Source organism: Aedes albopictus, chromosome 1, assembly GCF_035046485.1.
Source record: "Aedes albopictus strain Foshan chromosome 1, AalbF5, whole genome shotgun sequence".
NCBI lineage: Eukaryota > Metazoa > Arthropoda > Insecta > Diptera > Culicidae > Aedes > Aedes albopictus.
Window position 1 is genome coordinate 134,751,455 of NC_085136.1, and position 144,179 is coordinate 134,895,633.

A 144,179-nucleotide genomic window follows, 5' to 3' on the forward strand; every position below is an offset into this window, starting at 1 on the left:
TTTTCAACAGAATTTTCTTCTGGCATTTTCCAGAAGTTTCTTCTGGGGTTCCTCCAGAAACGTTTTCTGGGATTCCTCCAGAATGTGTTTCTGAGATTCTCCAAAAATTTCTTCTGGGATTTCTCGTGAAGTTCCTTCTATGACATTTCTGAAGTTCCTTTCGTGTTTCCTACAGATATTTCTTCTGGAATTCCTCCAGTAGCACTTTTTTGCATTCCCCAGAAGTTCCTTCTCAGATTATTCTAAGAGTTTTCTCTGGGATTCCTCTTGGGTTTTCAACAGAATTTTCTTCTGGCATTCTTCCAGAAGTTTCTTTTAGAGTTCCTCCAGAAATGTTTTCTGGGATTCCTCCAGAAATTCCTTCAGGGATTTTTCTGTAGTTCATTCTGTGGTATTTCTGAAGTTCATTTCGTGCATCCTACAGAAGTTTCTTCTGAAATTCCTCCAGCAGCTTCTGCTGGGTTTCTCCCAGAAGCGCTTTCTGGGATTCCTTTAGAATAAGTGTAGAATTAGCAATAAGTTAAAATACACAAAAAAAATTCCTTTAGAAGTTTTATCTGATGTTCTCTCATAGATTCTTTCTGCGATTTCCCCAGAAGTTTTTTTTTTGGGATTCCTTAATTCCTACAAAACATCCTTCTGGTAACGTCAGTAATTTACATTACGTATTTTTATAATTTCCCATTCATCCCGGAATAATTATGGCATTCCTATAGAAGCTCCCTCTGGGACTCCTGCAAGAGTTCCATCTGAGAATTCTCCGGGAGTTCTATTTGGGATTCCTCCAGATGCTCCTCCAGGAGTTCAGGTTTTCCTCTAGAAGTTTTTTTTAGGGATTTCTTCAGAAAGTCCTTCTGGGATTCCTCCAGAAGTGCTTTCTGGAATTACTTCAGCGCAGGTCTTTCTGTGATTCGCCAAGAAGTTTCTTCTGCGTTCCTTTTGTGATTCCTCGAAAAGTTCGTTCTGGGATTCTCTCAGAATAATCCTATGAGATTCCTTCTGAAGATCCTTCTGGGATTACGTCAAGTTCTCAAGAAGCTCCTTCTCAGACTCCTTCAAAAGCTTTTTTCCTGGGTTTATCTCAAAAGTTTCTTCTAGGATGTACATATCCAGGAGTACCTCTTGGATTGAAAAGCTCCTCCTGGTTTTCATACAAAAGAACCAGCTAATCAACCCTATTGAAAAATTTCGAAAGCTCCTTCTGAGATTCATCCGGAAGTTTTTTGTGGAATTCCTCTGGTAGTGGTTTTGGTATTCCCCAGAAGTTCCTTCTGAGATTGCTCCAGTTTTCTCTGGGATTTTTACAAAGTTCCTCCAGAAATATTTTCTGGGATTTCTCCAAAAAGTCTTCCTGGAATTTCTCCTGGAGTTCCTTCTGTGATATATCTGAAGTTCCTTTCGTATTTCCTACAGAAGTTTCTTCTGAAATTCCTCCAGTAGTGCTTTTTGGCATTCCCCCTGAAGATCCTTCTGAGATTGCTCTCTGGGATTTCTCCGAAGTTCCTTTTGGGTTTTCTACAGAATTTTCTTCTGGCATTTTTCCAGAAGTTTCTTCTGGGTTTCCTCCAGAAATGTTTTCTGGGATTCCTCCAGAATATCTTTCTGAGATTCCCCAAAAAACTTCTTCTGGGATTTCTCCAGAAGTTCCTTCTGTGATATTTCTGAAGTTCCTTTCGTGTTACCTACAGAAGTTTCTTCTGGAATTCCTCCAGTAGTGCTTTTTGGCATTCCCCAGAAGTTCCAAGAGTTTTCAATGGGATTCCTCTTGGGTTTTCTAGCAAAGCCAAGGGCTGAAAGTCTCTCAAATAAAGACAAATCAATCAATCAATCAATTGGGTTTTCTACAGAATTTTCTTCTGGCATTCTTCCAGAAGTTCTTTTTGGGGTTCCTCCAGAAATGTTTTCTGGGATTCCTCCAGAATGTCTTTCTGAGGATTCTCCAGAAATTCCCTGTGGGATTTTTTTTTCTGTAATTTCTTCTGTGATATTTCTGAAGTTCCTATCGTGTTTCCTACAGAAGTTTCTTCTGGAATTCCTCCAACAGTTTCTTCTGGGTTTCTTCCAGAAGTGCTTTCTGGGATTCCTTTAGAAGTTTTATCTGATATTCTCCCATAAGTTCTTTCTGGGATTTCCCCAGAAGTTTATTATAGGATTCCTTCATTCCTACAAAATTTCGAGCAAAATTTTCTTCTGAAAACGTCCATAAATTACGTCACGCATTTTTAAAATTTCCCATCCATTCCGGAATAATTATGCCATTCCTATAGAAGTTCCCTCTGGGACTCCTGCAAAGAGTTCATCTAAGAATTCTCCGGGAGTTCTATTTGAGATTCCTCCAGATGCTCTTAAAGGGTGTCCTCCAAGAGTTCTGGTTTTCCTTTAGAAATTTTTTTTTCTGGCATTCCTTCAGATATTCCTTCTGGGATTCCTCCAGAAGCGCTTTCTGGGGTTCCTTCAGCGCAGGTCTTTCTGTGATTCACCAAGAAGTTTCTTCTGGGTTCCTTTTGTGGTTCCTCGAAAATTTCGTTCTGGGTTTCCTCCAGAACTTCGCCTTAAGTTTCCTCCAGAATTCCTTCTCGGATTCCTTCAAAAGTTTTTTTTCCTGAGTTTATCTCAAAAGTTTCTTCTAGGATGTATCCAGAAGATCCTCTGGATTTTTTTTAGAAGTTCCTCGTGGATTTCCTCCAAAAGTTTCTTCTGGGATTCCCAGGAGTGATTTCTGGGATTCTTCCCAAGGGTTCTTCCAGTTTTTTCTGAGATTCTCCCAGAAGTACCTACTGGGATTTCTCCAGCAGTTGTTTCTGAGACTCCTTCACCAGATTTTTCTGGCTTTTATCCAGAAGTTCCGTCTGGCAGTCCTCCAGGAGGTCTCTCAGGAACTCCTACAGAAGTTCCTGCTGAGATTCTCCCGGAAGTTTGTTCTTTGCTGGCTGAAAAGTGTTGCAAGTACGAGATGAACCAGCCGAGGGCTGAAAATCTCGATAATAAAGAAAAATAATAATAATAATAAGTGTTGCAAGTCACCCGGTTTGACGGTACTCGAAAAGTTAATTTTGTGATTCTCCTAAAAGTTCCTTTTGGGGTTTCTGTAAAAGTTCCTTGTAAGATTTCTTGAGGAGTTCCTTTTAGAAATCTTCTAGTGATTTCGTGTAGAATGCCTTGTGGAGTTCCTGGGGTTATGAAATTTCTCTACAAGTTTGTTCTGGGATTCTTACATAATGTTGGATTCCTCCGCAAGTTCCTTCTAGGAATTCTGTCTGAGATCTCTCCGGTAATTCTTCAGGAGTACCTCATGGGAATCCTTCCTGATATATTTCCCCAGAAGTACCATCTGACATTTATCTAGAAGTTGATTCATGACTTCCATCTGCGATTTCTTTAGGTTTAGGAGATCCTTCCGGGAATTCTCAAAATGTTGTTCGTGGGGTTTCACCAACCGTTCCTCCAGGGATTTCTCCAGGAATTTATTCAGATGTTTATCCAGACGTTCCCTCTGGGGTTTCTCCAGGAGTTCCTTCAGTGATTGCTCTAAGAGTTTCTCTTGAAATTTCTCAAAATGTTTCTTCTGGGATTCCTCTAGGTGTTCTTTTTGAGATTTTTCCTGAAGTTCCTTCTGAGACTCCTCCAGTAGTTCCTCCTGAATTCTTCTAGGAGTTCTTTCTTTCATCCAGGAGTTCCTTCTGAAGTTCATTAAGAAGTCCCTTCATGGATTCTTCGAGGATTTCTTTCTGGGTTTCTTCCGGGAATTCTTTTCGAGGTTCCTCTGAAGTTCCTTCTGGGATTTCTATAGAATTGTATGCAGTTGCTTCTATAGGAAGATGCTTCCAGAGGTTCTCTTATGTTTTTTTTTTTGAAATTTCTTTCGACATTCTTCTATGATTTTTTGTTGGCAATTATTTCAGTAATTGTTTTTCTAATATGCATTTAGGAAACTGAGGAGCGGACCTGGAGTGACTATCACGCTGACGACCTGGGATCGAATCCCACTTCCGACATACTCACAAAAAAGTGAGTTCTTCCTTCGGAAGGGAAAAGTCGTGGGTCCTGAGATGAACTAGCTTTGGGCTGAAAATCTCGTTAATAAAGACAAAAAAAAATTATTCAGATATTCTTTCTGGCATTTCTGGAGCATTCCTCGGAGAAAATACTGGTAATCATAAGAATTCCAGCATCAAACCTCGTGAAAATTCCTTGAATTCCTCGAACGAAATCCTATAGAAATTCCTAAAGAAATCCTCGATGAAGTTTTTTTTTTTAATATTTGTGCAAAATTTGTGGAATACCTAGTCATTACAGGAATTTTTGGATACATTCTCAAAGAAAGTTCTGAAGGCATTCTCGAATAAACTCGTGGAAGATTCCTTCGGCGAATTTTTTTATGGAACTGTCAGAGAAATTTCTGGAGCAATCCTTACTGCATTTAAGCAAGATTCCGCCTTCTTCATTCCTTCTATGTGTTCGGGACACGGATATTTGTAAGGGGGGTAAACAAATGCTTGCCATTAGTGCGAATCATACATTTCAGGAAGCAACATGCATCAGCGACTCATACAATTTGCAGCACATACTCTACATGCGCTAATTTGTCTCCATTGGCGGGTATTAGTTGCACATACTTCGGATGTGGTTTGGCATATGGATATTTGCCAATAAGTATGAATCGATTTTCCTGAGTGTAAGGAGATTTTTTTTAGAGAATGCTCAAGAGAATTCCTGGAGATTTTTGAAAAATATCCTGAAGAAATCTTTGGAGGTACTCTTTAAAATGTGGAGAAATTTCTTTAAGTAACGTGGAAAATATTTCTAGACCAATCAACGCAAGAACTTGTGAAATAAAAAAAAGCTGAAAAAGTCATTGCAAAAATGCTGTGGATATATAATTTGAGAAGTTTCACAAGGAATCTTCAAAAAAAAAAAAATATGAAACATACCTCGGTGAAATTCTCGGAGGAACTTTCGGATAAATACCTGGAAGTGTCCTTGAAGAAATTTCATAAGTAATTTTCAGAAAAAAATTAGAAGGAATCCTTGGAACAATTTCTAGAGAAATCCTCGGAGGCATTCCTGGAAAACCATCGCGAAAACTTCTGGAGGAATCACCGAAAAAAATCGTGGAAGAATCTTCAGAGGAATTTCTGGAAAAATCCTCTGATAAATTCCTGGCGGAATTTTAAGAACTCCTGAAAGAATTTCAAAGAAATTTAAAGACGATTTTTTAAAAGAATAATCGAGGAATTTCTGGAAGAACCTGCGGAGCAATTCTTAGCGGAATGCTTAACGTTTTTCTTAAAAAAAAATCCTGGAGGCACTTTAAGAGAATTCCTTGCGAAAACCTCGGAAAAATTCTTAGAGAAATATGAGAGGGCTTTCTGGAAAAGTTATCGCTGGTATTTGAAAAGGAGTCTTCGAAGAAATGCCTAGAGAAACCTTCGGAGATACCCTCCTGATGGAATTCTCGAAGTAGTTTTTTATGAAAATCTGTGTAGTATTTTTTTTTTAATAATAAAAACTTGTGGAGAAATTCTTGGAAGAACGATCACTAGAACGTCTGGAGTAATACGTGGAGGAATTTCTGGTATGATCTTTGAAGAGATTGGTGGAAGATCCCTCGTACAATTTTTGGAGGAACTATGGGTGAAATTTCGATAGGAATCCTTGGAAAAATCCTGGAAGAAATTTCTGGAGGAGACCTCACGGAAATTACTGGAAGAATGAACTAAAAAATTCCTGAATTATCCCTCGAAGAAATTTGTGAATGAATGCTCGAAAAAATTCGTGGAGGATTACTCGTAGAAATTTATGAAGAAGCTTTCGTAGATTTGTTTCGAGAAGGGAGAAGGAATTTCAGAAGGTACTATACAATAAATTCTCGGAGAAATTCCTGGAAGAATCAAAAAGTACTCCAAACAATTCGTGAGGGAATCCTTGGTGAACTCCTGCTGAAAGAAAAAGTAGGGATTCTCGGAGAAATTTCTATATGATTTCTCGGAGCAATCCATGAAATTATTTGATAATAAAAAATGTTATTAACCCTTCAGCACGCGCGCTGTTGTAAAAAGTACAACACTACCAAAAAACCTCGCTTTTCGTATACAGCGCTAGCGCGGTGCATTTTGGTTGCTTGATGGCGCGCGTCCTGGAAGGTTAAAACACTATAAGGAATTTTTGAAGAGATCCTTAGAAAGTATTCAGTAAAAACTGTGGAATTTTTCAGGGAATTCTTATGAACATTTGCGTGAGAAATGTCTTCAGGAATCTTCAAAGAAATTCTTGAAAAAATCTCCGGAGGATTTCTCTGAGGAATTTCTGGAAAGAATTTGTGGAGAAAGCCCCAAAAAAAAATTTAAACGAACTCTTGGAGGAATCTCTTGAGAAATCCTTGATGAAATTCTTAAAAAAATGTGGAAAAAAATCACTGAGGAATACTAGGAAGAACTCCTCACAAAATTCTCGGAGATTTCAGTAGGAATTTCTGCAATTCTTGTCTCGATTCAAGAAAAAAATGTATAGAGTTATTTATGCAGGAATCGATGAAATTTATAAAAAGTCCTCCGGAGCATTTTTTGGAGGAACCTTCTGAAATATTTTTGTTGGGTATTTCGAAATAATTTTCGGAGGCATTCTCAGAAAAATTCGCGAGGAACCTTCGAAGAAACTCCTGGTGGAATCCTCGAAGAAATTCTTATAGAAATCTGAAGACGAATTTATGGAAGAATAATCACAGAACTTCTTGAAGAAATCCTCAAGGAATTTCTGGATGAATCATAGGAAAAAAATATGGTTTTTTTTTTGAGGAATCCTCGGAAGAAATAATGGAAAAATGCTCGGAAAAAATATCTGGAGGAATTCTTGAAGAAATTTGTAAAAGATTCTGTGGAAGAATCTTTGGTGAAATCTTTGGTGAAACCTTTAGTGGCATTTCTGAAAGATTTTTCGGAGATATTTTTAGAGGAACTCTTGGTGACAATCCCATGAACAGGAATTACAGGAATTTCTGGAAGAATCATCTATGAAATTCCTGGATATATCCTTTGATTCTAGAGGGATCTTCAATTCTAGAGGGATTCCTGAAGAAATTGCCAGAAGAATCGTGGAAAAATGTTATAAAAATCTCCGGCAAAAAAACATCAGAAATAATGATTGCAAGAATTTTTGGACTGATCCTTAATCCTCGGCAGTCGCGTTTTCAGCCACCCTCAGCGACACCACACACACGCTGTGTACCACAAGCGTGCTTTTTTCATAGTGCGTGTACTCAGTACACGACGTGACCGCTCCCGGGTTAAAGAAATTTCTACAGGAATCCATGGAAGATTTGAGAAGATTTGCAGAGATTCTTGCAAAAATAAAATCTTGGAGAAACCTTCATAGGAACTCCTGGTGAAAACCTCGAAAGAATTCTTGTGAAGTATCCACAAATGACGTAGCATATTTTGGGCGATGTTCGGGGTGGTTCGGGGTGCCCCTCGTAGCGTATTTTACCATACCTAATTAAAAGAAATCAATATCAGGGACCCCCTTCTTTTTCTTCTTCTTTTTGTTTTCTTCTTGGCATCACATCCCAACTGGGACAAAGCCTGTACCTCAGCTTAATGTTCTATTAGCACATCCACAGTTATTAACTGAGAGCTTCCTCTGCCAATGACGATTTTGCTTGTGTATATCGTGTGGCAGGCACGAAAGTACTCTATGCCCAAGGAAGTCAAGAAATTTTATTTTACGAAAAATTCCTGGACCGACCGGGAACCGAACCAGTTACCCTCAGCATAGTCATACTGAATACCCGTGCACTTACCGCATCGGCTATAGGGACTCTTCCATCCCCTTAAAAAGCTATGTCAATTGGACGGTCAGAGAAATCTGAAGAGGAACTTTGCAAGAATTCTTGGGATAATCCTCATAGAAACTGCAAAATGTACAATAAGAGGAATCTCAGGAGAAATAAATCTGGAACAATCAACGAAGGAATTTGTAAGAAAACTAACGGAAATGTTTTTGGAGAAAACCTTGAAGGAATTTCTTGAGTATCTAATGGGTAGTCTTAAGACCTGTCTTGGCCTATCTCGATGTGTGAAACATCCAGGCGTGGAAAATTCAGGAATCGCTCAAAAAAGCAAGATTTGCATTTTTCTTAATCCCAGTACGGAACTGAGAAGAAACGTTAAATTAAATGGAGCTATCTGTGCACAATTTTGTGACCATTCCGGTCAAGGAAATATAATGCACTGAACTCAAGTTACTTGAGCGATTGCGGTTGAGGTGCATACCTAATATAACGGAGAAATGAAAAAAAAAATACTGGAATAATTATTGCAAAAATTTTACATGTGTACCAAGTAGAAATTCTTGAATGTTTTTAGCAAATGACGAAAATAGCTGCTTTCAATCATTTATATTTCGATTTTGTCATAAGTCCCCTGCAATTGCGAGTTTTAGGGTCGGTGCACAGGTAAAAAGGATTTGTGGATGTGTCTTTGCAGAAATTTCTGAACGAATTTTGGAAGAAAACCACGGAAAATTACCAAAAAAAAAAATCTGGAGGAACTTTTCGACAAATTTCTGGAAGAATCATTGCAGCGATTTCGGAAGCAATCCTCAGAGAATTTCTAAATTAATCCAAGAAAAAATGTATAAAGAAATTTTTGAAGAAAGCCTCGGAGGAATTCTCGAAAAAAATCGTGAACGATTCTGTAGAGGAATTGGTGGAACCTATGCACTAGCCTTTGGAGGAATTTTTCAAATATTTTTGAGAGAATTCTTTGAGAAGCTTCTGGAAGGATATTCGAAGAATTTCATAAAGAATTTTTTGGGGATATTTTTAGAGGAGGTGAAAATTCTTATTAAAAGAGTGAAGTAATTTCTGTAATAATCTACTTAGAAGTTTCTGGATAAATGCTTTGATAAATTCCTTGAAGAATCCTCACAAGAATTGCTGGGATAGTTGCTAGAGAAATCCTTGACGAAATTCTTATAAAAATCTGTGGAGAACATTCTTTTTTTTTTTTTTTTTTTTTTTTTTTTTTTTTTTTTTTTTTTTTTTTTTTTTTTTTTTTTTTTTGAAGAGTGACCAGGTGGAGCTGCAGGACAGCTGATAGCAAAGCCTGGACCCTTTCCCAACTTTCCCCCTACTAGGACCAATACTCACGATGGACTAGACGATGTCGTCAACTTGAGCAAAGTGTGTATTAATTAGCATTGGGTCGTAGTAGTTTTTAAAAATACTGTTTTTAACTTTTCCCATCGCACTAGTGTTTTGATCGAATGGAAGCTCCAAAGATGATTTGATAATTGAACAATATTTCAATAATCGAAAAAAATGTGTCGTAGCTAATTTTTAAACATTTGATATTTCTAAAAATTATTCGAAGACAGCTACCAGAGCTAGCGTTTTTAGCCGATATGGGCAACTAGTTTTCTGGCAGCTTCCCCAAACAATAATCAGATAATATCCTCAATTATTTTATAATACATTCTGAAAATTATTTCAAGCTGATTACCAATAGTGTCAATAACCGATGTTAGTTATTGACAGCACCAGCATCATCCCCAAATAACTCTCATATTAGTGTTAGATAACACTTTTTGAGCTTCCATTCGATATTGTAAAGAAATTAGTCAAACCCTATTTGTCAAAATATTCAAAATGTATCAAATTGTGTTCCTAATTTTGCTAGTCGTCTTCTGCATATCTGTGATCATTTCAGTCCAAAGTAATATTATATCCATCGTAACCCATTACATTGTCAACCGTCCTAAGTCCTAACTAAATTCCTGCTTTTTTGATCAGTGAAATAATACCGTCCAAGATATAAAAACAAAAAAGTTCAGTCAACTGAAAAATGATAATGATTATTTGTCAACTTTTATAAATTCACAAAACCCATAAAAATAAGAAATACAAATATAACTCCTATAATCAACAATTTTATCTTTACCTAATCAGTCCGTAATTTTCTAATTGTAATGAATCTAATCTGTAAGGCTGTAAGTCAACTTATCCTAGCGTCCCCTGTCCTGTGTACTTTCGATTTCAAGTAATGAATGATGAGTGTAACGCAGAGACCTCCCCTACTCACTCTTGCGTTACGTTAAATTTAACAATTATTGTTAAATTGGAGAAAATTCAATGAATACAAAGATTAGGTCTATGCAAGCTGAATTATAACTTGTCTTGAACTTGTGATAAATGCACAACGGATACTCCTTTGGTTCCCATTAGCACTTACGGCCGATTCCTTCACTTGCGTTCAACTCGTAAACCAGATATATCTAGCTCAAAGTCCAAGCGGCGATGAATAAACTGGCACTAAAGTGCTAATGGGTTAAGCCCTCCCATCGCGTCAAGATTGAATATCCAGGGGGAGGGAAAAAATCTGTGGAGAACATTCTGAAATAATAATTGTGGCTCCCTTGAAGATTTAATTCAAGCCCAGGAAAGATTCATGCGAAGGATATTCGATAAATATTTTGAGCAATTGTTGAAAGGAAAAAATGATTTTTTTTAGGAATTTTTTAAATTCATAATGTGTTGGACTGGACAGATTACTGCAATATTGCCAAAATATATCATTTATAACATCTTTTCAGTAGACAGTACTTTTATGTTCCTATGAAAAAAAAATTCAAAAAGATTATTCTTGTTGCACCAAAATGCCCAGCTCGCAGAAACTCCTCTTCGAGGAATCTTCGAAGAAATTCCTCTTCGAGGAACCGCAGAACATTCTTTAAAACAGTGGTTTTCAACCTTTTTCAGTCCGTGTACCCCTTTTGGATTTTTCCCAAACATAATTCCCCCCTACATCGAACATTTTCAAAACAATGAACTGTAGCATAACAGTTGATGATAAAACTTTATTCAAAAATGATCTCATTTTTAGTCACCGACAAGCAAAAACAAATTTGATTTGAAAATCAATGCGAAACTTACGCATGTACAATATCATCAGCTAATAATTTGATCGTTAGAGCTGGCATTAAAAAAGCACATTTCTGTTATCTTCGATTTCCACTCAATTCTGATGATTTTTCTTTAGCTACTTGAAAATCCCGATTCGGCAAGATAAGTGGTCGCGAATACCATAAAACTCGCAAGGTCATTTGCGAAATGCCGAGGAATCTAGAACTCACATTAGGACTTGTTCGAAAAAACCATGGAAAAACCTTTCGCGATTGAATTGCTCTGTAGTTTGATAAGCGCACCCTGGAATTGATCTGGAACATTCTCCATTGAAAGAGCATTGATTAATTGGAATCTATGTTGGTACAAAGTTTTGAATTCAAAGCGCTGGATTTAACAAAATGAACAACCTTAACCATTTGATCCAAAGTGATGCTCAAAGATGTCACAAGCATCTTGGGGCCAAGTGCTTGACGATGAATCACGATACACTGAAAAATTTCAATGTTGAAAATCGTTTTTTGGCCTTCAATTAAAACCATAAGATGATATTCTTGGGTTACCTATTCCCCCCTAAGAAGAACGAAATTCCGGTTGAAAACCACTGCTTTAAAATATGTGGGGGGGAGGGGTGGCAGGGTGAGGTGAGATTAATTTTGCATAGATGGATGCATCCATCGAGTCTCCGATGTGGAAATAGGAGGGTCCATAAAGCTGAAGTAGTAAATGTGCGGATATTCAGCAAAACAGCTGACAGGTTAGATTCCCTGTCGATCTAGGCCTTTTTCGTAATGGAAATATTTTTGACTTTCTTGGCGATGAAGTACCCACAAGTACATTTTCGTGCCTGCAATACGATGGTCATTAGCAGAGGAAACTCCCAGATATAACCACGTATAACTGCAAGAAATGCTACACAATTAAAAAGAAAATAATCCTTCAAAGAATATCATTTGAAATTTGGAGGCTTGATTGGAAGAATCTCATAAAAAAAACCTCTTAAAGAAATCGCTTAAGGAAATGCTCTTGAAGGAATCTTCGATGACATTTCTCTTGAAAAAAAAATATATATTTTTGGGAGAACCTCCTAATAAATTCGTCTCAAAGGGAATTTTTTTTTTTTTTTGAAGAGTGACCAGGTGGAGCTGTAGGACAGCTGATAGCAAAGCCTGGACCCTTTCCCAACGTTCCCCCTACTATGATCAATCCTCACGATGGACTAGACGATGTCGTCAACTTGAGCAAAGTGTGTAGTAATTAGTATTGGATTGTAGCAGTTTTTGAAAATACTGTGTTTCAACTATTCCCATCCCAACAATGTTCTGACAGAATGGAAACTCTAAAGATGATTTGATATTTGAACAATATTTCAATAATCGCAAATCTCCGAGGTCACTGGATGTCACATTCAGAGAGAAAAAAGGCTGTCTATGTTGACGCCATCAAAGTACTACTCCCAAGAAATATTACACAAAAAGAACATGACAAAATTTTGTCGTAACTAATTTTTAAAGATTTGATATATCTGAAAATTATTCGAAGATAGCTACCAGAGCTAGCGTTTTTAGCCGATATGGGCAACTAGTTTTTCTAGCAGCATCTCCAAACAATAATCAAATAATATCCTAAGTTATTTCATTATACATTTTGAAAGTTATTTGAAGCTGATTACCAATATTGTCAATAACCGATGTTGGTGATTGACAACACTAGCATCATCTTGAAATAACTCTCATATTAGTGTCAGATAACACTTTTTTTGAGCTTCCATGGACAGAAAGAAATTGGTCAAACCACATGTCAAAATATAGTCTATCCTGTGTCATATTTTCATTTTCATTTTGCAGCGTTTTGTGGGGCAATGAGAGCGCAAGTCAGTCCAAAGCCGATGTTAAGGAGAGGTAATGGCTGAAGTCTTTGCCGACCACATAAACGCCATGGGATAAGAAGGGGGTATTTAGATGTAGAATTGGGGAGTTGGTACAGACTTGTCAAGTCGAAGTAGTCAGTTTTTGTCAATTTCGTCAAATACGCTTCTTAAGTCTTGACCACCCGTTAGCTTCGAATCTATAAGCAAGCACTATTAGATGCTGCACTTTCACACTATCAGTTTCTTAGTTATGTTAAATTGATATTGCAAGAAAACATTATTAAGCATTAGGCATTTGCAACATATTAGGGCTTACTCACAAAACTATCGCCTATAAAAATAATCAAAGTGAAAATTAAATCACAAGTAATTCAAATGGCGAGAACTATGAATGAGCAAATTAATACACGAGATACTACTAATTGTTACATATTTGAATTGATTGTTGAAATTAACTGAATAGTGGAAAGCCCAGACAACAATTCAAAGTCTGCTGACTCCAAAAAGATTCCAAGATTCGTCACAAAACACAAATGTTTTCATTATGATTCACAACGACTCTCACAACCCTCCCAGACTCAACCGACTGGAACTGTTTTCTGGGTGACTACTAAGCCCTAGCAGGTCCCTCCTGTTTATCGAGCATTTCTGATAAATCAGCTATACTCCATCTGTAGCAGCCGGTTCGCAATGAACCGTTGGAGGCGCATTAAAGTGTTAAAGGTGATATTTTCATTACAAGAATTATAAATAAATTCCTTCACTTTAATACCGTCAAACCCTGTGATCTTGGCTAGGGAAATTCGTCTCAGAGGGAATTTACATTAAATTTCAAGAGAAATCTTCAGAGGATTCCGCTTGAATGAATCTCCGGAAGCAACTTGATCACAATCATGGAAAATCGGCACATTTAATTGTCGGAAATACATCGCATCGGCTGATGTCTTGCATCCCAGTTGCAACCCCACACTCGCTGAAAATAGAATAACAATTACTTACATAAATATTACCTCCAAACTTTTGCCAGCAGGCAAAGGCACGCTTGGTGGATACCAGATTGAACTTTCAATCTCGACGGACCCAGGTCTTGGCGAAGGCAGTAGTTCCGTGTACCGCGCTTACGGTACCATGGACCACCCGAATCAACGATCGGATCGATTATTTCTTCAATATACACATCTCCGAAGCTGGAGCTTCTTCTTCGCAGGTTCGTTGTCGGCGGCCTTGGACACGACGTCCCCCTTTTCGGTGAGGTACAGCTCGATGTGACACGGTGACGACATTTACGTATTGATGAGATCGTGAGCACAGCTGATACGAAGACACAGGCGCGGCGGCCAGTTGACCAGAGTGTGGTCCACGACCAGCCGGGCCACATCGAGACCCCGGTAGTCGGCGTTGGTTTCAGCGTTCTTCAAAAGCTGCAACAGGTACTCGGCCGACTTTTTGGGCCAATGATGACGGACGTGTTGCGGTACTTGGCCTGGGCGAGCGCAACGGCCGACGCCACCGTTGAAGCGACGGAATGGAACGCATTCTCGTAGACGTTCTTCAGAATCTTTTGGACACAGTGCAGACACGCTTGATGGCTAGCGCCGTTTCGCGGGTGTTCTGGAAATGTAAACAGATCGATTAGCTCTTCAAACCTAGACAAATTTACCCAAAAATCTTACCTTGAAATGCATCCGGAGGTTCGATCCGCGAACCTGCACGACCTGGGGAATCCTTTTCTGTCCTAGTCCCAGTAACAGAGACTGTATCCGTCTTCAATACTCGGTTCAAAATGCAAATTTCGGCGACGTTCGAGGTGCAAATCGGAGATGTTCCGAAAGTCGCTGTTGAAAAGAAAAACACATAAAGTACAGCTGCATTAATTTATACAAACAATATTTACCTACCTAACAGGAATAATGCTGATAATTATCTGGAAATCACGAAAAATCCCTCTGTCTGTCCGCGAATTGAACAAAAAAAAATGGCAGCCTGCTTCGCTCGGGCTGACCCGGCTGACCGATCACAACCATCACAACTAGTGTTACGAGATGCGATATCGCATCGTGAGGGGATGCGATATGGCATCGTTTTTGTGTAATTGTACACAAGCTCGTTGCAACCACTTGGTTGCAGCTGTTTCTGTGTAATATTCACATTATTTCGATGTGAATATTACACAAATACGATGCAAGGGGAAGTTGGTATTTTATTTTCTGGGCATATGTGATTAAGCATCGAGCCGATGTAATTGTGCATCGAAAATAGCGATTACATCGAACTTTTTACACAACTTTAAGGATTACATCGAGGCATATTACATTATTTTTAACTGTGCACAATACGTATTTGCATGTACACGCACACAATCATATTTTAATGTTCCTGTGAATCGTTGAGGGCGTTTCGACCATGTCGCCTGTAACAGGGTGGGAGCTGTCTGTCTTGTTATTAGCCGTCTTCGATGGAATCGATGTTTTTGTTGGGTTGTTCCCGCTTGCTTCCATGTGAAAAAAATACCTAATTTTGAGTTTTTCAGTTTCTCCGTGTGTGGTGATTGTTTTTCGGGTGCTTTTCGAAAGCTGAAGCTTTCGCCCGTTTTGAACGCTATTTTCGAAAAAGCGGAAAAAGCTCACTGGTAAATTGACCAATCCAAATTCCTGTGTGGTAGTGGTTTGTGTTCAGATTTCCCGTGTTAATCTATCTGTAAGAACTTTGTAAACATCTTTTGTTCTCCCGTATATGGATAGGCTTGCATTAGGTTTCGTGAGACAATTTTTGGACAACTCAATAGCAGGGGACTCGCATGCGGCGAGGTAGGCCTACTGCTCATCTTTTGCGAGTGTGTTAGTGTGACTGGCGACGCGACCAGAAGCCTAGTCGAATCCTGCTTGGAAATCGGTTTGTTTTGTCGATGGGGATGGCCCGCGAAATCGCATTGTGTTGTTTGGGAAGGCCCGCTCGATGCATGTTAGGTAGGCGTAGTTTGTTCGAGTTTGACGTGCCTGCACCCTCCCTGGTAAATAGTCAATGATTCGGAATCGTTTATTTTCACTGATGACGTTTCCAATCATTTCAAAACATTCGCATATCAATAGTGGTTTCGCAGCGCGGCGTCACGAACACTAATGCAAATCTAGGGTAACGGTTGAATTTTGGACCCCTAGAGGACATTAGTTTAAATTTAAGTGAAAATCAAACAGATTCAGACGGTATTTACACGTAATGATGATGTTGGTATGTTTGTAAAAGCCTCCATTGACCGTTAAAAATACCCACAAGGTCATTTCTGACTGGAAATTTGATGAAAATAACTGATTTTTGAAGCATCAGTTTTCACTGTTTTGGACACCCCAATATATTTTGGACCCTGTTCAGTATATATTTTGGACACCCAGTGTTTAAACTCGTTTGGAACTCTTTTGGAAGAATTTGCCGCTTGAATATGCTGGATCACATCCCATTTACTTGAATGACAAAGGCTGATTAGACGAACTTTGCGAATTTAATGCGCTAGAATGATAAACGTTTTTGTTTACATCTGCAAGTTTCCTCAGCACCGCCATCTCTTTTTGTAAACATGAGGCGACACTCGCGCGGATGACGAGATTGATAAAAATTAATTTCAAGGCAAATAAGGATATTTCCAGTAAGGAAATGATTGCTGCCTGTGCAGAGCAATCTTATTTAGCGAATGATTCTAAAAATTTCCGTCATCTCATCATTAAATCGGTGTAAGTTGTGATAATACGACCCAGGGGGTCCAAAATATATGGGGGTCCAAATTATATTGGTTACCCTACTGGTTGAAAATATGCCCATTTGATTTTGCCGGGAACAGCTGATTTTTGTTTACTATTTTCAACCAGTAACTCAGGTAGTGTTCGTGTAATGTAACGTGTACGTACACGCAACACTACTAGAAGCAGAAACCACTATATCAACAAGCTGACGTATCGGACGTATCTTTAAATTTCTTGATTATATTTTAGTTTAATTGCTAAGAAAAAAGTGCATTTTTAAGTTTTAATTTGTGATATTTTCGTGTAATATTAATACTATGAGTTCCGAAAACTATCGAAGTGCTACAAAGTGTATGTTCACTGTTCACTGCACCTGGTGTTTGCCCCTTCAATGGTTTTTCATATTTTTTTTATTGCCATCAGCGCACGAACCCGGCTGGAATGACCCTCCAAAGCTTAGCTACAGCCCCGGAACGGCTACCGGATCCGGACCAACGCCCAAACTAAACCTGAATAAGCGCATTGCTTTCCCGGTAACAAAGACTGACACTCCTTCCCCGAACCAGCCTCCGCCACCAGCTGTGGGAGGCAACAGCACTCTTCCTCAATTTGCACCACCTAGTTCCACCGGAAATGCAACACCCCTCACATCTATCCCAGCCAACCGGCCCGTGCCACCTCTTCCGCCAATGGTTCCAGCCGCAGGAGCACCTCCCCAAAACAATGAAGCAACCGTGGATTCATCCCCAGATGGGTCAATCGACTTCCCCGGCGACGACGAAATGAGGCATTTGGTGAAAAGCACCCTGGAAGAATTCCTTCAGAGAACGGATAGTTCCCGGCAAGTGGAAATCCGCAAGCGATTGGATTTGATGCTAAAGGCCTGGAACGAAGCGAAACTGAGCGATGGGCTGACCAAAAAGTTGTACCGTTTGGCAGAAGGTAACGCGATAACTTGATAATTATTTTATTGGTATAATATTTAGATAGTGAAAATATTCGTGTAAAAGTTGCATAATTGTGACGTTCACACTAATTCGCCGTTTTTTACACCTTTCCAGCCCTAACAGAAAAGAAAGCTGTGGATGCAAACGAAATTCATCGATCCATAATAGTCGAGCATGGGAAAGAATGTGTTCAATGGGCACCAGCCTTGAGGCAGCTGATCCAGGTCGTTCCCAAACAGGAAGAAACCCCAGCGATCCTAGAAGCAAAAGAGCCTATTATGATCCCGCTGTGATGAGCTAAATTTACGATGACGATATTATAAATTTAGAAAACGAAAAATAAAACGTACTGCAATACCACATATTAGGCTGAACAGAGTATGCTTTCCTTTTGTTTGTCTGTTCTAAGTGTGTACCTATCTATTGCCGTTTTTCTTTATTATCCAGTTCCAACCTGGGTTGGAACTGGATCAGATCACAGTTTCAACCCCAACTCGACTTCGGTTTCGCTTGTACTAAAGTTTGTTTGACGTTGTTTGTTTACACATTTTCCGCCAATCCAGTTCCAACCCAGGTTAAAAAAGAAAAACGGCATATATTTCATTGTTATTAAACAGAACTAGTTTAAATACAGTCAGATCCTTTATAACGCGGTTTTCATTTACGCGGCCGCGTAAATAAAAACTCCATACAAAAAAAAAATCATCGTCTTATTTTTGCATGATTCGTCGAGAAATGGTGAGACTTTCTTTACGTGGTTTTTTTAAATTTCGAACTGAGTCTTTTTTTTACGCGGTACGTACTCCCGCGTAAAAAAAACCTGACAACGTTTTATTGTTTTAAAAGAAACCGAAGGGGGTGTCGACTATGCATAGTAGGGGCAACATGAGCCCATGTCAGCTTTGGGATCTTGTATTGTATAGCATGCTTCAATCATGTCTCACTGTAAAACCGTACCAAAATTCGATTCTGAAATGCAATCTTGAAATAGTTATTTATGCAACAAGTTGCAAATGATGATTTTTTTTAGCACGAGTCGTACATTTATCCAACGAGGCTTGCCGAGTTGGATAAATACGACGAGTGCTGAAAAATCGAGTTTTGCAACGAGTTGCATACAAAGTTTTTTGTAATTACGAAAAACACCAATTCAGTGGGAATTTTCTAGCTACACCATTTGGTGGGTGTCTTAGCGATACCGATTTTTTTTTAAATAATTTTGTTCTACCAGACACACCGTGGAGCACCTCATAAAAATCACCTAAAATCTAATATTTTTAACAAACCAACCTTATATTATTATTACTATAATTACTATTATATTTAAGACACTGTTTCGGATACGCGCGAAAATGGTAGGAAAAACTTCCGTAATAAAAACTGCGTCCAATTTCACACGTTGCTATTTATTATTCTGGTTTTAATACAGTGTTGGAAGAAAGTACAAAAGAAAGATGATAATGTTGCTTCGGGTAATACTTCGGCCGAGGGGCGCTCTAATTTTCAAAACATTCTCCCCCCGTTGACACACCGTGTCAATTCACTCCTTCGCTGGAAACGTGTTATCCTCAATGGGCAAAATCGCAATCTTGCTGACTGATCGGGTTACTTCTCCATTTGCCGTACGAATCTTTACCACGCGGACCAAGCCTTCAGCACCTGGTGTAACCTCCGTTATGCGGCCAAGGTGCCACAGTTGAGGTGCCATGTTGTCTTCCCTTATTACCACCAGCATTCCTGGACGAACGGTTATCTTGTCCTTATACCACTTACTCCTCGGCTGCAATTCGCTCAGGTATTCTGCTGACCATCTAGCCCAAAAATCTTGCTTCAACTTCTGTAAGTGCTGCCATCTGGACAAAGACGATACTCGCACATTGCCGTAGCTCGGCTCAGGAACTGCTGTTAATTCACGGCCCACCAAAAAGTGACCCGGTGTCAATGCAGTTAGGTCATTGGCGTCATTGGAGATTTGCGTTAGGGGCCTGGAGTTTAATATTGCTTCTATTTGAACTAACACCGTGTTCATTTCTTCATAGGTCAAGGATGCCTCACACAAAATCACCTTGAGGTGGGATTTCGCCGCCTTGACTCCAGCCTCCCATATACCCCCGAAGTTCGGCGATCGGGGCGGTATGAAGGACCACTGGATCTCCTTGGCTGCACAGAAGCGATCGACTTCGTCCTGCAGTTGTTGCGACTGGAGCAGTTTGTAGAGCTCCTGTAACTCCGAATGGGCGCCTTTGAAGTTGGTTGCGTTATCTGATACCAATTTCTCCGGACATCCACGACGTCCGACGAATCTATGCAAGGCCGCCAAGAATGCTGCACTGGTGAGATCCGACACAAGTTCCAAATGTATAGCCTTGGTGCTCATACAAATGAACAACGCCACGTATCCCTTCACTTTCGCTGCTCGACGACCTTGCCGGACGAAGAATGGCCCTGCATAGTCTATTCCCGTGCTGTAGAAGACCGGCGAGGGGTTCACCCGATAATCCGGCAACGCTCCCATAAACTGCACAACTTCAGGAGGATTCATTCGAAAACACCGGACGCATTTCTTCACTATTTGCCGGATGGTGCATTTGGCTCGTACCGGCCAATAGCGTTGACGTACTATTGCCAGTAATCCTTGCTGTCCGATATGAAGATGCTCCTTGTGTAGCGCCGCGATCAAAATCTTTGTCACATGGTGACTCCGCGGTAGCAGCAACTGGTGTTTCTTGCCGAATGAAATATTGGCGTGTTTCAAGCGGCCACCGACTCTCAGCATTCCTTCACGATCGATGAACGGGTCAGTTGAGAGCAACAGACGTTGCGATCACGACAGGGTCTAACGCCAATAGCTTGCTTTTCGCCGTTTGGCCGCTCCTTAGCATCCGAAACTCGTCTGCGAAGCCTTCAAGTTGAGCTTGCGAGATAATTTTTTGCGTTGCGCAACGCAATTCGATTACCGTCAAGAATCCTGTACGCCTTCGGGCACCGTCCTTCTGCCTGCAGTTGTCCAGGAACCGATATATGTAGGCCACAATGCGCTGAAGACGGCGGAAATCACTATACCTTGTTAACAGCTCACATGGTTGCACCTGAACCGACACGTGGGCCAGAGCTGCAAGTTCGTAATCGTTGCAGGGGGGTTGCTCGATGTGTTGGTACGTGTAGTCAGCGTTGTGTAGCATCGACGGACCGTGCCACCAGATGGCAGACTGCTGCAACTCCGATGAACTCAGCCCTCGAGATGCCAAGTCTGCTGGATTTTGTTTCGTATTGATGTATCGCCATTCAAAACCGTCCGTTAGCTGTTTGATCTCTCGAACCTTGTTGCCAACAAAAACCTCCAGGGTATCCGGAGATTTGTTCAGCCAACATAGCACAATCTGCGAGTCGCACCACAGTACGATTGCGTGGACTTCCAGATCCAGGTGCTCGATTATCGCAGCTACCAATTTCGCCATCAAATGAGCACCACACAGCTCCGCTCTGGGTATAGTGAACGGTTTGCCACTCCGTTTGCTGCCGGGCTTTTTCGGCAATGGTGCCACTCGGGTTTTGCTGCTCAACAAATGCATGGCAGCTGTGCCATCTCGCTTAATGCTCCTCAAATACACACACGCGCCGTATGCTTTCTGGCTGGCATCAGAGAAGCCATGAATTTCGAATGCGGTTGCATCGTCTGCGAGAGCCCTTCTCGGTATTTGCAATTCGTTGATGCGCTGCAGGTCTTGCGTAAACCTTCTCCACCTGGTTTCCTGTTCTGCCGTCAATCGTTCGTCCCAGTTCACGCCGCGGGCCCAAAGCTCTTGTATGAAAAGCTTGGCCACGACAGTAACTGGTTCCAAAAGCCCAAGAGGGTCAAAGATTTTCGCTGTATCTGATAGAACGGTGCGCTTCGTATTAAACTCTCGCATTTCGTCTTGTGGTCGCGTTCTAAACAGGAACACATCGTTTTTCGGATCCCACAGTAACCCAAGGGTCTTGATCACTTCGTTGGGGTTATGATCCTCTATCTTCGCTTGCACTTCACGTTCGTTGACTGGAATCCGTTCGAGTAGTTCGGGCGTGTTTGCGCACCATTTGTGCAGACGAAATCCTCCACGTTGCAGCATTGCGGTTAGTTGATATTGGCACTCCAGAGCCCTTTGCAGCTCATCATCTCCGGATAGTACGTCGTCCATATAAAAATCCTTCCGAGCTACCTTGGATGCTATCGGGAACTCCGTTTGCTCGTCGTCCGCCAACTGCTTGAGACACGCGGTTGCACAAAACGGTGCGCAAGAGGTGCCGTAGGTCACTGTCGTGAGCTCTAATGTGTTCAGCGGTTCTTGACAGTTGTCCCTCCACAGGATTTTCTGATACGGCGAATCGGATTCGTCGACCCGGATTTGCCTATACATCTTAACAATGTCGGCTGTAAAGACGTACTTGTACCGACGAAATCGTAGGACTATCGCCATCAAACTGTCCTGTAGTACAGGTCCGGTGATCAGCACGTCGTTCAAGGAAAGGTTCGTGTCTGAACGCGCCGATGCGTCGAATACAACGCGAAGTCTTGTTGTTGAGCTCGTCGGTTTTACAATGGCATGGTGTGGCAGATAGTATCCATGATCTTCGTTACCTGCATGCTCCACTCTTCGGCAATGTCCTAATGCCAAGTATTCGTTGATGAACGATACGTACTGTTGTTTCAGCTCTGGAGACTGTACAAATCTCCTCTCCAAGTGCAGAAATCGCCGCTCAGCAAGATGTCGTGTATCTCCGAGCTGGTTTACGTTGTTTCGGAAGGGCAGCCTAACAACAAAGCGGCCGTTTTCTCGACGATGAGTTTTCTCGAAATGTTCGATGCACTGCTCGTTTTCGGTTGTCAGCTTCGTCGTTTCCGGAACTTCCTCTTGCTCCCAGAAACGCTGCACAGTATCCTCCAAATTTGTTTCCACCGGTTGGCAATGGGCGGTAGTTACCACCACTGGCCTCTGATTGCTCCTGTAGGAACCGCAAACAATCCAACCGAGCTCCGATCGCCATAGCATAGGTTGACCGATGTCGAGCTTTAGGCGTTCAGTTATCAGTAGTTCAAAAAAGAGTTCGGCCCCGATCAACATGTCTACTCGAGCTGGAATGTTGAAACGGGGATCTGCTAGGTTCAGGTCGGGCAAGGTTTCTGCAACGGAAGAACGCCAGTAACCTGTGGCACTATCAGGAACTCCAGACTCCACGACGACTCGTTGCAGGATGATTTAACTTCGGCTGCAGTTCTCTGTGTTGCCGTTAGCCTTTCACCATTGATCCCAACAATGGGAACTCGCACGTTATCCAACTTCAGTCGAAGCATTTTGACGAAATTTTCGGACATGAAGTTGGATTGGGATCCTGAATCCAGCAACACTCGAAGAACGGTAGCATCCACGAGTATCCTTCACTTGCACTACGGCCGTCGACAGAATCACTTCGTTTTTGTTCGGTTGTACAGATTTTCCGGTGAAACTGGTGCAGGTGACAGCTGACGTTGTTTGTTCGGGTTGGGTGGGCGGTTCCTTCTTCGTCTCCGGAACACTTCCTTCAGCAGCCTTCTCCGCCGGCACTGGAACCTCACTATGCAGCTGCGTATGGTGTTTTCTTCCGCAACCAGCTACCGTACAGACCCTGGACTTGCACTGGCCTACTCTGTGGCCTCGCTTTAGGCAGTTGAAACAAAGTTGCTTCTCTTTGACCATCGCAATTCTCTCGGGTAGCGTCATTTCACAGAACAGATGTGTATCTTCGAACAAATTTGAAGTTTCGAGGTGGAAGTCGTGAAATTGTCACTTGGTGAACTAGATTGGAATGAATTTCCAAGGGAAAATAAAAAATCATCAAAGCGTGCTACGTCGTCTCCCTATGCTCGCTGTAGGAAAAAGCTTGACTTCCACCACCAGGTTCGCTAGTGTTGAGCTATCAAACGAGCAGTGCTTTTCGTGACGAAGATTCACCCCCGTGGTCATTTGCTTCAACGCGCTGCATTTGTTGATGTTGTGCGACTCATCACAAATTACGCACACACCCTCGTTGATTTGTAAAGCTGTGTGCACCCTGACGTGTTGCTTCGGAGCAGTTAGTTGCGGTTTCTGCTTTACGCCCTCATTCGTTCGGTGTGACGTACCTGCCTCGCAGCGTTCAAGCACAAAGCAACGGTTGCGCAGAAATTGCATGGTGTCCGTGTAGTCTGGCAGTTCTTTTGGTGTGATGGTGCTTTCCCAGAGGCTCAACGTGGCCTTGTCAAGCTTGGACGTCAACAGTGAAACCACCAGCTGCTCGGACATACCCTCCATATGTTGATCGTGGAATTCCAAGGCCTCAACGTGACGACTGCACTCCTCTACAAGCTGCCTCAAGTCTGATGAACACTCCTTATTCATCTTCTTTAGGTTGAGAAGACCACCAACGTGAATATCGATGATCGTCCTTTTATTCTCGAACCTCTCTTCTAACAAGTTCCAGGCTGCTTGGAAATTGTTTTCATTCAGTATCTGCTCACTGATTACGTTCTCCGCCTTTCCCTTCAGTGACTGCGTCAAGTAATGCAATTTGGTTGCGTCAGACAATCCGGGATGTTTTTGCATCAAATCCTGGAAGAGCTGTTTGAATCTGAACCACCTTTCGTATGTCCCATCGAAGGTTGGTAGAGGGACAGCTGGTAGTCCGGCCGGTTGATTAACAATCACTGGTTGTTGTTCGCCGGCAACCGCGGCATCGGCCAACCGGGGTCGAACAGCAGCAACTTGTTGCATTCGATATGCCTCCACAGCAGAGCAAATCGCCACTCGAATACCTTCATAGAGCTGCTCGAATTCTATGAATTGTTTCTCCTGCTGAACTCGTTGATCAGGAAACGTAGCATAAATCTCGTTCTGTAGGATGTTGAACTCATCATAGCAGGCATCCACTCGTCGCAGATAGGTGTCCAAGTGATGAACTGTGATTTCCTCTGGCTTGTCAAGTACCAGCTGTATTCGCTGCAGCTTCGACGTGACAGCTTGTCGGCGGAACTCAAACTCGTTCATCTTCTGATCCATGATGTTGTGTTGCTTTTTCTTCTTCTGATCAGAAACCGACGGCGTATGCATCACATTACCCACTGTGCCATCCATCTCACTATAGTCTTTTTAGCAAGTTTTTCTTTCTCACTGAATGTTCACTGTCAGCACTATTGTCTCACTGATTTCGGGTGCGAATACCGAAGACTGTCCGTATCGCAGCACCCTCTGTTCGGCTGGTAAACACTTCCGATCGGCTTCGACGGAAGTCGACGCTTTCTTCTTCTACAGCTCCAAGGTCGGACTTCCGCGGAAGTCGATGCTCCTTCACTTATCCGGTAGTTCCAACGGGGAACGACGCGGGATTGAGGTTATGCACTACGAACAATTTGCATCCGAACGCATGCCAAACGATGGTCGGACACAAAGTTGTTTTTTCTCGCGGAAAGAAGTGGTTTCCTCGGAAACTCCACTTAGTCACTCGCGACCGATCACTCCGCGAAATCCGGCTCGATAATTGGACCAAAAATGTTTCGGATACGCGCGAAAATGGTAGGAAAAACTTCCGTAATAAAAACTGCGTCCAATTTCACACGTTGCTATTTATTATTCTGGTTTTAATACAGTGTTGGAAGAAAGTACAAAAGAAAGATGATAATGTTGCTTCGGGTAATACTTCGGCCGAGGGGCGCTCTAATTTTCAAAACAGACACTTTACCACTTAAGTGGCATTCGTGTCTGAATTAACTATTTTACTTTACATTAGGGGTACTCACTAAACAGATTAAACAGCTGCGTAAGCCATGATTTTCTGCTTATTTGAAATGTTTCATGATTTTGCGAATGAAGTAATCAAAGATTGCCTTGGTGATCGCGACGTTTAATCAGTTTAATCAGTTTACGCTGTTAAGTGAATCCCCCTATTGATTTTACTTAGATTTCGTTATTAATGTTACTATGTTTAGTAAACTTTAATATGGCTGCCTCGCGTTGCGCGTTGTATGCTAGAATTTCGTTCATGGAGCCGTTGATCCCACAGTCGATCCGTTGTTGGGCGTATTTCCTGCAGTCGGTCAAAATATGTTGGACTGTTAGGTGTGTCCCACAACAGCTACATATTGGTGGAGAATTTCCGTCGAGTGCGTCATGCGGGTATGTCCTATTCGAAGTCGTGTCAGGATGCGTTGTTCGGAAGCACATTTGCGATCTGGATACTTTGTAGGTGAATCTTTGATCTGTCTCAGATGTGAACGGATTTGGTGCCATCCAGACTCCCATGCAGTCCAAATGCTTCGCCTGGTAGCTTTGATAACGCCTTGTGCCGGCGATGAGATGTCCATTTTCTGCTTATGTGTAGCTTGCTTCGCTAGGGTGTCTGCTCGTTCATTTCCTTTAATACCGCAATGGCCTGGAATCCAACACAGAGATCGTGCAATAGTTATTTATGCAACAAGTTGCAAAATGAAGATTTTTACAGCACGAGTCATACATTTATCCAACGAGGCTTGCCGAGTTGGATAAATATGACGAGTGCTGTAAAAATCGAGTTTTGCAACGAGTTGCATACAACATTTTTTGCAATGACAAAAATATTCACTGAGAATGATATTATTTAGTATGTATAGCACAAACATGTTTCAAGGGAAACCACGTGTGAGCATCCACCTGCGCTTTTTTATGATCAGGTAGGCTGTGGCATAGCAGGCACAGCAGAGTTGTCAAAAGTTTTCGCGGTCTCGTCGTGTAATCAAGAGTAGCTTCAGTTGCTGTTACCAATTCTTTTCATCGATACAAATCCTTCGATTGCATACAATTTAGATTTGAACTGCGCAATAGACATAGAGGCGGCGTGAGAATCGACGAAAGACGTGTGCAGGTCAATAACTGCTCCTTTTCACGAATTATATTTGGGCATTGAAAAGTGTTGCATAATATACATTATTATGCAACACTTTTCTGTTGCATAATGTGCTTCATTATGCAACACTTCTACACACTCATTCCTATTGAGTAAACTTCCGAATTATGATTGTGAATTGCAAAAAGTATTTTTTGCAATTTCACATCGTAATAGGCTGTTTTACCTCACGCAAATCTGACAGGAAAAGGCCTACTTTCTCACACCAAATTAACAGTGCTGTAATGATTCATTACAGCACCGATTTGCGTTGCGTAATGAACCATTACAGCACTGTGTTCAGTTTTGATCAACTTCTTGATGCTTTCTGGATGCAGTTTTGAAAAATTGTGACAACTGCACTGTATAACCTGCTATGATCAGATTATCTTAAACATGGCTATGAGCATCAATATACAGTTTGATGAAAAGTTTTGTTCAAGTGGTAATTTACGAATTTGCAAAAAACGTTGTACGCAACTCAGTGTAGAACTCGATTTTTACAGCACTCGTCGTAATTATCCAACTCGGCAAGCCTCGTTGGATAAATGTACAACTCATGCTGTAAAAATCATCATTCTGCACCTTGTTGCGTAAACTACTATTCTATGCATTGGATCCATGGATGCTTAGATCGACCGCCTTGAATGGCGTCTAGGCAACTAGCAGAGTCGGTAAAAATGATTGTATCAAGGATTGTATTCTCTTGGGAGCTTGCTTTGAGTACGGCAGTAAGAAGCCCATGAGCTTCTGCCGAGAAAACACTACAGATTTCTGGTAGAGCGTAGCTTTCTTCTTCATCTCCCATGACTATCCCTACTCCAGTGAAGCCAACATCTTTGGAGCCGTCGGTGTAGTATTTTTCATAGTGTTGGTAATGATTCGTGATATGTGCTCCTGGAACGTGGGCAATACGACACTTTCGTTAGAACCGGCTTTGATACTTTTCCTAAAGTGGTTGTCGATGCATGGGGGATGATAGCACCATTCTCGATCAGAATTTCGGAGGGTGTGGCAAACCTTCGGCAAAGTGCAACCTGTGATTTGCTGGAAATAATGGTTTGCTCGGGATACCACAGGATAGTTGATTGCCGCTGGCGTTTTTGTAGGCATCCATCTTCCGCCATGATGGACGGAATGGGGCTAGATACAAAGGCTCCGGAAGATTGTCGCACTACTTCGTTGTATGTTGGACATAGTAGCCGTACCATGTCGTCGATGTTAGTGCTGGTGAGGACTAGGTCATAAAACAACTTTGATGTGATGAGCGCTGGCGCCAATGATTGTTACCAGATTCAGAGCACATGTTTGAAATCTTACCATGATCCTAGAGAAAATAGTTAGAAGCGAAGAGTGAACCTGATGCACAATCGTTGACAAAGGCAGTTTAATTAAGATATCATACTGTTTTCGTGATCAGAGCAATTTCCAGCTACTAATGGGCTCCACTATTGGCCAAAACACTCTACATATATGAACTAGATGAGGTAAGAAGTTTATTATCATAACGATAACAATGGCATTTCTTGTATTTATGTAACCTTGATGCTTAGATTATTTAGAATGTGAGTATTTATTGTGTCTCATTCTTCAAAACTCGTGGTCCATTCAAAACATCCCCGATAAAAGTGAAATCAAGTGCTTTTATTTGGCTGGTGGTTTCTTGTATGACAAATGGCGCTGGATGTTATGTACTAACATATAATGCAACTTAGAAGATGCCTTTCCCTACCCCGTCGTAACATTTCGTTGTCTTGATCATACGAAAAAACAAGTCCACCTTCACTTCGTTCCCAGCTGTGATGGGATTTTTTTCATTATCTCATCAGAGCCGATCTTGTTGTACGTACGGTATGTTGGCCACTTGGAGTTAACAATTTCGGAATTCCCTAACTCGAGCGAAAAAAGGTGAAAGCGGACACACACATAATATACACAAACGGCAGACACTAGGCAAATTGATAAAACGATAGAAAAAGGTGGGGTTTTCTTATACAAATAAATATAACATGTCCCTACTGTGTAAATGCTTATCCGATCGATCGGTTCCCGCGCGGCTTACATAGAATAGCACAAAAGTTATTAGTTTCCGGTTCGAAGAAAATTGACTAATCGAAAAATATGCCCTCATTTTAGATTTTTCCTTTTTTTTTTTGATGAAATAAATTCAATTTCGAGATCCATAGGTTTTAGCGATTTGTTCCTAATTTGATTGATTGATTTTGCTGTTTTTTTTAATAATCCCTGAAGTACGCCACGATCGTGTTCCGATTCCAACGAAAACAGAGAGAAAACGTTTTAGAGTACAAAACAAAGTCACTGATACCATATCTCTAGTAGGTTCTCGCTGTTGCAAGAAATTTAATACAATTTTCGTGCCGTTTAGTGATGGAGTTTCATGTTTCGGTTTAACTATCTCAGATCACTGGATGTCAATATCATCGAAGAGCAATTTGATGGCTCTGTAATACAAGAAAGGGCTAAATCTAAAACATGTTCGGCTCTATAGATGTTAACAATCCTTCCGGTAATTTGTCTGCGGCCGAGAAATTGCTTGGTCCAGCCTAAACAATGACTAATTAAGAGTAATTCATCTTGATATGGTATCTTCGAAATTATAAAGATTTTTGGAGTAAAATCCAACAGAAGAATTAATAAACAAAAGAAAAATATAACCAAAGAAAACAAAATTTTTAAATTTTAAAACGAATTTCTCTTTTTCGTACTAATAAACATATTTTACAGTTGTAAAGATCGCACTCAAAATATAAATTTGTGAATTGTTTCTCATTTTTTCGATTAGCTACATCGGAGGTTTCCCCTAATTTGTTTTGCGTACAACTTGATAGTGCTTGGACACTGGACTGTATAGAAAACGCTGCCAGACTGGCCCCACTTTCAAACAGTAAAATTCTCGTGAAATATATACCCCTCATAGCGCATCCTAAGCGTACCTTTCAAGCACTGTTTGCGTTTGTTGGTGCGGTGTGACCAGCCGAACGCAAAAGAGCAGTACTACTGGACACACACACGGCTTTACACACTGGTTGTTGTCGCCGTCGAAGAAGCATGGTGAGATCGCGTTGCGGTCGCCGTGGATGTTTTGCCATTCGTAAGCTGGTAGCCGGTAGTGTCGAATAGTTTGGTCAGATCGGTGATGAATTGCTTTTTTGCCGACTCAAAGAACAGCTCGTGGGAGTACTTGTGGCGGACGGTGTTCAGCGATTCCTTCGGTTTCCGCGTCATGATATTGTTCAGCAGGATAGCGATTTCGGCGAAATCCTCGACTTTGTAACCTGTGAATGTTGTGTTTAGTTATTATCATTTTTTTTTCGACGACAGCACGAAGTGAATGCGATTGCTGAAGCGTAGTTAAGTATTGATCGGAACTATATGCGGACATTTTATGCAACTGTCAATGGTGCGCAACGCGAGACTGCGTCATGTTAAATGTCCAAAGATCGACCCCCAACCTAAACTAATTCGTAATAAATGTTCAAAATACCCATGTCCTTACCTGAATAAAACTCCAGTGCTCTGTTCCAGCCTGGCATATCGTTCATCCGCATAGCGATAAACAATGCCGCACAGGCCAGCTTCGAGTCCCGCAGGCCAACGATGGCATAGTCCATCAATGTAAACTCCAAAATGTACCGGGCCAGCGTCAGCACCTGCATATCAATCCGATTGACGCGAGCGTAGCGCCTCAAGAATCGATACGACAACGGAATGCCGAGATCGTACCCGATGGTTTTGAACACATTGATCTCCATGAGGATCATCTCTCGCCGTTGGTAGGCGCCATCACAGATGTACTGGAAATCGTCCACCGTTGGCGGGACTCGTTCCTAATGGAAGAAAATATAACAATTGAAGTGATTTCTGAAACTAGAATAGGATAGACTCGCAGGTTAACCAAGTCAAGACTACATGTACAGACGCTATGACCGTCCAGGCACACAACAGAAACGCACACGTGTTCGATGGATAAATGAAAAAGTGAGCCATGTGTTATAATTAGTGGAAGTCGGAGAGACACATGAAAGTGACTCCGTAGCTTGGAGGTAAGAAGCGTTCATCTAGCGAATAGTAAGTTGTGGGTTCGATTCCCATCACAGTGCGTAGATTTCTTTCCACAATTAAAATCAGTTTTTTTCCATCGAACATGCGTTTCTGTCGTGCACATTGACGTCAAAGCGTTTCAACAAGTATACTTGGCATAAATAGCCAAAGTACAAAAAGCAGTATACAAGTAAACGTTTTTGTAAATAGGGAAGTACATCATGCCAAACGAACAATAAGACAATATGATGATTCTGATACCACAAACGCTCAAAACTTGACTCACATCATACTTCGAAGCGATAAACAGCGCGGCAGCACCCAGCAGTTGTAGCGAATCCTTCTGAACCTCCGCTCGAGATAGATAAATATCAACAATTTTCACCGCCAGATACAGCGTTTCGTGATTCAGCTCGAACGATTCCTGAATCTCAACCATCCAGTCGACCAGCAGCGCCCGCATCCATTTGCTGATGTGCGGTTGCGTGGGCATGTAGTCCGGAATGACGAACTGCGCTTCCCGATCTTTCTGGTAGTCGAATATGTCCTGCGCATAGTGCGACACCTGAAACACGTCGTTCCAGTTCGATAAATCGTAATCTTCGATTCCCTCGGGGGTTCGTTTTTTAGGCGAAACCGAGCCTTCTCTCGTGTTTCGCTTGTCTTCCTCTTCCGGAGTTCTTAACCTAGAAGTCCCGAAGTTCTCCGATAACCGCAACGATCCACTGGACGTGATGTCTTCCAGAGCCGACACATACAAGCTATCTTCAGTCTTTTCAAATTCGTTAGATATCCGCCGTTTTGGCGCTTTCCCATGCTGGGCAGTGGCTGCAGCTGGTGCTAAGGCGGTCGTTTGCAATTTATTACCACCGTCAAAGGTAGTCTCCTTCGTTTTCACTATGGTTTTGGTCACAGCCGAAATTCCAGCCTTCAGCGGGTGTCCGATCGAAAGAGGATTCTTTCCCCGCCCATTGCTAGTAGTGACGTTTGAACTATTCCCTGTCAGTTGCTGACGGCTGGCGGCGCGGGTCAGGATTTTAGTCGCCGCTCGAGTCTTTGGTCCATCCGGATCAGGTTTGGTGAAAACTTCTGTCTGTTTAGAAATGGAAATTTGTCAGTTTTGCAACTAAATTTGCGGGTCCTGAAAATTCAGAACTATTGATATTCTTATACAATTAGGGTAGTGAACCACTTGGGCAGCGTCCGGTATTTTGGGCACTCTTCGCTATAACTCAGACATTTCCAAACTGATTGACTTGAAATTTTGTACACGGCTAGATACTATGACTATCTCATCGCGTCCCAAAAATTGTGTCAATTGGTTCAGAATTGGCTGAGTTATAGCAAAAAAGTGGCCAAAATAGAACCACTGCCGAGATGGTTCCACTTCCCTACTCAAAATATTGCGATCTTCAATTCTGTAATGAATTTCCATTGCCCCAACTAAATACCCCAACAAAGACTTACAACATTTTTGCTGACAACAGTTTTGTTTTTGTGATTATGTCCAATATTATTAGCTATTTGTTGAATTATCTGCGAAGCGTGTTTGCTAATGCTGGTCGTTTCTTTGACTCCTCCTTTGGTGTTACCGTGGCCGGCTTTGAGCGCACCGATGCCCGTCTCGACATCATTGTCCGTCGCCTTAAGCACAACCGCATTGGTCAAATTGCCTAGAGCCGATCGTTTCACGCCCCGGTCATTTTTCAACGGACTGTGCTCAGCTTTCCGCTTGGTGCGCTGGGCCGGCTGGAGATCCGAGTCGGGATTTTGGTTTTGATTTGGAGCTGTCGTTTTGGATCTGCAATGGGACAATATTGAAATACAGGATAAGGCGATGTAGAATGTGATCCGTTTATAGAATCTTATATTGTCTATCTATGTTACTCTAGTTGTTATACTGAGTCACTCTGCAGGTGCGACATCACAATGAAACTTAGTTGGTTTAGCTTCTTAGGATAGTTCAGCATCAACACTCCACAATAGCGTTACTGCTTTTGATACCACACCTTCTTTCAAAGTTGTGCATTGTGGATCGTATTTCATTCCTCCCACGTAAAGACTCGACACTATCGGAATGATAAGCATTTTAGTGCCAAGTATATTATAGAATGCGTAGGAAGTATAAAATACGATCAACAGCTTTGTAATAAAGTGATGTGTCCAAAAGCAGTTACGCTTTTTTGAAATGTTGGCGCTCAGTTTTGATTTTTGTGAACCCCAAGAAAAGTTGCAGACATTAACCCTAGTCGTGCAGTAGGGTCATTATGACCCAGACAAAAACGTTGGGCGTGCACTACGTCAGCGCCAACGGCGAGTGTCAGCTAATACAAGAAGAAGGCGCTTTAAACTGTATCCAACTAATTGCAGAATGTATTCAATATCCCACCAGGGGTAGGTGGGGCATCATGAGCACCCTTAATTTTCACTTTAAATTTTAAAAATATTCAGCAAAAAATTTTCTATTGCATCATCGTTATGTTCAATCCAGTGAATTAATGGCGAAACGGTCGGCGTTAAGTCATAGTGAGCTAGACGATTATTCGGACACATAAAAATGAGCGAAGGATTTGGACAACTCATAACTTTTCGACGTTGTTATTTATGTTTATGTTATTTTTTTTATGTTTGATTCCGGACCCGAATGACTTCCATTCAGTTAAAGGGTCCTTAAAATAAATTAATAATAATAAAATATGTTTGATTATCAATTTCAGATTATCTGAAACACATAACAGCTTGGAAAGACAAAAAAACGGCTTATACGAGGCGTATCCGATTCAACAAATTCAAGTTTAAGGTGAAACGGGACGCCGTGTTATTTTACCTTTCGTGCCTCTTTTTCTAACAATTTGCCTCGCGATTTTGAAGATGGTAATCTCGAGTTCTATTGCATTGAAGATGCTGAAAAACAATCAGCACATGCACTGCAATTAAGCATACACAATGGCACAAATTTCCCAAGTGGAGGAGAACGTGCCGGTGGCGAAAACGTTTGCAATCCCATCTTCTCAATTCTCCGGGAGAACAAAGCTAGGTACATACTCTTCGACAACTGCAAGTTGGAGGCGCAGCACATGCTGGAGTGGTACAGGCAATTTCGAAAGTGAGAGGTCGAAGTCTACAGAGCGAAGAGGCGAATATCTCAACAATGACCACGATCGTTAACCCTCTACTTCACATGGTGGCTCTAGAGCACCATCGATTTTCGACGAATTCTGGACACACGGAATTAGATGAATGTGATTCAATGCTCAGGATTTCTCAGAGTTGCTCCGGATTCCACAGTGTCTTGCCCCTAGGTCCAAGCACTTTTTTTCGGAAGCTCTTTTTTGTTATAGATATAGTCGTTCGAAGTCGTGGGAAGGAAATGGTTAAATATTCTGAAGTAGAGCGAGTAGAAGAATGGATTAAGAGGGTGGACAACCAACTCACAAATCTGTCTGTGCATTGGCGTTCAATTCAACGGCAACATTAATTACCAGAATGGTCGAAAACAGCTTGGCATACACATCATACGCATCGCATTATGGCCCCAATAACTTTACCGATATCAGCAGTATGTTCGTGTCATCTATGATAACTGTGGTGTGTCATATAGATGCGTGCCATCCGTCCCGTTTTCAGCACTGGGATTCAAGCGATTTGTGAGCCAAGGAGCGGTTCCAAGAAATCGAGTTATTACTTTCGTTGTCTACGATAAACATACCACCGACTCCAATCTCAGCGCGCAGTACAGTTCCGATGATGACACAGCCCCAACAATATCAAAGAGCAGCGATGAGCGCAGTATCAACCAACGCTACGATGTCTCCGCTTTCAACTGTATGCTGCCTCTCCCTGGTCAGCCATCAATACCCGGCCAGCAACCTCTCTAAGGTCAGTCATCTCTCCAAAGTCAACCGTTACTCACCGGACATCCCAGCGCCTTTCCGCACCTGTATGCTCCAGTGGGATCTACATATCAGCAACTGTTGGCGCGACAGGTAATGCCGAAAGATTTACCACCGATTGGAGACGACCCGGGGGATTGCTTAATAAAATATGAGAGGTTATTATTTATCTGTATTAACGAGATTTTTAACACTAGGCTAGTTCATCTCGGGACCCACGCTTTACTTTCCTTCCGAAGGAAGAACTCGCATTTAATGAGATTGTCGGGAGTGGGATTCGATCCCAGGTCCTTGGCGTGATAGTCACGCGTGTTCTAACCATCACACCAGGTCCGCTCCACAAGTATGAGGGTACGGCCAGAGTCGACGCGGCACGCGACGCGATGCGGATTTCCCATACGATTTGACAGCTCCTTATTATTGATTGTTATTCCTTTGCGTGCAAATTTCCGCGTCGCGCCGCGTGACGCGCCCACTCTGGCCGGCACCTGAGAGTTGCCGGCTTCCATCCGGTGTTACCTGCCGCTAGGGGCAGTGAGCAACTCCAAGAAGCCGGGCAGATACAGGGTTGTTACGAGAAGGGTGGAAAAAAATCCGCGCCAAATCCGCGCGAGCTAAATTTGAATCCGCGCCAAATCCGCGCGATACTGGAAATAAATTCGCGCCAAATCCGCGAGAACGTGAAGGCATTTTTTTTTCTTTCTTCACGTTATTGAAGAAATCCATTAAATCCATTAAACTGGAATGGACTAGCACCCAGCACTCAGGATGAAGAATAAACTTTTGATTCGTAAATCAACGCAACTCATGCTTTCTGAAAGTGAGTTTGAAGACATTTCGGCAAACTTCTCGTTATTTGTTTTCCAAAAACATTTCTTAAAGATCCATTGGACGATTTTTGGAAAGAATTTTCTAGACAAAATCTCCGGAGAAACTTTCCAAGAACTAGGTAGTGTATTCGTGGGAAAAATATAAAAAAAACTGAAGAAATTTTTTAAGAAACTAAAAAAAAATGTTTGAAATAAACAGAATGGAACTTTCTTGGCTTTCTTTAAGTATTGCTGAATATTTTTGGAGACAGTAATCCGAACATTTTTTGTAAATATTTTTTGGAAACCAGTATGAATTTGAGAAGGATACTTATGAAAAATTCTCATAAGATCACTTTGAACATTTTTTGAGTAATGGCTTAGTAGTTCTTGAATGAATCTTCAGTGAGGAATTTTCCAAGGAGAATACCTGTCAAAATCTGAGAAAACGTCCCTTAAAATGAGTAATCTTCTTTATTTCTTCATAATAATTTCAACGAATCTCAATTTGATCTAATTGAAATGTTACTTAATTCTAATGATAACGTACATACATATTTGAGTTTACTTTTTGGAGGAATATTAGGAACATATACAGCATACTTAAATTAGACACGCGAATACCAATAATGAATTTACAAGCACAAATTTACAGAAGTTCAAATGCAAACACATACATACTAGTAAACACACATTTCCATTGCAATGTATTCGTTTGCTGTCACAATTAGGGCTCTCAAATACGGTTGTGAAACTCTCTGAAACAAATCCCTGAGGGCCTGTTGAAGGAAGCAACGCAACTGGTTTTAAACGGACTTCTACACCAACTTTAAAAGATATATATGACATAGTGGACGGATCTTTCCATGCGGAGAGGAGCTTTTTAACCACTGTTGGAACATTTGGGCCTAAACAATCAGCAATCATTTTCATTACTTCCGACTCGGTGACACTATTTCTTATTTTAGTGAAATACAACCAAAAGTAATCTACGGTATCCGTTATTGAGTTTGCACAATTCACTTTTTTGGTTCCACAAAGCAGCTTTTGTGACGAAATGGGTGATGAGTGCGCAATTGGGCGACAACCGTCAGAAGAATTTGCGTTCGAATCGACTCCGGATCTGGTGATTGTAGAATCAGCGAGTGTCTCTTGAATAAGGGCTTTTTTAACTCCGCGATTTCTGCTCCATGATCGATCCCGACAGCTACTGCGGAAGTATTCTCGGTGTTAGACACCTCAGCAGCATTCTCATTAGCCTCTCGTGACAACCGTTGATGACGAATTTCGCGTATCTCCTGAATGCACTGGCCGCATATCCACCACAAATCAGACTTTTTTCGGTATCGTATTAATTCTTCGAGTGTAAAGTTGACACATTCTATGTGAAACTATTTTACCTTATTTTATTTTATGAATGCACAAGGGGGTCATGGGGCCAAGTCTCCAATGCAAGTCCAAGAACTCACATGGTCCATAATACACCGTGGAATTTGGGAGTAGGTGTTGCAACCTCTTTAGCCATGTGCAGGGTGTCCATTCAACTTCAGCTTTCCGATTCCCGGATTTTTCCCGGGTATGAATTAATTTCCCGGATATTACCAAACTCAAATTATTAATCTAGTAGGGCACTATTTAAGTGCATTTGGTTGGTCACACGGTTGGTCTAAAACTTGATACAAATTTTCACGATTTCCTGATTTCCTGATTTCAATCATCGACGTTAATATCCCTTTCTTACACGAAATTTAGCATGCAAGTCTTTGAATGAGTGTAATCAGTTTTGTAACTATTAATTCCGCCTTCTAATATTAGAGGGCGGTATTAAAAGGTACAACCCGAGAAAATGTAACGAATAACACATTCAGTTATTGCTATAATTGAATTACTGATGCACATAACTGATACTGGTTTGATTGAGATAAGAGGTAAAACAGCAGAAATAATGCTAAATTTTAGTATGGAGAAGTGCTTAATAATAGCTCGTTAAGATATTACAAGATAAGAACAATATCAACCAAGATTTGTTGACTTTTTTCCTTGAAAAAAAAAGGCAAACAGCCAGCATCGAAACTTTTACCTTAGGGTCCACAGGCGACAGTGCTTACCACTTAACTGTACACACTCAATCCTGAATTACTTTTTTGATGAAAATAGAACAGCAGAACTATTTCGGTAGTTTTGGTAATCAATTTTACTGAGGCTCAATACACCGACAGTCAAAAACAGGTGCAAAAGATAAACAATCCATTATTTCTGTATTTAGCTGTTCTATCACTGTTCGACAAAAAAACTTTTGCCGTGATCAGAGACCCCATTAGTAGGGCATAAAAGCGCATGGAAAATGTAGAAAAATGCCATTTTCAAATCTGTTGGAGCACCCCTAGAAACTTTTTGAGATGAGTTTGAATTTTATTCATTTTTGAAGGTTCGACAAGAGCTTTGGAAATCATCATAAACACATTTAAAATACAATATCTTTGAAATGCAGTTTTGTGCACCGCTGAAATTTTCACAGATCTGAGAAGCAACTTTGATAAATAACTAGTCAAAATTTCTACCTATTACGACATTTTGTTTCGTTGATACATATCGGCGAAGGCTTAACTCGGACTTATAAAGTGAAAATCTTTTAGGTTTTTTTTTATCTAATCCCATAAAGCACGCCCATATTTATATCCATTTAAAAAACTTCTATGCGTTAATGCCGTGCTGCGTCAGTCTTTCGGATACTTTGAACGCCTCGGAATATTGGATGGATTTCCGCTTCAGTAGGAAAAAACGTTTCTTTACAAGTTTTCCACTAGGTCACTAGATGTGACGTCCGTTTTCTAGCGTTAATGTATTTTTTAGTCTCTGACTGAAGAAGATGAACATTGTATTTCAAACATCTGGTTTAACTAAGTACGATTCTGGAAAGCTATACGAGAAATTTTAGGATATGTTTACAAAGGATCCACAGAAAGAAAGTTTGATCAATTCATTGAGGTCAGCATGAGTGTTTTAAGTAAAAACTTTTCAAAATAAATTTAATGTTCAAATTGCAGTTTTCAAGAACTTTTTTGTCGCTTATGAAAATGAACAAAGTTTATTGTAACATTTGACATCAAATGTTACTTTCATAATCATGTTTAAATACCAATAAACTGCGATTTTGAATGCGATGGATTAGGATCACAATTTAGGCAAAATACACTACGTCCTCTTAACTCAAGGAAGTATTTTGTTTTGATCGAATTTCGAGTCGTGTCCAAATTTAAGTCGCATATGGATGAGAATGCTTTTCAATGATTTGGTGTGTACCTAAGTAACCGTTTCAGATTGCTTGACCTGGTGGATATCAAGCAGTTTCATGTTCTTAAAAATTTAAATACGATGCGGAAAATATATTCAAGTTGCTACGACCTCTTCATTGAAACAAATTTGGACTTAAGGCGAAACTGGAAGCATTTTTTTCATTTTTTTGGTTTTTGATTTTTTATTAAAAAATTGAGCAATATTTTCAAAATCGGGTTTCCACATGTAGAGTATGGATCAAGGTATGTTCTGATTTTTTTTTAGGTGGAGAATGTTTTCCATTTTTGCAGAAACCATTTTTTTGTGAAATTTTGTTCAAAAATGGTTTCTGCAAAAACGAAAAACATTTTCCACCACAAAAAAAATTAGAAGATACCTTGATCCATAATCTACAATGTATGTATGTATGTATATATGTATGCATGTAGAGTCTACATGTGTACGAAAACCGATTTTGCAAATATTGCTTCGTTATTTAATAAAAAAATCAAAAACCAAAAAGTGAGGAAATGCTTCCAGTTTCGCCTTATGTAAATAAATTATATTAATTCGCCTTAGTGCTTCTGGATAGATAATATTTAACACTTTATTAACAAATTGGGTCAAGGACCATTTAGGCAGGAGCACCTATTTTGGGCACTTGCTGCTATAACTCAGTCAATTCCAAAGCGATTGACTTGAATTGTTGCACATAGCTAGGTACTGTGCGTATCTGATCGTGTCTCAAAAATCAAGTCAATCGGTTCTAAATTGACTGAGTTATAGACACAAGTACCCAAAATAGGTGATCCTGCCCAAATGGTTCCAGACCCTATGCCGCTGGAAGTTATAAAGCAATGTTACAGTCGTGGAGGACATTATTGAGCTTGAAATTAAGATTGGATATATTTACTACATGACAAATTCAATTAATTTTATAAAAGTGTCTTCAATGGTAATGCCCCAATATACACATTCTTTATTGTGAAACTAACGAAAATGTGATAAAAACAACAGTGCTTGTACGATTACTAATAGTAAATGGAGAATGTTCTCATTTTTGGCTTGCATTTTTTTAAGGTTGCATTGTTTTGAACAGTCCTGAACTTAAACCATGTTTTCTGCGCAATGTCAGCTTCAATTCATTGTATTGAAACAGGTTTGTTTTATTCAATAAAGTTATCAATTTTACCACCTTGGAATGGCTAGAAGGTTTTTCGAAACATTAAGTGAATTTAGACAAACCACAAAAACCCTGGACACGTTTTTTTTTGTACTGATTTTTTTTTATTTTTACACAGGCTTACCACGTTAGTAATTTGAAAAATCAACCGGATTTTCTTCTCGAAAATTTGAATTCAATTATTTAGATCATAAGTGTAGCAATTCGAAACAGCAAATCAAAGTAAAATAGTTATTTTGTTATGATTAGATAAGGATAGCGGCTTGCTTTTTGTGATTGAATTAAGAGAATACTTCAAGGATTTGTATTATATAAGTCATATTTGATTCTTCCCGGATATGTATCAATGAAATGGAATGTCGTAATAGGCTGAAATTTTGACTAGTTATTTATCAAAGTTGCTTCTCAGATCTGTGAAAATTTCAGTGGTGCACAAAAATGCATTTCAAAGATATTGTATTTCAAAAGTGTTTATGATGATTTCTAAAGCTCTTGTCAAACCTTCAAAAATGAATAAAATTCAAACTCATCTCAAAAAGTTTCTAGGGGTGCTCCAACAGATTTGAAAATGGCATTTTTCTACATTTTCCATGAGCTTTTATGCCCTACTAATGGGGTCTCTGATCACGGCAAAAGTTTTTTTTTGTCGTACAGTGTATTTTCGTCAAAAACTTACCGAATACGGTATTCAAAATTAAGTATGTAACTCACTGTTGTTTTTGGCGAATTTTTTGGCGAATGTCATAAAAAATCGATGGAAAACTATCGAAACATTTTTGGTTAACTACGTGGTCTTCAAAGAAAATCATGTATGTATTATTTGCTACATTTTGTGAATATCTTTATGTATTTTTTGTTCCATTGTCATTTTAAACAATTTGCTTGCTGAATCCAAAATCTCTTGACACCGATTTTCACCGAATTTTATAGAAAAAAATGGGTTTTTCTCCAACACATTCAGCTTTTCTTCCTTCAGGAAATACTCCGTGGGTACTGTCAAATAATCTCCCAAAAACATACAACTTCTTTTAAAATGCTGTCTGTGTTCGTCTAATATTGCCTTAAAATATCAGGGATTCTATAGGATACTCTTCCGGGGGTTCGAGTAATGCTTCCAGAAAGTCACATTTTTTCGGTAAACTTTAAAACATTTCTTCGTACATTCCGTTGAAGATTCTTCTGTCTAATTGTCCTTCAAAACTCTGTACAGAATGAATATGTACAATTTCGCTGTGAATTCTGTTAGGCATTTTTCAAGATTTATATCCTTGGCTTCTGCCAAAGGGATCAAATTTAAGGGATCTGGTATAGTTATATTGAGTTCCACTAAGAATCAGCAGAATTCCTCCATGAAACGTAATCTCTTTGCCGGAAGTAACGTCTGCAGGTTTACCGAGTTCTCCAGGAATTCCGAGACGGCCTTCATGAACTTCTTCGGTATTCTCGCTAGAATTTTGCTGTCACGATTTTCCTAGCAAGACTCAAAAGTCTTTCGGGAAATCTTCTAGAAATCTGAAATATTTCACCTGAGAAGAATTCAGATTTCTTTTACATGAATTTATCGAGATCCAATATCCAACATAAACTACTAAAATATCTGAGAGGCTGCCTGTCTATAAAAATAGTCAGTCGACCACTCTGTTAATGTTGCTATCATTCTATTCAAGACTTGCTGGTCACTAATGCAGTACAGACACCATAAAGATTTTTCCCGGTGCCTCTTACAATTTCCAGTGTTTTTCCCGTATTTTTCCCGGTGATTTCGAATTCCCGGTTTTCCTGTATTTCCCGGATGGATGGACACCCTGCATGTGGCTTTAAAGTTTTGCGTGGCCTTAAGGATGAGAAAAGGTGGGTGATTTTGCGAATTGAGCTATAAAAGAATGTGTTGTTAAGTTAATTAAATTGTCAACGTTATTTACCTTTGCGTATTTTCACACAAAATGAACAAATTTGATATGGTGCTTGATGTTCAGTGAACTAGCATAAACAGCTCTTCTTGTGATTCTTGATCTTGTGTCTTCAATATTGGAAGCTTGGTTAATATTAATTTGAAAAAATAGAAGGATAAATTGTGTAACAACTTTCTTCCTTCTTGCAAATAGAAATCAAATATATCATAAACAACAAAAAAGGGCCGTAACGCTTCTTCGTTTGATCACGAAAAGTATCGGTTCTTTTTTGCACCTCGAGTGTGCATCTTTCTCTGTAGAGTAAAGATACATTTATACCCCGAAACCTGACAGCAATCAAGCCTATCACAAGGTTGTGCCTTTGCCCAGGGGAAAACGTTCCTTAAAATGAGTAATCACTGGAAAAATCCTAGAAGGACAATGTTGACAATTTTTAAGATTTACTTGCTGGAGTCCTTTGAAATTCCTACAGGGATTTTCTGGATTTTTTAGGAGAAATCCAAAAATTCCTGCAGTAAAATATCCAGGAATGCCTGCAGAGATCCCCCAGAGCTTTTCGCCAAAGTTTTTACCAGCAGCTTCCTCTAGGATTCCCTTCAAAAGATTTTTTCCCGAAATAATCTAGGGATTTATCTAAAAATCTCTTTTCAAAATATATAACTGATGCCTTTCAAAATTGTACCAGTAATTCAGGCAGATTACTATTACCCTTCCGGCTTCCGATGAACGGATATCTTTCGGATATTACATTCAGAGGCCGGCGGCGGACGATACGTTACGTCTGGGACGAATGTGGACTATGCAGTGGGCTCATACTTACGATAAAAACGGAGCATAGTTAATTCCCAGAAGAAGGCGCAATATAGCGACCGAAACGTCGGATGAAAACTTGAAAATCCATTTTTGAGTTATTCCTCCAAAGACTGAACGCCATACCTCCCAACATAACAAACAGTCGAAATTCGAAGGAATTGCTAGAAACAAATTTTTATATTTTTTTTTTGAGAAATTGAACCTGAGAGAACTCGAAAGTTGAATAAAGATGCACATCATACCCGCAATGGAAATATTGGATGAATCGTTGAACAATTTCTTCAGAGAAATATTTTGGAGAGCTGATGAAATTCGTAAACGATTGTTGTAAACCAAAACGAAAACATTCTCCAAATTCTTCACTTGTAAGATGTTGGGGTCAATATGACCCCAGTCAGGCACGCTGAACGTACACTACGCTATCGTGGTGCGAAAATTCTAACATCCTAGGAGGGTTAAACAAATATTTACTCATAATTTTTAATTCAAGTGTCGATAATCATTCAAATATTTCGATGTACATATTACAAAAATCATTTCCGCGCCAAATCCGCGCGAGGGCCAAATTCCATGGGTAAATCCGCGCCAAATCCGCGAAAATCGCGAAATCCGCGAAATTCGCGAAATCCGCGCTGTTGTAACAACCCTGCAGATACGTCTCGTCTTAAACGCTACGGTGACCACCAAAGGAGTCTCCTTCAATAGTATGGTTTTAAAGGGCCCTGATCTCCTACCACCATTGCTGCAACTGCTATTCAGCTTCCGTGAACGCAAAGTTGTGATCTGTGCTGATTTGAAACAAATGTTGCACCAGTTTCGCATTTTTCCCCATGATACGCTATTACAGAGGTTTTCGTACTGCAAGGATCCCACGCAGTCCATCCAAGTTTTCATCATGGACGTAGGTACATTCGGGTCCACATGTTCACCATGTCAGGCTCAACATATATCAAAAAAGAGAAGCATAAGATGACCTTTTCTAAAGCAGCTTTATTTTTCATTTTCATTTTCATTTTCATTTTGCAGCATTTGGTGGGGCAATGAGAGCGCAAGTCAGTCCAAAGCCGATGATAAGGAGGGGTAATGGCTGAATAGTCTTTGCTGACCACATAAACGCCATGGGATAGGAAAAGGGTATTTTGGTGTGGGATTAGGGTGTTGGTGTAGACTTGACGATATCAATGCTATTCAGATGCAAAATAATTTTATGGCTCAATAGTGAATCGCATACCTTCCAAAACCAAAAAACAATAATTCACAAAATACCAAGCAAGTCATAGAAAGAAAAAGTGCCCGATTGTTTATTTTGTCAATTATAACAAACGGAAACTTCTACCCTCTCCGACTCGCCAGTCACCCCGGAAAAAATGTCCCTTCAGTTCTGGAAAATATATTATCCCCAATTAAGCCTTTAATCGAATTGTCCGCGTGGTCTTGTAGTACCCCTGCTAGGTAAGAATCAGTCATTGCCATACATATTAAATGCTAGACATGACCCCATGGATAGCATTTGCATATGTAAAAGCTTTGCTGATGTGACTTTCCTATTAGGCAATTCTCTCATCTCATGTTTGTCTTCAAAACCTTATCAAGCTTAGAAAATTGAAGTTGATAAACAATACATTACAAGGTTCGAATTCCCATAGAATGAGATCATTCATTCGCACTACAACACCATAGGAGATAATACCACATTGGCTGATTACAGTACAAATGTGAAAAATCTCCCTTTTCCCCCTATCCGCAACCCGGGGACGCGCCCTGTTGGATTTCGAAAGCCTCGGAGAATATTACAAACCTTCAATGGCATTCCCATAAACTAACCCACATTGCCCATTCAGGGGTCTGACTGGGCCTATTACCCTCCCTCAGTTTGTAATATTCTCTCCAACTTGGAATTATATTTTCCCGGCACATAAATGACTTCGACAAATGTTCGATATACTATGCAGCGTCATGATCAGTATAACTATATCAGATGACTTGAAGATCTGATTCTTACAGAATTGTTTGCCATTGATTATACATTCAGCTATTCCAATCATTACTGCAAAGCACATCGACCACATGCCTGAAATCAAAGCTTCCTGGAAGATATAATCCAAGCCCAGGGACCTTTTTTAAAGCAGCTTTAGCGATCATATTGAAGCACTACGTCAATGGCTACATATTTGGATAGTTTCGACAAGAAAGAAGAAGCCATCAGAGTCGCACTTTGAAGTGAAGCAAGTTCACGAAACCTTCGTTATCACTATCAGAAACTGGTTCTCTAGTTCTGCTATCGCTCTTCGACGGTCGGGGACCCTGTCTTGCAGGATACGAAGCAAATTAAGGCCGCCAAAGGGGCGTTTGTGGAACGTGTTCTGGTGATGTCCGATCCTCTGATATCGATGTCCCACTTTGTGATTCTTGAGCGAATCAATTTTCCTGGATTTTCTTCGACTGGCATCGGTGAGCTGCAACTCCACATATTTACCGATGCGAGAGAGGATGCGTATGCCTGCGTAATCTATCTTCGGGTGGAGATTGATAATCAAGTCTACTGTGCTCTCGCGAAGCGATGCAAGAGCTGTACCACGTTAAGGTCACACGGAAGTTCTACGAGAAGCTGAACCGCTCGCGCCGAGGCTTTGTGTCGCAAGCCGACATGATCGAGAGGTGGTGGCAGCATAACGATCAGCACCTCAATGGCGACGTTGCAAGTACCGAAGGTGGCGTGGTAACAGAACTAGGAGTATGTGCACAGGATGATGAAAGATTTCCTGCGCCTATCCTTCAAGAGATTAAGGAGGAGCTTGGCCGGTTGAAAATTAACAAAGCCGCTGCAGAAGATCAACTACCAAGCGAGCTTCTAAAATACAGTGGAGAAGCACTGGTGAAAGCAATACGCTGGGTTATTTCCAATATTTGGGAGGAGGAAGTATTACCGGAGGAGTAGATTTAATTTATTTATTTTTATTTATTTATTATTAATACATCAACAGACTTATTGTCCCAATGATGGTTAGTACTTAAAAATAACAACAAAGCTCGGTCAAGTAGCAGTAAAAAATAATACATACAACAGAACAAAACAACTACAATACAATTCATTATACTATTCTGGAGGTGAGTTCTTCGATAAAATTACGGCGGATGGTTTGCCTGGGAAGATGGAAGTCAAAACCTGACGCTACTCTGTTAAAACAACGTTGCAGGCCAATCATTGCACTGTTTTGTCCAAAGAGAGTTCGTCGGAGCGGCAATCGTAACATGGCATTAGCCCGTAGCCTTCTGCTGCGAGCACTAATGTCGATCAGTGCAAGAATAGCAGGACAATCTATTCTCCCTTGCAGCAAATCTGCGATTATCATCGCTCTATTAACATCTCTGCGTGTTTGTAGCGTTTCGAGGTGTATCAATCGACATCTACTAAGATAGCTCGGCAATCGGTGAGGGTCACGCCAGGGAAGCCTGCGAAGTGCAAAACGGATGAAGCGACGCTGAACCGATTCAATCCTTTCTATGCCGTTCTGATAGTATGGAAGCCAGACAGCGGAACAATATTCTAGAGTCGAACGAACAAGCGAGCAATAGAGTGACTTAAGGCAGTAGACGTCGGTAAAGTCCTTGGCAATACGGAAGATGAATCCTAGAGTCCTAGAAGCCTTCGCAATAACATACGACAAATGGTGTTTGAAAGTCAGCTGAACGTCCAGAATTACACCTAAGTCTTTCACATGATCAGCTCGTTGAAGTTCTGTTCCGTGTATCTGATAGTTAAACAGGATTGGCTGTTTTCTCCGAGAGAACGAAATAACGGTGCATTTTTCGGGGTTAACTACCATACGATTCAAACTGCACCAGTTCGCGAAGGCATTCAAATCAGCTTGAAGCATCGTAGCATCACAGATAGAACGGATGCGCAGGAACATTTTCAAATCGTCTGCGAAGCTTAATCGTGGGCCTTTGATAACGTAGTTGACATCGTTGAAATACAGCAGGAAAATTAGGGGACCCAGATGACTCCCTTGAGGTATTCCAGAAGTAGCCTTGAAAGTTTCCGAGAAATGCCCATCAACTCCAACCGTCAGAAAGCGTTCTGTGAGGTAGGAGTAGAGCCAGCGTAGTGTCTGGCCGCCGATCCCAAGTCTCTCAAGTTTAGCGATCGTCACAGCATGATTAATCTTGTCAAATGCAGCGCTCAAATCCGTGTAGACCACATCAGTTTGGGCTTGTTCAGCCATGCTGTCCGTAATGTGAGATGTAAGGTTCAAGAGATTGGTGGTAGTGGATCTACCCGAGATGTAACCATGTTGATTTTCACTGATGTACGGCTTGCAATGAGACATCAGTGGTTCCATAACAATAAGCTCGAATAGTTTCGAGATGGCACAGAGAGATGATATTCCTCGGTAATAACTGACATCCTTTCGATCGCCTTTTTTGTGAACGGGAAACACGATAGCTTTCTTCCAGACTGACGGAAAAATTCCGCTAGTTAGGGACAAAGAAAACACCAACCGGATAGGGTCGACTAATTCGTCAATATGCGTTTTTAGGAAAGATGATGGAATACCGTCGGGCCCGGGATTGAACGATGATTTCAATTGCCTGGCTGCTCTCACAATCGTTGTATCATCAACACCAATCGTGGTTAGTACATCACCGTTCAGTGGAACATTACTAGCGGCAAGCATTATATGCTCTTCGGATAGAACCTCCTCACTGAACACGCTAGCAAATTTACTGGCGAAAAGACGACACACATCGTTCCTATCAGAGGCCACTCGACCTTCAAGCGTCATTGTGGAAGGCAACCCAGACTCCTTTCGTTGTTGATTCACATATCGCCAGAACGCTTTGGGTTTCGACTTCAGTTTTCGTTGGATGTGTAGCTGATATCTTCTGAAACAGCGCCTGCTAGTGTTCTTATATTCGTTGTTCACCCTCAAGTAATGGTCACGTAGAAGGAGCGTTCGGCGTTTGAAATACAGTCTAAGGGCTGCACGTTTTGTAGTCTTCATTCTGCGGAACTCTTGAGTTTGCCAAGGTGGGCCACAGGAGGAATGATTTATTTTTGGTACATATCTTTCAATTGCATGTCCCATGATATGCGAAAGTGTTAGAGCAGCATTTTCCACATCGTTCAAATCCAGAACGTCAAGCCAGTCTATTGAACCAAGAAATTCAGCTATGCCTTGGTGGTTCGCCCGGTTGAAATCGTACGAGACCGAAGAAATGCTTTCCTGGATGTGTGCGTCATTATAGTTGAGAACGAGTGCAAGTGGAGGATGATGTGTAACAGTCTTAACCAAGGGGGACGGGGCAGCTGTTAACAACGGAGCCACATCTTTCGAACTGACGAAACAAAGATCCAAACAACGTCCATTTTCATTCATCACGTTGTTAACCTGCTGCAGCGTTGCAGTACTGTAACTGTCGATAAGACGGGTTGCACCAGCATGGAAGGTAGAACAGCTTGGGTCAGGATGAAGGAAACCGTCGCGGGACGACTTCCAACAAATACCGGAAAGGTTAAAATCTCCGATCACAATAATCTCATCAGTAGCAGTCGCTACATCAACCATATGCATAGTCGATAGGATATGTGCGTCAATTAAAGCGATATCGCGGGTGCGATCAGGAGGAACGTAAATTCCACACAAGTACACGTTGCGGTCTGATAGTTTGATTTGAACCCACACTTGCTCCACACTTGCCCAGGAGTCGCTATCGATCGTTTTGGATTTTAGTTCCTTTTTTACCGCAACAAGAACACCGCCACCAATATTCTTAAGACTATTTCTAGGTCCACGGTCGCAACGGAACACCTCATACGAAGGCCCAAGCACTTGGCTGGACAGGGTACGGGAATCGAGCCAAGTTTCAGTCAAAACGATGATGTCAAAGCAGTCGTCCGAAGTTGCCAACAAGTATCTATTGGCATCGGTGTTCATTCCTCCGGCGTTTTGATAATAAATTAGCAGATCTTTGGAAGTCCGTTGAAACCGCGAGGCAACTGGAAGGTATCGTGTGTCCCATCTACAAAAAGGGCAACCAGTTGGATTGCGGGAACTTTCGCGCGATCACACTACTGAGCGCTTCCTGCAAGATACTCTCTCAAATTGTATGCCACCGTCTATCACCGATTGCAAGAGAGTTCGTGGGGTAATGTCAGGCTGGATTTATGGGTAAACGCGCTACAATGGACCAGATGTTCACCATCCGCCAGATGTTTCAGAAATGCCGCGAATACAACGTGCCCAAACATCACTTGTTCATCGATTTCAAATCGGCGTATGATATAATCGATCGAGATCAGCTATGGCATATTATGCACGAATACGGATTCTCGGATAAACTGATACGACTAATCAAAGCAACGATGGATCGAGTAATGTGCGTAGTTCGAGTACAGGGACACTCTGGAGTCCCTTCGAATCTCGCAGAGGGTTACGGCAAGGTGATGGTCTTTCGTGCTTGCTGTTCAACATTGCGTTAGAAGGTGTAATTAGGAGAGCGGGGATAAACACGAGTGGGATGATTTTCACGAAGTCCGTTCAGCTGCTTGGTTTCGCTGATAATATTGTTATTATAGCTCGTAAATGTAAGACGATGACAGAAACGTACATCCGACTAAAGAGTGAAGTCAGACGAATCGGATTAGTCATTAATGTGTCGAAGACAAAGTACATGATGACAAACGGCTCCAGGGAGGAATCACCGCGCCCGCCATCCCGAATTTATATCAACGGTGATGAAATCGAGGCGGTTGAAGGATTCGTGTACAACGACACCAGCAGAGAAATTCAGAGGCGCATTGTGGCAGCAAATCGTGCTTACTTTGGACTCCGCAGAACTCTACGATCGAATACAGTTCGCCGTAACACAAAGTTAACTATCTACAAAACGCTGATTACACCGGTAGTCCTCTATGGGCATGAAACATGGACCCTACGTGCAGAGGACCAACGCGCCCTTGGAGTTTTCGGACGAAAGGTGTTGCGTACCATCTACGGCGGAGTGCAGATGGAAGACGGGACTTGGAGAAGGCGATGAACCACGAACTGCATCAGCTGCTAAGAGAACCAATCATCGTCAACACCGCGAAAATCGGGAGGCTACGGCGGGCGGGTCACGTCATCAGGATGTCGGATAGCAACCCGACTAAAATGGTTCTCGAGAGTCATCCGACCGGTAGGAGAAGACATGGTGCGCAGCGAGCTAGGTGGGTCGACCAAATGGAAGACGATCTGAGGACCCTACGCAGAGTGCGGAACTGGAGACAAACAGCCATAGACCGAGTGGAATGTAGACGGCTACTATGTACCGCAGAGGCCACCCCGGTCTTAGCTTGATCGGTAAGGTAAGTAAGAAGCAAACAAGCAAGCAAGAGTGGTTAAAGAAGGATATTATGGAGGCTTTGGAAATTACAGAAGAGCTGCGCTGCCGTGAATCGCAAGTCAGTCCCATCTGCATTTTGGGCAAAATTTTCGATCTTTCTTCGGATAATCTTTCAGCTGTGTGAATAAAAATATATAGTTTGTTCAGTAAAATCGAAAAACAACACCAAGTCAGATTGTCCCGTAATGAAAAGTATTCGCAAGTCAGTCCCATTACGAACTTGTGTACCCTGCAATACAAAATCGAACACTGTTTTAACCAGTTTCATATTTTTCGCAGTTACGTTTTCACGTTTGAAACAATTTGTGAAAGTTTCATGATGATCACAGAAGTATTCAGTTTCTGGCGATTTTTTTGAAATTTCTCATGGAAATCGAATTTAAAAACTTCAGAGTCCATTTTCTCAATGCCTACTTTTTACATATGCGACTGACTTGCGATTCACGGCAGTGCGTTCTTTTTCGGTCCACCGGGGAATTATGATCGAACAGCTGATGGACTTTAATCGATATTCGAAGTAGGAACGCTTGGTAAAGGCCATAGCGTACATGATCCGTTTCATCGTAAATGGACGAAATCGTAGAGTGGATCAACCGAGGCAAGCTGGCCGGTTTTTGCATGACGAAATTCAGCGGACTCAAGTAGCTCTTTGGTGTATGGTACAAGCCTCAGCTAATTCTGATAAAGTAACCGTGTATTACAAGTTTTATTTCTGTGTCATACTGGAAAAACTTGTAATTAGAAGGCACGAAATGTTGCTAATTGGCAAATTGAGAGATGAAATTTGTGAAAAAAATCGCGTTCTGGTGGGATTCGAACCCACGACTCCGTATTCGCTAGACCGGCGCTTTAACCAACTAAGCCACAGAACAGGTAATGGTTCTGCGGAATAGAAAGCCAAACTGACTCCGAAGCCGCACCGTGAACACTCCTATTTCACAAACTCATCTCTCTTTTCGGCTTAGATGCCAATCCACAACACACTCCTGTTTGTGCCCACTACCTACAAGTGCGAGCGAGTTATTTATATGAAGCCGAGACTTACTCTCGCACTCCGCATACCTAGCCACCAGGCAGTTTGTTTTGCTGGTGTCTAATTAGTATGCGTCGAGAGCTCGGCACGGTCGGACGCTCAGACGACCGAACTGCGCCAAGTGACGCAAGCAAGGGTACAATGATACGTATTGCCCATTTTACTGGCATTTTACCAGGTTAGCTGGTATGTCTGAAACATACTGGAAAAACTTGTAATTAGAAGGCACGAAATGTTGCTGTTTCTGTGTCATCTGTCCCATTTTAACTTGTAAATATTGTCCCAAGTTAAATAGGGTTTGGGTACTAGTAGTGGACCCCCTAAGTCATCGAAATTTACTTCTGCGACTTTTTAGCTATGTTAAGGCAGTGGATTGTTCCGAAGTAGATTTTTCAAACAAGTTTCACGTCCCCTCTTTATGTTCGTCAAACATACAACTTTAATAAATTATTCCTGTGAAATACGCATTTGAAAGTACGCATCGATGTTGCCTATAATGGACACCACCAGGGTCCAGTATAGGATTATTTACAAATATCCTGGCGCCTATAGTGGACCCCCCATTTGATTTCCATGTAAGCTGTCACGCCGCCGACGGTGCCTATAGTGGACCCTCCCTGAGTGTTCGTATAGTGGACCCTTTTGAGTGTTTACATTCATTAAATAGTTAAAATTACCGATTGTTGCGGCCACTGGATCATTTGATTGCCAGGAACTGCAGTGTAGCAATGTAATTGATGTTCCCCCGGTGGAAGTTGTCTGGAAACAGTTGATTTGGGCATTTATATTTGAGTTTTTCTTAAGGGGGTCCACTATAGGCGCAGGGTCCACCAGTGCTGAAAAATTCATTTCGTCATATCTGAATTCAATCACCTACAGCTCATTTTAGAAGCTGAACCTGAGAATATGATATATGAAAAACTTGTGCGGCTAGACCAGTTTTGCAAGAAAGTCACGGAAAAAATGATATTTTTTTGAATATTTAAGGTAAATGTCACGGACTACCTTCGAAAAATGCAAATGATATTCACGGTGAATATCATTTGGCATTTTTCAAAGGTAGTCCGTGACATTTACCTTAAATATTCGAAAAATATCATTTTTTCCGTGACTTTTTTGCAGAATAGGTAGAGCCGCACAAGTATTCCATATATCATATTCTTAGGTTCAGCTTCTAAAATGAGCTGTAGGTAATTGAATTTAGGTATGACGAAATGAATTTTTCAGCACTGGGGTCCACTACTAGCACACAACCCCTACACATTTGTAGTGTTCTGGCGTAATAGAGCATCATGTGAACTCATCAGTCCCATTTTGATGGCCTACATTTAGATCATTTTGGGCAACGATTAACTAGACGACATGTGAAAACCCTTCCCCAAAGTGTAGACGTTTTATATTAAAACGAGATACAGAATGCCCCCTTGGGATTAGAAATTCCTAGACAAAACTCAAGCTATGAAAGTAACTAACGCTGTGACAAAATAGGCAACCTACCAGAGAAAATACGATAACAGGATTGACTGATGGACCAACAACTATTATGAAACCTCGTCATCCTGTCATCAGAAATTGTTATCCACTAAGGAAACAGGGCAAAATATGTGTTCTGGTTGTTTATGTTCTCCACTACAAGACAGTGTTTCAATGTGCATCTGTAGTGTTTCACAACATTTTCCTAATATGTACGTGCTGCTCAGCAAGGGCCAGACTAAGACGACCGACAAGTCAAGCGAGATCTACACAGGCATTCACCGTTTGCGGATAAGCAGAGCGTACTATGCATTGACAGCCCCATTGGAACAGCGTCGGACCTAACGTAGAATTGCAAATTTGCCATCATCCTGCTACGTAACCACCGGCCAGTAGACATCTGGTTGATTGGTATCATCGTAAATTTCTTCATGCGAACAACGAAACGGCGATAAACAAGATCCGGCAACGTTTTCAGATGTCAAATCTTAGAACTCTGTTACGTAACAAAGAACGGAATCAATCGGTACCGTAATCGCTTGTTTCGATGAATTAGATTAGAGATCGTAGGATTACTAATGGCACTGAGACCCCATATTACAGAAACAAAAGAGCGATTCCAAGCAACAGCATCAAAATTAAGGAAAATTTTTAATTCATGATTTTCTATTGAACTGAAACTTTGCACAGTTTTTCAGTTCCATCTAAATCGCCATTTTTCGATATCAAATTTTTATTTAGAGCCACGACTAACTTTTCAAAAGGGTGTATGTGAAAATGGTTCAAAAATATTCAAAAATATGCACAGCCAAAACGGATTGTTCGATTGTTATGAATTTTTCAGCAAAGTTAGATAGCTAAATGGTGATTTCTAAGAAAATATACACTGTGAAAAAAAATCTATTTTATCATTGAAAAACATCATTTTTGTCACAAAAACTCAAATATCTCAAAACCCTATCTTTTTACCAACTTGAATTTTTTAGGGAAAACGGTCCATTGTATTAGCAATCTACCATAAAAATTTGGTGATGGTAAACTAATAAACAAAAAAGTTAAAACATTTCAAAAATTTCACAATTTTTACATTTAGTAAAAAAAATTTTTCTGTGTAAATTATTTCGGCCGGGAATCGCAATTTGATGCTGATTTTATTGTTCAGCAAAGTTAGATAACTAAATGGCGATTCCTAAGAAAATATACACTGTGAAAAAAATCTTTTTTAACATTAAAAAATATCATTTTTGTCACAAAAACTCAAATATCTTAAAACCCTATCTTTTTACCAACGTAATTTTTTAGAGAAAACGGTCCATTGTATTAGCAATCTACCATGAAAATAAACAAAAAAATTATGACAATTCAAACATTTCACAATTTTCACATTTAGTAATAATTTTTTTTAGTGTAAATTATTTCGGCCGGAAATTGAAGTTTGATGCTGATTTTATTGTTAATGGCCTTGCGTGAGTAAAACAAGTTGTTTTTATTATATATTATATATACATATAATATACTATGTACCGTAATGTTCCGATTTTATCACGACCTCCGCGCATTAGTCGTTTATTCATTAATTTGCTGTTACATTTGAGGACAAGTGTTTTCCCTCTTCTTCAAGATGAATGTTGAAAGCGTGTTTTGCAACGTTAAAAATATTGAAATGGGTATAGATGTTGAAGAATATTACAGGGCATTTTTGAAAAGGGGCGTAATTAAATTGTTTAAACAGATGTCGCTGATGGCAATTTCTCAGTTGTTGTCGTTTTCGAACTTCCTGCGCCCTGCTTTACCGATGATATACAGATGGCTCGTTTGTCAAATTTTAGACGGCAGGACGTGCAAATGCGTAATTTTGTACACAATGTGGACATTTGGGCATAACCAGTCTCTTTCAGTTTATCTATGGTGCTTTCGGTGAGATTTCGTAACTCTTTTGAACATTTTTTTTCATCAAACGGTCTACAAGAGAGCGTTGAGTTGAAGACCTTTGAGAAAGCGACTGTTCATCTTGTTCGTTAGATTATAATAAACAAAATCACTTATTAATTTTAACTTACTTGGTGGCTGAAGAAAAAAAAAATACTATACAATTTTTAATATTCATAGCGGTAGTATTTTTTTGTTTTTTTCGTGAGCATTGTCAGGTATGTATACAGACAAACAAACGTAACACTGGCGAAATTTTCATTGACCACGCCTTCAACGATCATTTTGAATCTTGGTTGTGGCTTTCATAACAAGAAGAGCGCCCATCGTTTTTCTTTGCGTTTGACGTTTCACACTAGCGCCTTCTGATGACGATATTGCACAACGCAGTGTTTCGTGAAACATTTCCACCAGGTGGTGATAGTGTGAACTGGGCGATGAATTTTCACTAAAATTGTTCTAGGCGTTTCGTCTGTTTGTCTGTGGTATGTACCTCTTATGCATTTGTTGTTGTTGAAGTTACTCGCATTCTTCCGATCATAAAGTCTGTTCTCTACACACTTAATTTTGATTACCGAGTTCGGTAATTTTTTGACGAGATTAAAACTGCTGAGCACCGAACTCGTTCAGCAAAAATGCATTTTTTACCTTTTCCATACGATTTTGACAGTTGTTTTACTGAGCCTCAGTAAAATCGATTACCGAAACTACCGAGATCGTACTGCTGTTATAATCTCGTCAAAAAAGTACCGAACAGGCAATTCAGAAATAAGTGTGTAAGAGGGATTTTTTTTGCGGACAAACTAGACGTATACGCGTATAAAAAATCTTTTATTATACAGCTTTTGTCTTAAAAATAAATTCAATTCCATTTTTCTTATAATCAACAGCTTTTCAACACTATCAAGGTATTTTTTCACCAGTCACGTACAATAAAAAGTATGACAATCTCAATATTTTTGATCACAACACTGGATCGCGTCTAAGTTTCAAATAGATACTATAGTAATTACGAATAATCAAACTAAAGTATCATGAAAACAACTTGTTTAATTCAGGCGGTAGCCTTTACAATAAAATCAGCATCAAAATATAATTCTCGAAATAATTTACACAGAAAAAAAAATTTTTTGTTACTAAATGTAAAAATTGTGAAATGTTTGAAATGAAAAAAAATTGAAGTTGGTAAAAAGATAGGGTTTTGAGATATTTGAGTTTTTGTGACAAATATCATATTTTTTCAAAGTAGAAAAAGAAATTTTTTACAGTGTATATTTTCTAGGGAATCATCATTTAGTTATCTAACTTTGCTGAAAAATTTATAACAATCGAACAATCCGTTTTTGCTGTACAGCTTTTAGAATATTTTAGAACTATTTTCGCATACACCCTTTTGAAAAGTTAGTCGTGAGTGAATATGAAGGTTTAATATCAAAAAATGGCGATTTATATGAAATTGAAAAACTGTGCAAAGTTTCAGATATTTTTGAAATGGTCGCTCAGGATCGACTGACATGACTCCGTGGAATTCCTCAAAAACATCTACTTACCTCGTCGTTATAGATTTCTTGAGCATTGGTAGTAACGTAGTAGTCCCAGATTGTTTTGTAGGAGCCATTAGCGTTCCAAATCAGTGGCCAGATTGCAGCAAAGGTCGATAGACGGTATCACGATCAATAGCAATTATTCCTTTTTCCCACTTGAATTAGCACCAATGTCCAAGCACGCTACCGTTTGTTTCCGTTATTCACACACCGTATGAGACGTACACAAATACACTCTCGCACATGCACGCCCCCGATAAATAGTAACGACTCTTGCTCACTTATTTTTTAATTCCGATTTGATTTCTTTTTCCCTAAGGCTGTTTCATCACTGGGAGGGCGGCATCTTCGAAAATACGCCACTATTTCTTTTAATAAAGTTGCAGATCGAAAAACCGCTATAAATGCACTTCTCACGTACACACTTTCCGGACAGGGAGACTAGCAAGGATATATTGCAGATTTCCTATAACTGTCAGTTGTCGTGGAAAAATTAAGCCCGCTGGTCACTTTGATCAAACTGTTTCACTGATTTGATGAACTGCGTATCCGTGGTTAAACATGGAGCAAACATATACCGACTCAAACACTGCGACACTCTGAAACAATAGGAGAAACAACAACAGTTAATGAAATGTTCACACTCAGCTCAGCAGGACGCTTAGCTCACTGATTGTCACCTTACTAATCATATATGCTGATCTATGGTAATATAAAACACAAAACACAACTAAACAATAGATAACAACAAAACAAAATCAACAACACAGCTCTATCGAATCTACCGAATGTGCTCCAACAAAACCGACTTCCCGACTACCATCGTGTGGAAGTTGCTATCTGTCGCGGGTGCAATACGGCTAACTTCTAGGTATTACAGCGACTAGGTAAGAATATGAGAGTCCTTTACTCGCGCTTTTTTTTTTCTCTCCCAATGAAAAGGCAATGAGTGTGAACGAGATGTTCCCTAAGGAGCAGTGTTTCCCTTTTGCACACATCTGGCAGAGAGTAGAAGGTCCTTGCTGCAGGGACCCCACAGCGGGAAGAAGTAAATAACCGAAAAATATTACCTACTAGGTGTCGCGGTATGTGTGTTGGTTGAACCGGGAACATGAACGAATAAGGATCAACGCAGGAGACAAGCTTCTTATTACTCCATGTGTTTTGTGCGAGCCCTTCTGACTTGTTCCTTGATGATCCTTTTACACTTTTTTTTGGATTTTTGGTCTAAGGCTGCTGGCTGCATGCAAGAACTTGTTACGCGCCAATCGAGGGGTGGGCTATAGCTGCGCAACTACAGAAATCACTTTCCTAGGGGATCGGGGTACGACCACAGGCAGGCTGTTGAAATTTAACAGTCATCAAAAGTAGACGAATGTGTCATCCCCAGGACTCGTGTGACGATGATGGTGATGACGATTTCGATGATATCAAAAGCTGGTAAGCTTGGAGGAATGAACTGATTGAATGAGGGCATGTGTGAGGGGGAGATTAAGACCCTGGTGGTGAGTGAGCTATGGGGTATTGTTATGGGATGGCCTTTTAAATGATGCGCATACCCGGGGTAGAGATGATCAACAAACGAATACAATAAAATATATCATATTTTACTGTCAAAGCTGATTTTGACATTAACGAGTTTTTCATAAAGGGTTCAAAATAACAAGGCAATAGTCAATTATTTGAAATAATATGTCTTTGGAGTTATCCATAAAGTACCTCTCGCTTACAGGAGGAGCGAGAGTTCCCGAAATTGTGACAAGTAATAATGTATTAAGTAAAGGAAAAATCTGTACGAATTAATTGGCTATCTACGCCATGTCTTCAAAAATCCTCACCAAAAAATTAAAAAAAAAAATATGCATTTGGTTATTCAAATTGATGCGTTAGTTAGAGCCATAAGTATTCGCCGTAAACTGCAGCGTGCTCGTGGTTTATCGTTCTCCCAGACACTCAGGCCCGGATTAAGGATTGTGGGGGCCCGGGGCCCGAGCGGATGTGGAGGCCCCTCGGAGAGATGACCAAAAATGTTTTTCCTTATTTTCGAACAGTACTTGAACAATATGAAAATCAAAGTTAATGTTAGCAACCAAAACATGTTTTTGTGGGGGGCCCTAAAATGTAGGGGCCCGGGGATTTATGATTTCTGTTCGTAATTTAAGTCTCAAACACATGTTGTTCTCAGATTAAGTAAAAAGTCAATGTAAACGTTTGCAAGTATGATGTTTTATAATACTAGCCAGAATTCTAGTTATTTTTAGATTGCAGACAAAATTCCATTACAATTGAATCGCTAGATTTTGATCCCTGAACATGATTATTTTGCATGGTAATCGGCTCTGTTTTTATACTTGTTTCTAGCAGTGTATTATTGGTTTTCATAGATTAATCAAAATAAACTTGTGTACACATTTCACGGACTATCTGGTCACTTTGTAAACTTTGGAGTGTGGGTTCGATTACCGCTCCAGTCGGTGAAAACCAGGACTGCAATTTTTCGACAGGCCTTATGATAGCGATATTTTGCTTTTTTCATTTTCTCCGTTTCGGTTTTCCTGTCATTGTTGTTTTCCAATCAGCAACGCGGGAGCGAAATGAAAAAGATACTCACACTTGCACGCAGCGTACTGAAAGCGAGAGCTGACAGGGGTAAATTTCTATTCAATTCGCTCACGAATGGAGCTCTCGGACTCTGTCAGTTCTCGCATTGAGGAACTGAAAACGACCGTCGCAGGCATTCATTTTCGGCTGAAAAACAGGCACTGAGACTGATATTTTGCAGGCCTGATGAAAACTATTCGTAAAATGGAAAATTCTCCACTGGACCCCCGCACTGGGTGTTTCGTGGACAACACATGTTTAAGTGATCGTTCAGTCGTGCAACAACTGGTTGAAGATGACGTGGATTGTGTCATTTAAACTCGTACAAAATATCGGCTAGTCCTCTGTGACTTGAAATCGATCATTTGTAACATTAACACAAATCGGGTAGAGATGCTACATGGCTTCTTGATTCTTGATCAAATGACTCAAAAATCTCATTTTCACAGCAATTCGAATAAAAAATCTTACAAAAAAAAAGGCATAGGTAGCAAAGTTACTAGTATCAGTGTATCATTTCTTGTAACCCTAAAATACAGAGGTTTCCAAACTTGTAGCTACTGCATCGCCTTTGGGACGATTCAAATATGACGTCCATCATTTTTCTGGATTTATAGAAACCCCCCTCCCCCCTCTGTCACGCTTTTTTGTATACCAACAGATAGCAGACGTTTATGCTAGCGTACGAAATGTGTGTAAACCCTTTCAACCGTCATTTCAATAAGGAAACCTAACTGGCAATTATTTGGATATGGCGCAACGATCACATTCATATCGCTTAAGCACAAATAATCCCTGTCAGATAGCAATTACTGCAGCAATTCGTTGTACAGATGGAAACAGTGAGCAACGTACATTGGTTTTTACAGCTTTTACACAGATTTTGAGTTAAATTTTATTCTTAGGATAAACATCTGTTATTTGTGGTACACTCCCGTTCAAAAGTTTGGGGTCACCCCCTCAAAAACATGTCATTTTTTTAGGCCCATATCTCCGCCAATTTGCGTCCGATTTCAAAACCCTAGGTTTCATTCAAAAGATAATAAGTCAAAGAAACTTTGAACATGATTTAAAAGAAACTTTTTCAAAAAAATTTGTATGTAAACTTAATCCAAAATTTTCTAAAAAATTAATATAAACTTACGGCAGTGTCGCTGGAAGTTGGGTCGACCAAATTTTAAGATGAGAGCGGTAATATGACCCATTTTCTATTAGCTTTCAACTGCTTTTTACAGAACTTAGCTAAAAAATTTAGAAAATAAGTTATTAAGTAAATTAATCCTTGATGTCATCGACCAAAAGTTTGGGGTCACCCCTCAATATGATGTATCGGCCAAAAGTTTGGGGTCACTTTCGTAAAACATGGAAAAGTGATTTGGTGATATCTTCGTCATCTATAGTTCAATTTTAATTATTTTTGGCTCATTTCCAATATAATTAACTAAATTTACGTTTGATGTCTTCAACTTAACGTATTTAACGATTTTTGTATATAAAAATGCTATGTAAAGTTAGCACATTTTACCACGCTTAAAAAAATGAGGCAACTTTACGTTAAGTTTTAGTATGTAAATTTCAAAAAATATGTGTAGTTCAATGTCTATGCAGTAAGTATCATTCATTTTGTTTCAAATAAGCCAATAAGAATTAAAATTGAATGAAAGATGACAAAGATATCAACAAATCACTTTTCCATGTTTTACGATAGTGACCCGAAACTTTTGGCCGATACATCATATTGAGGAGTGACCCCAAACTTTTGGTCGATGACATCAAGGATTAATTTACTTAATAACTTTTTTTCTAGATTTTTTAGCTAAGTTCTGTAAAAAGCAGTTGAAAGCCAATAGAAAATGGGTCATATTACCGCTCTCATCTTAAAATTTGGTCGACTCAACTTCCAGCGACACTGCCGTAAGTTTATATTCATTTTCTAGAAAATTTGGCAACTTTGGGTTAAGTTTACATACAATTTTTTTTTTTAAAGTTTCTTTTAAATCATGTTCAAAGTTTCTTTGACTTATTATCTTTTGAATGAAACCTAAGGTTTTGAAATCGGACGCAAATTGGCGGAGATATGGGCCTAAAAAAATGACATGTTTTCGAGGGGGGTGACCCCAAAATTTTGAACGGGAGTGTATATCTAATACATGTGGAGTGTCATCAGCTCTGCGAGGCAGCCGTAAAAAGACTAGCACTGAAAAATCAACAAGAGAAGAATGTGAATCGATACCAATGGCGACGACCACAGCGACGAAAGGGACTTGCGATTGGAAGCTAGGTACGGGGAACTGCAGATCTCTCAACTTCATCGGGAGCACCCGCATACTCGCCAGTATACTGAAGGACCGCGGGCTCGGAATCGAGGTCGAGACGCGTGATCGATTGGTGGCCGATCGACGAAAGAATGTGCAGGTTCAGGATCAAGGGCCGATTCTTCAACATCAGCATAATAAACATGCACAGTCCTCACTCCGGAAGCACTGATGATGACAAAGACGCATTTTACGCGCAGCTCGAACGCAAGTACGACCGCTGCCCAAACCACGACGTCAATCATCATAGGGGACCTAAACGCTCAGGTAGGCCAGGAGGAATTCAGACCGACGATTGGAAAGTTCAGCGCCTGACGAACGAAAATGGTCTACGCCTCATCGATTTCGCCGCCTCCAAGAACATGGCCATTCGTAGCACCTTTTTCCAGCACAGCCTCCCGTATCGTTACACCTGGAGATCACCTCAACAAACGAAATCGCAAATCGACCACGTTCTGATTGATGGACGGTACTTCTCCGACATTATCGACACCAGGACCTATCGTGGCGCTAATATTGACTCTGATCACTACCTGGTGATGGTTAAACTGCGCCCAAAACTCTCCGTTATTAAAAATGTACAGTACCGGAGACCGCCCCGGTACGATCTAGAGCGACTGAAGCAACTGGATGTCGCCACCGCAGAATCTCGAGGCAACGTTGCCGGACGAGGGTTTGCTCGATGTGGCCCCTCTAGAGGACTGCTGAAGTACAGTCAAAGCAGCCATCAACTACGCAGCCGAGAGCACTATCGGGTACGTAGAACGGAGTCGACGAAATCATTGGTTCGACGAGGATTGCAGAGCGGTTCTGAAGGAGAAGGACGCAGCGCGGGCGGTAATGCTGCAGCGTGGAACCCGACAGAATGTGGAGCGATACAGACAGAAGCGGAAGCAGCAGACCCGTCTTTTCCGGAAGAAAAGGCGCCACCTGGAAGTAGCGGAGTGCGACGAAATGGAACTGCTGTACCGTTCACAAGAAACACGAAAGTTCTTCCAGAAGCTCAACGTATCCCGCAAAGGCTACGAGCCGCAAGCCGAAATTTGCAGGGATAAGGGCGGGAGCCTCCTGACGGACAAACGTGAGGTGATCGAAAGGTGGAAGCAGCAGGCGAAGAGAATGTAGACACGGGCGATCAAGGCAGCGGAGAAAATGATTATGTTGGTGCAGCAGAGGACGGGAACAAATCCCACGCTGAGGGAAGTTAAGGAAGCCATCAACCAGCTCAAAAACAACAAAGCGGCTGGTAAGACGGTATCGCAGCAGAACTCATCAAGATGGGCCCGGAAAAGTTGGCCACTTGTCTGCACCGGTTAGTAGCCAAGATCTGGGAAACCAAACAGCTACAGGAGGAGTGGAAGTAAGGGATAATCTGTCCTATCCACAAGAAAAGCGACAAGACCATTTTGTATGCCGTCTACAAAGTGCTATCCCAGATCTTCTTCCGTCGTCCTTCACCTAAAGTAAATGAGTTTGTGCGAAGTTACCAAGCCGGTTTCATCGACGGCCGGTCGACAACGGACCAGATCTTCACCGTACCGTAAATCCTCCAGAAATGCCGTGAATACCAGGTCCCAACGCACCACCTGTTCATCAACTTCAAGGCGGCATACAACAGTATCGACCGCACAGAGCTATGGAAAATCATGGACGGTTTTCCCGGGAAGCTTACCAGACTGATAAGAGCAACGATGGACGGTGTGAAGAACAGCGTAAGGATTTCGAGTGAACTATCCAGTTCATTCGAATCTCGACGGGGACTACGACAAGGTGTTGGACTTTCCTGCCTACTATTCAACATCGCCCTGGAAGGTGTTATGCGACGAGCCGGGGTACGTTCTCCCCGAAATCCTGTTAATTTGTCTGTTTTGCGGATGACATGGATATTATTGCTAGAACATTTGGAACGCTGGCGGAACTGTACACCCGCCTGAAACGTGAAGCAGCAAAGGTCGGACTGGTGGTGAATGCGGCTAAGACAAAGTACATGCTGGTAGGTGGGACAGAGCGAGACAGGACAAGCCTAGGCAGCGATGTTACGATAGACGGGGATACTTTCGAGGTGGCAGATGAATTCGTCTACCTCGGTTCCTTGCTAACGGCTGACAATAACGTGAGCCATGAAATACGAAGGCACATTATGAGTGGAAGTCGTGCCTACTATGGGCTCTAGAAGAAACTGCGGTCAAAAAAGATTCACCCACGCACCAAATGTACCATGCACAAGACGCTAATAAAACCGGTGGTTCTCTACGGACACGAGACATGGACGATGCTCGAGGAGGACCTTCAAGCACTCGGAGTTTTCGAGCGACGCGTGCTGAGGACGATCGTTGGCGGCGTGCAGAAGAACGGTGTGTGGCGGAGAAGAATGAACCACGAGCTCGCTGCACTCTACGGTGAACCCAACATCCTGAAAGTGGCTAAAGCTGGACGGATACGGTAGGCAAGAATGCCGGGCAATAACCCTACAAAGTTGGTGTTTGCTAATCACCCGGTTGATACAAGAAGGCGTGGAGCGCAGAGAGCACAATGGGCGGAGTGTGATCTGGCGAGCGTTGGGTGTGACCGACGTTGGAGAGCTGCAGCTGCAAATCGAGTATTATGGCGGCAAATTGTTGTCTCAGTGTTATAATTAATTTGATGTCGAACTAAATAAATAAATAAATTAATTACATTATTGCTATGATTTTCAGACAAGAGTGTGAATCATAGATTGTAACTATGAATTCCGCAAGAAATTCTTATGGTAAAAAATCATAGTGTATTCACAGACAAACAGACGTAACACCTTGAACGATTTTCATGGGAATCCATCGCCCAGTTCACACTACCATCACCTGGTGGAAAAGTTGCACGAATCACTGAGTTATGCAATATCGTCAACAGAAGGCGCTAGTGTGAAACGTCAAACGCATAGAAAAACTATGCGCGCGCCTCTGGTTGTGAAAGCCACAACTATGGGAATTTAAAATGATCGTTAAAAGCGTGGTCGATGGAAATTTCGCAAGTGTTACGTCTGTTTGTCTGTGGTGTATTCGTTTGATTTTCGGAGTTGTAGTATTCTCAGTGTAGAAGGAATTCTTGGAGAAATCCTAAAAATAATTTCTAGAGAAATTTCGGAAAGGATTTTGTAAGAATTCTGAAGGAATCCCAAATAAACCTCCGGAAGAATCTCACCAGATTCCCTGGAGATCCCAGATTCCCAGAAGAAACTCCTGGGGAAGTCCTGGAATCTCGGAATTAATTTCTACACAACTTTTTCTACTCCTTTTCTCCTTATAACTTACGACAGTTTACAATACCTGCTTTAGCACTCTGACTTTTGAACATGACAGCAGATCCGTAGCTCGATTCAGATGATTGCTTAGGAATCAGGATACTGAGTTGATCGTTTATAATTTGAATATGTAATGTAGCAATCGCATCGTTTCTGCTACAAGGAAGTGCATAGGTGTAGATATTTGGCACACATACACACATGTACAGAAGATGCATTCTTATATATCGTTATATAAATTGGAATTGCACAACGATTGTATACCTAGTCGTCGAAGGCACTGCACAAAACGACGACCACCTGGAAAAAGGATCCGCGAAAACAGTGCACAAACATCAAGCAAGATGCGTACCGACATGACTTTCTGTTTGTTGCCTCTTCAGGAGGAGACAAGTCTCGATTTTCGCGAGTGGGAATTTCTGGTTTTTCTCATCATTGCCAAAGGAGTGCCATTGTCACCGATTGCGGGAACGAGGGCACGGCGCAGGGCTGTATGGCCAGGCTGCACGACTTGGAGGAAGGGAATAAATTTAAATTTTCAGACAGGCGAACTAATTATGTTCTAGTTGAATGAGCATTGTGATGTCTAAAGGCGCTCTGTTGTTGTTGCTTCTTCCTTTCGATGGCTGCTTGTTGCATAGATTATTGGGAAAATGATACCCGCGTGCTTCAGCGAGGGAACCAGGAAGCACGAACTGCGCTAATCCCTTTTTGCCACGATGCATGGGAATGAACGCATTTTGCAGACAAGTTCCATCGGCAAACACCACATGAATAGCAACGTGGCTTGCGGGGCAAACTCCAAAAATTCGCCGCCTAAATCTTGTTTCAATGTACCTACTTACGAATATTGAAACATGTTTTTTGTAAGTACATAAGGAAACCGACAAAAATCAGGTCCCTCAGCGGTGAGACAACCAATCATTGTCATAATTTCGGAAGACCCGTAGGCTGCTAGCAACCAACGAAACGGTCCCATTTGCTGACAAAGGTCAAAGTGTCACCGTGTATTTTTTCCCTGATGGCACCCTCAGAGGTTCTCAAACTCGTCAAGTCAACACTTCAATTGGACGGTCTTAGATGAACTCTTAGAGAACGCTTGAAACAAGGTATTCGTCAATAATCTTGTTATTAACCTTTCAGTACTCGCGCCAATTTTTGTAACGCGAGCAGTCGCGCGTTGTACTTTGTACAACACCCATACATTCTGAAATATCTAAGGATCCTGATTGTTTAGAGGAGGACTGTCTTTAGCAAAGTTGTTGTAAATTTCATGGGCTACTTGATGCTGACAAAGTTGATTCGTAATACGTCCACTAGGCGGCGCTAGTGAGCAATATCATGTTATATCTTATATCTCAGGATCCTGATATCTTAGAAAGATGGCGTCTTCGGCAAAGTTGTTTGGTATGTCAACGGCTTACAGATTATTGGCCGTTTAATTGGAAATTCCACCACTAGGCGGCGCTAGTGAGCAAATAAACTTTATATTCTATGTATCTCGGGATCCTGATTACTTAGAAAGATGGTGTATTTGACAAAGTTGTTTGGTAGGTCAAGGACTTACGGATGATTCGCAGTTTAATTTGAAATTTCACCACTAGGCGGCGCTAGTGAGCAATTTCATGTTATATCTTATATCTCAGGATCCTGATGTCTTAGAAAGATGGTGTCTTCGGCAAAGTTGTTTGGTAGGTAAACGGCTTACAGATTATTGGCCGTTTAATTGGAAATTCCGGCGGCGCTAGTGAGCAAATAAACTTTGTATCCTATGTATCTCGGGAACCTGATAACTTAGAAAGATGGTGTCTTCGACAAAGTTGTTTGGCAGGTCAAGTACTTACGGATGATTCGCAGTTTAATTTGAAATTTCATCACTTGGTGGTGCTAGTGAGCACGTAAACATTATATATTATGTATCTCTGGACCCTTATTACTTAGAAAGATAGTGTCTTCGACAAAGATGTTTGGTATATCAAGGGCTTATAGATGAGTGATAGTTGCGCTAGCGAGCATGTAAATTTTTAATCATGTAGCTCAGGATCCCTATTAAAAAGGCGCGGGACACCGTCGTACAGACTGAACAGAACTTAACACTAGACCATGGACACGACATACATTACATGCACCAGTGGATAGCATGGTGCGGTTACACGCTTGGTAACGCTAACCGAACGGCCACGAAGTTCCACTTTACTCAGAAAGATGGTGTCTTCGGCAAAGTTGTTTGGTAGATCAAAGACCAAATGGAGGAAAAGTTACCTCTCGTGCCGACCTTCTAAAAGATCGAAAACTTACAGATAGTTGTCCGTTTGAATAGTAATTTCACCACTAGATGACGCTAGTGAACATAAAAAATGTATATGCAATAGTTCTCAGGATCCTGGTTACTAGAAGGGAGATGGTGGTTTCGGCAAAGTTGTCAAATAGGTTAAGTGCATTTGGTTGATGGGTCGTTGAAATCAATACTTCGCCAGTAAGTGGTGCTAATGAGTATGCAAATTTTATATCTTACTAGCTGGCTCGGCAAACCTTGTCTTGCCGTCTTGTGGAGGTATGACAACTGTTAAGCTCAAAATAGCACCGCACTCTAGATTGGTTTCATTTAGATCGTGTTGATTTCCTTCCCAGCTCATGAAAAATTTGTAATTTGTCATTTTTTTTTACTTTTCCAGTTTATTTTCGTAATTTTTAATACTTATAAACACAGCCACCATGAATACGAATCGAACCATGCGAGAGTCATCCTGATTTGTTCAGCCGTTCTTGACTTTTGTTGCCTCAAAGGAACTTCAAACTCATTTTTATATATATAGATCTTATATATCTCCGAGTCTGATTACCTGGGAAGTTGATATCTTTGGCAAGGTTGGTTGGTAGATCAAGGGCTTTCAGTTGATTGACCGTTTGATTCGTGCTTCTGCCACCAGAAGACGCTAGTTGTAAATTTGCAAAAGCATAAACGTGTTCGTCTAGAAAAAAATCAACGAGCTGTAAATTTTTATACTTCCGAAAGTTTTCAAAATTTAAAAATTACACAACTAGTTGATTATAATTTCTTTAAATTTGCACTTGATTGATTAATTTTACATGAAGTTAAAGCGCTTAGTAAAATATTCAATATCTGACCATCGTATTTCAGTATACTCTATCTTAAGGTTCTCAATGTCACGGGATAAGTACATCCATCCTTTATCCATCAAGCAACAATGTCGAAGACATCATCTTTCTAAGTAGTCAGGATCTTGAGATATATGAGGTATAAAATGGGAATGCTCACTAGTGCCACCTGGATGTGAAATTGCACGTCATATTTGTCTTCATCAGTTAGTGTTTGATCTACTAAACAACTTTTCAGAAGACACCATCTTTCTAAGTACTCAGGATCCTGAGTTATATGGGATATAAAAATACATACTCACTAGCGCCGCCTATCGGTTGAAATCTGAATTTCTCAGATCACCTCGCGAAGGCCCTTGATATCCCAAGTAACTTTGCCGAAGACACCATATTTCTAGATCATTTATATTTTGAAATACACTAATTCACATTCAACTGTCTATCTTATCTTAAATATAGTACGTTCTTCATATTGCGATTTTCAATTTTCCGCATTATAAGGAGTTATACTGTTTTCAAAAAAGGTCTTATAATATTCCAAATAAGATTCCTGTAGAATACATTTGGGGTTGACATCGATAGAAAAGATGTTTTCAAAGTAATAGTCGATAATTCTTATGTGTTGTACAAAGTACAACAGCGCGATTAACGGAAGGTTAATAAGGTTCTCGAAATCCAGGGATGAACTTCTTCTTCATTTTTGGCGTAACGTACCAACTGGAGCATTGTCAACGTTTTTTTGCCATCCGAAGGAAGAGGCCACATTTGGTGAGTTTATCGGGATTAAGAATCGATCCCTCCCAGGTCCTAGGCGAGATAGGCATGTGCTCTAACCATCTCACCAGGTCCACTTCACCATATTAACTAAGAGCTATCTATACAAATTACCATTTTGCATAGATATTTCCTGTGTCAGGCACGAACATAGTCTGTGTAAAAGGAAGTAAGACAATTTCTATTGCAAAAAGTTCCTAGTCAACCAAAAATCAAATCCGTCACATTTTTGTTTTATTTATGAACGTTGATATCACTTAACTCTTATTCAACGCACATGGCTATTAACGCTTGATGATATCCAAAATATGTATAATAATCAATCTGTGAATAGATCCTGAGTCACAGAGTGTCCTTATGAAATTCATTCTGGTTATAAATTTTTGAATCGTTGTTTTATAAGTTAGACCTTACGAAATTCTTAAAACAATTTGGCTGAGTGTAATATTAACATCACTAAGGTATGTTTGTAGTTGATGTCTGGTCTCGCAATGAAGTGATCGAGCTCAGGTAAAATCAAAACTACGAAGGACACAAAAACAGAATGTCTTCCGCAAGACAAGGGGAACCGATTGCCCGGATTCGATGTCGTTGTTGAAGATTCCCTCCTTCTGCGGTGAAATGAGGAAGCACGTATTGCACGTTGTAAACAAGAGAAGATTTCGATTCCTAGACAGTGTATCCAACTCGTCGACGTAGGAACCAGGGGATGGATGTAAGGAGCAGCTGTCGAATTTTGCGTTTTGTTCTGCGTGGAAATTGTACCTAGCATAAGCAAGGAACTAAGATTCACTTTCACATTTTAATTTACGATCCAATCAATTAGAGTAAAACGAATCTGTAAGTGAGAGTAATTTCGGTCTGACGTTTATGAGAAGTTATGACGATAGAGGAACAGGGAAGTATATACAATTTTTGAGTTGTCCTCTCAGTGAGCCAAGGAAGCGCCGCGTGCGTATTTGGGTCCTTTACTTTAAAAATAAATTTTCTTTTAAATTTTATACAAAAGAGCACGACTTTTTATGGCATTTCTCCGACATTATTGACGTTAGGACTTATCGTTGTTGACCACTACCTGGTGGTGCTAAAAAAACGCCGCATACGCACAGAATCTCGAGGCAGCTTTGCCAGGCGAATGCGAGTTCGATGTGTTCCCTCTGGAGGACTGCTGGGGTACAGTAAAAGCAGCAATCAACGACACAATCCAGAGTATCATCGGGTACGTGGACCGGGGTCGACGGGATGAGTGGTTCTACGAGAATTGCATAACGATTTTGGAGAAGAATGCAACGCGGGCAGTAATGCTGCAGCATGAAACCCGACAGAACCTGATACGATACAAACAGAAGTGGAAATAGCAGACTCACCTCTTTCGGGAGAAAAAAAAAAGCCGTCTGTAAGAAGCGTTCTAAAAACAACGAAAATTCTACCAGAAGTTCAACGCATCCCGAGACAGCTTTGTACAGCGAGCAAAAATATGCAGGGATAGGGACCGTAGCCTCTGGACGGATGAACGTGAGGTGATTGAAGTGTAGAAGCAACACTTCGATGAGTGCCTGAATGGCGTGACCACGTCAAAGGAGGAAACGAGGTACATCAGTTCAGCAGAGGACGGAAATAATAAAACTTCAAAGCTGAGGGAAGTTAAGGATGCTAATCACTAGCTGAAAACCAACAAAACAGCTTCTAAGGATAGTATCGCTGCTGAACTCTTCAAGATGGACCCAGAAAAGTTGGATACACGCCGAGAACACCAGGTCCCAACGCATAACCTGATCATCGACTTCAAGGCGGTATACAACAATATCGACCTCACAGAACTTTGAAAAAAAAAAAACGTGGACGAGAACAGATTTCCCGGGCAGCATATCAAACTGACAAAAGCAATGATGGACGGTATGCAAAACTACATAAGAATTACGGGTGAACTTTCCGATTTATTCGAATACCGACGAAGACTGCGACAAGTTAATAAACTTTCATGCCTACTATTCAACATCGCCCTGGATTGAAGATGTTACCAGTCAGGTTCAACAACCGGAGCACGATCTTCATAAAATTCGGCCAATTTATCTGTGTTGTGGATGATGACATATAAAATGGTGGTAGAACTGTTACTTTTTTTTTATCTGTATTAACGAGATTTTTAGCCCTAGGCTAGTTCATCTCGGGACCCACGCTTTACTTCCCTTCCGAAGGAAGAACTCACATTTTGCGAGTTTGTCGGGAGTGGGATTCGAACTGTTACGATATACGGTAAAAACTTTCAAGGTGATAGAAGAATTCCTCTTCTAAAGCTAATGGAGGAAAACAACGTGAGCCGTGAAATACACATCGTGAAGACATCATCATCAGTTTTATTCATTGATATAAAACTCCAAGAATCCCACAAAGAATGCTTTCAGATTTCCTTCAGAAATCGTTACAAACGTCCCCCTTCAACCGTTATTTAGGTATAAGTATTGGAGTTTCACTAGATTTACTAGCTACTGGTTTGTAACTTTGGTAAACCTACCTAAAAGTCCCCAGCTATTTCAGAGAACATCTTCATGTAGTTATTCATAAATTTCGTTAGAAATAAAGTAAAACATTCCATGAAGGATTTCTTCAAAAAAAAAAATACTGCGAAATTTGTTCATGAATCTGGAATCTGGCCTTCTAGTAATTACTAAAAGATTTCCTCAAAAATTTCTCAAGATCCACCAGTAACCAAAAACAGCTTAATTTAAAAATATAGACTTCAAGAAACTCCACTTAAAAATGTCTACAAAGCTTCGGTCTTAACTCGCCTCAAATATCTGTCAATATCGACTCTATGAATGTTGCACGAAACTTATCTAAAGAAATGCCAGCAATGTCTCTATACATTTCAGCTAAATTTCCTTGAGAAAATTCATATCGATCTAGTTCAAACTAATTGATTCGTCTTGTTGGTATTAGTGTCTCATTAAATTATTATAGAAATCTTACCATTAGAATTCTTTAATAGTTTCAGGATTTTTTTAGGTTATATGAAATTCCCTGATAATTCCAGGTTTTCCAGGTTTCCCAGGTAGTAGACACCCTGTGAAATGATGCAAGTAGCGGAGGTATTAAATGCCTGATTTGATGCTATTTGAGCAGAACATTAGGTCACTATGTTGATGAAGATCGATCGATCAATTAGGTCACTGTGTTGTTGAAGAGGTAAGAGATATAAAAATACAATAGCACAGTAATGGCGAAAGCTAATATGAGATCAAAACAGAACCCTAGAGGTTTTGAGGAGCGAGAATTTATATATTTTTCATAATAACTGTATCTATCATTGATGCATACCTTAAGCACGAAAATATGTTTTTATACGATTCACCCCACTACCCATAGTGGAATATCAGTAATTGAAACCTTACTGTTGTGTACACAGGGTCAAATATGGAGGAATGAACTAAAGATCAAACATCTGTTTGAAAATTCGATGGAGTCAAACAAGATGTTTGAGCTTTGATTTTCTTTTGGACAAATATGTGACCCTGTGTACTGGGACCTTAACATTCGGCACAAGTACGCATTGTATTAAAAGAAATTCAATAGGATACTGCAATATGACGTCACGACCCAAGTAACAAGTAAGCATTCAAAATAGCATTTAGTAGTCTTTACGAATAGGCGTTAAATGCTAATTGACCGTGTATGCGCCTATAGCTACCCCACAGCAGGTTTTGGCAAAATAACGTCGTATCGAAATACAGATCGGACTCGATTATCCGGAGTCGGGTTCTCAAGTTTCCCCAATTTATATCTGACAAATAAAGGGCCCATATAGCCGAGGCGGTAAACGCACGGGTATTCAGCATGACCATGCTGAGAGTGACGGGTTCGATTCCCGGTCGGTCCCGGATCTTTTCGTAAAGGAAATTTCCTTGACTTCCTTGGGCATAGAGTATCTTCGTGCCTGCCACACGATATACACATGCAAAATGGTCATTGGCAGAGGAAGCTCTCAGTTAAAAACTGTGGAAGTGCTCATAGAACACTAAGCTGAGAAGCAGACTTTGTCCCAGTGAGGACGTTACACCAAGAAGAGGAGAGGAGGAGGATATCTGACAAATGGAATGCTGTAGAAAGCTGAAATTTTGACTGAATGTTAATCAAATGGCCTAATAAAATGTCAAAATTTCAGCTTCATATAACATGCCGTTCCTAAGATACATGTTTGGGAAGCTTCAGAACCCAACTCCGGATAATCGAGTCCGACCTGTACCACAGAAGCGTATCATCTCGACGAGCAAAACATCTTTTCGATCTGCAGCATATAATTCCCTCTTCCGAATAATCTTATGATACGCCAAAGCATCCACTGATTCTCCAATAATTCCTAACGAAATGAAAAATGATAATTTTTCAATGGCCATGTTCCCATTCCGAAGATCTTTTGGAGGGATTCCTGTAAGGTCTATGAACTAGATCCATAAAAACTATGGAACAGTTTGGTGGGCGAGTGGTTGGCGGCGTCAGTCGTTTAGGTGTCTCGTAAGCCTCTGAGTGTGGGTTCGATGCCCGCTCCAGTTGGGGAAAACTTTTCGTCAAACGGGAAATTCTCCACTGGGTGTTATATGTGTTGTCCGTTGTCCAATGTTAGTAATGTTCAGTCTGTAGAGGCCGCGAGGTCGAAGACGGTGTAATAGTATTTTTACCAATACATTTTTGCAGTATTACAAAAACAAAAACTCCAAGTAGAAATTCTGATAGGGTTTCTGCAAGCAACTTAAGAAAAATTCTTTGAGTTTATCGATTTTAAAAGGGGAAATATTTGCAAACTCTAAAATGTTGAACTTCCTGCAGGTAATCGTTACAGAATTTCGAAAGGAATTCCTACAAAAAATACGAAAGAATTTACCACGGAAGGAAGTAAACTTTGATAGAATTAATGAATTTCCAAGAAAAATCAAACCATCTTAATTTTACTTATAAAATGCTCCAGACATTCTTACATGTGGTCTCCCAAAATTTGTAAAGAGTAGAGCCCTGAGAAATTGAGTGGTAACAACTTTTTGGAGGTGTTGAAGACAAATAACCCAAAAGACTATCTCACCCTAAAAAATAAAGTTCTGCCAATGTGCATTGTAAATTTTTTGGCGCATTTCTTGAGCGGTTTTTAGCTTCGAAATGCAATTCCAGGGTGCCAACTTATACGACAAAATAAAATTCCCTGCGTTATCCATGTTTTTCCAGGTGGAAACTTTAAATGTTTATAATTCATAAATTAATACAAGATTTCAATACCTCGAAAAATCTATACAGGAATATTCTCAGAATTTAGGTAATTTTTTTAAGGAATTGCTCTTAGTGGCTTCGAGGAAGTTTTTCTCGGGATTTTTGCAGAAGTTATACCAGTGATTTCTTTCAGAGATAGTTTTCAAATATTTCTCATAGATTTCCATGCGGGATTTCGCGCGTAGTGGCTTTCAAAAAAAAATAGAGTTCCTCCTTAAATATCCTTGATATTTCTCCGGGAATTTCTTACAAGAAATTTTATAAGTTATCCCAGGATACATTTCGAGAAAATCTCGAAAAAATCCTGCAAGAGCTCCGAGAGCAAAGCAATCCCATAAAAGAGCATCCAGAATCTCGGGAAATTTCAGGAAAAACTCTGGGAATAATCGCGAGAAAATCTGTAAACAAAAATCTCAGGTGGACCACTGCATGATATTATATAGGAAAAGTCTTGAAAAATATAAAAAAAAAATCACGGGATGAACTCCATGAAAAATACCAGCAGAAACCCTAGAAGACTCTAAAAAATCTTAAGAAAAAGTCCAGGATAAATTCCGTAAAACTCTGAGAGACATCTCAGGATTAACACTCGAATGAATCTTCTGAGAGAAGTCCCGGGAAAAACTCCGAGAGAAATCTCAGGTGAAACTTCAATAGCAATCCCGCGAGAAGCTTTGGAAAACATATCAGCTGAAACTTTTGTATAAATCCTAGGATAAACTCTAGGAAAAAGCTATCAAAGATTTCTTGAAGGAGAAATTTCACAAGAGAAACTTCGGAAGGAATACCTGCAGAAAATTAGTGAAAAACTACTTAAAGCTCTTGGAACAGCATTCCAGAATTCCGCGACAACATCTGCGATATATATCCTGCGAGAAACTCTTGAGGAGATCTCGAATAAATCCAGATAGAAACCCAAGGGAGCTCAAGGAGCTAAACCTCTACAAAAATTATATGTGATCCCCGTAAAAAAAAACTCCAGAAGAAATCGAACGGGACCCCGGAATCCTGGAAGATTCTCAAGGAAGAATGGCCTGTGAATTCCTAAAAAGGAATACCAAGACAAAAGGCGTGGAAAAACACGGAAGAAATCTCGCAAAAAATCCTGGGAGGAGTTTCAAGAGGTATTTCCAAAGAAATTCCAGAAAGAAACCCTGACGAAATATCCGGAAAAATCGTTGCAGCCGATGTTCTGGGTGGATCAGGGTGGCCACTCAGAGCGGCAAATAAAATTCCCGAGTTTTTCCCGGTTTTCCCGGTAGCTTTTTAAAAAAATTCCCGATTCTGAAATATAATGATTTACAGTGAAAATTAAACGTAACCTACTAAGAAACATTTAAGAGAAATATTATTGAATATTTTCAAATCCTTGGATTTAACATAGTGTTCTTATGACCCTGAAAATAAGTTTATAATTTATTTACTAAATATTTAGCTAAGTCATGTGTTGTTTGATCTGATTGTCTCGTATCCAATTATGGGCATTGAAGCTACGACATCTTCATTAAAAATTCGTTAAATTCATAGATAACATCTAGTACTAATTATGCAGTTATTTAAGAAAACAAAAATAAAGAGGATAATCATAGGGGGTCGAAATTCCTAGAGAAAACACTGTGATTGTAGGACTTGTTGTACGAATCTAATAATAGGTGGATTTCTTAGTGATATTCAAAGTCTCTTCCAAAAATTCATGGTAAGTACTTTTGGGAAACAGAATACCAAGAAAAAACATTCTAGATGAACTTCTGGCGGAATATCTAGAAAGATTATTCATGAAAGAATTTTGGAAACAATTTTTAGGAAAATTTTATGGTGAAGTCACTGTACTTCATGGTAGCGTAAATGGCTACTGCGGAAAGTCAGGCAGGTTTTTTAAGGCTGAAATCGTAAATTTTAGGAGAAATTTAAGAGGTTAAAGAAATCTTAGATTTTGTCTGATAATCGTCTAGCATTGAGTTATTTCATCAACGATTGCAATATGAAAGTCTCACATTCTTAGATATGTCAGTAATTTATCCAGTAAATCCTGAAAGAATCCAGGATTCCTGAAAGACTTGTTTTTGAGAACGTATTTTCATCAAAATTTAGAGGCAGATCAATTATTCGGGAATTCTTCCATAAATCATACAACTATATTGCTCCAAATGCTTTTGAATACTCATTGAAACTCCCGCGAAAATTTAAATTGGAAGTTTAACTAGAAACTACGAATGCTCTAAAATCTCAAAAATTTCCTGGACCAGAAGTTTCACCGGGAATTTATGCTAAAGCTTCCCGATAATTCACTTCGGTTTTCGGCGAACGTTTTTTTTGCCAGTTCAACAAAAAAATATAACAAAGAACTTCATGAAAAACGACAGAATATTTTAAAAATATTAGAAATACTTTTATGATCTACACTAGGCGTGATTTTAGGAATGCCACCAGATCAAGGTTGCGACCATTCATTTGCAAAGATTTACATTCATTTGCTATTATCTCAGTTCAGAAGCGTGCTATCGAAAAACAATGTATGGATGAATTTAACCTTGTAGTTTTATCTGAAAGTTTGCCGAATAACATTGGGGTCGCAAACGTATACCAAAGTCGTGAGCGAGCTGTGAAGGCAACTCTCCACGCGGTGAATATAAATTTCATTCACGCTGTGGAAAGCAGGGTTGCCAAATATAAATCTGTATTTTGGCCTTCCAAAAATCTGTATCATCTGTATGACTACTTTTTCCGAAAATCTGTATGAAATCTGTATTATTTTACGGAAAATCTGTATGAAACTCTGTAAGTTTTTGAAAAATCTGTATAATCTGCATCTTTTTCCAAAAATCTGTAATATTGGTATACAGAATTCTGTATGATAAGCTACGAAAAAATCTGCATAATTACAGAAAAATCTGTATATTTGGCATCCCTGGTGGAAAGTTGCCTTCACAGCTCGCTCGCGACTTTGGAATGCGTGTGCGACCCCAATGTTATTCGGCAAACTTTCAGATAAAACTACAAGGTTAAATTCATCCATACATTGTTTTTCGATAGCACGCTTCTGAACTGAGATAACAGCAAATGAATGTAATTTTTTGCAAATGAATGGTTGCAAGCTTGCACCAGATACTAAAAATCCCTTCATATATTCTTCCAAATGTTTTTCACTCATTATTTCGAAATTGTAAGAATGTTTTCAGTAGAGTTACTCATCTAGATTTCCACATTTTTTTATTAGAATTTCCTCTGACATTACATCAAAAATTTCTTGGAGCAATTCATTCAAGAAATTAATCAAAAATTTCATCAGCATCCAACCCGAATTTCTCAAGGACTTTTCGCTCAAAGGACTTTTTTTTAATTAAGTTATATTTTTTTTTGTTTTATAAAATTTAATACGATGCTTGATGCATTCTGGAGCATGTACATCCTGAAATTCAGAAGTGCCATATGAATCTATAAATATTGATATTTGTCTCAACCAGTCTTTCCATCAGAAAGTTTTCTAGAATATCTTTGAAATTGTTCAAAATGTGATGTTAGGTAACATCACTATGATTCACTTTAATTGTCATTACTCGAAGACAAGATGTTAATGTCCAGAAATGGTTTTTACGCCAGTTCACCTATTATCTTATTTAGTTCAACAGTTTTTGATTGTATATCGCTAAGAATCTCGTACTTTTGCTTCTGGAGAAGTTGTCTGAGTGTCTATGTTAGAAATTCCCGGTGGCTATCAACAATTCCCGAGGTTTTCCCGACTTTTTTCCGGTGATTTCAAATTCCCGAGCTTTTCCCGGTTTTCCCGAAATTCCCGACTGGGTGGCCACCCTGGTGGATGCACTACATAATCGATAACTTTTTTTATTCATACCCACAATGTAGTAAACTCTGTGAAGTAGATCTACCTAGTAGATCTATTTAGTAAAACGACCCAATATTTTTTTTTTATCGGTGTAGAATTTCCTGAGGATTCCCAGTTTTCCAGGTCGTATAGACCCTGAATTCAAATTTCTCTAAAAGTAATACAAGCAAATATATTATCTGTTCAACAGGGTGTCGTAATGTTATCGAGTAAATTACAAATTACAAAATGAGTGAATCCCTGAAGAAGTCTTGCTTGAATGAATACATTCTTGGGTAACTTATTAAAAGCCTGGGAAAATTCTCTCAAGGTAATCTGGACGAATGATGAATGGACAGTTTAAGCACATCTGGTGTACACTATAATGACCAATAGCCCACAAGGAGTAATGTCAATCTGGACAGCTAATTTCACAAAATTTGCTTTTTCTTACCTGCAGGCAGTAAGCGAGCAAAACTTTGCTTCAAATAGTTCAATTATTAAACATTTGATTAGTACTCATTAATATTTTGTGGAACATTCAGCAAAGTTATTGTTTTATAAATAATCTAGAATATAACGTCAATGATTATGATGCTCTGAAACTAATCAAGAAGGATTTTTGTCCAGAACATCGAGTGATTTACAAAATAGGTATATTGCAAATCACGTGCCTAAATCCTTTACACATAAATAACACAGAAAGCCATTTTGCTCCGGTCTCCATTAAAAAGAACCCGCAGTCGTTGCTGCTACACTTTTGCTTCCATCCTTCCTATCACAGGCACAGGCAGCCGTCGTCTGTCTACTGCTTCTAACGGACATTTAAATTCATACGTCAACACAACAGACACTAATCGAAAAGCACTTACATTTCGGATCCTTTTCGTCGCGCCGCCAACCTTTTTAACATAAGTACTCACTTCCTACTGAACTACACTTTGTTTACTAAACATAGACTAAAGTAATTAGTAAATTAAACAAAATAAACTAACTCTCTATCAACAAACAAAACCGCGTGCCAGTTGCTGCAGCTTGCAAAACACCTCTTTCCGACAGTTATTTTTCGTTATTTTGCCGGCGAGTAAACACAACACTGCGTTCGTTGAAGCTTCGACGACGACGACGGCGACGTCTTCTAATCGCACTTTCCTTCAGCCGCGCGCTCTTGTTTCCCTCCCATCGACACGCCGTATCACACGCACACATACGTCACAAAAGAAAAAGTGTGAGAGAGAGAAGGACGTGAAAGCTTTTCTCGCGTTTTGAAATGAGAGCAAGAAAGCGGAAAGCTCTCAAGGGACCGTTGCACCATGGAAGATTTCGAATTAAGTCGTGGACAAAACATACTCACAGTTCAAAGATGTTTATTCAGCGCAATTTTCTATTTTTTTTTTAAATATTATGTTTTTGCTTGAAATCCGAAGTGACCGGCGGTGTGAAAATTAATTTTTAACCTACTAAGAAATGTCGCAACTCAATTTAGATTAGTGCATGCTTGAGCTTTTCATTAGATTAATGTTGCGCAACATAAAAAATAGAATCAAATTTAACCTCGCAGCTGTAACTTGAATGAATTCCTGAAGGAATCATTTGAGCACAAACAGACGTAGCCATACGCATCGGACGAGACTTCTCAAAGTCACCTATCCACTTATCCGCGAGCGGTAATGGCGGCGGCGGGCACAAATAACCGATTCGAATTTTGACGTTTCTTGGGGATCGCAATCGGTTGGCGCCACCAAACGGTGGGTGAAGGGGTGAGGAGGAGAATGAAACTGTTTTGACTTTCCCCCACGAAACGTCAAAATCCGAACCGGTTGGATATGCCCGCCGCCGCCATTACCGCTCGCGGATAAGTGGATAACAGACACAATCGGTGTAGTACTAGAATTGTAGTAATGATTTGAATTTTTGAATGGTGAGAAGGTGAGTTCTTCGTTTCTGCAATGAAATGGTGCAATTGTGGGATTGTGGGAATTGTGATTCCTTGCCTAATTTGATGCTGTTTGAGTAACACTTTAGGTAACTGTGTTGTTTTTCGATTTATTGCAACTTAAACAACACAGTAACCAACAGTTTTGCACAAACAGCATCAACTTAAGCAAGGAATCATAATACCTACGGTTATTGCTGCATTTCATTGTAGAAAAGAAGAATTTATCTTGTCATCATACAAAAATTCAGCTCATTACGAACTACAATTCTAGTACTACTCCGAACGTGTCCTATTGGCGCAGTTCCTCTAATTATTTTTTTTAGTTTTTTTGTATTTGTGAATTTTAACTTAATGCTAATTCTTCACACAACTCCTCTAATTAGGCATATTTACATGTAAACTACATCACAAGTTGGCGCCTTTGGACGTAACACTCTAGTCATTCTCATCAAGATTCCCATCGTACACCGATTTAACGGTCAATTTGAAAATGTGATAGTTGGCCGATAGTCTTCCGTAGCGTATCGGTTTTGCTCGTGTTTGATGTTTCCTCACTACCACCACCAAGACTATGCTAGACCGTGGCAGACCCAACTTTTTAGCATTGGGCGTATATATTTCCCAAGATATTTCCTTGACTGTTGTGAATTGAAAAACATAGTAGAAATGCTACGTCTTTTTGTCTATAGTTTGACAAATCACAGAATATTGTGCAGCATCTATTTATCATGTAACGTCAAAATCGTCACTTTTTGATTCCCCTTCAACTCTTCAAAACGTTTTTGTATGAAATTTTTTTTTTTCAAATTTTTGTATAGGCCATAACGCTTATAACCGTACTCCCCCTCTTCCTAGTGCGTTAAGTAATTTGTGGACGGCGCCATGGATGAGGAATCTCAGGAGAAATTTCAGAAACAATCCTATCAGGAACTCCAGGTATTCTCACAGGATACTATTGTGTATGCAGTTCAAAGTTGGATTATCCCGACTGTTTGTGAAACTGTTCAGAACAGTCGTCGAATATCGAGGGGATTTTCGATGTATTCTACAGAAAATAATTAATCAGCAAATTTGTTCAAGCACATCATTATTTCAAACGTATAGATTTTCAGAATAACAAACATTTGCAATTATCCTGGAAATAATATAAATTGCATTTATTAAACCTCACTTTAAAACATTTAAAACATTTATTGCGAAAAAAAAATATTTTCATAAATTTGTTGAGTGATAAACATTGCATCTGAACACCCCCCGACTTCCGCGCCAAAAAGCTGGCGGCTTGCAGGGTGGCTACACAAAATCAAAATTGAAATTCCCGCATTTTTCCCGACTTTTTCCCGCATTGATTTTAAATTTTCCCAACTTTTCTTTATATATCTGTGAAGCATGTAAAACATCCAAGAACCCAAACTTTTAAGTGGATCTGTAAATTATACTGAAATGTTTACAGTATCATTGTGATACTGTGACTATTTTATAATATTTTGGAGACTTAAACATCAAAAGAAATTTACATGTAACATATGCTTAAAATTTGCTTCTTATTCTGGATGTATTGTAACGTACACCTATACTTGAAAATATTGCTGTCAGTTTCCCAATAGATTTATGTGAACTCCTTAAGAAATGCTTAATGAAATTCCAATATAAATATCTAGTCGGCAAACTGAATTACTCTTTGTTGGATAGTTTATAAGATTTTTTTTTACCGTATCCCAGAAATTCTGAAGGTGTAAAGGACGGCATTTTTGACGTAATTATGTTATAAATCCCATAAGCAGAATTATAGGAGTATTTTCTGGTGAAATTCTTCGGAGATTTTCCTAACAAATTGGGTTGTTTAACGAATTAAATATTGCCATTTTCTTTAGCCTAATCGAAAGAGCTCATTTTTCTGAGTATAAGGTGATTTTATTGCGGTGCAATTCCTTTGTTTTGATGGTTAAATAAACAAAACAGTTTTAATTTCCGTGGATAGAATGACAGTTCAATCGATAAAGTGACAGTTCGCCCCGAACAAAAAATTTTCCCCATACAAACTTTAAATGCATTTTAAAAATAGTTCCCGGGCATCAAACATCATGAAATTTTGGATTTCGACTAATTTTTGGACGGAGATTCCGATTATGCAATAATCTGTATACCCCTAAAGAACCCAATTTTCCGGAAGAAGTTTATTGCAAAAATACTGAATAATTGTCTGTGATATTTTCTCTTATACTCTGCTAGCAACAAATCAGAAAATCTATTCAATGATTAAGAATATTAAGAAAATTAAATTCCGTTATATTAACAGGTTTGCATACAAACCACTAGGTTTAAAATTATTCGAAATATATTAGATTACACATAGTTTAATATATAAATGGTTTTTGCAAGGTTCGATGGAGATTTATGTCAAAATGCTTGGAAAATTTCTAAAGAAACTGGCTTCTGAAGATACATTTAGATAAAAAAAAAATTCAGAACTCAGATAAATTATCTGTTCTGTTCTCAGATAAAATTTGTTCATAGAACAGATAAGTTCTATTCTATGAGAGCACTAGCAATAAATTCCTTAGTGGAATTTTTTTTTCAAAAATTTTGAAAATATCTGAAGATATTCATAAAAGTTTTCGATTAATTAACAGCTGAATTCGTAAAGAAATTCTCAAACCCTGAAAAATGAAATTTCGACATTTCTGCCGTCATTTGTAATGCTCTTTTTTACATTTAACCTTCCAGGACGCGCGCCATCAAGCAACCGAAACTGCACCACGCTCGCGCTGTATACGACGAGCGAGGTTTTTTGATAGTGTTGCACTTTTTACAACAGCGCGCGTGCTGAAGGGTTAAGGAAAAAATTGATATTCTGGGCTTAGTTTCTACCTATAATCCCATTTTTGAAGAACTCATTTGGAAACTCGTGAATATTTTTTTAATGGAAATCGATGCGTAGAGTATACATCTTAGGTAAAAAAAGAAATTTGTCCAATTTTAGTCGAATTTCTTTAGAAATTTAAAATGAATCTAGTACAGCCAGTTTTGAGTAGCATTCAAACCATTATTGGATTCACCCAGGGTAACGCAAAAATCATCAGATATACCTAGTACAAGAAATGGACTTGAAATTATTTTAGTATATAAGAGGGGTTCTTCTTTCTTTTGACATTCGTCAGCAATCTCCGCAGAACCCCAAGAAGGACCCAAAGCAATTCTTCAGATTTGCATTAGGAATTGAAGTCAAAAACTCCTCTACTAAGGATCGGAAGTTGCATTTGAAGATGTTGGCAAACCATGGGCAGTCCGATAATGATGTCGTCAAAAAAAAAAAATAATGCAAGTCAAAGTACCGTCAGTAGCATTCGTCTGCGAGAAGGATTCTGATCTTTTCGGGCCAGTAAGCAGCCCAACGGGATACTAAAGTAAAACCCAGTGACCAAAACACGTGCCCGGAAGTTGTATGACGAGGTTCTGACCAAGTACGAAGGATGCATTTTCAGGAACGTGAAAGTGGATTAAGGTCAGCTTTCCGGACAAAAAATCTTTATATCCACATGTCGGGGTGATGTCTCTAGAAAGTTTGAGTTTTTTTTTGCCGATGAATTTGCATGAAGCCTGCTGATTTGGCAAAGTATTCGCAGTTGTGGGCAAAAAACCAAGGTTTTCGTGGCAAGCAAGACCGAGGAATCCAAAAATGACAAGCAGCAGTGCCTGAAAAACTGTATAAGTCAAGTATAAGTACTTCCATTCATTATAGCTCACAATGGACCTGTAAAATTTTGGCCTAATTTGACAAATTGCCACGGGGTGTATTTCTTGAAAAAGGACATCAATTTCTCAAATTGCACTCAGCTCCTTCCGATTGAGAAATTTTGGGCAATTATCAAGCAGAAGTTGAAGAAGAATGGAGAAGTGGTACGGGATGCAACGGAGATGAAGATATAGTGGAAGAAAATGACCACTAAGTTTTTCAACGGACTGTCCAAGATATGTTTAGTGGTATTCAAAGAAAGGTTCGAGATTTCATTTAAATCAAGTCGGAATAATTTCAACGCCATTTTTTTTTCAAAGTGCAATAAATATCCCAAATTTTGGGTGCAGCTCCGGTTTCTTGCGTTCAGATATTAAATGACTCAAGCTTTACATTGATTTAATAAAGAATCCTGTCCTCTGATTTTTAACTCTTAATTTTGCTTCGTTTTAATGTCAGTTGTTGCAAGGAGTCTAGGTATTTATTTTTAAATTTATCCAGTTATTCTACAAATAGTTACACAGAAAACACTTCAAGAGTTCCTTCCAGCGCGCAATACAATTCAGTAAATCCATCACATTTTTTCGGTGGAACTATATTGGGATGCATACCTGGGAACACTAGCGCCAAAAGGTAAAACAACGGCAATTCGAAATGTGACAGCGCAGCGTAATGGCCACATTCCCAGTTATTTCAAAACAACCGTTGCAATGCTTGGACGTCTATTCTCTGTGTTTTAAGCACCATTAAGCCGTCGGGTCCACGGTAAAATTAAAAACATTAATTTGTTGAATTGAAACTAAACGAATCAAAATTTCGGTATATAACCATATTTCTTGTCTGTTGTCTGTGGCAGCACCGCCACTAGTGAGCTTTTCGCCGTTATCGTTTATTCGCCCAACATGCATATTTTCCCCCAAAACAGGTAAAAATGCAAAACAATAAATTGAGCCCAAAACACCAAAACCATTGACACTAAACAAAATGGTACTTACTTTACCAATCATAAATCAATTTGAAGCACTAATTTTTTACCTTTCACTTATTTTTGTTCTATAATTCCCCAAAATATCAGCACCGCTCTTCTACAAACCGTTGCCGTATTGACTTCTGGTTTCGCTCAAGTTTCGTGACGACGATGATAACGGATTCTTGCTCTCCGCGGCGAAAACGTCTGTCAGCTGAGCTGCGAAGGTGGGTGCAACAACTGTCAAAAAAGCTCTCTTCGCTCGTGCGCCGCTGGCGGAGTGTTTTTGTTTTGTTTATCGGCAAGAAATGCGCAACAGTTGCGAATAACTCGTAAATTTGTCCAGGATGCAGCATAATTAATGGTAATTGTACTTCTGTGTTTCATAGAACAAATATAATCGTTCATAATCAAATATGTTTCGGTATGTGAAATTTTAGTGAGGACTATGGCGAAGAATGCGAGCTGCTGGTTCTGTTTGCGCAATGTAGCACATCTTCGCTATTATGTGATATGATAGGTAATTGGAACATTCCACTTCGCCTTCATTTGCCAAGGAACGAGAGAATCTTGGATCACTTGGAATTAGCTGAACGAATAGTTTCCGGTAAGTACCAATATTATGCTAATCTTTGAATATTTTAGTAAATAGCTTTACTACAGCCGTCGATAGACGTAAATTTTGAACCTTGATAAATCGAAAACAACAGGTGGTTTGATATACCCACCGACAGAGTTTGTAACCCACTATAGGGTAGAACGTGGTGAGAGCGTCTCTTTTTATAATTTTGCGGTTAATTTTTATGTGATGTTAGGTAACAAAGGTTTTGAAACTTTGACTGTGAAATTAACGTATTTGCATTGGCTATCAATTTCATTATTTTGTATTCAAGTTGTCAAAATCAGCAAAATATACATATTTTTGTTTTTGTTTCAATCGTAAAGGCACGTCCGCTTAAGATTGAGAGGGAGGAAGGAGGCCAGGTGTACAACCCAAATTGGGTTCTTTAGGGGTATCCGGATTAATTCATAATCGGATTCTCCGCCCAAAAATTAGTCGAAATCCAAAATTTCACAATTTTTGGAGCCCGGGAACTCTTTTTAAAATGCATTTAAAGTTTGGATGGGGAAAATTTTTTGTTTGGGTAGAACTGTCACTTTATCGATTGAACTGTCATTCTATGCACGAAAATTAAAACTGTTTTGTTTATTTAACCATCAAAACAAAGGTATTGAAATCCAATAAGATTACGTTATACTAAGAAAAATAAGCTCTTTCGATTAGGCTATAGAAAATAGCAATATTTTATTCACTAAACAATCCAATTGAGGTCTAATATAATGATCATATAATTGGCCAAACATTTCAATAGGTCCTATCTGCATTTGAGAGGCTCTCTTTAATCACTTTCTTTTTCAATTATTGCAATGTAATGGTACATTTTTCAACTATTTTTACAGTACAAATCAAAAGACGATTGTTTTGAGCATCGTTCAATGCAATGAGACAATCATAATACAAATAAACAGCTGAGATATTAATGAAAGAGAGGGAAACCGAAGAGAGCCTCTCTTCTGCAGATAGGACCATTAGACATGTTTGTTATAATATATTATATGTTTATATACGATTCTATTATAATACACATTAGACCTGTTCACTTTGAAACTTTTTTTCTCCGATTCTCCGTGACACATCAAATTATCAATCCACATGTAAAACCAAGCCTTCAGTCCAAAATTGAGCCAAATTGATGAAGATTTAAAGGTGTATCAAATCGATTTTGTGTTTTTTTAGCCGTTTTCACAGAAATTTACTCAGAAATTCACAAAATTGCTCCGAAAAGATGCCGGAGATACCGTTAAGATATAGTTAGAACAATACTCTACAACTTTGCCGAAGACACTACGGTGTTTAAATTGCGTATTTCGAAGTTATTCAACAATTTTCGTTAAAAAATCACGAAAAAACACGATATTTTTACGATTTTACATATAAAAGTCATGTAATTTAACATTGTTTTAGGTGACTAATTTTATTAGCGATTACTCCTTTGTATAACGAACATTTCGTCCATACATCGTTTTTGTGTAGGAATTCGTTTTCCTTGACTAATTATCAAAAGTATGTCACGTTGAAACTAAAAATCGCACAGAGTTACCAGCACGAATTAAAACAAAGTTACCCATGATTAAGACGTCATGCCATCGTAATCTAATGTCTTTTGATCTAAGTATCAGAAATAGTGCGGATGGTAAGGCTCAAGCTTGCGGATCAGAAGGTCCCAGGTTCAAGCTCAAATACATGATAAACTTTTTTTTTCTTTCTTTGTAGCAGTTAGGATGATGAATTTGTCATGACTTACACCACACGCAATCTCCCAAAGAATAATGATCGGGACCTGCCAATTAAGCCCATTCCAGGACTAGCTAGATACTTAGTTTATACTTGTTGACAATAAATCGTGTCGACGATATCAGCTGGGCGAAATATTGAGCATCTGTTTGATAATGATCAATTTAGCTAAAACAATTCAATACGATGATGAAACTGCTTCTGGATGCAACATTTTACAGACAACTGTGGGTGGAGCTTACTTCTTATCCATCTACCCACAAATCAGCACAACTACACGATGAAGGGAAACTTCATTCTTACTATGCACTCTACGGTTCCGAAATAATGCTATGATGCCAAATTGCAATGAAATGCAGTGCGTAGTTTCATCAACTTATAGCAGGATCGAGACGCAAAAAAATTCTATTCCAGGACTCGAACCTTGAATCTTCGAATCCACAATCGCATGCTCAACCAACTGCACCAAATTTAAACTGATGCAGATGAGACAAAGAAGTGTAATGACGTTTAAATCATGGGTAACTTTGTTTTATTTTATGCTGGCAACTCTGTACAATTTTTAGTATCAACGTGACGAACTTTTGATAATTAGTCAATGAAAACGAATTTCTACACTAAAATGATGTATGGACGAAATGTTCGTAACACATAGGAGCAATAGCTAATAAAATTAGTCACCTAAAACAATGTAAAATTACATGACTTTTACATGAAAAATCGTAAAAATATTGTATTTTTTGGTGATTTTTTAACGAAAATTGTTGAATAACTTTGAAATACGCAATTTAAACACCGTAATGTCTTCGGCAAAGTTGTAGAGTATTGTTCTAACTATATTTTAACGGTATTTTCGGTACCTTCCTGGTGCAATTTTCTGGATATTGAAGTACATTTTCGTGAAAATGCTCGAAAAAACACAAAATCGATTTGATACACCTCTAAACCTTTATCAATTTGGCTCAATTTTGGACTGAAGCCTTGTTTTTGCATGTGGATTGATAATTTGATGTGACACGGGTAGGTCAAAAAAAGTGAACAGGTCTAATACACATTAACATACTGACAAGATCTACGAAACATTAAAGTTGAGGTATAATTGGGTTCTTTAGGGGTATCCGGATTATTCTATAATCGGATTCTTCACCCAATCATTAATCGAAATCCAAAATTTCATAATTTTTAGAGTGCGGGAACTATTTTTAAAATGCATTTAAAGTTAGTATGGGATTTTTTTTTGTTTGGGTTGAACTGTCATTTTATGGATTGAACTGTCATTCTATCTATAAAAATTAAAACTGTTTTTTTTTTATCTGTATTAACGAGATTTTTAGCCCCAGGCTAGTTCATCTCGGAACCCACGCTTTACTTCCCTTCCGAAGGAAGAACTCTCATTTTGGGGGGCATCCATTTAGTACGTCACGCAAAATTTGGGAATTTTAGACCCCCCTCCCCCCTTCGTACGGGTTTTTCGTATACCTAATACATTGGTTGTCACACTTTCGGTAACCCCCCCTCCCCCCTATGAGCGTGACGTACTTTATGGATGCCCCCTTGTGAGTTTGTCGGGGGTGGGATTCGATCCCAGGTCCTCGGCGTTATAGTCAAGTGTTCTAACCATCACACCAGGTCCGCTCCATTACAGTTTTAATTTTAACCATTGTTATTTTAACCATCAAAACAAAGCTCTTGGAATCCAATAAAATCACGTTATACTCAGAAAAAAAATGAGCTCTATCGATTAGGATAAAGAAAAAAGCAATATTTTATTCACTAAACAACCCAATTCTGTGGTCATTACCAGCGTTGACCTGCATTGTAGGTACACCATGACGTTACAGTTGTTATTGCTTCAGTTCATACTATTATTATAAAGAGTTCACATCCTATGAACTCTTATAATAATTGTCCTGTTTAACGAAGTAGGTTGAACATGATCGAAGTTGCTGCATCTTGCTCTTACCTATGCGTCAACAAATGAGTACGAGCAGGATGCAGTAACTTCAACCAAGTTCATGTTATACAGGGTGTTAGCTTCATGAGTGCAAACTTTTTAAAGGGTGATAGAGGACCATACATGATGAAAAAAAAAAATGTTCTACGCATATGCTCAACCGTTAGGTAGTTATTGAACTCCCCAAGTTTTTGACTCTTATTGCCTTAACTGGCTATAACTCTAAAATGGTCAAACTTATAGCAGTTTTTTTTTACCCTTTCTCTCTCTTCTTGGCGTAACGTCCTCACTGGGACAAAGCCTGCTTCTCAGCTTAGTGTTCTATGAGCACTTCCACAGTTATTAACTGAGAGCTTCCTCTGCCAATGACCATTTTGCATGTGTATATCGTGTGGCAGGCACGAAGATACTCTATGCCCAAGGAAGTCAAGGAAATTTCCTTTACGAAAAGATCCTGGACCGACCGGGAATCGAACCCGTCACCCTCAGCATGGTCATGCTGAATACCCGTGCGTTTACCGCCTCGGCTATATGGGCCCTTCTTTTTACCCTTCTTTTTTACCCTTATTCGAAAGATTATTGAAATTTCTCTCAAATGGCATCGTTGAATCGATTGGTTTAGTTAAATAGCTAAATTTTCTAGAACAAAATAGCTAAAAATAGTGTGTTTAAATTTGTTTATGTCAATTATCTTTGACAAAATGCGTAATAAATTAAAATTCTTTCGTTGACAAAGTTGTGGCCCCTGTTTCACTCTACAATTCGTTCTTTAACGTCAAACTTCTAACACTTATCGTTTTCTTGCAATTTTGATTTAAATGTGCGGCACAGTGCGCAAAAGGTGCTTACCATGACGATCGCAATTTTTTTTTGTCTGTATTAACGAGATTTTTAACCCTAGGCTAGTTCATCTCGGGACCCACGTTTTACTTCCCTTCCGAAGGAAGAACTCACATTTTGTGAGTATGTCGGGAGTGGGATTCGATCCCAGGTCCTCGGCGTGATAGTCAAGTGCTCTAACCACCACACCAGGTCCGCTCCACGAAACAATTGCAAATTAATGATCTGAAATGCGACGTTTAAATCGAAATTGCAAGAAAACGATAAGAAATAGAAGTTTTATGTCAAAGAACGAATTGTAGAATGGAACAGGGGCCACAACTTTGCCAAAGAAATAATTTTAAATTATTACGCATTTTTCAAAGATAATTGACAAAAACCAATTAAAACACATTATTTTTAGCTATTTTGCTCTAGAAAACTTAGTTATTTAACTAAACCAATCGGTTCGAAGATGCCATTTGGTAGAAAATTCAATAATCTTTCGAATAAGGGTAAAAACTGCGATATGTTTGACCATTTCAAAGTTACAGCCAGTTAAGGTAATAAGAGTAAGAAACATGAGGAGTTCAATAACTGCGTAACGGTTGAGATTTGACCATATGCGTAGACCATTTTTTACCATTTATGGTCCTCTATCACCCTTTAAAAAGTTTGCACTCAGAAACCTAACACCCTGTATATGATAATTTAGGACCCATATACCCGAGGCTGTAAAAGCGTGCGAATTCAGCATGACCATGCTGATGGTGTCGAGTTCGGTTCACGGTGGGTCCAGGAACTTCTCGTAATGAAAATTTCCTTGACTTCCTTGGACATAAGAGAATTATCGTGCCTGCCACACGATATACACATGCAAAATCGTCATTGGTAGAGGACACTCTCATAGAACACTAAGCTGAGAAGCAGGTTTTTCCCATTTGGGACGTCACGCAAAAAGGAGAAGTATGATAAGTTCCTGTGTGATGTAAAACTAATGAAAAATCATATTACTCAATTTACCAAATTACCTACTGTTTGAGCAAATATTGACTGAAATATTAATTGTTGTCTTCTTTTAGCGCACCCATCACCTAAAATAGCCGTTTGCCTGGTTTTCTACGAACCCGTAAATATCTTCCGTAAAATATCACAACAACTTCCGCGCCACCATGACTTTTACGCAACCGTCGATCCCAACCTGCTTGGCACACCTTATCCTGGCAGGGGTCACCGGGTGGTCTCTAAAACATCTGCCCATCTGCCACGATCCTAGTCATTCCACTACCAGTAGTGACGCGATCCCCCTCATGCTGATGTTGTTGGTCTTCCTATTAGGTCACAGTTTGCTGGGAATATTCCGTCACAGCCATCCAGATCCCCACAAAAACCTACGGAAGATCTACGACCTGTCCGTGCTGTTGGCCATGGTTCTTCCACTGCCGCTGCTGAACACACAATTGTACCTCAAGTACCAAGTGGGAGACGGATCGCATCTGACCCCTTATAGTTACCTATTGATCAGTACGTCGCTACCATTCCTGGTCGGGTGCCTTTATTCAGAGCTAAGCCAACGACACAAAAGCCAATATGTAACAACGGTGGTTGCCCTCGTAAATTTGACCGTACTATTGTGGATCTCATTTTGCAACGAAAATTTCTGGGGCATCGGCCTGGCTGTGTCGTATTGTATGAAACATTTTACTCTACCCCGACTGGCTGATCGATACAATGTGCCGTTCGTCGATCTTCATACCTATGGATTAGGATTTTTCGAGATATTTGCTATCAACGTGGTAATCGATGCGGATCTATACCGGACCGAGCTAGTCGCCCAGTGATGATGCTTACTATACTACAGAGACGAACAAACGATCAAGTTTGCCTTACGAAACTGAATCAAACTGCTTATTCCAGAAACTTTTTACTAGAATATAAGATGAAATTTGTTAACATATATTTTTCTACATATGTATACATAATTCTTGTCATATAGAAGTTGAACTATTATTTTTAGCATTAAAATTTAGGCTTTTGACGCGTGATAGGTTATGGAAGCCCGTAACTTCAAGGACTTGGAATTAGGAAGCGAATGCATGTTAAATAGCTTGAAATAATCTATTCTACTACATAGCTACTTATCATATTATATCTATTATACTAAAAGGAGAAAAGTCTTAAAAATATACGGCCGAATCAAAACCAGTAGAAAATAATAATACAAATCTCTATTCATATACAATGTTTACACATCGTAGTTAATTCTTACATGGATATATTTTTTGCGAAACAGTAAATGTAGCACAACATTTTTCTATTATCAATTAGTGATTATTTATGCCGAAGTTCTGTATCTGTTACCACTGTGCTCTCCCATCATTTTAACTTTTAAGAATAGGAAGCAATCAGTGAAGTACTAGATTGAAAGTAGTGAGCTGGATTTTTGTATGGTGAGATGATCAGATCTCCGTTTCTGCAATAAAATGGTGCAAACAGCTTGGGTTATATGATTTCTTGTCTAATTTGATGCTGTTTGAGCAAAAGTTTGGGTAACTGCGTTGTTGTATTATTTATTTCTTGCAACTTCAACAACACAGTTACCCAAACTTTTGCTCAAACAGCATCAAATTAGGCAAGGAATCATATAACCCACGCTGTTTGCACCATTTCATTGCAAAAACGGAGAACTGATCATCTCACCATACAAAAATCCAGCTCACTACTTTCAATCTAGTACTTCACTGATTGCTTCCTATTGTGAATTATCTACACGGAACTACAAATCAACCCAAATTCAAGTTGTTTTGAAATAATCCCGGTCTTCCGTGGAATTACTCAAATTTGCGTCAAACAGTGGCTAGTAGGTAGTTCTCGTTCGATCGCTGCGAAAAAAAAATATCCAGTTGTAAGTTATTTTCACCCAGCGGAGACCTTATTTGACGCAAATTCGGGTTAAGTTAACTGCCGTGAATCGCATGTCAGTCCCATCTGTAAAAAATCGGCATTGAGAAAATGGATTCTGAAGTTTTCAAATTCGATTTCTATGTGAAACTTCAAAAAATTGTCATTATTTGAAAACTTCTGCGATCATCGTGAAACTTTCACAAAATGTTTCAAACGTGAAAACCTAACTGCGAAAAATATAAAACTAGGTATACCTAATAGTGATCGGTTTTGTACAGCTGAGTACACAAGTTCGTAATGGGACTGACTTGCGATTACTTTTCATTATGGGACAATCTGACTTGGTGTTCGATTGTTTGGGACATTGTAATGATGATCATATGAAATCGCGAAATATCGTCAGAAGTACAGGGGATGGCCAAAATGTTTGGGATAGGCAACTTTTTTTCTCTCACAAAAATGTTCAACATGCTGTAACTTTTCATAGAGTGCATCAAAAATTCTCAAATTTGGACTGTTTGTTCACTTATTATGTATACAGGGGATACTCAAAATAACTGGGACAGGTAAAATTTTCACTTTTCAAAAAATGTTCAGCTAGCTGTAACTTTTCGAAAAGAGCATCAAATTTTCTCAAATTTTTACTGTAAGTTCATCAACTAGTTGTGTATCAGTGGTCCAATTTAAAAAAAAGATCGGGCTGTTCTACACGAAGTTAGAAAAATTCTAGAAAAAGGTAAAATTATCCGATAGCCAACTTTGAGCTGTTATATCTTCGGATTCAATGAACCGAATGCAATGAAATTTTGATCGTTTATGACTAATATAATGAGCTTTGAAAAACATTTGAGCTAACTTCAAATTATTAATAAGAAAAAAAGTTATAGCGATTTAATTTATTCTATGTTTTTTAGTAAATGTATCTATTTTTCATATGCATCCCATAACTTTTTCAATTTAATGCCAGCCATTTGGTTGCTTTCCTTTGAAACATAAATACATTAATGTCAATTAGAGGGAATATAAATGAACCATAATTACTATGTCGAATTTTGAAACGATGATGAAATTTAGGATAAATTGATGTTATATTAGAAAAATAATCAAATTGTTATAATTTTCTTTCGTGTAAAGAATTTTAAATTTAGTCAAAAGTTTTTGATAGCTCTTTATATTAGTCATAAACGATAAAAATTTCATTGCATTCGGTCCATTGAATCCGGAGATATAACAGCTCAAAGTTGGCTATCGGATAATTTTACCTTTTTCTAGAAACTTGCTAACTTCGTTTAGAATAGCCCGATCTTTTTCAAAATTGGATCACCGATGCACAACTGTGACACGAATGCCACATAAGTGGTAAAGTGTCTTTAATAAATATTAATAATAAATAATAATGATGCACAACTAGTTGATGAACTTACAGTGAAAATTTGAGAATATTTGATGCTCTCTTCGAAATGTTACAGCTAGTTGAACATTTTTTGAAAAGTGAAAATTTTTCATGTCCCAATTATTTTGAGTATCCCCTGTATGTGCATGATTGGTACAAATTTGAGCTTGATTGTTTAATCTTTCGCGAAGTTAGAATCGTTCTGGTAAAACACTATTTTTTAGACAACCAATTTTTGAACTGTCATATCTCGGAAACCAGTGAAATTTGAATTGAATGAAATTTTTAACGTTTATCAACAATATATTGATACTTGATACGACGCTATAAAACACGGGTTCCCAACCGGTGGTCCGCGGCCCCCCGGGGGTCCGTGAAGCCAGTCCAGGGGGGCCGCGATGTTACTAAAAAAATGTTAAATTTTTATTCTATTTTGTTCAAATTATACCAATTTTTTATTTTGTATACCGCCACCCCCAAAGGCCATAATTCGAGGAACAAATTTTTAGTATAAAACGGCTCCAGAGAAAAAAAAATTTCGGCTGCGCCGCTATTTTCAGCTACGACTCAAATTTAATGTACTTGATATCATTGTATACGAAATGTAAGTGTCGAATAGAAAAAACGTACCATTGATCGTCGAAAATCCCTCCCACAGTAAATTTATGGATACGTCTCTGTCCCCAAAAAAAAAAGAAACTCGATTTCGTTTATTTAATTCATTTTTTTTTTCTAAAAATTTTCATTGGGCCCCAGATGTTTTGACAATTCTTAAAGGGGGTCGCCACCTCAAAAAGGTTGGGAACCACTGCTATAAAATTTAATATTTTCTCACGATGAATAAAGTTATGCCGGTTTGATATTTTCACCCATATTAGAGGAAAATAAGTCAAATTTACAATATCATACAAAAAATACTAAATGTGTTATTCTTTCAATCCAAATAGGCTCTAATACATCTAATCAGAGATATCTTGAGAACAGAAGCAGAAAATCTTTGGATATCAACACTAAAATTCTATGACATTGATGTAAAAAATTTACATTTTTTCAAGAAAGATCCAAAAAGTTTCAATCCATGATAACTTTTTTCAACGTTCAAAAAGTACCTATGTTTCAACGACATGAGAAGCATCAATGTTCCTATTGTTGATAAACGTTCACAAGTTCATTAAATTCGGTTTACTGGTTTCTGAGATATGAGGTATCGGGATAGGGTATCGGGATGCTTCGTTGGCATAGTTCCCTCGTTCGGCCTATCTCAACGTAAACCAAAAACTCAAACAAACACGCATAACTGGATATCGGAAAAGCAATGCGCCAAACAACTGTAACATTTCGTTCCAATTTTAGCACTTTGGAGCATTAAAATTGAATGAAAATGTCACTTTGTTTAGCTTTCGTAGACGCCATGATTCTTCGGCTTAGTGGGTAGTCTATACATATGATCATAAATGGCTTGATTCTGGGACATTTTGAATTGACTTTTCAATAACTGAACATTTGATGCGACGGTCAAAGATGCTATTTTGAACATGTGTATTTGTTTTCAACGAATAATAACTATTTTACAAATTGAATGTGGGCCGAATATTGAGGACATTTTTTCCACTATGTACCCAAACCTTGGCCCATCAGTAAAGTGACGCCAAAAACACCGATAAAAAGACGACAACAACACTGCCTATGATCGCAAAATAGTCCCATATGTATACTGCCTATGATCGCTCATCAGTCCCATATTTGCTGGGTTTCCTATTCATATGTGACAGTTATGCGATCATAGGCAGTAGGGGAGACTGAGGAGACTTGATCCCTGGGGAGACTTGTTCCCCCCATATTTGCTCGGAATCAAAAACATTTTTCTTCCAGCACAATTTTTCCAAACCTACTCCTAGACAAACGACTATGTTTTGGCTACAAGTGATTTCGATTGTACATGGCATTATTTTTTAACGACTGATGGTTTGTTTTCAGACCTTCAGAAATCTTTTAGGCGATTCCGAAAAATCTCAATAACTTTGTGAAAATTGAACCAAATTATGTCAAAATTTCACAGCACATAGTTTAAATAAAATACTTCCAAACTTATTTATCCAAATAAGGCTGTTGTTAACATATTTTAATTAATTCGGCTTAGTATACACAACAGTGACATGGGGAGACTTGATCCCTCGAGGATTACACACACATTATACATGTGAAAAATAAAATTCTATTCGGAAGCCTCTATTTACTTGGAATTCAAGTCTATTCAACGATAAAATGTGTCAGATAATTATAACTTTAGTACGAACCAAGAAAAGGGGGATCAAGTCTCCTCATTTTGAAAATACGGCATATCCTTAAAATTAAAGGAAAACTTACAATTTCAAACACTCCATATTCATCGAAAATACAAGAAAAATCGAAAAGAAAATGAATAGGAAGACTCTGAAATTATTTCCCCTTTAAATAAACCATGTGCTCGAAGGGGGATCAAGTGTCACCCATTTTTGAAAAATACATCATAAGACTGTGAGGGACGCTTCAGGATACTTTGGCAATAAAGAACACCGATATAGTTTCCGATATAACACTCGATATTTATTACTTTTCCACTCCTCAGTAATATCCGCGATGCGACCGCGACGCAGTTCTATTCCATCCTCCCGTTTCCCCGTCCCTTCCTCTTCATCCCCCTTTTACCCCTTCGCTCTCACTCCACTCCTGTCAAAAGCTCAGACAATCCGCTGAGGGGAATGACACCAACTTACAGGGCTGGTGTTGTCAGACTCTACAATCCCCCCTTGGTTTTATTTGAATAACTTCAATGTGGTATATAGTCCAAAAACTTCACAGGCTCCTTTCGCTTCCGTTTCGAACCAGACGGCCGTTCTTCCAAAGGAACTGGATCAATATGACGATGTGACTCCCCTTCATCGCGAGCTAACGAATCTGCCTTCTCGTTGTCTCCCTCAGCTGGCTGTTGTTGTTCTTCTGGCTCAATCCGTTTGAGGTCCGCTATATTCCGCCTATACTCTTTCCCGTCTTGTGCTGAACGCACTGTTGTATCAGCCCCGCTCTTCCGAACAACGATGTACTCTTCTGGTGCAAATGTTGAGCTTAGCTTATTCTCTTTGCGCATCCGTTTTACCAAAACTCGGTCCCCGATTTCAATTACACTATCACGCGCCCGACGCTTCGAGTCAGCTGCCATTCTCCCCTTTTCTTTTTGCAATTTATCGTGGTCTCGAACGTCTTCGTCCATATTGAAGTTGTGCGGAAGTTGAGGAAGCTTTGTTCGAATTCTGCGACCAAACATCAATTCCGATGGGGATCTTCCGGTAGTAGGATGAGGTGTTGCGTGGTAGGACAGAATATATTGACACAATACATGCCTCCAGTCTTGACCTAGTTCCTGCGCAATTTTTAGTCGCTTCAGAATTGAACGGTTTTGTCTTTCAACCTCTCCGTTTTGTTGAGGCCAATAGGGAATAGTATTGACTGCCCGGATACCAAACTCATCGCAGAAGGTTTTGAACTCCTCGCAGCCAGCGCTGAACTGTGGACCGTTATCAGCTCGGATAGTGATCGGTACACCATAGCGACAGAAAATCCTCCCAAGTTCCTCGATTGTGAGTTTTGCAGTGATTTTATGCGTTTCGCAAATTTCGACATACCGGCTGTAATAATCTACGACGACAAGTAAAGTTTCACCGTTTGGAAGAGGCCCAAGAAAATCAATCGCTATATCCTCCCACGGCCCATACGGCATCTCCTTCCTTACCATAGGTTGTGGAGGGTCTGGAGTTGAAACTAGGAGACATCCTCGACACTTCTTCACAAAAGCTTCTATAACCGTATCCATCTTTGGCCACCACACAGCACCTCGTAAATGGGACTTCATTGTTCGCATTCCCAAATGTCCTTCATGAGCGATCCTTACTACTCTATCTCGCAACGAATTAGGAATGACAATTCGGTCGGTCCGTAGTAGAACATCCCCGAATCGACAAAGTTCACTTGCTATCACCCTGAAAGAAAGCGGCAATTCCTCTATATTCCCTTTATCGATGATATCAAGAACTTCTTGAATCTCTGTGTCCTCCAGGGATGCTGTAACGATTTCTTCCCAACGTAAAGCAACCGATGTAGCCGATGATAAGACAACTTGTTTAACAAACAATTCCTCTCTCGGATCAAATGGCACTGGCGCTATAGTATTCAATCGAGAAAGAACATCGGCCAAATTCCTTTCACCTGGAATATGACACACTTGATAATCAAATGCTTGGAGCCGAAGAACCCACCGTTCTATTCTTGCGCATGGCCGCGATCTTTCAGTGAATAAATAGACCAACGCCTTACAGTCTGTTAAAATATCAAACTGGCGGCCATACAAATACACCTGAAATCGTTCGACGCTCCAAACGATAGCCAAGGCCTCTTTCTCCGTTTGGCAATAGCGTCTTTCAGTGTCAGTAAGGGATTTAGATGCACAGGTAACAACTCGACTACGACCTGATGGGTCAGTTTGGATCAAAATTGCTCCCAATCCTGTAGGGCTTGCGTCGGACATAACTGTAGTTCGATGATCCTTGTTGAAAAACCCGAGTCTCAAAATATCGGTCATCGCAGCCTTGATACTATCAAATGATTGCTGATGGTGAACGTTCCACTCAAACTTTGAATCCTTCTTTGTTAGCATCCGGAGTGGTTCATCTAGTGTGGCCAAATTTGGTATAAATTTATTGAGATAGTTCGCCAATCCCAAGAAGCTTCGAACTTCAGCTTCATTTTCGGGCCGGCGAAATGACTGAATTGCGGCTACCTTGTCATCTGCCGGAATAATTCCGTCAGGAGAGATTTGATGACCCAAAAATTCGACTTTTGTTACCCCAAATACGCATTTTTCCCAGTTCAGTTCTACTCGACGTTCTTCAAACCGTTTCAGCACCTGACAATATGATATAATAAAACAATGTTCTTTATTATCTTAAAATTTCAAAGAAAAATAGTATTAAACCAAAAGTATGAATTCACTTCTCAATAAAGAAAACAAATCAGAGTACGCAATCAACATACCTTTTCCAGTCGCTTGTCGTGCTCCTCTCGTGTGCTACCTTCGATGATCACATCATCTAGGTACCATGATGTTCCCTCGCAACCTGCCAGTATTTGGTCCATTACCTTCTGGTACAGTTCGGGTGCAGTTACCAGACCAAAGGGAAGTCTCTTAAATCGAAACAACCCCTTGTTGGTGATGAAAACCGTGATGTCGCGTGACTCTGGGGCCAGTTCAACCTGCAGAAAGGCGTCCTTTACGTCCAGCTTGCTCCAATACTTTCCTTTTCCCAGCCTGGCTAGGTACTCATCCACGACGGGCATTGGATGTCTTTCGCGAAGAACCGCTTCATTGACACGACGCAGATCGAGGCAGATCCTTGGTTCTCCATTGTTCTTCCCGACGACTACGAGCGGCGACACCCAAGAAGCAGGCCCTTCCTTCACTTCAAATTTGTCCTTGGTAAGCAACTGCTCTAGCTTCCGATTGACTGCATCTTCCAACGGTATCGGAATCCGCCGAATTGGCTGGAACACGGGCTTTACATGTGGGTCCATGTGGATCTGAACTTGGACGTCCTTGATCTTGGAGAAAGGTTTTGCTTCGCTCGTCACCGCAAAAGCATCTAGTCCGACCTTTAGGATACCTAACTCTTTCGAGGTTTTGTCTCCGAGCAAGGATCGTTGGCCACCCTTTACGACATAAAACTCTGCCGCAACCGTACGCTTTCCAACTCTGACATCAGCAATGAAGGTTCCCAAAATCGGCAACGGCAAGTCGCTGGCGTAGCCTTTTAGGATACGGGAGCTACCCTTAGTGCACTGGCGTACGTTGACTTTTGCTTGTTTCAAGCTTTCCCAGACAACATCCGGAATTAGATTGGCATCGGAACCGGAATCGATGAGAAGGTCGAGCACGACTCCGCCAACTTCACACGCAAGAACGTTAGTGTCGTTTCCGGAATAAAACGCATAATACGTTTTTCCAGGTTGTTGTTCAGCTTCGGGCTCGGGTGGTGCCGTTTCGTCTTCTACCACACGGATGCGATCTGTGCCGCCAACTGGCATTACTACGGGCTTCTTTCTAGAGTTTCGCAGACGACAACATGATTCAAAATGGCCCGTCATTTTACACCCGTGGCAAACGATATTACGTGCAGGACACCTTCTGTCGGTAGAGATGTGGTCGCGACGGCCACAGTTGTAACACCGGTAGGTCTTGTAGCTGAACTTGTTATTTCGTGCCTCGCTGAATTTTCTTGGCTCGCGTCGCGAAACCTGCTTCTGACTGCGATCTCTGACATTCACAGCGCTGATTTTGTAAGCTTGTTGTCCACCAGCGAACTCCTTTTGCTTACTGTTCAGATCCCTTACCTGAACTTCTATGCTTTCCATAGCCACGCCGAGAGCTTCGATCTCGCTAAGTGAACGATCCTGCTGTAGGATTCGACGACGTAACTCCACGGACGCACAGCCTTCGATCACTGCATCTGTCAGAAATATCTCTGTCAAGATATCTTTCACCTCGTTCGAATATTTATCGAACCCACAATCCGAAGCCTGCTGACGTAATCTCAGCATGAAATCAGCAAACCTTTCACCCTCCTTTTGCTTCATTTGTTTGAGCTTATGTCTCTCAAGGCAATCCTGTCGACATGGTTGGAAAAAATCATCCAGAGCGTTAATGGCCACATCGTACCACTGTTTCTCCAATGACACCAGTGGAAAATTCTCTCGGTTGGGAAGATTCTGGAACACTCGCTGAAGTTGTGGACCGCCCAAATGCAAAAGCTTTGCTCTCTTTTTCTTTTGATCAACGACATCGTACGCTTCGAAATAACATTCTAGCGCGCCTTTCCAGGTCCTCCACTCATTGAACAGTCGATGCTTTTCGATGTCGTCGCACCGAAACTGCTGTACAGGTCGACTGTCATCTACCTGTAACAAATCCATTTTAACAATCCCTAATCAGTAACATCCCATATTTAAATGCTTTTGCAATTTACCAACAGCAAAGGGTAATAAACACAGTGTAAACAAAAGAAAACAACAGGTTCAGTTTTCGTTAGTCGTCTCTTTATTTATTACAAATCATCATTATGTCTCACTTTGTGACTAGTGTACGCCGGAACATAGACAAATTCCCGTGGAAGGCATATCCAACCCAAATCCAACCACCTCCTGTAGCAACTACTACAGGCACTTACATAAAACTACCCGTGGTCTACGCGTTTAACCACCTCCTATAGAAAACTATAGGTACATACATTGTCAACTCCCGTGATCAATATTGCGACCACCTCCCCTAGCAACAACTAGAGGCACTTTTATAAACCCGTGTTCACTCGGAACACCACCTACAGAGCAAAATATAGGTACATATATTCAATATCATTCTTTCTTACATATCGCATTATCAGCTCCCGTGGACAATATTGATCACCTCCTCTAGCAACAGCTAGCGGTACATTTTCCTCCCGTGTTCATAGCACCTGAACACCACTTATAGCTGGTCATATAAGTACACACCCACACACACAATTTGTCGTTTTTTTCGCATCATACCAATCCGTCCATGGATATTTCTTCCCTACCGCACTCCAACTATCAATATCATGACTCGGAATGAATGTAAACATGATTCCGAGATTCCTATTGGAATTCTCACAAGTATCCGATCGTTCCATTCGCGGTTGGAACACCACTACCTATACACATCACCAGTTTTTTTTTTCTTTTTTAGCTCACCACCATTTTGAAATAGAACCCCATTCTCAAAGCCCAACTCACTTGATGAATTAATGCAGTTTCCACTTACCATTTTCAGTTTCCTCGTCGCCAAATTGTGAGGGACGCTTCAGGATACTTTGGCAATAAAGAACACCGATATAGTTTCCGATATAACACTCGATATTTATTACTTTTCCACTCCTCAGTAATATCCGCGATGCGACCGCGACGCAGTTCTATTCCATCCTCCCGTTTCCCCGTCCCTTCCTCTTCATCCCCCTTTTACCCCTTCGCTCTCACTCCACTCCTGTCAAAAGCTCAGACAATCCGCTGAGGGGAATGACACCAACTTACAGGGCTGGTGTTGTCAGACTCTACAAAGACATGCCTCCATAAAAACACAGTTTTGTAAACTTTAACAATAATTTAAAGGCCATCTGTTGTGTATTTACTTCCAATAGATGTTTACAGGCCATTTTGAACGGAAATCGGATCTAGTTTTGTGTTTTTTCTTAAAGTTTCAGGTAAATTAAGAAAAAGGGATCAAGTCTCCCCAGTCTCCCCTATAGGAAACCCAGCAATGATGGGACTGATATGCGATCATGGGCAGAACATTTCTTGCGTAAGAACTAGAAAGAACGACAGGAAGAAAGATTTTGTGTGCGATGACTGTAAAAATATAACACAATGATTGGGTTGCGTTGTTTTCGTTACTAAATTAAGAAAAGAACTTTAGTTTAAGTGATTTATTTATAGTTTTTTTTTTTGAAAATTTGGCTCCGAAAATATAATTTAAAAGTAAGATTGGTGAACAAACAGAGATAATACTTCAGCAGAAAAATTGAGAAAATGAGATAATTAATGGTTCTAGGGCATGGAAAGCAATAGGCCAACGTTGTATCCACTAATAGGCCAATTTTTGTACCATAGACCAACGTTGCATACCATCGCATCGAATCTTTTCAACTTAATTAAGTAAATTCTTCAATATTTACGTTAGTTTACTTCCAATTGGTGAAACATACATTGCCTAGAGTGTGTATTAGGGTCAACATATTATTTCTAGTGCTATTGATTCATGAGTTATCGTCAAAATTGTCAAGGCGGCTTGCAAATTAGGCCAAGAAATGGTACATATACCCTATATTGTATGTACATATAATATGTTGACAAACAGTCAAAAGTTGAGATTTTTTGATGCACTCTATGGAAAGTTACAGCTTGTTTAACTTTTTTTTGTGAGAGAAAAAATAGGTGCCTATCCCAAACATTTTGACCACCCTCTTTACTCTTCCTTCTATCTGGGTACTAAAAGCAGACTATAAATCCCCTAGAGAAGTATGTATAAAGCTTATAATTTAATACGTGTTCGACTACAGGTGGCGCAAATAAGAGGAAGCTTTTGCTTTGAAAGCTAGCGTTACGTAACGCATGTTGTTGCCTTGTTTAGGAAGCTCGCGTTACGTATTGATAACGTTTACGAACGAAAGTTGTGGACTTCTATCTACGAATAAAATTTTTCATGCATAATCACGTGCTGATTTTGGAATCGTGTTTAAAATGTTTTGACACATTCTACCGTGACGTTACAAAGTTTTGACGCCTTTTCGGTCAGATTTTCCATTATAACTCGTAAATTCGACCATAAACAACGTTGTAACATCACGCTACTTATTCCCATTTTTAAGATACTTTTCCAATGAAAACTAACTGTTCAACAGATCACACTTATTGGAAATTTTACAAGGAATTCGAATATGCAAAAATATTTGAGGGTTTACGGTTGCATTTATGAGTTATAGTGGTACGTCTGACCAAAAAGACGTCAAAACGTTGTAACGTCACGGTAGAATGTGTCTTTTAAGTAACCTAGAACCGTTGCACACTGTTTCCAAAGGCCCAATTTCGTGATCGAAATTGTTTTGGGCATGAAAAATTGATTTTAGAGATTTGGTGTCTTCGAAGAAGTTGTTTGGTATATCAGAGCCCTTCTTTTGGAAGTATCACTAATGTGATTAATCCACCTAAAAGTGAGATAGAAATTCATTTTTTTCATAAGTGAAGATAGCGTATTTACGTCTTCAGCAAAGTTGTAGAAAATATCATTATGAGAAAACTTGCAGAACAAACTTTTGCTCTATCTTCTCAATTTCTAGAGATATGGGCCATTATTTGTGAATGACCCCTTAAAATCAGTTTTTTTTTGTTGTAACTTTTTCCAGACTTTTTTGGGAATTTTCAAATGTTCTACAAAGTTATTTAGTATGACAAAATACGTGTTTCTTCTGAAGACGGCAACATTGTATCTTTGATAGTTTTTGAGATATTCAATAATTTATTTAAAAAATAGCCTTTTTTACGGCTTTGTGACATTTACAGAGGCAAAATGGGGCATAGGCTTCACTGGCGTATAGCAGCACAGATTTCACGTTCGAGTTAAAAACTTGGATTTTAATGCGTCAACTGATCTGGTTGTTCTCCATACATTTCTAAAACTCGCAAAAGCAGCCCTGGCCTTCTTGATCCGTGCACCTATGTCGATCTTAGTGCTGCCATTGGCCGCCATTTGGCTACCAAGATATTGCAAGCTTTCAACATTCTCTACTAATTGCCCAGCTACCGTAAAGCTGGAAGGGTTGACCGTGTTTACATCCAACGATTTGGTCTTGTTGACGTTGATGGTAAGACCTGCCGCTGAGGAGCGGTCCACACAGGATCGTCCGGCACGGAATCCCGCTTGCTGCCGTCGGAGAGTTGCGTCAATCTTCTCCTGTATCCGGTTAAGGATCACTTTGCAGAGGACTTTGAGAACGATATACAGTAACATGCTGCCCTGCCAATTATCGCATACAGTCAGGTCACCCTTTTTGGGTACCTTTACTAAGACGCCTTGCATCCAGTCGGTCAGAAATGTCGCGGTTTCCCATATGTTGCGGATTAATTGCTGCAGTAGTTGTGCGGATACTACGGGGTCAGCTTTGAGCATCTCAGCTTATATGCGATCGACCCCTGGGGCGCTGTTCGATTTCATGCTACGGATGGCTGTTTCTATCTCCTGCACTGATGGAGCTTCGGTGTTGACACAGGTAATGCGTCGAAGCCTTGGCGGATCATGCTGAGGTGTTAATAGCGCGGCCGACACTTGAAAAAGGTTTCCGAAGTGCTCGAACCAGTGTTTCAACTGGTCAGTCGGGAATTGTATAGCACTTATCTTGGTCCCACTAAGGCGACGTAAGACATCGTAGAGGAGACGGATGTTGCCGGTGTTTGCGACTTTTTCGCCTTCGTCGGCTAGGGAGTCCACCTACGCTCTTTTGCCCCGTCTACATGAGCGTTTCACTTCCTCCTCGAGAGCCGAATAGCGCTGACGGGCTACGGCTTAGGCTCCTCGTGTTTTCGCTCGCTCTATCGCGGCTGTGGCGTTCCTTCGCTCCTCTATCTTCCTCCAGGTATCATCTGTGATCCACTGCTTTCTTCGGGTGCCTAGTTCACCCAAATTATTCTCGCCGGTGGCGATGAAGGCGTTCTTGATGGCGGTCCATTGATCTTCTACGCCTCCACCTTCTGGAATATTCGCAGCACGGTTCTCTAGTTCTTCGACGAAGGACCTTTTCACCGAAGCGTCTTCCAGTCAGCGTGTGTTGAACCGGCGCCCGTTTTTCTCCTCCTGTCGATGGATCCTAGCAATGCGCAGTCGGTTCTCGCCGATTAGGAGATGATGGTCGGACGCAATGTCGGCGCTACATTTGATCTGCACATCACGAAGGCTCCGTCTCCATTTTCGGCTGATGCAGATGTGGTCAATTTGATTTTCCGTGACGCCATCACGAGAAACCCATGTCATTTTGTGCACTGGTCGATGAGGAAAGAGCGATCCCCCAGTCACCATATCATTGTTGCCACAAAACACTGCAAACAGCTCTCCATTTTCGCTCATTTCTCCGAGACCATGGCGTTCCATGACGTGCTCATAGTCCAAGTTATTGGAACCAACCATCGCGTTGAAGTCTCCCATGAGGATCTTCATATCACCTTTCGGAATCTTGTCCACGACAGCATTCAGTTGACTGTGAAAGTTCTCTTTATCTTGCAATTCGGCAGCATCGGTTGGCGCGTAACATTGGATCATAATAAGGTTTCGAACCCGTGTTCTGAATCTGCCTACAATTATCCTCTCATTAAAAGGTACTTCATAAGCGCAGCGTGGGTGTGAGCGCTGAGCAGGAAACCAACTCCACGGTGGCGAGGAACGTGTTCATCTGGTAGGCCAGAGTATAACAGAATTTGACCCGACGTCAATCTGTGTTCTCCAAAGTTCGGCCAACGGACTTCGCTCAGTCCTAGGATCTCATTGACTAGTAGTGCCAGTTTACTCAACTGGGCTAGGGTTAATACATATTAAGTTCCAATTCTTGTCCGTTGTTTCGCGCTAAAAGTCGTTGCCGTTGAATCAGTTCGTAATCTTTCATTTTCAGTTTCTGTAACGTGTTTTTAGATTTCGGAAACAGTAGGTTGTTGGCCTAAGGTCCCCTATCCACCGTGGTGGGGCTGCCACCTTAGGTATAGCTTCCGGTGGAGGAGCATTTCATACTCAGCCGCCGGATGCCAGAACAGAGCTGTTTGAGCCGCATCTCTGTGGTGAACAGACGCTCGAGACTGGCAAAGCGGCCACGATTTTTTCACTGTGAGAAACTTCGAAAAAAAATATCCTCCTCCATCTTGAATTCCTTTGAAATGTCCTCTTGAAAAATCCTCTTCCCTTCTCCACAAATTAAAACTCATAGACAACCTTACATATATAAATATCTTGTACATATACAACTCATGTTTATTCATAAGTTCACAGCCATCGCTTGAATATAAATGGGTTGAAAAAGCCGTTTCCCTTTCTTCCAGCTTTCACAGCACAGTGTCATATCATATAACGCCTGCAACTATGTTGCTTCTCCTTCAGAATAATCAACACAATCTATCACCAAAATATATCTCCATCCCCATCAATCGCATCACTGACCAAAGGTAACTAACAGGTCTTACTTCCTACCTTACTAACAAATACCTCATCCGTGCTGGTTGTGGGTATGCAGAGTGTTCTCGGTGTCTAAAAAAACAACTATCACATTCCTTTCCCTTCCCAACTGGCTGTAAGGACTTGACCGACACCGGTATTGATCCAAAATGTATGAGCTGCTGCAATTGCACTTCGAGAATAAGTGGAGTGTCCCGGAACTTATTCAGTGCAAGTGCAGTGCAGTGGATCTCAGTGCAAATCATACCAGAGCAGATCAATCACGGAGTAGCAACCATTGATATGTATAGTCACAGTCTAAGGGCCGATTTCTTCACCTCGGCTTAACCGGTAAGCCAGGCTTATCCATATAGTTAAATCTGGTTTAACGCTTAAGCCAGGGTGAAGAAATCGGCCCTAAGCCCGTTAAGGACCTCTCCCGTCAGACTTGTAGACGGTGCCCTTGCGTTCCTTATCGCGCTTGGGCTTGAGGATCATTTCACCTGTACGAGTACGGCTAATATTGCGCACGTCGGCTTCCAAATCCTCGAACTTGGCTCCCTCAACACTTTCAAGACTTCTGAGTATTAAAACTATTCAGTCTTGATAACGAGCGCGTTGCCCTGCTCACGTTTGCCACCTGCCCTCCTGCGTTTCTTAGGCCTGGTGTACCTAAACTCATGCAGATCATACGGTTTCTTCTTTTTCTTCCGTTCTACTTTGGTCCAGAGGGGGTTCTGCCCTTGACCCACCCTAAGTTGTGGTTGCAACTCCCTATTTCCTTTGATCCGGGACGGGCCGGCCTTGTCAGTCCCACCCCAGCCAACACGAAGTCGCATATGATGTAGAATAGGATGCTGAAGTGGAGGTCATATGCGTACATGCTTCCATTTACCTGCGTGTAAAGAGTACGTATTAGCCTGGTACACGGTTTATATGGGAAAACTAGCTGTACCCGGCAAACTTTGTCTTGCCTACTGCGTTTTTTTACGTTTCAAGTTTCCATCCAAGACCAAGTCCCCGGTCACAAAACGTATGTAAGATCGATTTTCAAAAACTCTCAATTTTTTCATGTTTTTGCTTCATAAACCTTCCTTGGGTGAAAACTAATAGAACAAAACTAAGACGATCAAAATCGGACCTTCTGTTCGAAAGTTATGCGCGGTCCCACGTATGCCACTGCATTTTTATATATACAGGGTGTTAGGTTCCTGAGTGCAAACCTTTTAAAGGGTGTTAGAGGACCATAAATGGAGCAAAAAATTGTTCTACGCATATGGTCAAATCTCAACCGTTACGTAGTTATTGAACTTCCCATGTTTTTGACTCTTATTGCCTTAACTGGCTATAACATGAAAATGGTTAAACATATCGAAGTTTTTTGATCCATATTCGAAAGATTATTGAATTTTCTATCAAATGGCATCTTTGAATCGATTGGTTTAGTTAAATAACTAAGTTTTCTAAAGCAAATAGCTCAAAAGTAGTGTGTTTTCATTAACTTTTGTCAATTATCTTTGAAAATTGCGTAATAATTTAAAATTCTTTCTTTGGCAAAGTTGTGGCCCCTGTTCCACTCTACAATTTGTTCTTTGACACCAAACTTCTATCTCTTATCGTTTTGTTGCAATTTCGATTTTAACATCGCATTTCATGAAATTCAAATAATTCAACGTACATATGTACAGATGGGTATTACCGAAAATTTGCACTTCAAGTGAATCGCATTTCAGATCATAAATTTGCAACTGTCATGGAAAGCACTTTTTTGCGCATTGTGCCGCACATTTAAATAAAAATTGCAAGAAAACGATAAGAGCTAGACGTTTGGTATCAAAGAACGAATTGTAGAGTGTAACAGGGGCCACAACTTTGTCTAAGAAAGAATTTTAATTTATTACAGATGTTTCAAAGATAATTGACAAAAACCAATAAAAATACATTATTTTTAGCTATTTTGCTCTAGAAAACTTTGTTTAAATAACAAAACCAACCAATTCAAAGATGCCATTTGATAGAAAATTCAATAATCTTTCGAATAAGGGTAAAAAAACTTCGATAAGTTTGACCATTTTCAAGTTATTGCCAGTTAAGGCAATAAGAGTCAAAAACATGGGAAGTTCAATAACTACGTAACGGTTGAGATTTGACCGTATGCGTAGAACAATTTCTTTCACCATTTATGGTCCTCTATCACCCTTTAAAAAGTTTGCACTCAGGAACCTAACACCCTGTATAGATATAAAAAAATGGAAAAACCCCAACTACTGTTTACTTTTTGAGTTCCATTTTGGTCCCATATCAACCGTGCAAAATTTCAGATCGATCGAAGAAACTATATTTTAGCGCCCGCCATTCTTAGTTTTTCATACGATTTACTATGGGGAAAGTTTACTTCTTCAAAGAAAAATCGCTTGAGGTCACCCATTGATTCCTAAAAATAAGTCGTTGAATGATTTCTTTAGATAACTTCACGAGGAGTCAGACTTCCGAAGACCGCAAAGCGATGCGACATTCGGGGAAAAGTTATTAAGCCTTAAGGACAGACTTGTTAGAATCCCAATATGGCCGCCACAATGGCCGACTTTGTGACCTACTCACGATTTTGAGGGCACAAATCTATTCGTAAACAAAACCAGCGCACCTGAGCTTCTTATTTTAAGCTAATTACAAGTGAGCAAGAACAGAATAATAAAATGCATTGTTGTCTGAAGCTTGCTTCTTGAGATTTGTGCGTTTAAAGTTTTGATGCAACGTTGAACCGGGATTTTAAGACGTTTGTCCTTAACCGATCGATAAAATGACGAGATTTTATTATTTATTGTTATTCCTTACATGTTAAACAGCGTTGGCATGTCATTCGGTTTTCAGTCAATAACTTTTTCCACATGCCTTAGATCGCTTTGCGGTCTTCAGAGGGTTTGTTTCTCGTAAAATTTCCAACAGAAATCATTCATCGATATATTTTTAGGGATTAAGGGGCAACCTGTGGCGATTTTTCTTTGAAAAAGTGATTTTCCCCATACTAAATCGTATGAAAATTTAAAACGGCTGGCGCTAAAATATAGTTTTTCCGATCGAGCTGAAATTTTGCACACTTGATATGAAGCCAAAAAGGAATTCAAAAAGTGTACAAGAGTAAAATGTCTTTTCGTGTCCCACGCTAGTACGTATATCGCCTCCACTTTTGCATCCTATTCAACATAATTTGCGATCGTGTGTTGGCTGGGACCCTTTCTGTGTTTCCGGGATGCCTTGGGTCCAATTTGCCGGTTTTAGTACCGACCTTCGGGGTTTGCGGGCGCCGTCTGGTAGCTCCTCACCTGACGGCTGCCGCAAACGCTTCTGCAAGCCCCTAGACTATCGTCCCTACTGCCCCAGGAACGTGATACATATGTATTTAAACTTGCTAAACCGTCGTCTCACTACGTCGTATTATCGTTTAACCTCTGTTTAGGCAGTCTCTTAGCAAAACTGATATCGTTCATATCGTTCCGAACCAACAACAGGGTTTGTTTGCTCAAAGTATTATCAGTTGAAATTCATTATGCATACATATTCGGTGATGGGCCATTTCCATACGACCGACAACGATTATAAAAAGGATATGTTAGTTTTTTTTTATCGTTACAGCAGTAGACGAACAGCACCGTAAATGATGGAAACAATGTTGGTTCTAGTTTTTAGTTGGTAAAGGGTTAGAAAAATCTCGTTAACATCTCAATAAATGATCCTCGTTACAAGGTATCATTGAGAATAAAAAGCGTCAAATTAGACACAGGGGTGAGAGAAAGCGTTAAAAATTTGCCTATAACTATTGCTACCATGCGAGAACGGAGATACGATTCAACACCTATTTCAATATTTGCATGTAGTATGCCATGACTAATTGTTTACTGTGCAGCTAAAAACCCTATGACATCAGTTCACTGTCACGCGGTGTTCTTTTTTTATTCCTCGAAGCCAATGCGGGAAATTGCAATTTTCGATAAACCCTTTCGGGTTTGGCCTTACCGTCTGCCCCGACGTGTTCCATGTAGGCATAATGATATTTACGTAATTTATTATTGGTGCATATTGGCATGGGTTTTTCACGGTGTGGTGATGATATGGAAATTTTAAACAGCTGTTCGGAGGCTGCCAGTGGGCCTGCTTGGATTTGTAGGGAGAGCTTTGGCTTCCATTCATATATTCCACCGAGCCGCCGACTTTGATCGAAGGTGCTCATTATTGCATCTGCTGGATGCTGGAGCAGAGCATTGCGTGTTGCATACTGAAAATTGTAATCTTCCCATTCAAAACGGCTTCAGTGCCAATTAGGCAGCGGAGCGTATTGTTCGCCAACGATTTGAACAAATCATCTCGGCAATCGTTTCTAGTTACTCCAATCTTCCAATCATGCCAAAAAGGCCCATTCAGATAACGCCTCAAGTCTGGGTCGGAGTGTGATGTATGGGCACATAGTGTTACAAATTAGTTTAACAACTTTTAATAAAAGAACATACAATAACCAAGCTCCTCGCAGTTTTGATGAGGCACGCTGGCTTCGCTAAGCGAGAAGCGCTATAATTTTCAAACATGAAACCAGCTTCTTCCGCTGTTTAATAGGATGCACCTTTTTTAGAAAAAAAGATTGAATTATTCTCATTTATAATATTAAATGTTTTGGTTGTATGACGCGCACCTTTAAAGTAATAGCATTATTAAAATGTCTGGTTTCAAATCCCTTTGCGGTCTCAAAACTTTTCTCAAAGATTTTTTCCTGTGGGTACATACATTTTTGTCTGATAAAAAATGCACATTTGTAACGTTCTTAAAATGAAACAACTGTAGAAGCAATCAAACACACAGCTTACGCTAAGCTGAGGAGAAGGTTTTGTTTCAGTTGGCGACGTCTCGTCAACCAGGCCACCCTATACCACGTAGGAAGTATACGACAAGCTCTTCCTGCATATGCAAAAGTCGGATTACCACCAAGTTTCTAAAAGGCGATAAAAAAAAATATACTGGCTCCAAAACGTGAAAGAAAACCGCAACGAGAAATATGATGTTCTGCTAATGAAAGTATAAAAATGAAGCATACTTCTCACTCGTCCATCAATGGCAGCGAGCTCGCTAGACTTTGGGACGAGATGGAACGAAATAAGCGATAAGAGAAACTCTACTCTGAATAAGAAGCCAATGGCCGGCTCTCGGATCATATCTTTTTCGTCATACTATGCAAGTGGATCTTTGGCTTTTTTGTTCCGAACATAACATATTTTCAATGTACACCACCAGCAAGCAGTCACAGGAAACCGCGGTTATTAGATAAAAATTTTGTGGTGAGAAATTTCTTCTCCATTGTACAATGCTAACCGCAGTAACATCTTGCCGGACATATTGTATAGTTCGTTCGACGATGAATGCTGCTGGGACTGTTTGGACCCCATTGCTGACATTTGATTGATTTGGAAAAATGTTTGATGTTGCGGGTGAATTACTCATTTTATTTGTATGATTTGATTGCTCCCATATTCTTTTTCATCTTATCGGCATGACGTTCCAATTGACATCTAAGCGTCAAAAACCCGAAAGCTTTTCGGTCTACCTCTAGTAACTCCTAACCCTACCTCCGCGAGGGAACGGCCGGGCTGCTAGCATCCTTAGGGATGATCGGGTAACCAATTCCGATGGGAATTTTGGTGGTGGGCTGCGGCTGACAGGAAAGGGGAAGGGGGATAATCTGCTCAAAGGACACCTAAACAAGGAGGTCTAGGTTGTATTGGGTTAAGGACCGTCTTCTACAACAAAAGTAAAGGCCAGGACTACTCTTTCCTTGAGGGACTAGTGCACATCGCACCCTCAAGGTTAGCTGCGTAGCCTGCACCAACGAACATCGATGACTTGCTTTAGAGTGTCCACCAAGATAACATGCTGGCGCTTAGTCAGTTTCCCGAGTGGTCCTCACCTCACCAAAGGGTATTACTATCCTCCAGGCCCTATCAGCTGCACCAGAAGGTTACTGACAGTAGTTCTTCTACCTGGCCCGACCCTTACCGGGGACCCCTTTCTAACCGCGGGCTCGGCTCCAACCCAGTAGACCGACGTCACAACAGCAACGCTACCAGGATGTTCTCTCCGCGGCCACCTTATCGCCTGTTAATCCAACTATCTACCCTCGGAATCAATCTATGGGTCCACCACACCTTCCTTTGTTGGTGGAATTGTCCCACACGCGCTGCCATTTGACCATGGAGGCCATCCTGGCAGTCCTGCGTGTGCCTTCACCTCCTCGATCGTTTCACCGTAGACTTCGATCGTAATGTCGTCGGCAAATCCGACAATCTCCACTCCCACTGGGTACTCTAACCTCAACACCTCGTCGTACATGACATTCCATAACACCGGATCCAGGATGGAACCTTGCGGGACTCCTGAGGTTATGTGACAGAAGGCACTTCCGACCCACCTCCGTGTCGTAAACTAGTACGCGATTCTGAAAGTAGCTTTCGAGAATCTTGTACAAGTACTCCGGTATCCCCAGACGCAAGAGCGCATCGGCAATAGCAGACCAGCTCGCGCTATTAAATGCATTCCTTACATCCAGAGTCACTATCGCGCAGAAGCGGATTCCCCTCCTCTTAGGCTCGAGTGCTTTCTCGGCGGTTTTTGTAACCGACAAGATAGCGTCTACGGTGGACCTCCCCTTCCGGAAGCCGTACTGGTTACTCGAAAGACCATTTTCGCCGAACTCCGTCCGGACCTGGGGCCTTACCTACACTAAGGGACTTAGCTATCCCCGCAAGTTCCACATCGGTGACCCTCTCCTCATCGCCAGCCCTAGTCCCCGGCTGTCCTACGAAAAGAGGCCAAGGACTAGGATCATGACGCGGAAAAAGTCCTCCAATGATCCCCTCCAACATCTCTGGAGATTACTCTGTAGGAGCCATCACACCTCTCGTCTTGGCCATAACGATCCTGTAGGCGTTACCCCACGGGTTTGTATTGGCACTCTGACAGACACCCTCAAAGCAGGCCTTTTTGCTTGCTCTTATCTCGGTTTTAAGCGCGGCTTTTGCAGCGGCGAACACCACCCGCCGTTCGTTTCGCTCTTCCTCTGATCGAGCTCGCTGCATCCGGCGCGGCGCAGGTCCGCAATCGCGTCGGTCCACCAGTAAGCCGGTGGCCTCCCATTTCTAGGGTGGACTCGCCTAGGCATGGTCGCATCACACGCACGTGAGAGCACCGCTACCAGCTCGTCGCCGTCTAAACCGATTTAGTTTCGCTCACGGCGGAGCGCCTCCCTAAATACCTCTTCGTCGAAGTATGATGTCTTCCACCTGCGAGGGCTTGGCCTTGGCCTAGCCGCCTCTTCTTCTATCCGCTGTCTGCTGTTGTTGTAGTCGATACTGTAGCGAACCGCCAGGTGGTCGCTGTGAGTGTAGCCACCATCTACTCTCCAGTTCGAACTGCTTGTTAGGCCAGAACTACAAAAGGTCACGTTAATAATTGACGCCGCTCCGTTTCGACTATAGGTACTCTTGGTACCGACGTTAGCCAAGTCGACATCTAAGATGGCCAGTGTTTCTAGCAGGATCTGACCCCGCTGGTTCGTGAAACGCCTGCCCCATTCCACAGCCCAGGCATTAAAGTCACCCGCTATTACCACCGGCCTTCGCCCTGTTAGCACGGTCGTTAAGCGGTCCAGCATTTGCGTGAACCGCTCGATCGGCCACCGCGGAGGCGCATAACAGCTACAGAAGAAGACCCCGTTTACTTTGGCGACCACGAAGCCCTCATAGGTAGTAGACACCAACTCCTGCACGGGGTATTTACCCGTCGTCCATATCGCCGTCATTTTCCTGGTCCCATCCGAGACCCAGTTGCCGTTGCCGGTGGGTACTCGGTATGGGTCCGAAATGATAGCGATATCCGTCTCCCACTCAGAAACCGCCTGACAAAGCAGTTGCTGAGCCGCATCACAGTGGTTCAGGTTCAGCTGCGTTACCGGCACTGTGATTTGTTGTTCACTGCGGCTTTCTTGAAGGCCGGGCACCCTGGACCTTCCGGCATTATTACCGACTTTCGGGGTAATGATTCGCTTGACCTTGCGGGCACCGCCAGACTGCTCCTCGCCTGACGGTTGCCTCGCCCGCTTCTGCGATTGCTTGCTCCGTTTGTCGCGAGCAGTCGCTTCCACCTTGTTCGGACTTCCTGCGAAGGAGAAGGCCTCCGTTTGGGTAAACTTCGGCACTTTCTCAATTGCAGGCTCCGCTGCTTTAGCTTGGCATCGTCGATCGACGCCCTAAGTCGAAGCAAGGCCGTTTTGAGGTTCTTGCTTATGTTCGACTTAGTGGACGCAAAGTCGATGATTTTGCCAAGCTGCTGCTGAGCCACCTCTATTGCGGACCGTCCATTGGATTCTTGGTTGACGGCCCTTAATAACCACGCTCCGTCCATAACCTCCACCGGCTGGCTTGCCGGGAAGTGGACTGGAGCCCCCACGCTTGAGTTGCGTACGCAACTCCCAGCGCCTATCTCATCCTCACTTCTCCTTGTCGGAGATCTCATCAACCCGCTTCTTGCGAAGGGGTTGATCCCACCGCTACTTCCACCTACATTTTGAATTTTTGAATTTTTGCTCATTTTTACATCCCACGGGTTGCACGGGAAAGAATGTCCACCACGCCAGAGCCCTGCATTAACGCGGTAAGGGACAGCGTGTACCCAGGTACCCCACAGGCTCCGTTAAAGATCGAGCATCTTTTTCACCCCCTCGAGCACTCATTCCTCAGCACGGGTCGCTTGACACCTTGAATTGGGGTTAGTAGTCCTATTCTTAGCCGGCGACTACGCGGCTGACTCGTAAGCGGGGGGTGCGTCAGGCCCCAGGACTTCCGTCCCTGCTGCCCCCAAGGATTTGTATATTGTGAGGCAAGTACAATGATACACTATGCCCAGGGTGTCGAGAAAATTTTCCCGAACTGGAACGGGAATCGAACCCGCCGTCTCCGGATTGGCGATCCATAGCCTTAACCACTAGGCTAACTGGAGACCCCGGCAAAGGGCTCTACAGACATAAACGCGCCCACAACCCCGAAGCATAATTTCGGGGAACCATTCCGATTCGATAATTCGGTTCGAGGTCGCTTCGTAACAGCCACCATGTTTCGTCCAGGGCTAGGACTACGTTGTGTGAATGTATGGGGGGGTCTCCAGACGACGAAGCACAACTGGTTTGAAATTCCAACTATATATTTGCCATCGAGACAGATGGCGTGTCTGCTCGATAGGGAAACGAGAAATATATGTTCTGAAAAGTTAGCCATCTGTCTGCCCCGGTAAATTGTCAGGAGCTGGAAAGGATGGGGCCCTATCCACAAGAAAGGCAACCATTGAGAATGTTTTCGAGCGATTTTCAATGCCGCTTAAAAAGTGCCACCAAAAACGAATGAGTCCGTGGGAAGTTATCAATATGGCTTCGTTGACGGCCAGTCGACAACGAACCAGATCTTCACCGTACGGCGAATCCTTCAGAAATGCCGCGAATCCCAGGTCCAACAAATCACCTGTTCATCGACTGAAATGCAACGACATACAGCGTCGTATGTATCCCCAACTATTGTCGTTCTCAGCTCCACCTACTAGCATGTACTTTGTTCTGGTTTACGCCGACCTTTGCTGCTTCGCGATTTAGCTTTGCCGCCGTTCCAAATGTTCTGGCGATAGTGTCCCTCTATTTTTTTTTTTTTTTATAGAATGAGAAAATCTGCAACAGATACCCAAGAGGTGGTTCCTCGGGTGATGTGGGGATCGACCCACTAAAAACTCATTCTCTCTCTTCCTTACCTTCGCGGTACGCCCGTTAGGAATGACTTCGAGAAGGGGGGGACCGTACATGAGTACACTCTAATAGTAAGCGTTCCACCAGCTACCGCCTTAAGTTTTTCACTCTCCCCTGGAGGCTCGGGTCCTGGCTAGTACTTAGACTACCCGTTGAACTCAAGCTCCTGGATGGGAAAGGGGGGCCAACTCAACTAGCTGTTGTTCGGCTCGCCATTTACTCTGTAGTTCAAGTAACTAGATTCGAGAAACCGTGGAAGTAACGGAGTCCCACTTGTCCGCCCCCATACACATCCTTTCAACAATGTTGTCAGGCGTGATATCTCTACCGCATACCTCCTGCATACTCGACCTTTGCTCCACGAAACGTGGACATTCAAAGAGCACATGCTCCGCGGTCTCGTCGCAGTCTGCACACTCCGGACATGCGGGGGAGCCTGCGTGTCCGAATCTGTGCAGATACCACCTAAAGCACCCATGGCCTGCCAGAAATTGAGTCAAGTGAAAATTCACCTAGCCATGGGGCCTGCTCGTCCCCTTGGACACGCTCGGTATGAGCCTGTGTGTCCATCTACCCTTGCTGGAGGAATCCCATTCGCTGTGCCACTTCAGCATAGACGAGGTTCTGGCGATACGCCTCGCGCCTCTTATGCCGCGTCGCTCGAAGCATTCTTCATCCTCTGCCACCACTAAAGCTATGGGCATCATGCCCGCTAGCACACATACCGCGTCCTTTGAGACCGTGCGGTATGCGCTCACCACCCTAAGGCACATCAGCCTGTGGGTACTCTCAAGTCGCTTCACGTTTCGATTAACCACTAGCGCCTTCGACCATGCAGCGGCGCCATACCGTAGTATCGAGACCGCTACTGCCGCGAGCAGCTTACGCTTGCTCGAGACTATTGCCGAGCTATTTGACATTATCTTTGACAATGCCATTATCGCCATGCTTGATTTTTTGCAGGCATATTCTACGTGGCTTCCGAATTTCAGCTTATCGTCGATCATGACGCCCAATTACTTCAGTGAGCGCTTAGAGTTGATCGTGCATCCACCTGTGGTGACCACTGCCTGCTGTTCAGACTTGCGGTTGTTTACCACCACCACCTCCGTTTTGTGGTGCGCGAGTGCCAAATATCTCGACCTCATCCATTCCTCCACTATGCCAATTGCGTGAGTTGCTGTCAGTTCCACTTCCTCTATCGACTCGCCGTATACCACGAGGGTAATATCATCGGCGAAGCCGACCAGCTTTACGCCCGGTGGAAGTTTGAGCCTCAATACGCCATCATACGCCGCGTTCCATAGTACCGGGCCCAAAATGGACATCTGCGGTACCCCTGCGGTGACGTTGTAGCTACTCTCGCCTTCCTCGGTGTCAAAGATTAGCACCCTATTCTGGAAGTAGCTCTCCAATATCCGGCATAAGCTAACCGGGACTCCTAGGTGGTGTATTGCGCACTCAATGGCGGTCCAGCTGACGCTGTTGAACTCATTCTTAAGGACAGACTTGTTAGAATCCCAAAATGGCCGACTTTGGTACCCACTCACGATTTCGAGGGCACAAATCTCTTCGTAAACAAAACCAGCACACCTGAGCTTCTCATTTTAAGCTTATTACAAGTGAGCAAGAACAGAATAATAAAATGCACTGTTGTTTGAAGCTTGCTTCTTGAGATTTGTGCTTCTGAAATTCTGATGCACTTTTGAAGCGGGATTTAAAAGTTTTCCGGCGGTGTCCAGCAGGCAGATAGGTCTGTATGCCGACGGGTCGCCAGGTGGCTTCCCGGGTTTGGGCAGTAGAACCAATCTTTGCCTTTTCCACCTCTCCGGAAATACGCCTCTGTCTAGGCACATCTGCATAGCCGTTCTGAACATGTCAGGCTTAGCCTCGATGGCCGTCTTGATGGCTAATGTCGGGATACCGTCCGGACTCGGAGCCTTGTTCAACTTGAGCGACTTCGCTATTGCAATGAGTGTGTCGTTCGTCACCGGGGCTACCTCGCTATGGCCGGTTTGGCTATAGGGAACGTGGGCCCATGGTCTTGTATCGTGGCGCGGGAACAGCGTTTCCACGACCTTCTGCAGCATCTCTGGGGAGCGTTCTGGGGGTGCTGACGCGCCCTTCGTTTTGGCCATGACTACTCTGTAGGCATCACCCCATGGGGTCGTGTTGGCTGCCTGGCAGAGATTTTTGAAGCACGCCCGCTTACGAGTTTTAATCTCTTTATTCAGTGCCAGTTTAGCCGCCCTGTAGGCCTCGTTTCGTTCAATTCTATCGTCATCGGTACGAGCCCTTTGCATCCTCCTTCTAGCTCTTAAACAGGATGCGCGGAGTTCTGCGATTTCTGGACACCTCCAGTACACCGGTTTGCGTCAATTTCTGGGTAGGGATCGCCTTGGCATAGCGGCGTCACATGCACGGCTTAGGGTTCCGACTAGATCATCTCTGGATAGATCGTTGGTGTTACTCTCCATAAGCAATCGCTCCACAAATGCCGGCTTGGCTTATCAAATCGCGAAGTCAGCCATCCCCGATGACGGTCGATGACCTTCGACTGTAGCCGTCTTCCTCCGTGTTCCAATCTGTATCGAATCGTCTGATGGTCACTATGCGTGTATCCATCGTCGACCCTCCAGTCCGAGCTAGGGTTTGGACCCGGGCTCCAGAAGGTCACATCAATGATGGACTCTGCACCATTCCTACTGTAGGTTTTTTTGTTGCCTACGTTCGCGACATCCACGTTTAGTCTAGCCATAGCTTCGAGTAAGGCCCAACCTCTCGCGTTAGTCAAGCGGCTACCCCACTCAATCGACCAGGCTTTGAAGGCTTCACCGATGACCACGGGACTCAATCCCACCATTGCGCTTGTTAACGATTCCAGCATAGACGAGAACTGGTCTATCGTCCACCTGGGAGGGGCATAACAACTGTAGTAGTATACCCCGTTGATCTTCGCTATTGCCCTCGTGCGACGTGGAAACTATTTTCTGGACCGGAAAACGACCGGTTGTACAGATCGCCGCTAGCTTGGCCTTATCCGCTACCCAGTTTCCGTTATCGGGAGGGATGCGGTATGGGTCCGATAGTAGTGCGATGTCTGTACTTGACTCCGAGACTGACTGCCATAGCAACTGTTGTGCGGCTTCACAGTGGTTCAGGTTTAGTTGAGTAACCTGCATTATCGTTTGGAACTTCGACCTCCTCACGTGCCTGGACATTTAGGTCCGCCCGTCGTGTGGCCCTTGTTCTCCGTGCAAATCAGGCATTTTGGTGCAGAGTTGCACTCCCTGGCGATATGGCCTTCTACTCCACACTTCCTGCAGAGCTTACTCCGGTCTGGGCCTTTGCATGCCCAGGACTTATGCCCTTGCTCAAAGCACTTGAAGCACGCCATTGGCGGCTCGTATATGCTGAGCGGGCACACTGACCAAGCTACCTTGATCTTCCCGACTGAAATCGCCTTGTTCGCATCCCCTACGGAGAGTTTGAACGCGGCAATCTGCGTGCCAGCCGGACCCTTACGCAGGCGGACCGATGAACTTGATACATCTATCTCACACTGCTGTTTGATTGCGGCTGCGAGCTCCTCTGCGTAGGTAATCTCGTCCAGGTTTTTACACTGGAGAGTTGCCTCCGCCGTTAGGGCTCTAACCTGCACCTTTTCGCCAAGTACCTCTTGGGCTAGTGCTTTGCAGGAAGTACTTTTATTAGCTGCTTCCTTCTTCAGCACTAGCATTATCTCTCCAGTCCTGGTGCGCCGGATGCTTTTTACATCCGCGCCCAACGGTGAGAGACGATTCTCGCCTCGCATGGCCTTCAGCACCTCGGTGTATGTGTCTGCCTCGGTTTTGAAGACCAGCGCGTCACTTCTCGCTCGTTTGCGGGCTGGTTTCGTAGTTCTCACCTTCTTCTTTTTTCCTACCGTAATCCAAGGGTTCTCCTTCCCTTGGTCCGGTTGGCCTCCGTTCTTCCTCTGGTTGGCTTGCTGGGGCTTGGTTTCCCTGCCCCTTGCGCGCTTCGCAACCGGCTTAGCAGTCTGGTTACCTACGCTGGTCTTCACCTTCTCTTTCTTCGGCTTTGCACCCGACTCTGCCGGACGCTTCTTGGGCCGCGTCTCCTCAGCAGGTTCAGAAGGCTTAGCAAGGAGGAAGCTGTCCGTTTGGGTGGACCGCTCTTCCCTGCTCGCATCAGCAGCACTTCGCTCTTCCACCAGGAGGTCGTACTCCTTCTTGGCCAGAGCCAGTGATTTGCGGAGCTTCAGCAGGCCTTGTTTCAGGTCCTTGCTGATGGTTGTCCGCCCGCTCGTGTAGCCGATCAGCTCATCTAGCTGTTCGGCAACTACCAACATCTTTGGTAGCCCGCTCCTGTTGCGGTTCAGCGCCCGCGTGAGGTCCGCACCGGTCATCTGTGCTTCCTCCGTCGGCGCTGTACCGCTTCGTGCACCACTTGCTTCACTTGAACTTCCTGCCGCTGGTGGGTGCACCAGCCCCTCGGAGTGGCGATCTAGTCAAGCCTCCACGCGCGAACGGGTTCAATGCCGCTCCCTCAGTTACTCCAAACTCGACCACGTTGTTACAGTTGTTGAATTTCGAAGTCATGTCTGTTGGGTGTCCCTCTAGTCCGTAAAGCATAAAATGACTATAACTCGTGAAAATAGGACCCTGGATGTTGAGACAATCTTGAAACCGTGAGGAGAAATTATTATGTTTAATTATAGTTTTATACAGTGTTAAATTGATAAGTTGTTTTGTTCAGTTGAATTACAATTTGTAAAGTTTTTTTTTTCGATTTCGTATTATTTACCGACTCAACGCCATGTTTTAAACACCCCTCTTGAACACAAATCCTTCACATTTTAAAGCGAAATTATAGACTGTAATAGATACTGTTTCATCCACTCTGTCGATCCGATAAACGCGATGTTATACATAATGACATAATCGTATACTCCCTCCGTTAGCTTCATATATAGGGGTAGATAGTAATCAGATTTCCAGTCAGACAAAATGGGCAAAGTATTACATAAGCACATTTAGCCAGAGTGTTTCGTTCCGTGTGTCGAAGGGTGCTTGATATATGATACTTTTCTATTCCTAAGGAAAAAAAGATACGCGCAACGGTCTGATTGGCCCTCCCCATCCGCCATTGAGGATTTCGTTCTAAATGGCCAAGCACAATAGAATTGTGTTTCATTGACAAAACTGTTGAGTTAGCACAAACGTAGTTGCATTTTATTCGAAATTACACCGTAATTCTGTGAGACGATCCCAATTTCATGCTTTAGTTTTCGAACTGACATGTGGAAGCTAAATCAAACACAATTTATGGAGCCCATCTAATTGATTTCAATTTTCCCAGAATGAAGCAACGATTTTGGAAATCTTTTTTTTATCTTTCTGAAGAAGGGTTACAAAGTTTGGCTTTGGCACCCCTTTAACAAACCAATAAGTGAGGCAATGACTACGACATCATGACACGGTGTAACTAATCGCTAATACCGAAATAAATTTTTATTGCGTTTTGGTTCCTTACTTCTGGTGTTGAACCACCCGATTCGCATTGGAATCTGTCTCAAGACAATTCGATTTCATGGTTTAAGCTAGCAGGATCATAAAAAATCGTTTCGAACATTTACGGAACTGATTTTAGTTTTCTGTCGTAATGTGGCTCATTTTTTTCCCCGGTAAGTGATGACGTAAAAGTATAGCCAGTTCTGAACAAAGTTTAAATTTACAGATCGTCTGGGAGTGTTTAACATTTAATTGATTTTTTTGGTGTTGTTCTTCTTTTTGTTCTTGGTGTAACGTCCCAATTGGGCCAAAGCCTGCTGCTCAGTGTTCTACGAGCACTTCTACAGTTATTACTTGGGAGTTTTCTCTACCAATGACCATGTTGCATGTGTATATCGTGTGACAGGCATGAAGATATTCTATGCCCGAGGAAGTGAAGGAAATTTGCTCTACAAAAAGTTCCTTGACCCTCCGGGAATCGAATCCGTCACCCTCAGTATGGTATTGCTGAAAACCCGTGCGTTTACCGCATCGGCTATATGAGCCCTTTTTGTATTGCATGTTGGGAAATTCCTTCAGAAATTTGAAATTTGACGAATTGGTATCGAGTGCCAGTTTAAAAACAATTTAATGTTTTAATTTTTAATTTGAATACTAAATTTGTTCGTCAGTTTCTCATCTCAAGACCAGAGAATGTCGGTCGGGCCTTACTGTCAAAAGGGGTATCATTTTTTTGGGATGCAATATCAGTTACCTGGCTCGAAAATATGATGGGAATCGTTATTCGATACTTTTCCAAGCTATTGTATCACACTCATGTGAACATGCACTCGCTTTTTTTTTACTTTCATCTTCTGAAGCCTGATCAGAACAGGCGAACGTATGCCAAAAAAGTGACACCTGACTTGGGCGAATCGATATCTTCCCTCCTGTAGCCAACGGTCGAGAAAGTTTGAATTTTTGCATCTACTCTGCTGTGCACCTCTCGACTCAAGGACACGAACCCCTACGCTACGCACTCGTTCTTTTGTTAAAACCGAACAATTTCACGTAACTGTCGGTACAAATGATTAACAAATAAACAAAGTGCCCTTACCTTCAGTAGACCCATTTGGTTTGGTCCTTGTGCTGCTAGCACGTCCAAAATTGAATTTTCCCCCTTCGTACGTATGCTTTGATACGGATCCGTGTGGCTCTGGCGATCGGATCGAGACCCGTCAACAATTTGGAGTGACTTTAGTGCAATCAATGTCTGTCAATACAGAGATCATTCGGAGGCTATTATTATATGATATCGCTTGCTTGCTATTCTATAGAGAGCTGCTGTTAGTCCGCACTCCCACTCACGTTTTCTCTATATAGGACGGGATCGTAATTGGGAAAAATTATATCCTCGCCGGCTTTTGATCGAAAAACCGGAGGATTATGAAACGTGGTGCAGTGTTTCCAAATAAATTTATTTGATTAAAGTTTGTTGAAGATATTGTATGTGGAAGAAATATTCCAAGAACTCAGTCGTTTCATTTATTTAGTACAACATCTTTAGGTAAATAGATGATACTTCTATCAACACGAATGTTGTTTTTCGGATAACCAACCGAAATGGTATGTAAGACATACGTAATGCCTGAAGTTCATAGGCACACTATGTGTTGAAAAATGGACAAATTGAGTGGAAAAATTGCGAAAAAATCCACGTAGTTCTTGTGGGATTTGAACCCACGTCTCCCCAAGTTCGCTAGACAGGGCGCGTTAACCAACTCCGCCACAGAACAAGTAACAACTCTGTGAAGTAGAAAGCCAACCTGAATCCAACGCCCACCTCACCCCACGTTATTTCCTCGCAATTCACCATCTCCTTCGGTCCTTAGACACCGACGAACCGACGTGACAGCTAGAACAAATAAATTCAAATTTGTTGTCCCCGACGCCATGATGAAAAATAGCCGAACACTACCGCCTCCTCTATAACGGTTCGCGTTGTTTTGATAGCTTGACTCCAAACCCTCGTGTATTCATATAGGAAAAGGTTCGCGTCTGAGCTGATTTGACAGAAGCGTTCGCTCGTTTTGGTGGTCGACCGTTAAATTTAGGGGGGACACTTTTGAAACACCACTGTCACGTCGGTTCGTCGGTGCCTTAGATGTCCACTTCTAACACTATCTGAGCGTGCCTACGAACAACAGTGAGAGCATGTTATTTTTTGTGTCGAGACTGTTTTCATTCCCAACCTGGCCAGCTTACCTTGTCCGCTGTGCTCCATATCGTCCGGTACCATCCGTGTTTCTTGCGAACACTATCTTTACTGGTTACTATGCAGTATCCTTGTAAACTCCCTTTCCCTCGTAGACTGTTGTCCATATAAAAGTGATAGACTGAGAAATCCAAAAACAGTCCAGCGTAGACTTTGTTCAGACCCTCCACCTTTCCCCTAAAAGTCCACGTAGTTTATGAACGGCTCCTAATCGGTGATGACTGATGATTTTCTTCTTCTTTCTGGCTCGAGGTTCCAACTGTAACTTGGCCTGCCTTTCTTCAACTTAATGTTTTTAATTGAAGGGCTTTGCCTGTCATTGCGGTCTCGTGGTTCATTCTTCACTGCTTGCGCGACGGAGGCATGGCGAGGAGTAAGCCTGACTGCACTGTTACGACGTTTGCATGGAGATGGCAGTGCTATCTTGGATGGATTTTTTGGTGAGATTGTTCTGATCAATACTACTACAAATGAAATTAAATACGTGCCAGTTTCGAAGGTAACCTGAAGCAGGAAGTGTGTTTGCAATATCATTATCCATTTGATAACGGCGATGCACACATGCGGGGCTTGTTGTAAGTGAAAGTGGCCTCAGAATGGACGTGAGTAACCAGACATTCTGAAACGGGTCATCCCAACAGAGCTATCATCTTTCAACTCCCGGGCTAAAGATTATTCCAGTTGTTTGTGTGAAATTCAGTAAAAATCATACAAACAACTGCAGACATCTTTCTTCCATAATACCTTTGCTGGACAGTGGGAGTTGAATTGTATACACAACACACACACAGCTATGCAAGGTTGATACTACAAATCTGACCCGTTGTCGACCGGCCATCGATCAAGCTGGCTTGATAACTTCCCACGTACGCATTAGTTATACAGGTATTCCTCGATTTAGTGGACCCTCGATCATATAGACTAGGCCTGTCCAGCTTTTCAAAAATGTTCTCTGATTGTCAAGCCCACCCCCATATTTTGATTGGCATCCTGAAAGAAGCAACTGGTCAAAATTTCAGCCAAATCTATTGAACTTAAGAGGTGCATCAAATCAATTTTGTGTTTTTCGACTATTTTTGAACTTAAAAAAATCATAACTACGCTAAAACATGTCAAAACTTATTTTTTTTGGCAGAAATTGAAAGCTATACTTGTTTGCTACAACTTCTCCGAACAACGTGTGCCTATAAAATTGAAGGAAACATGTATAATTATCACATTTGTGATTAGAAAAACCTTAAAAAGTTGATTTTCTAATAGATTTTGTTCTGGAACACCCTAATATACGTAATAAGTTTGATATTTTAAAACGGCATAATATTCTCTCATGTTTTTGGGTTATTTGCTTCTTTGACACCAATCCTGCAGGAGTTGAGCAAAAAATATTAAAATTCGGGAAAGCCAAATGTGGCCTAAAAACTAGCTTTTCGGAGGCAATCACGTTGTGGCGCGAAATTATACTGAACGTAGTAGCTTTGCTTCCTTGTAGTTTGCCTAGGCTACCCCCTACTACGGGTGATAACAAACAAGCGTGATGACAGGTGTTGGCTTTCATACCAGTGCTGACGCGATGCCACTTTTTGCGCGCCAAAGCGTGATTGCACCCGAAAAGTTAGTTTTTAGGCAACATTTGGCTTTCACGAATTTTAGTAATTTTTGCTCAACTCCTACAGCATTAGTGTCAAAGAAGCAAATAACCAAAAAACATTGGAGAATATGATGCCGTTTTGAAAAATCCAACTTATTACGTATATTAGGGTGTTCCAGAAAGAAATTTATCAAAAAATCAACTTTTTAAGGTTTTTCTGATTACAAATGTGATAATTACACATGTTTCCTTCAATTTTATAGGCACACGTTGTTCGGAGAAGTTGTAGCAAACAAGTATAGCTTTCAATTTCTGTCAAAAGAATTAAGTTTTGACATGTTTTAGTGTAGATATGATTTTTTGAAGTTCAAAAATAATCGAAAAACACAAAATTGATTTGATGCACCTCTTAATTTCAATGGATTTGGCTGAAATTTTGACCAGTTACTTCTTTCAGGATGCCAATCAAAATATGGGGGTGGACTTGAGAATCAGAGAACATTTTTGAAAAGCTGGACAGGCCTAATATAGACCCTCGATTTTATGTACTTCGATTTTATGTATATTTTACCTTGTTTTTATGTACATTTTTTGTAACGGTAAATTGTTTAATATTCAATTAATTTAAAACTTGTAGTTTGTATTGGAGACTACGAAGCAAATTACCACAGTTGATCATGTGCGCGAAGCATTCATTTTTTAACATGGGGGAGCATAGGAAGTCAATTTTAAAATGCATCTAAAAAATTCAAAACATTATTTAATTGAAAACGGATTGAACGGAATCTGGGAAACAAATTATTAAAATTTTATGTTAAAAAGTTTGTTGATTGAATTTCTCATCTCGTACACTAACCCGCTTCTAATTATTTATTGTTTAGATTTTTTTTAGAAGCATTTTAAAATTGACTTCCTTTGCTTTCCCATGTTAAAAAATCGGTGCTTCACGCATACAGTAAACTTTTTCCAGATGGCAGCAGCGTAGCTTTGAACTCTCGAATCATGATGACTTATAATGCAGGGGTTTTCAGCCTTTTGACACACGGAGCACCCATATTAGCGCCAAAGCATACCTCATGACATACTTAGTTGCCTTAATCTCATACTTCCCTTTCTAACTTTATTTTTTTGTAAATAAATATCTCTGGCTTTGTCGATGATCACGATGAGCGAAGTATATGGGGTGATTTTCTGGTGATATTTTTTACAGATCCCTTAGCAATGACAACATTTTGGCGGATGCATGCAAACTGCTCATTCGCCAGACTTATCTTCAAATGTTTCTAACAAACTTTTTTCAACATTTCTTATGACTTCCTCACCGAGAATGGGGCACGCTCGGTGTAGTACTAGATTTGTAGTAATGAGCTGAATTTTAGTATGGTGAGAAGGTCAATTCTCCGTTTCTGCAATGAAATGGTGCAAAAAGCGTGGGTATTAAGATTCCGTGCCTAATTAGATGCTGTTTTAGCAAAACTTTGGATAACTATGTTGTTTATGTTGCAAGAAATGGAGGAAACAATAACACTGTTGCCTAAAGTTTTGCTCAAATAGCATCAAATTAGGCAAGGAATCATAATACCCACGGTTTTTGTACCATTTCATTACAGAAACGGAGAATTGACCTTCTCACCATACTAAAATTCAGCTCATTACTACAAATCTAGTACTTCACCGATCTGTTCTATTGGGCACTATCGGTGAAGTACTAGATTTGTAGTAATGAGCTAAATTTTTGTATGGTTAGAAGGTTAATTCTCCGTTTCTGCAAGGAAATGATACAAAAAAGCGTGGGTATTATGATTATTTGTCTAATTTAATGCTGTTTGAGTAAAACTTTGGAAAACTGTGCTGTAAAAAAGACAAGAAATGGAAAAAACAACAACACAGTCTTCCAATGTTTTGCTCAAACAGCTTCAAATTAGACAAGGAATCATAATACCTACGCTTTTTGCACGACTTCCTCGCAAAAACGAAGAATAGGTATACCTTTTCATCATACAAAAATTCAGCTCATTACTACAAATCTAGTACTTCACCAATCGTGTCCTATTGTACTATATTCCTTCCTGATACTTTTGGTAGATTTCTGCTGATTGAATTCCAAAATTTGTAGCAAATTCCATAAAATGGTCATTGTAATACTTCGAAAAATTACAAGATGTGTGACAAATTATTTCTAGTGCTGTCATGGTAGAACCAGAGTTAGTTAGTAAAGGTTTCCTGTTTTCAGCGTTCCTTCTTGTGTGCATTGCCAAGGATGAGTTTCTGGAGGAATCTTTGAACGAACCGCCTGAGCTATTCCTGAAGGAACTGCTGAAACAACTTCTGAAAGAATCCATGGAACAACTGTAGAAATTTCTGAAGTATTTCTAGTAATATTGAAGACGTCTCTAAAGATATTTCAGGCCAAACATTTCAATAGGTCCTATCTGCATTTGAGAGGCTCTCTTTGTTCACGTTCTCTTTCAATTATTGCAATGTAATGGTACACTTTTCAACTATTTTTGCAGTACAAATCAAAAGACGATTGTTTTGATTATCGTTCAATGCAAGGAGACAATCAGGAGAAAATAAACAGCTGAGATATTAACGAAAGAGAGAGAAACCAAAGAGAGCCTCTCTTCTGCAGATAGGACCTTTAGACATGTTTGGCCTGATTTCCTATAGTATCGCTGAAGAAATTTCAGAAGGAATTAAAAAAAAAAAACTGAAAAAAAATCTACATAAATTCCTGAAAGAATTTCTAAAAAAAAGGAATATTTTTAGAATCCATAGATGAATTTTCTGAAAAAATTCTGGAAGGAATACCTGTAAACTTCTGGTGAAATACATAACAAAACCTCTTGAGATAAATGTTTTTGAAAAAAAAAACCTGGAGACATCCCCAAATAAAAATCCTAAACATTTTTTAATGAACGCCTGGAGAAATCCATATAGAAATTTTTAGAGGTACGCTTGGCGGAAATCCTGGAGGAATTTCTGAGAAAATACATAGAAGAATACCCAGCGGAATTTCTGATGAAATCTCTGTGTCAATTTCTGCAGGAATCTCTGCAAGATTGTCTTCCAGCCTTTCTATAGCAAACCTCTGTAGAAGTCTGCAAAATCTGTAGCAAAAATTTCTGAAGCAATCCTTGGAGAATTTCCTAAAACTTTTTTTAAAGAAATCCTTGGAGAAAATTCTGGAAGAGAAATGTCTTGAAGGAATTTCTGAAAAAACGAGAAGAAATTTTGGGAATTTCCTTAAAAATCTCTTGTAGAATTTTTAAAACAATCCTTGTTCTTTAAAAAGTCTCGGAGAAACATTTGAAGGAGTTTTGAGCTTCTGATACTAATTACGGATACAAATATGAACCAAATTGTTAAAAAAGTTTATGAAAGGTTTTCTAGATGAATGCTTTGAAAAAAATCTGGAAAAATCTATATTAAACGAATCTGATGAAATTCGTAGATGCATTTCTGGAGTAATATATGGGTAACTCTCGCTGAGACCGCCCCACTATTTACACCTTGTCTTCAAAAATGTTTAAGGTGCCGATTTTCCGAAAGTCCTCACTAAAAAAATAAGGAAAATACATTTGGTCAAATTGATGGACCCCGTTAGTTAGCGCCACAACAATTTTTCCAGAACCCTTGATTTTGGTCAAACGGTGGCTTATTAAACCGTTATAACTCGAAAGTTTCTCCGAAAACCACCTCAAAACGAAATGTTGTTGAAATGAGGAAAGATAGAGCTATTATTTACAATAATAAAAAGTTAAGTCGGCCATATTGATTTTGGTCGCCATTTTGGATTTTTATACCAAAAAACTTTTTTCACCATGATGGCAACCACCGATTTTCAAATTTTTTGCATCAATTGAAAGCTGAGACATTTATACATAACATATCAAAAAATTTAGAGATGTCTTTTTTTCCTATCAAAAGTTATCTGCAGTTTTGTAAATCAAGCCACGCTTAAACCTTCAGCTTTCCCTAAGTGGGTTCAGATTTTAAATTCGTGTTCGTAAACACTGCGAAATAACGCTGCATTTATGTAAATGGCCGGCACCGGGCCCAGTGCGCAAAAGCGGCATGGTTTACAAAACGGCAGATAACTTTTGAAAGGGAAAAAAGACATCTTTATTGACATGCTATGTAAAAATGTCTAAGCTTTCAATTGATGCAAAAATTTTGAAAATCGGTGGTCGCCATCAATGTGAAAAAAATGGTTTGGTATATAAATCCAAGATGGCGGCCAAAATCAATATGGCCGACCCAACTTTTTGATATTGTAAATAGTAGCTCTATCTTTCCACGTTTCAACAACAATTAGTTTTGAGGTGGTTTTCGGAAAAACTTTTGAGTTATAACGGTTTAAATGAGCCACCATTTGATCAAAATCAAGGGGTCTGCAAAATTTTTTGTGGCTCAAACTAACGGGGGGTCCATCGATTTGAGTAACCAAATGCATTTTCCTTACTTTTTTAGCGAGGACTCTCAGAAAATCGCTGCCTTGAACATTTTTGAAGACAAGGTGTAAATAGTGGGCCGGTCTCAGCGAGAATTACAGTGACCCCACAATTTATGAATCGGCAAAAATGACCACAGTTTATGGATCACTCATTTGATCAACATGGTGATTCATAAATAGTGTACAAAATTAAGGTGATTCATCGGTGTGGGTCACTGTACCCATATGCAAGATTTTTCGAATCCAAGTAACATTTCTGGAAACTGCCCGTGTAAGTTTTTCTTAAGGATTTCTTGGAGAAATTTCGGAATGACATTCTAAAGTCTAAAGGAATCCCTAGAAGAAATTGCGAAAAAAAAAATCTGACTGAATTTCTTTAAGAACACCTGGAAGATTTTTTCAGGAACTCGTGAACGATTTTCTAAATGAATCCTAGGATTGATTTCAGCAATGGTTCATGAAAGAATTATCGGGAAATCTGTGGAAGTTTTTTCAATGTAATTCTTAGCGAAATTTGCCGAATTCATTATCAAAGCCACTGGAGATATTCTGAAAGAACCCTTCGAAAAATTTGTGAAGAAACCCCCTGAGTAGTTTCTATAGGAATCCCTGCAGAAAATTCCCGATGTCTCGGAGAAAACAAGGTCCACCGCGCTATTGCTTCGGTTAGCACAGTAAGGGCAAATACTGTGGAGGGTCGGTGGGACGAATGGTCAAAAACGTGAACTTTTTTCAGTAGCGTCTTTAAACGTGATTTTATCGGCATGGTATCTTCGGATGAAAATTTTATAAAAATAGGACGCGTCGAATGGCGTTTAGTTTTAGTTCGCAACTTTGCCACAGGCGGCGCTGTAAAATCCAACTTTTTTGTTTGACGTTTTTTCAATATGGTGTCTTCGGCAAAGTTGTAGATATGCTCAATACAAGTATCTTTGCCGAAGACACCAACCCTCTATCTCTACATTGCTTCAAGATACAGACGTATTTTACGAACGACCCCCCAAAAATCGTTTTATTCATACATTTCGAAAACGCGCAGTTTTAGAAAGTTGCAATGTTCTACAAAGTTGTGTAAAATGTCAAAGGAAACAACTTTGTAGAAGTGAATAGGGTTCTAAAATGGCAATAGGGTTAGTTATGGCTATTTTTGAGTTAAAAATAGCCGTTTTTCAAGGCTCAATAACTATCTTGGATGCAAATGGATGCAAATCAAACCCCACTAGGTTCAATATGTATTACTATTAGTTGAATATCCTGATGTTTTCGGTTGTATCCTCGAGTATCCTTAGCAGGGGTTCTTAATCTTACTAGAGCCTATTTTTGACGCTAAAACAATAATATCAGTTTTTGTATGTCATTTAGAACCCCATTATCTTCTGTGAAGTGATAAATATTAACTATTCGCATAATTGTATGCTTTATTGCGTCTACAAAAATCAATTATTATCGAGTTGTTATCATATTATTTAAAAAACACTGCATAGAAGTGAGCTAAACTAGACGGTCATATGTATCCAAGTGATCTCACCAGCAAGCAAATTTTATTCGTGTGTTCAAAACATAAATTTAGATCTGGCATTCGATTTGAGTAGGTCGAATCAGGGTAGGAATCACAGTCAACATACGACCTATTCAAAACGAACGCCAGAAATATACATATTCTTTTTCAGCACGTATAGTAGCCGAACAAACAGCAAGTCTAGAAAACCTGAAATCATTTGCGTTAGCATTGGTATCCATTTTCCCAACTTTCAAACATAGCTACAAATTGATTTGTGGAAATGAAAAGGAGCATTTTCAGTTATCGGAAACAACATGACAGGTGCCGAACAAGCGGGAGAGTGTGTGTGTATTTATACGGGAAGCTCAAGGAACACATGGCACAAGTAACTCTCGATCAAGCCAGTAAAAGGGTGAAATAGCTTATCTAAATTAGTTGTAATACTCCAACACATACCCAAAACAACTTTTATGATTTTTGATTAGAGAAACCTTTACTTTTCATCAAAGATGTTGTGCATATCTATAACTTTTTTGATAACTAGAAATCATTAAAACATTTTGTATACAAAAGTGTTTTTAAAATAATATGATAATAATTTGATAATAATTGATCTTTATAGGCGCAATAAAGCATACAATTATGCGAATAGTTAATATTTATCACTTCACAGAAGATAATGGGGTTCTAAATGACATACAAAAACTGATATTATTGTTTTAGCGTCAAAAATAGGCTCTAGTAAGATTAAGAACCCCTGCTAAGGATACTCGAGGATACAACCGAAAACATCAGGATATTCAACTAATAGTAATACATATTGAACCTAGTGGGGTTGGATTTGCATCCATTTGCATCCAAGATAGTTATTGAGCCTTGAAAAACGGCTATTTTTAACTCAAAAATAGCCATAACTAACCCTATTGCCATTTTAGAACCCTATTCACTTCTACAAAGTTGTTTCTTTTGACATTTTACACAACTTTGTAGAACATTGCAACTTTCTAAAACTGCGCGTTTTCGAAATGTATGAATAAAACGATTTTTGGGGGGTCGTTCGTAAAATACGTCTGTATCTTGAAGCATTGTAGAGATAGAGGGTTGGTGTCTTCGGCAAAGATACTTGTATTGAGCATATCTACAACTTTGCCGAAGACACCATATTGAAAAAACGTCAAACAAAAAAGTTGGATTTTACAGCGCCGCCTGTGGCAAAGTTGCGAACTAAAACTAAACGCCATTCGACGCGCCCTATTTTTATAAAATTTTCATCCGAAGATACCATGCCGATAAAATCACGTTTAAAGACGTTACTGAAAAAAGTTCACGTTTTTGGTCATTCGTCCCACCGTGGGGTGCCCTGGTACTCCACAGGTTCCGCTTGCGATTAGGTTTTTATAAGACCTCCCTAACCATACATTCCTAGGCACGGTAAGCGTAAAGCCGCATAACACCTTGAATTAGGGGTCACCTGATTAGTGGGCTCCTACCACTGGAACAGGCGGTCCGTAGTGCTATTCTTAGCCAATTGAGACAACCGCTACCGACACTACACAGCTATCTAGGCTGATCGGGAGAAGAAGTTAATATTGGTGATCAACTTCATACGGGCCCGAAAAGCCGATAAAAATATGTTAAAAGATGATATTAATTAGGTCGGATATCCTCCTCAGCATTCTTTGACATATTTTATGTAAATAGGGGAACTTGCGAATTTTCGGCAGTTTTGTTTGTTAGGTCATGGTTTTTTTTTTTAAATCCTGTTGATCTCAGAGTTGGCCTCAAATCCTTCCCAAACAAGCTGAGTTATATGCCCACAATTCAGGCATTTTGGCCGACAAAAAACCCTCATGACGAAGAAAACAAACCTGCTAATAATATACTAAGTCACCCTATACAGGATACATAAAAAATTGTAGGGAATGTCAACAATTTTACTTTTCAAAAAGTGTTCATTCAATTAACTGTAACTTTTTGTGAAATGCATAAAAAATTTCACTGAGCAACTAGTTGTTTATTTATGGTCCGAATTTGGGCTAGATTTGACTATTCCATATAAAGTTTGAGAGATTCTAGTAAAAGGAAAAATTCGACAATGATTTTTCATAAGGGCCTAATTGACTTGATCAATTTCTCTTCGTTGACTCTCTCTTTCGCTAATAACTTGATCAAAACAAACAAAATCATTATTCTTTTTGTTTCTATAGCAACGTGTAGTCGTCTTCTTCGCATTTCAACCAAAAAATCTTTGGAAAACTCAATACACATTCTGTGATAACACAAAGAGAGGATCGATGAAGAGAACTCGAAAATGTCAGTTAGGCCCAAATCAAAAATCAGTGTCGAATTATCTAATGACCATTTTTAAACAGTTATATTTTTGGATTCAATTATTCGAATGGCTTGACGTTTTAACATTCATCACTAAAATAAAAAAAAAAACTCTTTTTCTAGAATAGATCTAACTTCTTGTAGTCCAATCTTGCCCAAATTTGGACCATTGATAGACAACAAGTTTTTCAACTATCGGAGGATATTAGAAAATGCTTGATGACTTTGCGAAAAGTTACAGCTTTTTTTTTCAATAATGTTTTTTATCCCACGTATTTCGCAATAACTTGGTTGTGGCGCTCTCAATACCGTAGTTGGCAACACTGCAGCTGGTATCCTCCTTCACAACCCATTTCAAAACGTTCAAAACAGACGCAAATTGGCACATATTATGATTTGTTAATTTCCGGTAGTACAGTCCTTTTCACCTTATTCTTCCATTGATGGATCGAGAATGGGTCCGTTTGGATGTGCAAGAAGGTAAACCTGAACAGATGATGAGATGGGAAGGAAAAGAGAACAAAAAAGCTATCCAAATCAATATGATCCATTGACAAGGGCCTGGAATCGATTTCAATCACGGCAGAATCTGCCCAAAACTTCGGGGACTCAAATCCGACAGATTGATTTTAACTTTTGTGTCCATTCGTGTGATTCTGTGATCTTTTGTGCATGAAATGTTATACCTCTGCTGACACGTTTGACGTGTCCAAAAGAACTTCCTTTTCAAAGGCACGTCCATTTCTGATAATTGCAGTTCCCTAGCGTTAAGTTGTGATTACGTGTATGTAATTGATTTCGTTCTCTGCTCCCTGTTCGACGAGAATCAGGATCTAGATGTGCTAGCGCCTGCTCCCGAAAAGGCTAAACTGATCCAGGTCGGATTCCGATAAATCCGATTCGATAAATGGACGACAACCGACTCGACACGTTTTCCTGCGCTATTGGATGATCAGAGCTATGCGAACCCTTTCCTTTTGAAATGGGTATGGAAATAATTGAATAAAGGGAGCGACAGTACACGCGTAAAAACAACATTGCTTGCCGGGGTGCTCTGGCTGTGTTTACTCTGCCCTATTTTAGGTATTCATTTGAATCGGATTTAAAGTATAAGGTCGAGGGGTGCCCAAACGGATGAGCTGGAGGTGTTTTACTTGTTATGATGCCGTCGGTGAACCCCTCAACGACTACATGCCTTCGGGATATTCGAAGTAATAAAATATGTTTTCTAGATTAATCTAAATAGCATTAATTCGGAAAGTAAACAAAATCCATTGTTGAGTCGTTTACCCCCTTTTTTCTGCCTGTTAGCTCAGATAGCCTTGGGCTTTACGCCGGCATTCTTAGCACCGAGGGGTATGAAGAAAATCCACTTCCGTCGATAGCGGTGGTGCTAATGATTTTAAATCGGAATGATATGCAACTTTAAATCTGTCGAATGAAAGGAACCCATTCGTATGGCAGTGCATGTAATAGAGGTGTCACTCAGCTTCACAGTTCAGCGGCATAAGTTGACAGCTTTGCGCTTTTCTCAGTTGTCCTCTGATACTGTTGTTTAAAACTGCCACATTGAAATTCTTGTAGAAAAAAAGTTCAGGCACTGCTTTCAGTTCGTTCTGAATGTTTTCATGTTACTCTCCGACGGGAATACTCTTTTTACAACTCCTTCTTATGTTGCACCCTTTCATTCAACTTCGATCGTGGATTGAAGAAAAAAACTGCAGAAACGATACCAGCTCATTCAAGTGGAAGACTAATTGACATCCCATACCACCCAAGTAGAAAATTAATTTAAGATTGTTATAGTTATCGATGTTACTCCCGGTTTACCGTGCGTTGCTCGGTCCAACGCGGCTAGGGTATCCAATTTCATAGCCTCAGACGACAGAAGTGGGGTATAGCGCGTTTGCTGCATTTTCAATGCGTATAATTCTGCCACCATACCACCACCACAGTTGTTCGCAGCTATTCCGATAGATGTCGTTTCGTGTAAACGTCAACCGCCCCTTTGTTCTTCGATTACCATTGAGCGTATTTACCAACTAGGTTATTATTTTATTGAAGTAGTTTGCATTTTCACCATTGAGCAAGCGGCAAATAGTTCATTATGACGACGTGCATCTGGAACTGGATGCACTCACCGTGCTCTCAGGTTACCTCTGCTGGCGGGAAACAAGAATACGTTGCGCCCCCTCTTTCGTCGGTTTGTTTTTTATCCGAGACTTTTTTACTGCTTCTCATGGGTGCGATTTTTTTTCATCGGAATATGACCGATGATATACTGGACGCGGTATCGTAAAAACACGCGTAGCTCTCGACAGTAAATCCGTTTCGCCTTGCGTCAACTATCATGAGTGGCAACCAACAAGCGTTGCACCCTTTTGTCTAATAGGATGATTGATCGCCAACATCGGACACCCGCACAGATATCCCTTTTTTGGCAATAATGTTTTGTGAGTTTTTTTTTCTTTGTTATGTAGAGAGAGCAATGTATCCTTTCGTGTAATTCCCGAGAGGGCTAAGTCGTTTCGAAAGTATGCCATTTAGCCGGATAATGATAGGAAAATGACTCAGGTAAACATTTTGCCACGTTCTCACGGGGATAACTTCTGTACTACATACTGGTCAAATGAAAATGGGGGTGGGATGTTTGGCCTTTCTAATGTGAAAGATAAAAAAAATAGTCGAATGATAACTTACTTTAACACCGCTAGAACATGGCTTTACTCTAGCGCCGGCCGTGTTGCAGAGCTCCAATTCGCTTTTCTACTAACTACTACTTTCAGTTCCGAGCTGAGCACCCATGGTGGTGCAGAGGGCCAAGTGGAAAGATCTCCATCTCCATCCTGGGCGATTGCCAGCTATCGCCTTGACTTGTGGCCATGTCAAATCTGTCGACTTGCATTACTTCGTTGTTGAGGCTGCGCCGCCATAAGCCTCTGGGTCTGCCTCTGTTGCGATGTCCTGCTGGGTTCCAATCTAACGCTTGCTTGCAGCTTCCACCCCTGCGTAGAGTGTGGCCGACACCCTTTCGCTCCCGAATTTCTGTCGCTATCGGCTTTTGATGACATCGACGATGGAGCTCCACGTTGGAGATCCAATTGTGAGGCCACCATGCACGAATTTTATACCGCTGGCATCTACTGATGAAGGCCTGTAGTCGTTGAGTTCTAGGTAACACTAGGTTTCACTGGCGTACAATACAATAGCACAAATTTCACGTTCGAGTTGAAAATTCGGATTTTGGTGCGTCGACTTATCTGGTTGTTTTTCCATACCTTTCCTCAACTCGCAAAAGCAGCTCCCGCCTTCTTGATTCGTGCATCTATGTCGATCTTGCTGCCGCTATCGGTAGCTCTTTGGCAATCAAGGTGTTGGAAGCTTTCAACATTCTCCACTGACTGCTTCACTTGTTGATATTCTCCACTGCTTGCCCAGTTACCGTAATACTGAAAGGGTTGACAGTGTTTACATCTAACGTTTTGGTCTTGTTGACGTTGATGGTAAGACCTGTCACCGAGGAGCGATTGGCAAGATCATCGAGCTTGCTCTGCATATCAGAGTGCCGTTTAGCTAGGAGAGCAACATCATCAGACAATCAGTGTTGGTAAAAACTCAAATTTGTCGAGTTGTTTCACGCGCGATTCTTGACTCGCCAAACTCACTGTCGAAAAAATCATACATGAGTTGACTCGTGATTTCACTCATTGCTTTATTTCTTGGTGTTCTTATTATTTACATCGAAGTTTTTAGGGTTATATGTCAGAACAAAAGCAAATCTAATGTACAATAGCATTACATGCCGTTCAAATTGATATGGATTCGTTTTACAAACGAACGAGATTAAGGCGTTTGACTCGTGAGAGCACGATTTTGCATGGAAATCTCGCGCGTGAGAAAATTATTCAGAATCGCGTGCGAGTTTGCTCACGCAGGAGTGGTTCATGAGTGTGCTTTAAGTGTGATTTTACCAACACTGTCTGTCGAGATCCATAGCAATCAATGGACTGCTTCAGCAACCCACGATTTAAACGATCAATCGCACCTACCAGGATCTCGTCGATTACGATGAGGAATAGTAGCGGTGATAGTATACATCCTTGCCCCACTCCAGCAACGACCCGGATGGGATCGGACAAGACACCGTTGTGCAGTACTCTCCACAAAAATGCCCTGTACTGTGCTTCAATGAGGCCGATGATTTTCTCAGGGACACCCTTGGGACGGAGGGATTCTCACATGTTTTCGTGATTGAGACGGCCGAAAGCTTTTTCGGATTCAGTGAACACCAGGTACAGAGACTCTTGGAATTCATTGATTTGCTCCAAGATGATACGGAGCTTCTGTGGGTGCTTTCGACTGTTGATTCTTGGACTTGAGGGTTTCTTTCGGCCTTGCAGTCTTCGGTGTGCAATCAAAACGACATATGTTGATTGATTGATTGATTTATCTTTATTTGAGAGACTTTCAGCCCTTGGCTGGTTCGTCTCTAACGACATATGTTCTCTACGCCCTCTATGCCATTTTTTTTCAAGGGTTGGAAAAATCGTTCTTCGTCTGGTGGTATGGAATGCACATAGAATGTGGTCAGATTATGGAAAAACTTCATCAATTTCTATTTTTTAACACGAAAAACTAGGAAGTTTTGTATGGTGGGTCACTACTCCTTTTGTCACTAGAATAGCTTAGTGACAAAAAGAGTAGTAACCAACCACACAAAACTTCCTAGTTTTTCGTGTTAAAAAATAGAAATTGATGAAGTTTGTCCATAATCTGACTACATTCTATGTGCATTCCATACCACCAGACGAAGATCGCTTTTTCTAACCCTTGAAAAGGATGGCATACACCATCGAAACGTCGGGCGTAGAGAACATATGTCGTTTTGATTGCACACCGAAGACTGCAAGGCCGAAAGAAACCCTCAAGTCGAGATACGGAGCGTGACAATATGGTCCACACTGGATCGTCTGAAACGGAATCCTGCTTGCTGCCGTCGGAGAGTTGCGTCAATCTTTTCTTGTATTCGGTTAAGGATCACTTTGCAGAGGATTTAAGGACAGACTTGTTAGAATCCCAAAATGGCCGCCACAATGGCTGACTTTGGCACCTAATCACGATTTCGAAAGAACAAATCTCTTCGTAAACAAAACCAGCGCACCTGAGCTTCTTATTTTAGGCTTATTACAAGTGAGCAAGAACAGAATAATAAAATTCACTGTTGTTTGAAGCTTGCTTCTTGAGATTTGTGCGTCTGAAGTTCTGATGCACTGCTGAAGCGGGATTTCAAGGCGTTTGTCCTTAACGATGCACAGCAACACGATACCCCTCCATGATTGCATACAGTCAGGCATTGGCGGAGCCAGCATTTTCTTTTTTCATACTCACTCTCCTGAACATACACGAGAAAGAGCGGGATGAAAGAGAAGGCAAGCTGCCTCCCAAGGTTATTATATATTGTGAGGTTGAGCATGACGTTTAGTTTGTGGAGAAAAGGAGAGGAAGCGAAATTTCAATGGAATTTGTGGAGGCGGGGGATTTGTTTTCCGAATTTCTCCCGGGATAAAATAATGGCGGCTCAGTCAGTTTTGACATCTAAGACAACCTTTCAATATATAATAACCTTGCTGCCTCCTCTTCTATCTTTCTCTTTCTCGTGTATGTTTTGAGAGTGAGTGAGAAAAAAGGCTAATGCAGGCAGGTCACTCTTTTTGTATGGTCTGCCGAAGACACACAAGGACGGTAGGCCATTGAGGATTATAAACTCCGCAATTGGGTTTTTAAATTAAGAAAAATGTATCGATTTCTTGGTTTTATACGAAAGAGCACCTTTTTCTGAGCCACCATGATTTTTAGAACTTCATTTTGGTACCTCAAATCGATTTCGAAGAAATTTTTCGAAATCACTTTTTGACAGCTGGCCAACTGCTTGACAGCTCCATCAAGTACAAAATGCGACGAGGGGTGTTTCGACAAATCTCTCCCATACAAACTACTAACTGACTTTTAAATAGGTACCCGGGCACCAAAATTCATGAAAATTGGCTCAGTTTTGCATGCAGATTCTAAATATGCAATTATATCAACACCGCTAAAGAAGCCAATTGGGACAGCAACCTATAAAATGGCAAAGTAGGGTAATTCGCTAATTGTTGAACACTACCCAAATGTTGAACAGTTTCTGAATATTTTGTTATAAATCTTACTTAAGTAATTTTCATCCAACGTAAACGTATGATGTAGATGCATATACATGTGGGTCAAGATATTGCTCTAATTAAGTTACAAAATTATACATATTTTTCGTCAAAAAATTGATTGAAAATTTTGTACCGCTGATGACACGAAAACTGCACAATTCTTAAGATTAATTTTAAGAAATTGCTGTTACGAACTAAGCTTTGTGGGCAAACCGACCACAAATATCAAAGGCACACCATAGTTACAAGAACTGGAAGGATGCCATTAACAGTTTAACATTGTTTAAAATCACATTTTCATTGTAATTTAATTTGAAAAAAATATTTTTCTTATCACACTAGTTATCATTATGCATCCATGATCCAATTGTTGAACACTGGCATAACCTACGATGTTTTAGCATGGCTGCTAGATTTTTTTTCAGTTTACCTAGCCGTACATTTCATGGGGTTTCAAAGGCGTTCCAGGGATGTTCTAGGGGTGTACCAGTGGGCTTCAGAAAGATTCCAGTGGTTTTCAATGGGTTTCAAGGGCGTTTCAGAGGTGTTCAAGAGGAATTCATAGTGTTAGGGGGTCCCAGGAGTATTTCAAGGCGTTCCAGGAGGCTCAGGAGCAATCCAAGGGTTTTCTGGGGATTTCAGGGTCGGTCCATGAGTGTTCTTGGGGGTTGAGTGGGTCCCATGGGTTTCCAGAAGAGTTTCAGGGGCTTTAAAAGGCGTACTTTTCTTCTGTCGTTTTCGCTTCTAATCAAATCTTTTCAGCTATTGTCAGTCATTTAAATGAATTGTCACTAGCTCGGACTAGCTGGGCACAAAACACACAAAAAACCCGGAAAAAATCCACCATGGTGAAAAAATATCGGATGTTGGGTCAAAGTCGGGTCGATTTTTATCAAATGTTGGACCACTGTTGGACCCACATCGGGTAACTGTCGTGTCTATGTTGGGTTTGGTGGCCAGTATAAAAACAGGTGAATGATAGGTTGATGTCGGGTTATACGTCATCAATTACGAACAAAGCTCCAGCCGTTCAACAATTGGCGAGAACCGTCCAACATTAGGATGAGCTAGCTTAAGGAAGCGTTCAACATTTGGGTTACAGAATTCCCATACAAATGTTCTATTTTCTCTTAGAAAATGGAATTTAAGGGAATACAAATTCAATGGGCAGTATAAGGGATAAGTAGATCTAGACGTTCACTGGATATTTTTCAACTAAAGTGGAATTATGCACGGAAAAACAAACGAAAACCAAAATGCCGGTACTAACCGTTCAACAATTGGCGAATTACCCTATTTGTCAAAAATACTCTACCACGTGACGGGTAGGACGGAACACCACATCGCAGTTTCCAGTTTGCAGATGAGATGCGTGAGCAGCAAATAAGTGAGAATAAGCTATTTTACGAGAGGTTCTACCGGTGGGCCGCTCATTGTTATTGTTTACATTTGATGTTTTTGTTTTCGCGAAAAGTAGCATAACATGTGGTGAGCGCCAATCAGATTTTTGCTGGCAGAGATGTTTCGATTTCTAATGTGGCATGTATCAATCCCCCGAGCTGCATGATGTCACTAGCAGATGAAAAAACATCACCACAGTCTATGGTTATTAATTATAGTGGGCGAATTGACGCATTTTTGCAGATAAATGAATCCCATTTATTGGATGAGCGATTCCAAGCAACAGCATCAAAATTAAGGAAATTTTTTAATTCATGATTTTCTATTGAACTGAAACTTTGCACAGTTTTTCAGTTCCATCTAAATCGCCATTTTTCGATATCAAATTTTTATTTTGAATCACGACTAACTTTTCAAAAGGGTGTATGTGAAAATGGTTCGAAAAAATTCAAAAATCTGCACAGCCAAAACGGTTCGTTCGATTGCTATGAATTTTTCAGCAAAGTTAGATAACTAAATGGTGATTCCTAAGAAAATATACACTGTGAAAAAACATCTTTTTTAACATTAAAAAATATCATTTTTGTCACAAAAACTCAAATATCTCAAAACCCTATCTTTTTACCAACGTAATTTTTTTAGGGAAGACGGTCCATTGTATTAGCAATCTACCATAAAAATTTGGTGATGGTAAACTAATAAACAAAAAAGTTATAACATTTCACAATTTTCACATTTGGTAAATATTTTTTTCTGTGTTAATTATTTCGGTCAGAAATCGCAGTTTGATGCTGATTTTATTGTTCAGCAAAGTTAGATAACTAAATGATGATTCCTAAGAAAATATACACTGTGAAAAAAAAATCTTTTTTAACATTAAAAAATATCATTTTTGTCACAAAAACTCAAATATCTCAAAACCCTATCTTGTACGTTGGTATTTTTAGGGAAAACGGTCCATTGTATTAGAAATCTACTATAAAAATTTGGTGATGATAAACTTATAAACAACAATGCAAACATTTCACAATTTTCACATTTAGTAATAATTTTTTTTTAGTGTAAATTAATTTCGGCCGGAAATCACAGTTTGATGCTGATTTTATTGTTAATGGCCTTGCGTGAGTAAAACAAGCTGTATTTATTATGTATTATGTATATTATGTGTACAGTAATTCAATTTGGGCATAACCAATCTTTTTCAGTTTATACATTTTTTTTTCATCAAACGGTCTACAAGAAAGCTTTGAGTTGAAGACTTTTGAGATAGCGACTGTTCATGTTGTTCGTTAGATTATAATAAACAAAAACACTTATTAGTTTTAACTGACTAGTTTGGTGTTGTTTGCTTGGCTGAAGAAAACATCTATATATTTATATATATAAATGCGTGGGACCGCGCATAACTTGAGAACGGATGATCCGATTTGGGTCGTCTTAGTTTTGTTCTGTTAGTTTTTACCCAAGGAAGGCTTATGAGGCAAAAAACATGGGAAAATTGAGAGTTTTTGAATTTCCGGTTTTCATACATTTTGAACGGGGACTTGTGCTTGGCTAGGTACTTGAAACATCAAAAAACGCAGTAGGCAAGACAAAGTTTGCCGGGTACAGCTAGTTTAATATAAAATTTTTAATATCCATAGCGGTAGTATTTTTTTTACTTTTTCGTGAGCATTGTCATGGTATGTATACAGACAAATAAACGTAACACTGACGAAATTTTCATTGACCACGCCTTTAACGATCATTTTGAATCTTGGTTGTGGCTTTCATTACCAGAAGAGTGCCCATCGTTTTTTTTGCGTTTGACGTTTCACACTAGCGCCTTCTGATGACGAGATTGCACAACGCAGTGTTTCGTGAAACATTTCCACCAGGTGGTGGTAGTGTGAACTGGGCGATGGATTTTCACGAAAATTGTTCTAGGCGTTTCGTCTGTTTGTCTGTGGTATGTACCTCTCATTTTTTTTTATTCTGTTCGGGTGAGCCACTGCGACCAGTTTTTAGATCTTTTGTGGCATTACCCGTATCCTTAGTATTTAGTGCATGTCGTACTACTCCATTATCATTGAGAGGCAATGAAGCATCGATTTCTGTACAGTTCCTGTTTTGTTACCTCAGAGGTTCGAGAAATCGAATGTGATGAAAAAGTACCGTTTTCTCAGCGAAAGTGCGCCCTTATTCACACATAATCGATTCTATTTCTGAGAAAAACAAAACGGTAGAACTGATATTTGTCCATGCATCGGAACCCTGGCTTCATCCATGTCTTGCTTCTAGTTTAGTCCCAGGACAACATTGAAAAAAACCCGGGGCTTTAGGCTAGTTGCAAAACGCTGTCAAATTAGAGAATGTGTTCGGTAATAAGAATTCACGTGAGTCCTTGTATCACCAGTACTTATCAGTCCTTAATAGGTTTATACGCAATTAGATACGCAAAGCATGTTTGTTTTCCATACATCAAGTGTAGTCTCGGCGAGGATAAACCGAGTCTTTAACTATCCGTAAGGCAAAATAAATGCAATTTTAGAAACTGTCACTAGTAACAAGGGCTTTGTACCATTAATCCTTATTACCAAAACGCATTACCCTAGCTTAACAAGTTGTATGTCACCAGGGTTCAGTTTGGTAGATCTTACTCCGTAACGCAACCCAAAAGGGAGATCTACCCTCGTTACGGGCTCCGTTAATGATCCAGCATGTTTAAAACCCCCTCAACCATTCATCCCTCAGCACGGGTCGCCTGACACCTTGGATTGGGGTTCCCTGTTTGGTGGACTCTTACCCCCGGAACAGGGGGTCCGTAGTGCTATTCTAAGCCGGCAACTACACGGGCATTTGTTGTTGTTGAAGTTACTCGCATTCTTCCGATCATAAAGTCTGTTCTCTAAGAGGTAATTTTTTTTTGCAGATAAACTAGAGGTATACGCGTTATAATCAACAGCTTTTCAACACTATCAAGGGATTTTTTCACCAGTCACGTACAATAAAAAGTATGACACTCTCAATATTTTTGATCACAACACTGGATCGCGTCTAAGTTTCAAATAGATACTATAGTAATTATGAACAATCGAACAAAAATATCATGAAAACAACTTGTTTAATTCAGGCGGTAGCCTTTACAATAAAATCAGCATCAAAATATAATTCTCGAAATAATTTACACAGAAAAAAAATTTTTTTTTGTTACTAAATGTAAAAATTGTGAAATGTATGAAATGTCATAACTTTTTTGTTTATCAGTTTACCATCACCAAAATTTTATGGTAGATAGCTAATATAATGGGCCATTTACCTTAAAAAATTTACGTTGGTAAAAAGATAGGGTTTTGAGATATTTAAGTTTTTGTGACAAAGATCATATTTTTTAAAAGTAAAAGAAGAATTTTTTTACAGTGTATATTTTCTAAGGA

The 144,179-nt window shown here is 40.5% G+C and overlaps 7 protein-coding genes and 1 pseudogene across 12 annotated transcripts; 2 read left to right on the forward strand and 6 right to left on the reverse strand.

Moving 5' to 3' along the window:
- Positions 1-11,672: 11,672 nt before the first annotated feature.
- On the reverse strand, positions 11,673-14,791 carry LOC115262825 (large ribosomal subunit protein uL22-like; annotated as a pseudogene).
- Positions 14,792-16,694: 1,903 nt separating this feature from the next.
- LOC134285180 (steroid receptor RNA activator 1-like) lies at positions 16,695-17,822 on the forward strand. The gene is made up of 3 exons (XM_062845436.1): positions 16,695-16,852; positions 16,925-17,443; positions 17,563-17,822. Exons 1-3 carry the CDS (start codon positions 16,819-16,821, stop codon positions 17,739-17,741), a joined length of 732 nt encoding a protein of 243 aa, XP_062701420.1. The 5' UTR covers positions 16,695-16,818; the 3' UTR covers positions 17,742-17,822.
- A 1,166-nt stretch (positions 17,823-18,988) lies between these two features.
- On the reverse strand, positions 18,989-20,224 carry LOC134289497 (uncharacterized). Its single transcript, XM_062855377.1, has one exon. It carries the CDS (start codon positions 20,222-20,224, stop codon positions 18,989-18,991), a length of 1,236 nt encoding a protein of 411 aa, XP_062711361.1.
- Positions 20,225-20,246: 22 nt separating this feature from the next.
- LOC134289501 (uncharacterized) lies at positions 20,247-22,550 on the reverse strand. The gene has a single exon (XM_062855384.1). It carries the CDS (start codon positions 22,548-22,550, stop codon positions 20,247-20,249), a length of 2,304 nt encoding a protein of 767 aa, XP_062711368.1.
- A 41-nt stretch (positions 22,551-22,591) lies between these two features.
- On the reverse strand, positions 22,592-24,575 carry LOC134289505 (uncharacterized). The gene is made up of 3 exons (XM_062855390.1): positions 23,588-24,575; positions 22,869-23,206; positions 22,592-22,705 (listed from the first exon to the last, which is right to left on the reverse strand). The coding sequence occupies exons 1-3, from the start codon at positions 24,573-24,575 to the stop codon at positions 22,592-22,594; spliced, it is 1,440 nt and encodes a 479-aa protein (XP_062711374.1).
- A 3,406-nt stretch (positions 24,576-27,981) lies between these two features.
- Positions 27,982-83,645, reverse strand: LOC109415630 (G2/mitotic-specific cyclin-B3). Of its 5 annotated transcripts, none has more exons than XM_062845440.1 (6): positions 83,512-83,645; positions 55,679-56,271; positions 31,891-32,221; positions 30,707-31,513; positions 29,876-30,206; positions 27,982-29,654 (listed from the first exon to the last, which is right to left on the reverse strand). In XM_062845440.1, the coding sequence occupies exons 2-6, from the start codon at positions 55,744-55,746 to the stop codon at positions 29,395-29,397; spliced, it is 1,797 nt and encodes a 598-aa protein (XP_062701424.1). In that variant the 5' UTR covers positions 55,747-56,271; positions 83,512-83,645; the 3' UTR covers positions 27,982-29,394. The 5 variants fall into 5 exon arrangements, with proteins under 5 accessions (XP_062701424.1, XP_029730269.2, XP_019545077.3 ...); XM_029874409.2 differs by having other exon boundaries at positions 31,888-32,221; positions 83,512-83,642; XM_019689532.3 differs by lacking the exon at positions 83,512-83,645 and adding an exon at positions 77,714-77,989 and having other exon boundaries at positions 31,888-32,221.
- A 79-nt stretch (positions 83,646-83,724) lies between these two features.
- Positions 83,725-90,932, forward strand: LOC115267424 (uncharacterized). Of its 2 annotated transcripts, XR_009996191.1 has the most exons (3): positions 83,725-83,847; positions 83,924-84,090; positions 89,695-90,932. XR_009996191.1 is itself a non-coding variant. In XM_062845441.1 (2 exons), exon 2 carries the CDS (start codon positions 89,785-89,787, stop codon positions 90,451-90,453), a length of 669 nt encoding a protein of 222 aa, XP_062701425.1. In that variant the 5' UTR covers positions 83,894-84,090; positions 89,695-89,784; the 3' UTR covers positions 90,454-90,932. The 2 variants fall into 2 exon arrangements, 1 of the variants encoding a protein (XP_062701425.1); XM_062845441.1 differs by lacking the exon at positions 83,725-83,847 and having other exon boundaries at positions 83,894-84,090.
- Positions 90,933-97,967: 7,035 nt separating this feature from the next.
- LOC134289510 (uncharacterized protein K02A2.6-like) lies at positions 97,968-99,908 on the reverse strand. The gene has a single exon (XM_062855395.1). The coding sequence runs from the start codon at positions 99,906-99,908 to the stop codon at positions 97,968-97,970; it is 1,941 nt and encodes a 646-aa protein (XP_062711379.1).
- Positions 99,909-144,179: the final 44,271 nt, after the last annotated feature.

What these genes read in the sequence shown, in the direction of transcription:
- LOC134285180 (XM_062845436.1), top strand. Translation starts at nt 16,819, where the DNA reads ATGAGTTCCGAAAACTATCGAAGTGCTACAAAGT. An exon ending in CTATCGAAGTGCTACAAAGT is followed by an intron (nt 16,853 to 16,924) that starts GTATGTTCACTG and finishes TATTGCCATCAG; the next exon opens with CGCACGAACCCGGCTGGAAT. An exon ending in GTTGTACCGTTTGGCAGAAG is followed by an intron (nt 17,444 to 17,562) that starts GTAACGCGATAA and finishes ACACCTTTCCAG; the next exon opens with CCCTAACAGAAAAGAAAGCT.
- LOC134289497 (XM_062855377.1), bottom strand. Translation starts at nt 20,224, where the DNA reads ATGCTGAGAGTCGGTGGCCGCTTGAAACACGCCAATATTTCATTCGGC.
- LOC134289501 (XM_062855384.1), bottom strand. Translation starts at nt 22,550, where the DNA reads ATGTTGATCGGGGCCGAACTCTTTTTTGAACTACTGATAACTGAACGC.
- LOC134289505 (XM_062855390.1), bottom strand. Translation starts at nt 24,575, where the DNA reads ATGGATGGCACAGTGGGTAATGTGATGCATACGCCGTCGGTTTCTGAT. An exon ending in GCTTGAACGCTGCGAGGCAG is followed by an intron (nt 23,207 to 23,587) that starts GTACGTCACACC and finishes ATTTGTTCGAAG; the next exon opens with ATACACATCTGTTCTGTGAA. An exon ending in TGTCGACGGCCGTAGTGCAA is followed by an intron (nt 22,706 to 22,868) that starts GTGAAGGATACT and finishes ACGGCAACACAG; the next exon opens with AGAACTGCAGCCGAAGTTAA.
- LOC109415630 (XM_029874409.2), bottom strand. Translation starts at nt 55,746, where the DNA reads ATGGCTCCTACAAAACAATCTGGGACTACTACGTTACTACCAATGCTC. An exon ending in TTATCGCTTCGAAGTATGAT is followed by an intron (nt 30,207 to 30,706) that starts GTGAGTCAAGTT and finishes TTCTTCCATTAG; the next exon opens with GAACGAGTCCCGCCAACGGT. An exon ending in AGCACTGGAGTTTTATTCAG is followed by an intron (nt 29,655 to 29,875) that starts GTAAGGACATGG and finishes CAACATTCACAG; the next exon opens with GTTACAAAGTCGAGGATTTC.
- LOC115267424 (XM_062845441.1), top strand. Translation starts at nt 89,785, where the DNA reads ATGACTTTTACGCAACCGTCGATCCCAACCTGCTTGGCACACCTTATC.
- LOC134289510 (XM_062855395.1), bottom strand. Translation starts at nt 99,908, where the DNA reads ATGGATTTGTTACAGGTAGATGACAGTCGACCTGTACAGCAGTTTCGG.